Below are 144179 nucleotides of genomic sequence, written 5' to 3'. Positions count from 1 at the left end.
GCTACTCCATACTTGCCCTTGTAATCTTACTCAAACTGCATTTTATCAAGAGCGATGACAAGAATTTTTAGTCATCTAGTCAAGGTGCACATATGATGGGGAAAGCATCGTTTCAGTGGAAGTTGTTGGAACTTTATTTTCTATTCCAATCAAGTTCTTCAAAGATACAAGTGATTTAAGGGTTTTTTTTTTTTTAAATTTAGGAAGTGATTGCGGTTGTGGTTGTGGTTGTGGTGGTGATGGTGGCGATGATGGTCGCCGTTGCATGTGCCCTTGATGGCTGCCTTCAATGGGCTCAGAACAAGAGGGTAGAGAGAGAAATGGGAGGAAGGGGAATCTTCGGGTCTGGATGAGGAGGTCGAAGTCTGTAACAAGGAGGAGAGGGTTGAAGCCTTTGATCTGAACCTAAATTGGCTATTCCATGAAGAGGAGGTATCGTTTTCTTCTTGTATTAAGCACACTATGGGGACTGAGGGTGAGGAAGTCTTTGATTATGGGGAAAAGGTATGTGACTCTTTTGACAAAGATAGCATGAACCCTTCACTTCCTATTCATCTTCAGTGCAATCAATCAGAGTAAGTTTCTGGGGGGGAGTCACTCTTTGGTCCTTTTTTCTCACATCCTAGCAGAGTGGTTTCTACCAAGAATAACAATTTGCCTCAGTTATCTGCTTGTAGGTTCTGTACCAGTGATAGTTTGAACCCATATGCAATTAACAAGGAAAGTCATAGGGATGATCTTCCGATGGAAGTGTCTACTGATCATAGGCTTGAGAGGAACAATGTTCTTGGGAATGACGGTGATGAATCTAAATAGTGGTTGAGGAAAATGAGTATGTGTCTTCCCTTTGGAGGAGGGAGATGTGCCTCACTTTACACAATTACTTGACACTCTTGGTTTGTCACTAGTTAGGAAGAATGGGAAGAAGTCTAGGTCTAGGAGTGTAGGGTTTGCATCTAAGGGTGGTAGTAGTCATAGAAGCTCGAGGCAAAGAAAAGGGATGAAGGAATTAAGAAATCTTGGAAGTGGCATTAATTATGAGGGGCGGGGGAAAGAGACAAGGGGCGATGTTGGTTCTCAACGAAGATTTTGAGTTGTAATGTTAGAGGACTACGGTTTTGTAGGAAAAAGGTGGTAATTAAAGAGGTTTTGAAAATTCATCAACTAGATAGAGTGATGTTTCAAGAGACAAAGTGAGGAATGTGAGAGAGGTTTCATTAGGAGTGTTTGGGGGACTAGGTTTAGGAGATGGGCTGCTTTACCTTCTAGCGGGAGATCGGGGGGAATTTTGATTATATGGGATGAGAGAGTTGTATCGGAGTGTGAGATAGTTGTTGAGGTGTTTTCATTGTCCATTAGGTTTAGGAATCAAGATAACAAGGAATGGTGGTTGGCGGGGGTTTATGGTCCCAATAGGCCTAGTAGTTGTCAGGAATGGTGGGAGGAGTTGGCAGGATTATTTAGGCTTTGTTCCTCTAATTGGTGTGTGGGCGGAGATTTCAATGTGGTTCAGCTTATTTCGGAAAAACTCAATGGGGATTCCACAAATAGGAATATGCGGGATTTCAACTCTTTTATAAGGGTGTGTGAGTTGCTCAACCCTCCCTTGAGTAATGCTCAGTTTACTTGATCTAATCTTCAGGAAAATCTTGTATGTTATAGGTTGGATAGGTTTCTTCATACTCTAGGGTGGGAGGAGTTGTTTCCTGATATAAGGCAAGACGCAGGGCCAAGAATTGTGTCAGACCATTGCCTGGTGATTCTTGAGAGCTGTCCTTTTGAATGGGGTCCTACCCCTTTTAGATTTGAGAATATGTGGTTGGAAAATCGATCTTTTAAGGAGAATTTTAAGGATTGATGGGAAAGCAGTAGAGTCCATTTGGTGGGAGGGTTTTAAGTTTATGCGAAAGCTGAGAGGTGTCCAAGATAATTTAAAGGTTTGGAAGTGTGAAGTTTTTGGTAATCTAAATGAGGTGAAAGCGGAGTTATTTGGGATATTGAGAAATTGGATGCGAAGGAATTTGGGGAGGGTTTATCTAGGGCTTTAAGGGATAAGAGATCATTGCTTAGGGATGAAATTGGAAGAGCTTGTTTTTAGGGAGTAGATTTTTTGGGGACAAAGAACTAAGTTGAAATGAGCTAAAGAGGGTGATACCAATTCTAGATTTATTCATAGGGTTGCGTTGGGAAAGAGGAGGAAAAATTTTATTAAAAATTTTGGAGGCAGGGCAGGGTGTGGTGGTGAGTAAGGATGTGTTTATTGTTAGGGAGATTTTCAATTTTTATTCAAATCTCTATTCTGATGGGAGAGTGGATTGTCCAGGGATCGAAGGCATTAATTGGGTTCCTGTGGAGTCAACAACAGCCAATTGGCTTCAGAGACCCTTTGACAAATGTGAGGTGAGACAGGCGGTGTTTGAGTGTGAGAGAGATAAGGCTCCAGGTCCAAATGGTTTTTCAATGGCTGTATTTCAAGATTGTTGGGACATTGTGAAAAAGGATCTTATGAGAGTGTTTGGTGAGTTCTTTGAAAGTGGAGAGGTCAACTTATGCACCAATGCATCCTTCATTTGTCTAATTCCCAAGAAGGAGAAGTTGGTCAAGATTGGGAATTTTAGACCCATTAGCTTGGTTACATCACTCTACAAAATTCTAGCAAAGGTGCTTTCTAAGAGAATGAGGGTGGTCCTTGGAGAAACCATCTCTTCTGCATAAGGTGCGTTTGTGCAGGGACGACAGATATTAGATGTAGCCTTAGTGGCAAATGAGGTTATTGAGGAGTATAGAGGGTTACATGAGGGTGTTGTCTTTAAGGTTGACTTTGAGAACGCGTATGACCATGTTGATTGGGGCTTTGTGGATTTTGTTTTGGAAAGGAAGGGGTTTGGATCTAGGTAGAGAATGTGGATTTGGGGGTGCTTGTCGTCTTGCAATATGTCGGTCATTGTGAATGAATGGTAAGGCTGGGGACTCTTTTCGGGCATCTACGGATCTAAGGCAGGGTGATCCTTTATCACCATTTTTGTTTATTTTAGTTGCTGATGTGTTGAGTCGGATAATTGATATAGTTAAGGATAAGGGTGTTATTGAGGGATTTATGGTGGGGAGGGATAGAATTGGAGTCACTCATCTACAGTTTGCGGATGATACTATATTTTTTTCATCAAAAGAGGAAAGTAAAGTGGTAGTTTGCTAAAGATTTTTAGAATTTTTGAAATTGTGTCAGGCCTCAAGGTCAATCTTAGCAAGAGTAGTGTTGTAAGTATTAATCTGTGAGAGAGCTATGTGCAAAGGGTGGCAGATATGTTAGGATGTTCCATTGAATTATTTCCTCTCAAATACTTGGGGCTTCCATTGGGGGAGATCCTAGAGTGGCGTCCTTTTGGGAGCTTGTTCTTGTCAAAATTGGGAAAAGATTGGAGGGATGGAAGCTAGCTTTATTGTCTAAGAAAGGGAGATATACTTTGGTAGAGTTTGTATTTAGGCTCTGTTCCTATTTATTTCTTGTCCATATTCAAGATTCCGGTTAGCATTGCGAGGAAAATTAAGAAATTGATGAGAGATTTTCTTTTGGGAAGGGTGTGAAGGGGGTAAAAGGGTTCATTTGGTTAAGTGGGAGGTTGTTTCACTCCCTAGGGATAAAGGGGATCTTGCTATAGGAAATATCATTGCTAGGAACATTGCTCTCTTAGGCAAGTGGTTGTGGAGATTTCCTATTGAAAGTGATTCGCTATGGTGTTCAGTTGTTAAGAGCAAGTATTTTGTTCAACCCAATGGTAGAGATTCTAACGTGGTTAATAGAGGCAATTGTCGTTTTCCGTGGAAGTCCATTTCTCGCTTGTATCCACTTGTGTCTAATTTCTTTTCATTGAGAGTGGGGAATGGGGTAAGCATTTGTTTTTGGGAGGATGTGTGGGTAGCGGGTATCTCGTTTGATAGAGCTTTTCCTTTTCTTTATCAGTTGGTTCGTTCTAGAAATGTTTCGATAGCGTTGGTGGCATGCTCTTCTATGGTTCCCATCTCTTGGAATTTTGATTTCCTTAGGAACTTAAATGATAGGGAGGCGGCTAAGTTGGCATCTTTGTTGGTACTGCTTCATGGGGCATCTCTTTCTTCCTCTCGTGACAATAGGGTATGGAATCTTAGGTCTTCAGGGGTCTTTTCCTGTAAATCCTTTTTCAATAAGCTTATTGATAATCCCTCTATTCCTTTGTTTCCAATTCATAAGAAAATTTGGAAAACAGTTGTTCCTCGTAAAGTGAAGTTCTTCATGTGGTCTTTAGCTCAAAGGGGTGTCACAACTAATGATGTTCTCCAAAGAAGAAGGCCTAATCACTTTATTTGCCGTCAATGGTGTGTGATGTGCAAGAGGGGTTCGGAGGTAGCAGATCATGTTTTCCTTCATTGCCTAGTGGCTTTTGTATTATAGCAGTATCTTTTCGGCTGATGTGATAATCAGTGGGTTGCTTTGCGGGACTACACTCAGATGCTTCTTGTTAGGTTCAAAGGGTTTGGGGGCACCGAAAGAGCCAAAACATTGTGGTCAAGCATTGTTTTTACGATTTTCTGGACTATATGGCTGGAAAGAAATGTAAGACTCTTTGATGGCAAGGAATCAAACGTAGAGGCTTTGTGGGATAGGTGGTATACTTGGCTTCGTTTTGGGCATTTGTATCACCTCCTTTTAAAAGAGTTCCCTTGTTCTTGATTTCTAGGGATTAGGCTGTTGTTTGCCATCCCTAGAGCTAGGAGTTTTGTGCTTTTGTGGGTGTTTGGGAAGTTGTTATTTTAGTAGGCTATTTTAGTTTTTGGCTATTTTAGTGGGCTAAAATTTTTGTGTTTGAAAAGATGATTGGATTTTTTTGTAGTTGGATGTGATGTTTATGAGAGAAAAAGTGAAATGATTATGGGTTTGATGTAACATTTTGTCTTATTAGTTATTTTAGCCTATTTTGTCTTTTTGTGGATTTTAGCCTAAAAGAGGCTAAAATTTTTCTTGCCAAACACTTTCTCCTTCTTTTTATGAGGACTTCTTGTCCTCCTTCATTTTTCATTTTTAATAAAAATTTTGTTGATGCTCAAAAAAAAAAAAAGAAACGGGAGGAAAGGCATTGTTCATTTTTCTGTTTTACAACCACCCCTTTCTAAGTAGCATTTTAAATATTTCAAATCAAAAGGTGTAGTTTTATTTGTACTGATTGTATGTCAGAAAATTAAATAAAAAGGAATAGTTTTGATTGTTCTTATAGCACCTAAAGGATGAATATGTCTTCCAAAATGGAAAAACTAAAACAGGTGGAAAGTAGCAATCAATATTTAAAGACCACTCCTATTGGAAAAGTTTATGCCAAAAAAGTATAAGGTTCACGTAAATGTTTCAGAGAATGGAAGATCCCCATTACTGTAATCTATACCACAAATATAAATAAGATGAAATAAAATAAAACAAACATACACTCATACACAAATACACATGTATGCACACAGAAGATACTCTATAAATATGCCCAAGTAAACTTAAGGTTGGGTACTCTCACATCACAATTTACTTGGTTAAAATCTACCAAGTCAACCATGACACGAAGAAGTAAATTTGCATTTGACTTTCATATGCACCAAATATAAATTGAGCATTTCAAGTAAATTTCAAATTACCTGACACAAAAAAGCTGGAATTGCGCTCAATCAAGTAACTAGTTGCAACATTTTCTCTACAATTGTTCCTACATTTGTTTTGCCATTTTACCATTTGTCATATTTAAACTAGGAGGAGAAAGTGAGCGATGCAAACCACCCACAGGTGTATTCACAGAAGGGGTAGAGCTAGCGCTATTTCCAACTATTTTAGAGCCCAATTTTTGATTTGGAGACGAGAGAGACCCAATGCCATTCCCCACCACAATAGCTCCCCCACCTAATTTCGGAGGAGTAGACTCATTGTTGAAGCGCATTACTTTAGCCTTCCTGAAATTAGCCAATAGATGTTTTGAGATGAAGAAACATAATTGATATTAATTAAGATATTCATGTCATACCTAACCAATTTGTGCTTTGAAGTAGCTGATTTTGGCTTGGATATCCCTTTTCAAAAGAAAATGTAAAATGTTAATTTCAAGTTTCATGAACTATATACTTCACAATCTAGAACAAGAACCAAATCTTAAAATTTATTCGGTTAATCTCAAAGCACCTACCAGATTTAAGAGTCAAAGATGTCGAAGAAGACTTGTTATTGGCCCTCTCGGCCTTGATAGAAGCAATAAGTGAATCTGCAGTAGGCCCTAGACCTTTTCTCCCGATCAGCTTCACTCCAAGCTTTTCGGAAAGGTAGTTCAACCTCATCTCATCACCCCCTCTGACTCCCCTCAGCTCAAGCACCTGTTGTCTTGATAACAAAGTGTAAACATGAAACTCCTGCCGCTGATTAAAATGGGACTGAAGCTGCTGAAAAAGTAATTTATTAGAGTACGATTAATCTGTCTTTGGACCTTCATGATTTTTCTTTCGTGGGCAACTAAATGTCACCCTTAAAACTGCTGTAGACTGCAAATCTGCAGCGTTGCTACCAAAAATTACAGAAAAACTCCCAAATTCCAAATCAGGTTCTCTGAATAAATCTGCAAGAAGGGAAGCACAAGAGTGCATTTTTTGATGGACTCTTTTCTACTTTTTGCTTCAAGGCTCTGACAGTAGCATAGTGAGCCATATTGGCAGCTTCTCTTAGCCCACTCAGAAAGGCTCCATGCATAGTTGCAGGGTAGCACCTAGTAGTTGCCTCCCCTGCAAAGAAAGCTCCTCCATCTCCTACATTCTCTGCTAAGATATCATAGTCATCTCCTGATGCCCCGACTGCGACATCAGAGTAAGAACCTAAGCTGAAAGGATCAGTACCCCATCTGGTACAGACAGTTTGGATAGAAAACGAAATCTACCATACTCAATAAGGATTACATGACTCTCAACCTCTCAACACAGCTATGTATTCTGTAACACTCTATGAAATCCGACCTGATAACTACAACATATACCACCTAATCTTCAGGGCTTACAGTACTCTTGAGTGTACAGTAAATACAAGACACCAAACAACAATTCATTTATACAGTATATAAGACCAGAGCAGAAGTATCTCAACATGACAGGTGATGACAAGTTTTTCAAAATTTACCAAGTATTTGATATAAAAAAATGTTTCATATAACTTGCAATATTAATCAAGGCATTAGAGATGAGATTGAAGTACATTAGGTATCTAAACCCATCCAACAACATGATTTACGTCAACTGCAGAATCACCTTGAGCTTACCATTTCCACACAAATTTGCAATGGCTCCAGCTACCATTCTTAAAGTTTGGGGATCATCTGTTTTGGACGTAGTATTTGCCAAGAGTCGAGCACCTCCTTTATTCATTATTATTCACATTTCTCAAGGCGTTGAATATATCTTAGTTCTAGTTAAGAGCAGAAGAATCCAGATTGTGGTAAGTAAGCTCTGATTGGTTAGCTGCTCAAATCACAATAATATCACAAATAAAGCCCGTAAAGAAGTAAAACAGAATTTTACTGATTTTGAAGTTTTCAAAGAAGAATGAGCACTTGTTTAAGTTACTAAGAATCAAAATTCATTTCAGAAGAAATTTTAAATAACTTTTTAACACTTCAGAATTTTTATAATTTTCTGTACTTCATAGTTAAATATGTTGTGTACATGCTTATTTTGATATTTCATTTGAATCGTAACATAACAATTTGTAAATTGTGCAGAACTATACAGTGAGCATCAAGTCACTCATTCACTCACACATTCATGCATGCAACAAGCAAGTTTAGGACACACAGAAACAACTCAAAAACAGTAATCTGTTATGTACCTTCAGCAGCAAGATTAGCCACCACCTTTACAACATGGATTTGGACATCGATATCTCCAGATGTTAATAATTGTAATATTTTTTCAAGCCCAACTGGAAACACGAAGTAGAAAATCTTGTAAGTTATCTAAAAAGGAGGGAGGAATTGTTGAACTTTATATGGTCTAAAAAAATTTCCCTGAGGGGCTTGGAATGGGTGCAAATGTAACCTTTGGCATTATTTGAACAAAAAGTTATTTTACATGTACACAATCTCTTGAATGCCATACCAAAAACTTGGGTTCAAGTGTTCCTAGCAGCTTTGTCACCTAAAATTAATGCCTAACTATTGCATAGGGTGACTGGAGATAAATAAAAAATAAAATTTCTTGCCTTCTTCTCAAATCTTTGCAATTGTGGCCCTTTGACCGGAAATTGTTTCCCTTGATTGGTTTGATTTATGTAAACCCAGTGGTTTAACCATATTCTCTTTCATGTATGATTTCTTGTCCTGTGGAACATAAGGTGTAAATCCTTAGAACATTGTTGAGGATATAAATAATAAAGTTTCTCCTCTCTTTGATAGCTTAAGCTTTTATATGAGTTGGTGGTCAACAATTGAATATGGTATCAAAGCAAGCAATAGATCCCGTGTTCAAACCTTACCACCTACCCGATAATTAAAAAATATTTGCACATGTTTGGCCACTTATGAAGAAGAGCCTGGCCACATGAGGGGCGTCTTGAGGATATAAACAATAAAGTTGTCCCTCTCTCTAATAGCTTAAGCTTTTAGATGAGTTGGTGATCTACAATTCAACAAACATGGATGACATATCTCGTGAATATGGAACATAGAACCACTTACCTTAAAGTCATCATGATTTTCAGGCACAAGCATCTTTGATTTAAGAAGCTCAGTTTCAAAAGCTTTCCTTTGTTTTTCCTCAATTGGAAGGCTCTGCCTCACAGCATTAAGTTCTTCCTTCAATGTTGCCTTAATAATTCCAAATTTACAGGGAAGAAAAAGGAAGCCTTGTTAGTACAATATCAGCATTTCAGCTAGGCAAAAAACTCATACCATAGAAGAGTGTCTAAATGAGAATACTTAAAAGTACATTGATTTCAACTTTACACATGGAAATACTATTTGTCAACCATACCTTGTCTGTCAATTGAACTTTATATTCTGCTTTCAAAGAGTCTAGTTCATTCACAGTCTTCTGATGCAGCTGATGACTTTCTTGAGTTTCAGCCTAAGCTCATCAATCACCTTTTGCCCCTGAATCTGGAATTAAGAAAAAGAAGAAAAATATCAGTGAATAGTAACCAATGATAACAATAGCAACAATAGCAGTAATAATTATTAACAAAAAAGTTGTTAGGTATTTTATTTTTATTATTATTATTATTATTATTATTATTATTATTTAAAAGCAACAAGTTTTGGTTATCATATTTATTGAATAATTCATCTGTTGAAATATTTATCCTCCCTCTTCTCCCTAAATCACAGTCCAAAAATATGGTAATTAGTAGGGGAGCTTAATGACTAGGCACAAGTGGACTCATGTAGCATTACTTTTTGTTAGAATTTCCCATCTTTACTTTCACCTACTCCACTACACACTCCACTTCACCTACCTCCACTTCACCACACACTCCACTTCACCTAACCCACTATCACCTCCACTACACCTACTACCACATTTTCTTCTATATATAGATTGTATAGGAATTGTAATTCATCAAGCTTGTAATACATCAATCAATAATATCAATCATCAATACATATTTCATTCTCTCTATTTTTCCATACATCAATTTTAACATGGTATCAAAGCTATAAGATTTAGGCTTGTATTTTTTTCTCACCGGCGGGCAGCCGGCCGGCAACCTTGCCTTCGCTGCCCGCTGGAATTTTTTACACATACCTTCACTCCTCACGGATTGCAGCCACTCTCTCCTCCGTTCGATTCACTACCACCATCTTGGTGTATTCTTTTGCTACCAAGTACTTGATACCAATCACGTATTCACCTAGCTCAAAAGCACTTCCGATGAACGATAGCTGGACCAGATTCGTCATATTCACCCTTGGATATCCACATCAGCTGGAAGGTGCTGAGAGAAGCTAGGATTGAGCCTCCAATAGTGATCACTTGCCCAATAGTGATCACTTGCCCATCTGGCAATTCATAGCTTTTCTCCACTGAAGAGCTGCTCTTGGCAGTTTCCAACTCCTGCTCATAATCAAGGGCAACATACGCAAGTTTCTCTTTCATGTCACCGACAACTCCTGCTCCATCCACCAGCCCCACGACGGCACCACCTCCTGTGGTGTCCGCTCCACCAGCAACGAAACCACCAACAGCTCCTTTAATAAAGTCCCTCTTGGGGTACCATCAACAGCTCCAGTGGTTGCACCCTTGATCGTTTTCATCATTGGGGTATCATCATCTTCCAAATACCTAAGTTCTGAAGGATCCATAGATCTCCTTTGATCCAGAGACAGATGCAAAAATTGATCTGTGTAGGAGACGATTGGAGATCGGGGAGTGAGTGAAAAAAAAAAAAAAAAAGGAAAGAAAAAAAAAAAGAGGACTACAGAATTGATAACGGGAAGAAGCATGGTTACAAAGGAAGAAGCATTTCAACAGCAATTTCAGCAGGAGCAGCACTGGCAGTCACTTCTGCATTGATCGATGCTGGGGGTCAGACCACCAGAATTGATAACGGGAAGGAGTACTAACCTTACACCACTCACGTGATCCCACTCACCAATGCACTTTCATCTCTCGCCTCTTTCCCCTTTCACAGTCACATTCCTTTTTTATTCAACCCACTTCCTCCAATTTTTTTATCAACTTTTTTATTCTACACTGTTCTCTCTCTCCTTTCTTCACTTTTCCAACCCATGTGCACCTTTCTTTCTTTTATTATTATTATTATTATTATTATTATTACTTTTTTTTTACCACCTTTAGTTGCTGCTTTGTCGATTAATTAAATTATTGAATCCATGTCATTCTTACATCTAACAGTATTATCATACGCCACACTCACTCCATTTCTTTATTTTTTTTTTTTTTTTTTCTTTTATTTCCTTCTTTCCACCCACTCTTGTTCCCCACTCATAGTTTTTTATATTTATTTTATTCCCTCTTTTGACAAGGACACGAACCACACACTGTTCTCCACTCACAAAACATTATCATCACCTTTTGCACCTCACCCGTTGCTCCACTTTCTTTCTTTTCTTTTATTTTCTTTATTTATTTATTTATTTTCTTATAAAAAAAAAAAAAAAAACAAACAAACAAACAAACAAACAAACACGGAGGAAGAAGACGAACTGCAAACTCATTTTATTCATTTCGGGCCTCACCCCGATCACCATTTTACACCAAAAAAAAAAATACAAACAAACCAACCACACCCACAGTGGGATTTTTCTTTTCCCTTCTCTATTCTACTGCAGGTCTCTTCTTCTTACTTTTATCTTGGGTGTCCCGTGCCAGTCCGGTCTCCGTGTTTCCTTGTCCACCGAGCATGTTCACTCCCCCATACTCCTCCACTGCAGCATATGGAGGACCTCCAAATCGGAACATCACGGTGGCCTTCCGCTTCAGCTCCTTATTTTCCGCCTTCAGCACACTTATCTCTGCTCGCGCATCCTTATACATGCGTTGGAGCAGAGCCAGTTGGGAGTTTAAATGCTGCACCTCATTTGTCCTACTCTGCAGCCGGTTCGACAGGTTTGTGACCGCCGTCATGCTTTCCACACATGCCTTCAGAGTATACTGATTGGCCTCCACATCCGACTGCACCGCCATTTTTTGCTCCACCGACCGCATCGGAAAGTTCAATGGAGCAAAACCAGAGGTGTTTGGTTGAGATTCACTGGCCACCGCACCAGTTATTTCTCTTGTGGGCTCGTTCAGTTCTGGAAAAAGCGTGAGCAGGTTCTGGGTAGCTGGACGGGAAGAAGAGGCCATGTTTTTGGGTTGCTAAGTGTTTCAGCGAAATAGCAATTTCAGACTGGTAATGTTCGGAAGGGTTGGTGACAGAATGGCAACAAAGTGTTCCACAGTTTCTCTCTCCACAGAGGCAGAGTTTTTCAGCGAAGGGTTGGTTTCAGAGGTTTCAGAATGGTATGCCTCAGCCTCAGCCTTCGTCTTGGTTAAATAGCCGAGGCAGCCACGCGTATCGCGCGCCTCTTGCCGCCCGACAAACTGGCACGCCTTTTCATGGCACCTCTTTTGATAAAGTGGACACGCCTTTTGATGGCACGCCTTTTGATGAATTGGGCACGCCTTTTGATGGCACGCCTTTTGACAAAATTGGGCACACCTTTTGAGGGTGCGACTTTTCCAAGGGTCCGACAAGACTCTGTAAACTGTCCCGACATTGATTCCGGTTAGCTCCTTTATGGGTCCGACAAGACTCTGTAAACTGTCCCGACATTGATTCCGGTTAGCTCCTTTATGGGTCCGACAAGACTCTGTAAACTGTCCCGACATAGATTCCGGTTAGTTTCTACAAGGGTCCGACAAGACTCTGTAAACTGTCCCGACATTGATTCCGGTTAGTTTCTACAAGGGTCCAGCAAGACTCCGTAAACTGTCACAACATTGTCTTCTACAACGGTCCGACATGACCCCATAAACTGTCTTCTACAACGGTCCGACATGACCCCATAAACTGTCTTCTACAACGGTCCGACATGACCCCATAAACTGTCTTCTACAACGGTCCGACATGACCCCATAAACTGTCTTCTACATCGGTCTGACACCACCATACAGTGTCCTCTACAACGTTATGACACCCCATACAGTGTCTTCACCAACGGTCTGACACGACCATACAGTGTCTCCTAAACTGTCTTCTACATCGGTCTGACACCACCATACAGTGTCCTCTACAACGTTATGACACCCCATACAGTGTCTTCACCAACGGTCTGACACGACCATACAGTGTCTCCTATCCTTTTTTATTTTTATGTATTTTCTTGTTTTGTTACTCTCTCCAAACTCAAGTTGGTTAGTTTCTCTCCTCCTTGAGTTTGCGGGGGGCTGTTAGAATTTCCCATCTTTACTTTCACCTACTCCACTACACACTCCACTTCACCTACCTCCACTTCACCACACACTCCACTTCACCTAACCCACTATCACCTCCACTACACCTACTACCACATTTTCTTCTATATATAGATTGTATAGGAATTGTAATTCATCAAGCTTGTAATACATCAATCAATAATATCAATCATCAATACATATTTCATTCTCTCTATTTTTCCATACATCAATTTTAACACTTTTTTATGGCATTTAGGGAAGATATTGGTGAATAGCACTACATAGGTTGTTTTGTACAATATAGATCCATATATTGAACTTGTTATTTTTATTATTTTATTTTTTATTAAGAATAAAACAAATATAAAAATCATGACCAAAAACTGAATCATAAATTAGTTGATTTACTTTATGGGGTCCTACTAACAACTGCCCAATGGGCATTCATAAAGAATCACAAAATGCCAAAAAAAAAAGTTACATTTTTATTTTTTTTAATACATTTTTCACATATTTTAATACACTTGACCCGGTTTGAGTTTTGATGATCGCTTAATTGCATCTTCGTTATATCCAATTCTTCTTCTACACCTTTAAAACGGGCATGCCCCTCATCTAGTTCCTGTTTTAATTCTGCTATTTTCTTCTCATACATTTGAGTGGTGTCTAAAAGAGCCTTCTGATATGTTGAATTTTCCTTTTAATATTGCTGGTGGGAGAGAGAGAGGGGGGAGAGAAACAAAAACATCATAACTAAAGTCTCTTGTTAGCTGAAAGTAGGATTCTAGGAGCAACAAAATTTTGAACTACTTTTAAAATTTTACCACTGACATGGGTTAAAATCTATTGTGAAGAGATTTGATGTGTTAAAATTTGAACAAAAACAATTCCTGCTGTAAATTTTGATTTGGAGCTTTAAAGTACCAAAAAATCACTACTTTAATCTTTTTACAAGATTAAAAAGACCAATGAAGACTCATTATAAATTGATTATTGGAATTAGAGGTCTAGGAGGAACGTTGTCCTTTCCATATTTAATGAGATGGTTAACCTGCATTGACTTTTGATGATGACTCAGCAACTTCTTCATCACATCTAACTGTTCTTCAACACTTTCAGAGTGAGCCTGCTGCTCCTCTAATTGCTTCATCAACTCTGCTATCTTCTTCTCATACATCTGGGTGGTATCTGCAAGTACTTTCTGATACGTAGAACTGTCAAGCTGGTATTGCTACTAGCAGACAAACAAGCACAGTTAGTGTTTGTGCACATGTAGACCCAAATAATAGTAACCAAAAATAAATTGTTTTCTAAACTGTAAAGCCAAAACTTTAGATCCAAGGAACAAATACAATTTAAAACTAGGAAACAATGAGAAAGCCTGCACATAGCAAAGGTCTTGAGGATCATATAGATGAAATTGATCATAAGTTTACTTTTCTTCTAGTAATTTAACTGGGCAATGAGAGAGAACTGTATAAAAAGGATTTGAAACACCTAACCACCGAAGTGTACTCAAATTGGGAGTGTGGGGCTAGTTCATAGTTTACCAGAAGACTAGATACAGAGAATAAAAAGGGGAGGAAAAAAGAAGAAAAGAAAAACAAGAAACTGTGTGTTTCATATACCTTGTTGTGTTTTAGACTCATTTCTAAGCGTTCAACTTCATCATGCATAAAATCATTATAATCTTTTAGACACTTCAGTTCATCTAGTATACCCTTCATCTTTATTTCCAGACGACCATTCTCTTTTGCTAGAAACTGCAAACAAGTCCAACATATTTAGAGAAAGTAATTTGAAAAATAAACAAAGAATGCTGGTGAACAAAACATATTGCCATACGCACACGTGCGCGCACACACACACCTAAAAAGGACAAAACTAGAGCACCAATAGCTCCAAATAAAATGAATAAGCTGGAAGTTGGAAAGTGTGAACTGAAACACAGCCATAATATCATCAAATCCAAACTCTAAAACATATACCAGCAGGAGAGACAACTACCTCAGACCTTGTAACTAAACTCTTTTCAGCTTCAGCAAATGATTTTTTACACTCTCTGAGGTTTTTTTCCATTTCAACTCTGTCATTGTCCCTCAACTTTTGTTGTCTATCAATCTCCACAGTTAGATGCTCCACCTGATTCTCAAGCTTCCAACAAAAACTTTCATAATCAAATTCTTCCTTAAGCTTTAACACGTTTACAACTTTCATGGCCTGCAAAAGCAATAAACATTAAGCTGTCGTGATTAAGACAACTATTCTACGAAGTTGTTCAAAAGAAAAATATCCATAACAAACATTTAAAACTACATTCTAAGTTCTTTATGATTTGATTGTAGATGTCATACATTTGAAAGGCTATTTACCATTGCATCACCAAAGCCATAAAACATAGAGGGGAAGAAAAAAGGAAAGAGGCTGCTTGATGCAGCTCAATTGATATGGAACCCATGAAAAGATGATACATTGATGACTAAAGTAGTTAGTCTTGTTAGGAGTCTTTCAATTAATGTTGTTGTTTTCTTATTTCTTTAAGGACATTTTAATAGCTTTAGTGATAGGGTTTGAATCTTATTAGGTATCAGCATCAATGTTAGGTAGGATTGATTCGAAAATGTTTCCGTGAGTTTTTAGGCTTGTCTACAGCTGATAAATAGGCTCTATTGCTGTGGAATGAACTCTGGCCTCCAACATTGAACTTATTCTGGCCTCCACAATGAGAAAGCTTCAATCAAAGTTGCAGAGAAGACTTGGTTTCAAGGGAAAAAACCTGTTTCCTCCTATCTTGTTTTAGAAATTAAGAAGGAATTTTCTTAACTTTTATCAGAATGATTAAGGAAGGTTTTGGGAAAAATCTTGTAGGAAACTTTCAGAAGCTATTTGGAAACACAGAAGAAACTTATGAGGAATGCATTTCCTTATATTCTAGTTTTTATGCTTCCAACACCTTTTCTCAATAGTAAAAAATAATTCTTAGTTATTCCTTACAGTTAACAATTTACATTATTTACACTGTTTCATATCAATTTTGTCAGACTTTTCTTTGGAAGTTTTTCTATGCCATTTAGTATCAAATTTCAGTTAGCTTCTTATTTCCCATGATTTGTTACCAAATTTTGTTGCTTCCATTTCTCTTCGAGTTTTCCATTCCATTTCCCACTCTAGAAAGGTTTCCCCTTGTTTAAGTACCTTGTTAAGTATCTTAAGTTGCCTGGTTCTCTAATCTATTTCCCAAATAGCAACTCAAATGAAGTTTCTTGACTGCGAAACACAATAATCATTAACAACCTTGGCAATGCAATGCATATTTCCCTTCCAAAAACACTTTCCTCTCCAAAGAGAATTAGACCAATAATGACACAGCAGATGGCATCGTCCTCAGCCCACTCTCAAAATTAGCAACACCAGACAGTCAGTGGCAACATACACATGTAGCACTGGATTGAGAGGTCAAATAAATAGGAAACATGTGAATGTTAAACAGATGGAAACAACAAGAAACCTGGAGGATGTAAAGTTTTATGTTAAAAACAGATAATAGCAAACATTAAGTTGTAAGTATCACACTATTTGAAAGCTCAAAATCAAGAGAATGTCAACAAGATGCAAAGAGAGTGAGTAAACATAGACATGAAATGATGTGTAAAGGTTATATTTGAATGATGAAGTGCTTTATCTAACTCACCCGTTGTCCAAAATTACGGTGCTTGAGGTTTCAGTATGATGTCGAGAAGACGGCCCAATTGTTGCAATAAGTGATGTCCTCACAGCGCCTGTTTCATTAAATAAAGATAAATCTTCATAGAAACCAACAGAAAGAGAATGCAAACAATTGAGATATACTCTGCTTCAATAAAATTCCCTATCAATTAAATGAGTTTTTTTTTTTTTTTTTTTTTTTTTTAACCAAGTCTCACAATGAGAACTGAAACCTGGTTGTAGAATCACAAAAACATAAAATGTGCGAATGATTATTAGCGTAACACTATTGTTTGGAGTTGGAAAATAAATTCTAGTCAGCCTCTCCAGTCCTTGATAAGCCAATGCTTTCAGTGAGTCATTTTTGTTTTTTCTACTAATGTTATCATTGTTTTCATTTTGACCTTCATGGTGGTGATCACTAGTCTGAATGCTTCAGCAAAATCCAAAGGGCATATGGATAGATTTTTGTTAATTTCCTTGCATCCATGTTCCATCTGTACAAACCTTCATAAATGTAGCCAAGATACAATGAGCTTTTTTATAGCAATAATGATTAATTTTTAGTGTTTCAAGGTCAGTCTATGTACTCACCTTTTGTGATATCCTAGATATTAGTATTTCCATTGCATGTTAGGGCATGTTATATTTCATATGTGAAAATGCTCTATGATGTTGTTGGAAGATGATTAAGTACATGCTATTTATACACCATTCTTTGGTGTGTAGAAACCCTAACATGGGAAGATTAGCTTAATCAAGGAGTTAAAGTGAATTAAGTTTATATCATTCAAAAACCTATATATTGTTAAATCATGATTACTTAAGTCTATCGTGCTTAGAAAGGCGTATGAAAGTGAGAGTTGTCAGAATGACCTCCAAATGAATCATGAAGCAGTCTCGTTAGTTTAGAATCTCTAATAGGAATGTGAGGACTATAAAAATTTATGTATTATTGATATGTTGAATTGATTGATTACAAGATTGTTATATTACAATTCCTATACAATCTATATATAGAAGAAAATGTGGTAGTAGGTGTAGTGGAGGTGATAGTGGGTTAGGTGAAGTGGAGTGTGTGGTGAAGTGGAGGTAGGTGAAGTGGAGTGTGTAGTGGAGTAGGTGAAGGTAAAGATGGGAAATTCTAACAGCCCCCCGCAAACTCAAGGAGGAGAGAAACTAACCAACTTGAGTTTGGAGAGAGTAACAAAACAAGAAAATACATAAAAATAAAAAAGGATAGGAGACACTGTATGGTCGTGTCAGACCGTTGGTGAAGACACTGTATGGGGTGTCATAACGGTGTAGAGGACACTGTATGGTGGTGTCAGACCGATGTAGAAGACAGTTTATGGGGTCATGTCGGACCGTTGTAGAAGACAGTTTATGGGGTCATGTCGGACCGTTGTAGAAGACAATGTTGTGACAGTTTACGGAGTCTTGCTGGACCCTTGTAGAAACTAACCGGAATCAATGTCGGGACAGTTTACAGAGTCTTGTCGGACCCTTGTAGAAACTAACCGGAATCTATGTCGGGACAGTTTACAGAGTCTTGTCGGACCCTTGTAGAAACTAACCGGAATCTATGCCGGGACAGTTTACAGAGTCTTGTCGGACCCATAAAGGAGCTAACCGGAATCAATGTCGGGACAGTTTACAGAGTCTTGTCGGACCCTTAAAAAAACTAACCGGTATCAAATGTCGGGACAGTTTATAGAGTCTTGTCGGACCCTTAAAAGTTGCACCCTCAAAAGGTGTGCCCAATTTTTCAAAAAGCGTGCCATCAAAAGGCGTGCCCAATTTATCAAAAGGTGTGCCATAAAAAGGCGTGCCAGTTTGTCGGGCGGCAAGAGGCGCGCGATGCGCGTGGCTGGCCCTGGCTATTTAAAACAAGGTTGAGGCGAAGGCTGTGCATACGAGTCTGAAACCTCTGAACGCTCGGAGAGCTTGTCTCTGCAAATCTTGAAACACCCGGAAACCAACCCTTCTCTGAAACACTTAGCAACTCAAAAACATGGCCTCTTCTTCCCGTCCAGTTACCCAGAACCTGCTCACGCTCTTTCCAGAACTGAACGAGCCCACAAGAGAAATAACTGGTGCGGTGGCCAGTGAACCGCAACCAAACACCTCTGGTTTTGCTCCATTGAACTTTCCGATGCGGTCGGTGGAGCAAAAAATGGCGATGCAAACTGATATTGAGGCTAATCAGTATACTTTGAAGGCATGTGTGGAAAGCATGACGGCGGTCACAAATTTGTCGAACCGGCTGCAGAGTAGGACAAATGAAGTGCAGCATTTAAACTCCCAGCTGTCTCTGCTCCAACGCATGTATAAGGATGCGCGAGCAGAGATAAGCGTGCTAAGGGCAGAAAACAAGGAGCTGAAGCGGAAGGCCACCGTGATGTTCCGATTTGGAGGGCCACCATATGCTGTAGTGGAGGAGCAGGGAGGAGGCAACTTGCTTGGGGGTCTAGGAAGCACGGAGGCAACACCGTCAAGGGCCGCACAGGACGGAGGCAAGAAGAAGAGACCGGCGGCAGAGTAGGTCGGTGGGTGGCCGTCTGCAGAAAAGAAAACAAAGCTGTTGTTGTTGTGATGTGTTGTGTATTTTTTTTTTGTTTTTTTTGTTTTTTTTTTTTTTTTTGTTTTTTTTTTTTTTTTTTTTGTGTAAAATGTGAATCGGGGTTGATCCCGATATGAATAAAAGATGGTTTGGTGTGCAAAGCGATATGGTATGAATGAAATTTAAAAAAGAGTAAAAAATAATGTAAAAGAAAAATAAAGAAAGAAATAATAAGAATAACTTGGAAATCAAAATGAAAGATAGGGGAAATATTCACGTGGGTGCTTGGCCCATTTTTTTTTTGTTTTTTTTTTTTTTTTTTTTTTTGTTTTTTTTTTTTTGATTAAAATAATAATAATAATAAGAATAACAAGAATATATGAAGGAAAGCATGGGTGTGCAAATCGTGTGTTGCGTTGTCTTTTTAAAAAGAGGGATTAAAATAAAAAAAAAGAAAAGAAAAGGAAGGTTAGTGGGGAACATCAGTGTGTGAAAAGAAGTATTATCATCATTTTAGGCATATGCGGACCATTAGCCATCATCATGGGTTGTGTAAAACCCCATTAATTTTGAAGATCCAGACTTGTGTTCTGAAAGTGCACATTCCCTGTGACGGTTGTAAGCTCAGGCTCAAGGTCTGAACAGCCTTGCTGCCAATGTCCCAAAAGCAGTGGTTCTTTGCCAAGTGGAGAAAGCCAAGGAAGACATGCTTAATAAGTTGTACAGTTCAGTCAGCTCTCAAAGTATGGCAAGGATTGAAGAGTTGCTGATGGAGGACCAAAATGTAAAGCGCAAGAGGGAGCGTTGTCAGAAACAATCTTCTCTTCTTTCAAAGCTCACCAGGCAACTTAGTATTCATGACAATCGGGCAGCTGCAGCCTCCAGCATGCTGGATAGTGGTGGATCAGAAAGCAGTCCAAGAACCAGTGGACCCGGTGAGGATTGGAGATCTGCATTTGATGCGGCAGCAAATGGTCCCTCCGACTCATCTAGGTTTGGGTCGAATGGTCACAGTCGCCGGTACAGTGATCCCGACCAAAATGGTGACGTAAGCTCAACGTCAGGCAGCAACTTCAGTTCCTCCTCGGTCGGTGGCTCGGCGCCGACTAGGCCGACTCGGCTGAGCAAAGCCTCGAGCTCATTGCTCGTGATCTTTCCATCAGCGTCTTTATCGATCATCTTGAAGGTTTGAACGAACTCGAAGCAGATTTCGGACCAATCGCATGAGATCTCCGATGATTTCGAAGGCAAAACGCTAGTCGAAGTCTCCTTTTTGGGTTCGGATTTGCGGTGGTGGAGCGGCCCGGAGGTTGAGGACTCAGAGGAGGAGGAACCGGAGCTGAACGATAACGGGTCGGATCGTGAGACCGACCAGCTCTTCTTTGACCTGAAGAGTCTTTTTGGGTTGATGTTGGTAACTAGCTTCATAGTTCCAAATCAAATGGGAAATAAAAAAATGCGAGAGAGAGTGTTGCAAAGACAAACACAGGGGGTTATGTGTAGAGGTCCGGCGGGCGGCCAAGGCGAGGCTGCCGCCCGCCGGTGAAACAGAATGAATAGGTTCTTAACCTTGCTCTGATACCATATAAAAATTTATGTATTATTGATATGTTGAATTGATTGATTACAAGATTGTTATATTACAATTCCTATACAATCTATATATAGAAGAAAATGTGGTAGTAGGTGTAGTGGAGGTGATAGTGGGTTAGGTGAAGTGGAGTGTGTGGTGAAGTGGAGGTAGGTGAAGTGGAGTGTGTAGTGGAGTAGGTGAAGGTAAAGATGGGAAATTCTAACAAGGACTGTTTTCAGCCAATGCATTTATACATTTCCCCAGGGAAGTAAGAGAAAGATTAATAAACTTAGCCTCTTCAATCAAGCGGCCTTCACTGCCTGCACAAATAAAAATAAGCATTAAGTACTGAAAAATAATATATTAGATAAAAGCAAATCACCATTCTACCATACAAAGACTCAACTCAATGCTCAATAGAGCACATTGCTATTTTATCATTTCAGTGGGTAAAAATAAGGATTAGAATCTTATACTATTAACCCACATGAAGATAAATTTGAGCACTTCGAAGTAAACAAATGGGAGGGGAAAAAACAAGCAAGAGATAGAGAGAGAAGAACAACAGTGGCAGAAATGGCAGTTTGAAATTCAAGGAGTATTTCAGATATGTGGTATGACAACAAACCATATTTGTCTAATCTCTCAGATCCAGCAAGATCCACTATCAGCAGCTTGCTTTTTCGTACAGTAGGAATGCCATGACCATAAGATAAATCTCTTTTACTGTCTTTTTCATGAAAAGGAGCATCATTGTCCTCCTCATGGACAGCTCTCCGAACATGAACCTATTGGAACAGTGGAAGGGGAGAGAGAGAGAAAAAAAGCAGATATGGAAAGTAATAAGTTTCAAGAACAGTCATAAAGTATGTTGATTATACTCTATAAACTTAAGGATTAAATCAAGAAATTAGAATCTGACATGAGCCCATAAGAATTGCATGACTACGAGAAGACCCTGTGTTCATCTTTGTATTTGCTGCATGACGGTTTGCCTCACCAGTTTGAAGTAGTTGAAAAAAGTGATCAAGATCTCGAATTTTAACTACCACTGCACCAGGCAATGTCACTTCTCCAGTCTTGGGGTCCTCAACAATTGGGAAATTAATCTTCTCTGGTGCAAGTAAATATTGTATATATTCCAGATACAACTGGTACAGAAACAAAATGCATGCTTTATTATGGAAAATCAAATTGATACAGGTTATGAAAGAAAGAACATGAATAGGTTTCAAACTACATAAACAATCTGATGACAAGTTAAGCTCTAAAGAAAACATTTTTTGCTTATGGGCTCATTTCTAGATATTGAAGATGAAAGTAAGAGACAGTATTAAGCAATTTTTGCTTTATTTTCACGGTTACAAAAGTAATGAGGTTAGTTCCACATAATATTAGTGAGTTGAAAATTTAAATTGACTAATGAAATCCATTTTTAACACCTTTACGTTTGTTTATAAATAAAAGGTCAGCTTTTGTTTTTTATAATTTTTTATTTTTAACTAGCATGAAGTGTATCACCTCTTAGTGTTTTTTTCGCCTTTTGTCCTCGTTTGGCAGGTGAGTTGGATTTAAATTGTGTCTAAAAAAAGATAAAACAACACTGTTGCGTAGCTTGAATTCGAGTTTGGCCCGAATAGCTCAAAATTCATCTTGTTGGTCGTCCGACGAGAAGGCCGACAACCGCAATCAACAAGGTGACAACCGCGGTAGACAAGTGTTCCACCTAATCATTTGAGTGGTCATCCGGCTGGTTGTCCGGTAAACACCAATTCGGGCCATTCGAGCCCCTCCCTTTTCGAGCTACAAGGCATTTTTTAAGATAAAATAATCTAAATAACTTAATAAGATAAAATATTATATCCAAATCAAAATCATTTCATTTTTTTCTCACAAAAAAATTTAAAAAAAAAAAACAAAAAAGTCAAAAATTCTTCCTAAACGGAACTAGGTTAAATTAGCTAAAAAAACTAAAAAGTTGGGATCAAAAAGTTCTTCCCAAATGAACATTTTCTTTTTATATCAGAAAAAAGACATTCTATAGGGCATCGTAGCATCTGTAAGCCTTGACTCTGGGATAGCTAGTTGACAACCAAATTTAACCCAATCTATAGGAAAGAATTTACTACTGGGATAACAATGGATCTCGTTCAACTCCCACAATAAGAGGCAAAGTTACGATCAAAGTATAGTACATTTATCTTGCGAAGTTCTTGTCCCTCAGGATTTGAACCGTGCTCTTATGTGTAAAAGGCTAGTGCGTTGTCCATGCTATCACCACCCTGGTAGTCTATTTTAAGTCCACTTGATTCATGATTTTGTGGGCGCAATATTAGAATTTGTTTAAATTATAATTTTCTTTTTTAAAAATTAGGTAGTTTATTTCTAATATACATTTTTAAAAGTAAATATGATTTAAACATGTCATTATTCATCTATGATAAATTTAATTTTTAAATAAATAATCTATTAAAGTCATTAAAAATAAACTGTTCAAATTAATAGATTTATAATGGACTGAACAAGAAGTTACAATTCAAATAATTGAGGGGAGAGAAAAACATACCATGTAAAATTTATCATATTTTTTTAGAAAAATATTGAGATGTATCACATAGCATATAAGCAACATAATAAATAAATAATATCCTCAAAAAAAAAATAAATAAATAATAAATAATTGATGAAATAATTAAATAATATATAATCACCAAGGATCCTCTAGAGTATTTTTTTCTTAAAGTTTCCTAAAGTGGTATATTATGTGATTGAAATTTAATGTTGAAAAATTGATGTGACTTGTCATTAAATCTCAACCACACAATGCACCACTCTATGAAACTTTAGGGAAAAAAAACTCTAGAGGATTCTTGCTCATATATAATAGCTCTTTTGTAAATAAGTTGAGTGAGAAAAAAATAAAGAATTGAGATTTTCTCTAATACTGTGTTTGGTTGAGGAATTTGATGAGGGATATGGAAAAAGAAATAGAAAAGGTAAGTGAAATGTAAAGATTTGATGAAGGATTGGAAAGAAAAATAGAAAAGGTAAGTGAAATGTAAAGATTTGATGAAGGATTGGAAAGAAAAATAGAAAAGGTAGATGAAATGTAAATAAAATATATCTATATTTTACCTAATTTCACACACCTTTTCTCTTTCTCTTTCTAAAGTCCTCTCCAAATCTCCCAACCAAACACAATGCAAGTAAACAGTAAGAAAACACTAAAAATGAATAAATAAAATAAAATAAAAAGAATCATGCTGCCTGAGTTGAATTTGCCCAAGTTATTAGTGAGACGACAATATTAGTAAAAACATTTTAACCAATAAATTACATCCACATATTCATGTCTACACCAATAAATAGTTACAAACTAAAATTTTAAAGAAAAACTATAAATTATGTTTTACAAAACATGGATTCTAGCTAAATAGTTTTTGTAGCATAAATATATGTCATAAGAAAAGTAGTTCTGTATGTGAATTGACTTTTTCTTTTTGGAGCAAATCATAGGCACAGGCCTTCTTTATGTGCCATTCAAACCATGGGCACCGGGAGCTCGTCCACTTTCCACCTCCATGGTACAATCTCTTTTGGGTGCTCAGAATCATTCGCTCAAGTGAGACAGCATTCTTAAGCAAATAAATAGCAAGCTCCATCTCATTCGATCTCCCCAAGAAACCGTGTACTTCAACCTCTTTCAGGTCACAATGTACATGTTTTGAGTACTGCTGCTCTATTCTTCGACCTCTGGATCTCCCAGTGTGTAACTGCCACCAACCAAAAATATATTTATATTCTTTTATCATAAATAACCTAACCTATCACTTAACAAAACTTCATTATATCATACCAAGAGTCTAGAACAAAAACGCATACCACAACCAAAAATGCAAAGCCATAAGAACACGCAAAAACTTCAAAATATATATATATATATATATAAATATAGGCCTTACAATTCACAAAATAAATCTCAACACAACTTCCCAATACGAACCGAAAAACCATTCACCATGAAAAACATTAACGAGATGCAGGCCATGGAGCTGCAAAATCACTTAACTGTCTAGCCTTTTTGATATCTTTGTTACAGCTCCCAGAGATATCTTAACTGATGACATTTTCTCATAACAATTTGAAAAATCAGACACAAGCAAGGAACAAAACTTTGTTTTCTTTCCATCAAGTGGTTGAAACGGTTCCTTTTCCTAGCAACCAACACAAAAAAACTAGTGCAATACCGAAATTCCTGTGTTTCCATTAAAAAGGCAATGAAACAATGAGTCCTTTCACCACCTACTATGAATATCCAACAATAATTATTTCTATTTGCCGCTTTTTGTTAATAGAAAGGCATTTAAAAACAAAGAAAATTCTTAAATTTATTAGGAAGTAGGAAAGGAGAGAGAGGAGAAGATAAGCATGTTTAATCACTTAAAATTCTTTCTTTGTTACAACTATGCAATCCTGAATTATGCACCTTCTCACACATCCAGATTGTATAAGAATTCTTGGATAGCATTTACTTCAGGATTGCATAGTTGTGCCCTTTATGTAAAGATATGCACAGACCTCGACAGGTTTTAGTTTGTGTTTCTAAATATTTCCATATGTTTCCAAATTCGTTTCTCATTTCATCTGTTGTTTCCAACACATGTCCATGCTAACCAAAACAACACACCAAAAACGAAATTTGATCATTGGCCAAAACATGTCCATGCTAACCATCTTAGTGTGAGAAGGAACCAACTAATCGGATAAGGAAATGTTACCTTAAGAAGAAGAACCTAATCTACTTAGGAAGGTGTCCTTGCTAGGCAAGTGTATTCCTAGATGGAAAAGAAAAATTGTAAAAGTGGAATGACACTCCTATATAAAGGCTACACCCCCAAGTGTTGAGGTATGAGTTTCTAGTTAAGAGCATTAGAGCATTCTTGAGTATTCTGGTGTTCTTCGAGGAGTTGTTGACTTGAGCATCGAAGTGTCCTCTAGCTGACGAAAAGATTGAACAAGTGCTCACCTCAATTTTGCAGATGTAGAGCTCAAGAGTATTAATTCACATCATCAACCATGTGGTCCAATTTTTACCCACAATTTGGCACCATCTGTGAGAAACGAGGACAAGATGTACCAAAGCTCAACACGAAGGCCAATGGGGCTAAGAATGGAAAGTAGCTATCACAGATGCAAGAAGTGCCGCACCACGACCGTGCCCTCGAGGTCCTCACTGGATAGGTCGAGAAGATAAGTCTCCATGCTCAAGAAGAGCAAAGCTCATCCGAGCAATACTCACTAGAAGAATACCCAAGATTGCCGTATCTAAGGTCAAGTTCACTGAAATCCATTGTAAAAAGATAAAAGCCGCAGCATGAGAGCAATGAGAATATAGAGTAACGACGATTACAGAAGTTGGAGCATATAGGCTCAATAATTTGGAAGGCAATTGTTTGTGTAAATTGTTGTCTTGGGGCAAGGCCCTGAAGTAATGGTATTCTCAGTCGAGATAGGTGAGAAGAAAAAGCCCAGTTCGGGAAAGAACACATGTTTGGGTGCACTTCCAGGGCTCAATTGGTGTGAGGGCAGGTTGTGGTCAACTTGAATGTATCGAAGAAATGTCCCTTGCAAAGGCAAGAAGCTGATAAAAAGCCTCGTCGAGGTTAGTAGGACCACAAGCAAGGTTCACTCAAGGTATCCATAATAGCTTTTAGAGTGAAGTACTCACATAAGCTAAGTAACTTGAGGTCTGGGACACAGCCGACAAAAATGCTCACAGTGGTGGGCATAAAGTAATCCAGCCGAGGTGATATGCTCTCACATTAGTGGTGTCCTCATGGTTGATGGCAACCTCTGAGTCGCGACAATCTAATCAGGAAAGTATCTTGGATAGGGAATACTTGCTGGGCAAGTGTATTCCTAAATGGAAAAGGAAACATTTAGAAGCAGGATGGCATTCCTATATAAAGGCTACACCTCCAAGGATCAAGGCATGAGGTTTTTGGTTATGATCATTAGAGCATTGTTGACCATTTTGGTTGAGCAACAGAGTGCCCTCTGGTCAACGACACAATCAGGCAGGTACCTCGATTTACAGGTGCAGAAACATAGGAGTACTCATTCACGTTAGCAAGCTCATTTCTCAAACCTCAGGAAACAATTTTTCCTTCATCAACCATGTGGTCTATTCTTTTACCAACACATCAAGGATTCCCTCAACTTCATTCCAATTTCAATTTGGGACTTCAGGTCCCCTACTGTAGTCTTCTCCCTACAAGAACATGGTACATAGTATTTGCTCCAATTTACATGAATATAACACAAACACAATCTCAAATAAGAGGTGCATCACACCAACTAATTTATAATACTCCAATATTGTGCATCCAAGGGAATATTCATGGCGTGACATATACCTAAGGGCAAAGGCGACTCAAACTTATTTGAGACCCCCAAGGCGAAAAATCTAATTGGGGCCCTTCATAATTTTTTGTGCAGTTTTTTTTTATTTTTTAATACTAGTTTTTATTTTCTAATACAATAATTTTTTATTTAGAAGTCATAGCAATATCTCTAACCTTCATAATCAAAATAATTTTTATAAGCAAGTCTTTTGTCTTGAATGAGATAACGAAAGAAGTGTAAATGTAATGATGAGACTCTTTTTGAATCCAATGAGAGGTATTGGTCAATATGCAATATGCAACCCTCATATTGTCTCCATTAAATATACTAACAAAATACAATGATGAAACTAATTTTGTTGTTTAAATGCCAAAAGTGCCCTTGATATCATTGTAACCAAACATACCCATCTCATAACTTCACACTACAATCAAACACCCAATACCCCCTCTGGCCCCACTGCCTCTTCCCTCTCCATTACTCTTTCCCGCTAAACTGCGAATACCCAACCTCGTAAATCTCTTCTTTATTTTTTTCCCTCTAAAATGCATTTAATCTTTCTCCTCTCTCTCAAATGCATTTTCTCTCTCTCAAATCGTTCTCACAGATTCAACATCAAATTACTTATATATACATGTATATTGCTACTATATATATAAATATATTTACACTTACATTTATATATAGATAGATTAGCACAGATGCATAGCACTGTTGCTTTTGATTTAATTAACAGAAAAGTTTCTTTGCAAAATTCACAATAGCTTGGTGCAAAGTTTCAATCACCGCAACCATTGCAATTCCCAGTTCCCACAACCTTCTCTGTGAAATCCTAACACCACCACCACCACCCCAAGGCTTACCTATCACTATATCAGCATCACAGATGCCACTGTAAAAGCAAATAAACCACCCATTCACCAAACCCAATATCCATTCTTCTCCACCAATCACTCATGCCTCAATAATAAAAGGCCTATCATGGTTTTAATAAATAGACCAATAATCCACAAGGAGAAATATAGAGAGAGGGAAAAGAGGGTTCGTATACGTACATGTGTGGTGGTTGCAACAGTGGGAGGCTAGAGCTTGCGGTGTATAAAGTCCAATTCACACATCAACCGTGATGGTGGGGCTAGTTTTGGGCTTGCGGTGGTGGTGCACCACATCCAGTTTTCACCAACTATAGGAAGTGGTAGTGGTGGGTTGTTGATTGCAATGGGTTGTGATTTTGTGGCGAAATAACCTGATTATGGCAGTGTAGATAGGTATTAGGCCCCGTTTGTTTTGGGGTATGGAGGGAGAGATGGGATTAGGATAGAGGTGAGACTCATTTAATGTTGTGTTTGTTTGTAGATTTGAGAAAGGGATTGAGATGGAAGAGCGGATTAAGTTGGGTCTTGGAAGAGGGATTGGGATGGAGGAGGTGGAGGTGGAGGTGGAGATGGAGATGGTATTAGAAAAATAGTCCGCCGGACTAGAAATTTTTTATTTATTTATTTTTTTTTTGCATGTTGAGCATTTTTTTTTTTTTTTGAACATTAATGTTTAATTTTTTGTATTTTTTTGTTAAGTAAAAATCATTGTTTTATTTTTTTTATTTTTTATTTTTTAAAATTTTTTACATGTTGGGCATTTTTTTTTTGACATTAATGTTTAATGTTTTTGTATTTTTTTATTTTTTTTATTATTTTATATTTATTTTATACAAAAATAATTTAACAATCCCTACACTAACAACTATCATCAAAAACAAGAAGATGATGTTTGGATGTGTGGATGATGTTTGGATGTGTGGGTAGGATGTTTAAGTTAGAAGTGTTTGGTTACAAGGATTAAAAAATAGGTTAACAAACAGGGCTAAATGTGTAAAATCACAACCATTGTCAATAATTGTTTCTTGACAACTCTGACAAGGAAGGCAGTGTAATTTCAAAAACTCCAAGGGAGGTCCATCTAATTGTTAGAAACCTTAAGGGAGGTTTGTGTAATTAGCCCAAAAAAAAAATTAACATTGGCTTCAAAAACAAAATTTTCATGTAGCAAGCATTCTCTAGAATTTCTGTTAGATTCGAACCTATAGCTTATGGTAGAACTACAATCAATATTTTGTTTCTTACATTTATGCCCAGTAGACAAGGAGTTGGTGAGTCCATTGTACCTGGATACATAACGGATGGTATAATAGTGGCTGACTCCATCCACCCAAGCCGCACTCGAATGTATGCCAAGTGGACAAGGCCTTACATGACTGTTTGGTGCTTTAGATAGATTTATCCTACTATCAGTTCTCATTGCTACCCTTTTCCTAGACCTACTTTCTTTGACAAAAACCAACAGAAAGTAAAACTCTCAAACAAGTGCCTGCTGTCAGCTCTTTTTTTTTTTCACTAGTTTCAATTTATTATCAGCATATCTCATTTCTTAATGTATTTTCTCACCTTTAGGCACAAGTGAGTGGATCCCATGTACATTTATTAACGTGGGTCCCATTGCATTGTGTCTAAGAGTGTGAGAAAATAGGATAAGATATGGGATTATGTACCGGATTACTCTCAAAAAACACCTTAGCAATTGTGAAAGTGAATGCACACCTTAATTGTAGGAAACTCCTACTTGAGTGACGTTTCTTACCAAGACACACGATTCTGCGCTCCCGAGTAAGAAACTCACACCCATCGAGGAAAAAAATCGCTCCCATCTAAAATAGAACCTCTTAAGCATACAAATCTTGGGAAAATAAAAATAATAATAAATGAATAAATAAATAAATAAAAACTAAATTTATGTATACTTAACAAAGACAATTTATAGTAGACATCAATCTCTAATAATAATTCATATTTTAACAAGTATATTACAACTAAACAAAAAACATAATTATTATAATATATTTATATATTTAATATATACACGCTCCCATGGGCGCTTCCAACCTTAGAAACTTCTATATACCCTCGCTCTCGCTCCTGTCCCCATCCCCGCTTCTTGCAACTAAGATGCACACATATGCACAAATGCACACAAGGGAGGGAAGTGAGTTGTTTGAAGTGATACATTGATATGAAAAATTGAATGGCTAATAAAGACCTGCAAGGAACAAAATGGGTTTCCAGAGTGAAGGCTAACAAAAAAATCTAAAATAAGAACAAAAAATTTGATATATTGATGAAAATACCTACAAAATCAGTTTTTCCCTGTCCTATTTGAAGTACAATCTTTGAATTCACTATGCAAAAACACATATATAGTACCACTGTGTTAAATCATCACCAGAGACAGATACGCAAGTCCCCTAAGGTATTATTTGTCCTTGAACTCGGACTGCATTTAATTTGGAGGTCAAATTTGTATTTTTTTTTAAAAAATAATACATTGGTAATAAGGATATTTTCTATACTTGCATGATGGTACAAATCATTTTAAACATGAAAGTGTTCTCAAACTCTCTTAATAAGATGTTCTTCACTGCTACCTATTAAACATGCAAGTTATTTTTGTGGTTTTTATGACAATATATCAGTCTTGATAATGAAAGAGTTCCCAGATGACCCAACTAAAATTATGGCAAAGACTAGGTATGTTATCTGAGAAACATTAGCATGGACTCTCTATTCCCATTAAAAAAAAAATAATGATAGCAAATAGTGTATCACCAAAATACGGTAAAGACAAGATAATTTAACTGAGAAGCACTATCATGGACCTTCTACTCCCCTCAAAAATAATAATAATAACAAATAGTGCATTCCTGACTATAAATGGTCAGACATTTTGATCAAGTTAACCAGACCATATTATAATACATTCCCTATATGTCTCATTAAAAAGCACTATTTGGTCAAACACTGCTCAATTCTATTCAATTCCCTCTGCTATTGTTTGTCTCTAAATCAGTGAGAGAATTAGGGTTTAACTTTTGATTTTGCAGTTGTTTCTAGAAATTTGAATAAAGGAGAAACAGCAATTCAGGGTTTTGTCATTTTGTTACTGCTTTCTTTGGTAGCCATATCACTTGACCTCAATTCTTTGAAATTTCCTCAGATATTTTCTCTTTCCCTCAAGTAAATTGGCACGGTATCAAAGTTTAGAAGCCCTAGACACTGCTCTATCATAATATGGGGGGAAGAGAACAGCCAATTAGAATCATAGAAACGGGCTTTTGGTAGATTCAACCTATCCATCACTAGGGGCGAAGACACTCCTATAGTTATTAGGGGTAATTGCCGGTCTCCATGGAAATTGATAGGTGCCTAAATGCACACATTTAGTCCCCCTAAACTACGCTTGTTAAGTCCATAATTGTTATTTTTTCCTTATTCTAATGGATTTGTGTGTTGTGTAGATTAATTGGGCTCTTGTGATGAAAATGAGAAGAAATGGTAATATTAAAGGACCACAAGGTGAGGCCATGTTAGAATTTACCATCACCTACCACCACTACCACCTCACCTACTCCACTAAACCTAACCCACTACACCACTACCACCTCACCTACTCCACTAAACCTAACCCACTACACCACTATCACCATCCACTACACACCATCCACTACACCTACATCTATATAAGGAACCATTTGTAATAGACAAAAAATAACATCAATATATCAATCAATAATACAATTCTCTATTTCTCTTTATACATCATTTTTTTACATGGTATCAGAGCAAGGTTGAGAAGCTAGTAATTCTGTTTCACCGGCGGGCGGCAGCCTCGCCTTGGCCGCCCGCCGGACCTCTACACATACCGTTCAGTTCAGTTCAATTCAATTCCAGTCCGACAGAAGTAGCAAATAAAAATAAAAAAAAAAATCAACAATGGCAATGGCGTCCGAGAGCAACAGTCGGAGAAGACGGGTCGTACCTGACCGAATTCCTGCTGAAGAAAGGGTACGAGGTCCACGGCCTGATCCGAAGGTCGTCGAACTTCAACACCCAGCGAATCAACCACATCTACATCGACCCCCACAACTCCCACAAGGCCCTCTTGAAGCTCCACTACGCCGACCTCTCCGACGCCTCCTCTCTCCGCCGCTAGCTCGCCACTATCCTCCCCGACGAGGTCTACAAGCTCGCCGCCCAGTCCCACGTCGCCGTCTCCTTCGAGAACGTCTCACTTCTTCTGGCATCATTTTCGTCTCTCGATGATTTCGGCCGGAAAACGACAGTTGATTTGCTGTCCATCGCCGGATTTCGGCCTTGCTGACTCTGCGTCGTCGACGTTAGGGTTTTTTGAAGTTGCCAGTGTCTGATCGGAGTGGCAAGAGTTACAACCTTCAAATATTCACCAGCCGGACCACCGTTTTTTGAAGGCGAAAATTACCATTTTTGGAGCACTCAAATGAGAACCTTTTTCATCTCCACAGATCTGTGGGATTTGGTTGAAAATAGCTATGAAAATGAGAACCTTTTTCAGCCACTATCTCTCTCTCTCTCTCTAAACATGGAGCTAGTTCCATATTCAGACCCCAAATCAACCTCAGCTTCTTCAAATTCGGCAGCATAGAAAATATTATATAAATAAATATATATAATATATCTACTAAACACAACTCTGTGCCATACCGAGCATACTTCGCACTTCATCATTTCCACACGTCTATCTCATCTTTTGAGGCCAATAGGTAGACTTATACATAACCCACGTGCCTACCTTTAGGCAGTAGCAAGCTGTACCAACTATATATAAATATAGTAAAGCAAAACCAGCCCATAGAATTGAAAACCACTCTTATTTGAATTTTTCCTTTTTTTATTTTTTTTCTTTTCTTTTGCCTTTTCCCACATGCCATGTCTCTCAACCTTTTGCAAAGTTATTATTTTTTTTTTTTTCTTCTTCTTATCCTCATATTTATCCTTTTCGTTTTTCATATATATATATATATATATTTAACCAAAAAAAAAAAAAAAAAAACAACAAAAAACAACAAAAAACAAAACATATATATATATATATTTCACAAAACCTTTTATTCATGTCGAGGCTCCCCCGATCACCATTTTACACCAAAAAAAAAAAAAAAAAAAAAAAAAAAAAAAAAACAAACCAACAAACAAAAAAAAAAAAAAAAACAAAACACCCACACCCACAGTGGGATTTTTCTTCTCTACTCTGCTGCAGGTCTCTTCTTCTTGCCTCCGTCCTGGACGACCCTTGCCGTTGTTGCCTCCGTGTTTCCCACTCCACTGGGCATGATCACTACTCCCTGCTCCTCCCCTGCAGCATATGGCGGACCTCCAAATCGGAACATCACGGTGGCCTTCCGCTTCAGCTCCTTGTTTTCAGCCCTTAGCACGCTTATCTCTGCTCGCGCATCCTTATACATGCGTTGGAGCAGAGCCAGCTGGGAGTTTACCTGCTGCACCTCATTTGCCCTACTCTGCAGCCGGTTCGACAAGTTTGTCACCGCAGTCATGGTTTCCACACATGACTTCAGTGTATACTGATTGGCTTCCACATCCGACTGCACTGCCATTTTTTGCTCCACAGACCGCATCGGAAAGTTCAACGGAGCAAAACCAGAGGTGTTTGGTTGAGGTTCACAGGCCACCGCACCAGTTATCTCTCTTGTTGACTCATTGAGGTCGGGAAAGAGAGTGAGCAGACTACGGGAAGAAGAGGCTATGTTCTGGGTAGCTGAACGGGAAGAAGAAGCCATGTTTTTTGGGTTGCTGAGTGTTTCAGAGCAGGGTTGGTTACAGAATGTTACAGAGAACGAAGAGGTTTCAACTAGTTTGTTATGCTTCCAAGCCTCAGACTTCGCTTTGGTTTATAAAGACAGAGACAACAAGGCCGACACGCGCTCTGTCAATCACGTGCATCGCCGCGTGTCAGGCGCCCCTTTTGATGGCTCGACACTTTCTGTCGGGCACGTCTTTTGATGAAGTGGGCGCACCTTTTGATGGCGCGCCTTTTGATGGCACGCCTTTTTATGGATTGGGCACGCCTTTTGTTGGCACGCCTTTTGAAAAATTGGGCACACCTTTTGAAGGTGCGACTTTTTAGGAGTCCGACAAGACTCTGTAAACTGTCCCGACATTGATTCCGGTTAGCTCCTTTATGGGTCCGACAAGACTCTGTAAACTGTCCCGACATAGATTCCGGTTAGTTTCTACAAGGGTCCGACAAGACTCTGTAAACTGTCCCGACATTGATTCCGGTTAGTTGCTACAAGGGTCCAGCAAGACTCCGTAAACTGTCACAACAACTGTCACAACATTGTCTGCTACAACGGTCCGACATGACCCCATAAACTGTCTTCTACATCGGTCTGACACCACCATACAGTGTCCTCTACCACGTTATGACACCCCCATACAGTGTCATCTACAACGTTATGACACCACCATACAGTGTCCTCTACAACGTTATGACACCACCATACAGTGTCTTCACCAACGGTCTGACACGACCATACAGTGTCTCCTATCCTTTTTTTTTTTATGTATTTTCTTGTTTTGTTCCTCTCTTCAAACTCAAGTTGGTTAGTTTCTATCCTCCTTGAGTTTGCGGGGGGCTGTTAGAATTTACCATCACCTACCACCACTACCACCTCACCTACTCCACTAAACCTAACCCACTACACCACTACCACCTCACCTACTCCACTAAACCTAACCCACTACACCACTATCACCATCCACTACACACCATCCACTACACCTACATCTATATAAGGAACCATTTGTAATAGACAAAAAATAACATCAATATATCAATCAATAATACAATTCTCTATTTCTCTTTATACATCATTTTTTTACAGGCCAAGCAAAGCAAGATGGAAAGAGCTCAATGTTGAGGTGAGCCCGGGCTCAAGTTGTAGTGTGCTCGGGCGCACAAGAAGTTGAGTACTATCCGAGTGAGCCCGGCGCAAGCCATGGTGAGCTTGGGCGCACATGAGTGAAGCTACTATCCAAGTAAGCCCGAGAGCAAGTCGCGGTGAGCCCGGGCACACGACGCGTAGGAAGTCCGAAAAATATAATTCTCATGCTTGTTTTGAGCCCAATCAAACCCTAATTAAGAGGGAACTATAAAAGGATGACTTAGGCTTAAAAAAATGGAGTTCTTCACATATTGAAAGACGGCACAATAGGCAAGAGGGAGGCAACGCAAGGTTCCAAGGATGGAGTTCTCCACATCCATGGCGTTCTTCACCTTCTCCATGGGCAACTAATGTTCTTCCTTAGGGTGTAGATGAAACCCTAGCCAAGTAACCTTATTTTGTGTATTTGCTTTTGGGATGATTGATTATTAACACAATAATTGTATAATTTTGAGATAATTTTCTACTCAATTGAATTTATTCTTCCAATCTTGTTTGATGGATTTAATTTCTGTGATTTTAAATTATACAATAGTAATCTTTGTGCATGTATTTAAGAGTTAAGATAATTCATGCCTCGAGAAGACGAGACGTGCTACAACCCTAGTTTAGTGTAGACGTTTCTTGCCAATCTAAGATGAGTTATACCTAATTCTTAAATTCATGAATCCTCTTGAAGACACTGTTACGGCTGGCTGCCACAACGGGTCACTATTATATTAAGCAATCAATTCCCGAAATTGATAAAATGATTATCGTTATGAAGCTAGAGGTGGATTCGAATCCCCAAGTCTTTTTATATTGAATTACCCATTTAAATTTTATTTTTAATTAGTTTTCATCTTTCACTTCATCAAACCTCATTCTCTCGAATTAATTTAAAAAGAGATTTCCAAGATTTAAAACAACTTAGCCGTTTGTCCTCGAGCATCGACATCCAAACTCGAAACTATTCTATTTGAATTGGGGTTTAAGCTCAGTTCAATATTTTATTATTTATTTTTGGTGTGCAAAACGATCCATCAGAAATCTATCTCCCAGTTGCTTCCACTTGTATTCAGATTTTTTTTCTCTAAAAGTGGGTAATGGAGAGAGTGTTCGATTCAAGGAGGATGTTTGGGTGGGTAATTCCTCTTTTGATGGGACATTTCCACAATTATTTCGTGTGGCTTGTCCTCATAATGCTTCCACCGCTTCTTTAGTTTGCTCTAATTTGGCACCGATTTTGTCGAATTTCAATTTCATAAGAAATCTTAATGATCGGGAAATTGTTGAGTTGGCATCATTGTTGTCCTTACTTCATGAAGTCTCATTGTCTCCAAATGTGTCTGATAAGCGGGTTTGGTCAATTCACTCCCTTGGTGACTTTTTAAGCAAATCTTTATTTGACAAAATCAACGATAAACCCACGGTTCCTCCTTCTACTCACAAAAGAATCTAGAAAGCAACAGTGCCTCTTAAAGTGAAGATTTTTATGTGGTCTTTGGCACATGGTAGAATCATGACTAATGATGCCTTTCAAAAAAGGAGGCCTAATCGCTATCTTTGTCCTCAATGGTGTATCATGTGTAGGCAAAGTGGGGAATCCTTTGAGCATTTGTTCTTACACTGTCACATGGCCTTGAATCTTTGGCATCAACTCTTTTGTTTGGTTGATACTTTGGGTTATGCCAGGCACTTATGTTCAATTGATTTTAACTGATTTTTGTGGATTTCGAGGTAAAACAGAGCAAAAGTGTTGTGATTTTATGGCATTGTCAATCTTTTGGGTCATTAGGTTGGAAGGAACGCAAGGACCTTTGAGGACAAGTTTGAAGACACGGAGTCATTGTGGGATAGAGTGTGTTACTCAGCTTCATTCTAGGCCTCCATTTCGCCAGTGTTTAAAGGGATTCTACGTTTATTGATATCGAGGGATTGCACACCTATTTGTGATGTATAGTTTGTTTATCTTTGGTTACTATTGTGTATATTCATTTTGAGAGGACTCCTTGTCCTCATTATGTACTTCTTGTTAATCTATAAAATTTTCCTTTTGTTGTTGATCCAAAAAAAGAAAGAATGAGAGAACAAAGAGACGGAAAGACGAGGCTAGGATTTCAGTAATGAAACAATATAAAAAACTCCAACAATTTTAATGTAAAAATATTTTTTATAAACTCAACACAACTAACTCCAAAATATCACAGATAATATTTTTTTAATGTTTGACTAGCCAAAATCACCAAAACTAAAATAGCTAATTTGATTGTTAGTTTTAAATTTTGGGGATTTACTCACTATTTTATTTTGGCTAAAAAATAAAAATAGCCAGTTTGATGGAGATGCTCTCAATAATGTTCATCAGAAGCATGCCACTGCTTTTAAATCTATGTTTTGCCTAAGAGAAATAACAAACAAAAGAAATTATGGAACCCTCAACAAATTACCAAATTCAACTAAAGGCAGCATAATGAAAGATTACCACAACCAAAATAACTATGTCAACAAGAACAGTATGTAGATAAACCAACCAACCACCAACCTAATCAATAAAACTAATGCTCCATTTGCATGGTCAGAAAATTGTTTTCTGCGTTTTCTAGCGTTTAGTACAATGAAAAACAGAAGTCAACAAAACACTCTTTCCGTGATCAACAGAAAACAAGCCTATGGCGCTGTTTGGGATTCCGAGAATTAGGCTATTATAGCCTCATTTGATTTTTTAGCCCAAAAGCAACACTGTGCATGGATTTTCAAAAAAAAAAAAAAACGAAAATAGGCTGCTGCCGGACAGTGTAGGCACTGTCACAGCCGGACAGTGTGCCCCTTTATATCAATTTTAAAAAATAAAAAGCTTGGGATAAATCTGTTATTTTAAATTTAAACATCATTTCAACACACTTTTCAATACAATAACTCAACTAAAAAATCATCTCATCTTCCCAAACACAAAAACTAAAATAGCCACTAAAATAGCCAAATAGCCTACTAAAATAGCCACTTCCCAAATGAGGCCTATATGAGAGGAAGATGATTTCCACTTTTAAAATGAGGAAAACGTTTTCCGAACTTAAGTATTACCAATGCCACAAAACTACCACCACCACCACCACCTCCATTGCTCACCCTCCCCTCAACACCAACACCACCACTACCTCCACCCCACCACCACCACCACCACCACTCCACCTCTGCCTCCATTATCACCACCCCACAACCACTAATACAATCATTAGTACATTAGTGTCAAGAACCCAACCAAACATAGGGAGACATTTTTTCTGAAAATGTTTTTCGTAGAAAAATGTTTTCCATTGAAAAATGTTTTTTGTTTAAACAAATGGAGCGTAAGTCACAGTAAAAATACAAGTACAAAGGCCCATATTTGTTGCATTTTACTAGGATAAATGAACCAATAAGAAAATGAACAATATATCAAAGGTAACATGATTAATAGAAAATTGCTAAAAAAATGTGAAACTGTTACTGCAGTTGTAGGAATTTGTATTCAATTCACTACACCATAACAATATCAAATTTTATCCTCATAAGAATGATTCTAAAGACTCACCGACAAATGGAGCTTCTGCAGAAGAGGAGACGCATTTAAGAGCAAAGTAAGAGAGAGAAGGTTAAAGTCTGATGATACCATAACAAACAACTCCAATTGTTTGAGAGAGTTGAATCTAGTTATCCTTGCAGGTATTGGGAGGAGCTGAAGAGAAAAGAAGACAAATTTTATATAGAAAAATATCCCATTTTCATACACAAACTGAAAAAGTACGCAATAAAGAGTAATAATTCTTTCATTTTTTCCTCACCTCATCCGTTGTCAAAACTAGTGATAGTGTTTGAAGCCAAGGAAGATCATTTGCAATTCCATTGAACATATATTGTGTGCCCCTCTCATATGCAACCATGAACCTGATATGCACTTTTTCCACCCGAGGAACATCAAGAAAAGAGAAGTTTTTCACTTCACCAATATATTCAAATGTGGTAAGACCAATAGAAGAAATCTCAAACTTCTCTACTCCATAGCATTCATGCACAATCAAAATCTTCAAATGGAGGGATGGACCATGAATGCATAAAGTTTCAGGTAGAATACTATTCTTTAGCCTCAACCATTCAAGGTTTAAACAACTAGAAAGGATACTGTTGGCACAACTTTGATTTAGAGGCACATGTTCTAAATCAAGGGATTTTAGGGAGACAAGCCTGCTTACGAGATTAGGGGTTGGCCTTAGGTTGCATGATTTTAGGCACAAATACTTTAATTGAGATGAATCACCTTAAGGAAGAAGCTGACAGGGAAAATCATATAAGTTATTACTTTGACTTTCAGGACTAGCAGAAAACTCAAGATCAAGCTTTTCAGTTTTCATTATAATTGCAAATCTGATCCACCTATCAACATAACCAGCGTGCTCGTTACCAAGACAAAAACAGATCCTGAGAGAGAGTAGCTTTTGACCATTGTATAGCTCCAAAAATTGATCAACTCCAGTTACAAACTTACTCTTATCCTCCCATGAGATATCTGAATCTCCATTTGAGTACCTTGCTTTGTAGTTGATTCCGAGCACGGTATGAAGATCAAAATCAAGATTCAACATGAATGGACAGATATATCTCCATCTTCTAGACAGTATCCTTGCCTTGACAGAATCTCTAATACTCAAAAACGAGAGAATGAAAGAGAGAATCTCATCTGGCATTTCAGTAAGACGATCAATGGGTTTGGGGTCATTGCCCTAACATATTTCAACCAAAGAACATGGATATTAGCAAATAATAAATTACATTAATGGGCACAAGTATTTTCACAATTTCTAACCACCATACAGAAACCAAAGTGGCAGAGATTGGTCTTTTTCCCTGAAGAATTATTGAGGGATTATGTTCCTTGGAGAAAACCGAGACAAAAGTAGCATTAGCAGTGTTAGCATATCTACACTTCTATTCATGCATGGTCATCTTATAACGTATAGCATCTCTATTTAGTATAGTCATTAAGGCGTTTACTTTCTAACAATGGTGAAATATCCTGTTATATGTTGTTGTATTAGTTAAGTTTCATTGCCAAGGAATGAAGGATCATTAACCACCTCCCTTTGAATCCCTTTGCAATGTCAATATAAACATTTGAACACTTATCTACGTCGTTGTTGATGGTTTCAACTTTCAACCAAGATGTAGTGCAAGCTCTAACAAAAACTGCTTGATTTGCGAAACTAATTGGCATTGCAGTGTAAATCATGTGTTTTTCTCATGAAGCATTGACAATACTCACTGTTGGGGTTGTAGTTTGACCTAGTAATGCTCTTCCATGAGACAGATAGGGAATGTATTGTAAATTGGTCTCATTAACTTGTTCAAATTGTCTGACCATTTGCAGGCAGAAATAAATTATTTGTTATTTTAATGGAAATAGTATTTCTCATATAAAAATTCTAACTCTCAACGGTAATTTGGTTGGATCATTTTCAATATTAAGACGTCAATATATTGTCCAAAAATTAGCACAAAATAACTCGCATTTTCTCCTATAATAAGGCAGCAGTTAACACTTATCCCATATAATCTGCAAAGTAGGGTCATGCTTATAATACGGACCAGTCCTATGAACCAGACTTAGGCCAAGTTTGGGAACCCTTCATTTTAGTCAAAAAGTCAAAAAATTACTAAATTACTCAAAAAGCCAACAACCCATACCAAAAAGTCAAAAATTCTCTTTTCTCTCTACTTTTTGCAATCTTTTCGTAAAAAGCCAAAAAATCATCCCAAACATACTAATTTTTTTTAGTTCATATTTTAGCTAAATAGCCAAAAAAATTACTAAATTAGCCTGTTCCCAAACGAGAACTTATTTACCAATAAAGCCAGCTCAAACTTTCAACGATTAAAAATTTACTAAAAATCAAACAAGACTCACAAACAAAAACCTAAATGTCCAAATCATTTATGACTTTTATAAATTTTTCAACATCATCAGCAGTACCAAATGATTATTTCACAAACATAAAATATAAAATATACATCTAAAAAGTCTAAAAAAATTCTCATTATCAAAACGAAAGGCAAACACGTAAAATTGTTTACTCAAGACCTATGAGTCTGGTCCAGTCCATAAGATCCGATGGTAGGACCACGAACGGAGACAGGATTTTACACTGAGGGGGGGGGCAACCAGTGCCGTCTTCATAAATTTTTATACAAAAAAAATGAACTCGGTATACATCTCACAAAATCAACATTCTTACGCATCAATACAAGAAAAAATTGAAACAAAAAACAGAGTCTGTACAGACAAGAAAAGCAAAAGCAAAAGCAAATCTTTTTTATTTTTTAATTAGAAAAAAAAAAAAAAAAACCCCCAAAAGTGAGGGGTTTTCTGTAAATGAGGTCCAAAGGGTGAGTGAGGGCAGGGGTTGCAGACTTGCAGCAGTGTGGGCATGTGGGGAGGAGAGGGAGAGAGGGTACCTTGGAGGCGACACCGGAGTGACAGGTGGATGTAGCGGACGCCTGTGGTTGGATGAGTCTGAGGGGGCGATCAACATTAGAGAGAGCCATCGAGATCTGCAGGACAGAAGCGCCGTTGGTTGAACCCTGGTTTAATGGGTAAGAAGGTTTTTTTTTTTTTTTTTTTAAATTTGAAACAGCTTAAATTCTACAACTAAACACTCATTAAATTGGTGGTGAGGCATTGTTGGTTCAACATAATAGGAAAAACAAATATTTTGTTATATGATTTAAGTTGTTTAAATTTTGAAGAAATTATAAATAAATAAAACTCAAGTTTGCCCTTAGTAAAATATCGGGCAAATTACATATATCCCCTTGAGGTTTGGCTAAATTACAGATACCTCCTGAGGTTTGAGAAATTACGAATTCCCCCCTGAATGCTATTTTTGCATAAGAAATTATGGGGTAATTTGTTATGAAATATAAACCTCAGGGGGCAAATTGTTATGAAAATACAAACCTCAGGGGGCGGGATGTAATTTTCGAAACCTCAAGAGTATCTGTAATTTAACTAAACCTCGAAGGAGGTATATGTAATTTGCCCTAAAATATCAAACCTGAGATTTTTAATTCTTCAATTCTAACAGTAAGTTTTTCATATTTATTTAAAACCATTAACAAAACAAAAAATATTTTGTACCAAGTAGCATTATATTATTCACTATTCCAACTCTAAGTCAATTACAATTTCACCTAAACAATACATAATCACAGCCATCTTTACCGATCATCATAACTGATAGGTCGTTATACACACAAAAAATAAATATTAAACTATATCAAATTCTTTTAGAATAATAGAAAGTTCAGGTATCAATCCACAGGGACAATTGTGACATTAGACTAATTTAATCACTAAATTCCTAAATTAATTTTGATTAAAAAGATTGAAAGATTTTATGATTAAAAAGTAATTAAATGAAATTAAGAAATTAAATTGACAATTAAAAATTAGGGTTTGAGATATTAATTTTCGGAAAAAATTCTAGGGCAATGAGTTCACCACTAGTTGCGTAAATAGGGTTTCAAATTGAAATCAATTATGTTACGGTTCAAACGAAATAATGCTTCGCAACTACGAGTTCAAAGCATTTAATAAGAAAATCATCACGTTCAATGTACGGGTACGAACCATCTCAAATAGTACGAATCGTTCACTCTAAACTAGGTAGCAACACGACTCGTCCTTCATAGTATAGTTCGTCTCATACCTTGAATGTGAAAGAATAGAAAACTATTGAATGGAAAACATTCAACAATCACATAAAGTTGAATATTTTAAGAAATATGAAATATATATATATATATATATATGAAACTTTTAAAATACCATATAATTGTTCAAACCTTTACATAATTAAAAATCAAAAAGAATACCTAATTACATGACTAGGGTTTCATCAAAATCCTAGAAAAAAATAACCTAGCCACTCATGGAGGAGTGGGAAGAGTGGAAGAGATGGAAACCCCATGAAAGTTATCTTGAAAGCTTGAGAATCCTTCTTTTTTCTCCAAAACCTAGGCTCTCTATTTTTAGAATTAATTTCAGAACCCTAATCCAGCATCCTTCTTGCCTATTTATACTTCTGTTGTCTTTCAAACAGGTTTAAAACATCGGGCCCAATTTCCAAGAAAAGTCAACACACGTAAGGAAAAAGTCAACGCACGTGCGAAAAGCTGTTTTCTCTCCAAATTCTGTATTTTTGCCCATTTTATGCTCCGACTATGTACAACCTGATTGACATTAAACACACATAAAATATATAGTTTGACAAGCAAGTAAAGTTAAAAGATCCTAATTAATGGCCTCAATGTTGTACAATTCGGCCTTAATTACATCCCCCAACTTACAACTTGCTAGTCCTCAAGCAAGTAATAAAAAAAATAAAAAATAAAACAAAATCTAGCTATTTCCTATTTCATGGGAAAACGATTGCATTTAGCATATGCAACAAGCCTTTAAACCACAAAGTTACCCCAAGTGGACGAGTAAAGTCTCGTAAGGGTTTCTATAAATGAAACCCACAAACATTAACATATTTATATATACTCAACAACAATTAACCACACTACTCCACCTAACAATCAACTTATGTGCCACTGTGGTGTGATATTTGTTATCCCAAATAGGCAACCCAAGAGGGAGGGTGAATTGGGTTATTAAAAATTTCACAATATTAAAAATAACACAATATTCAGAATTTTAATAAATTAAAAAAAAACAGAATAATAATTATCAATATAAAAGTAGAAGAGATAGAGAGAGAAAATCAAACACTGCGATTTATAGTGGTTCGGCACGCCAGGCCTACGTCCACTCCCCAAGGAACCTCCTTGAGAATTTCTTTACTATCAATTGAATAAATACACCACCAAGCTTGTGGATTTGGCACAGGACTTACTTTGATCTATTGAGCCTCACTCAACAATAAATGCCTTATCCTTACAAAATCTCTCACAAAAATAAGGAATAAGAATAAGTGGTAATTGAACCCACTTTTACAATAATTCTCTCACAAAGAGTAGATATGAAAGTGTAAGAACAAAAGCTAGACTTAGATCTGAAAGTGAAAGAGCAGAATACTCAGAATTTTGGAGCTCACAGAAATATTTTCTCTTCAAGTTGTTGATCTTTCTCCACATCCAACACTTCTATTTATACACAAAAATATACCCGTTGGACACTCCTTGCTGACGTCATGGCTTACATAAGCACGCTCCTGACGTCATGGCTTACATAAGCACGCTCCTGATGTCATCGCTTACATAAGCACACTCTTGATGTCATCGCTTACATAAGCACAGTTCCTTGATTTTGAATAGTCAGCAAAAGATAAAAAATAAAACTGATTTTTTCTTTTTGTTATTTCAAACATGGAGCCACCATTTTTGTAGACAATTTAATACAAAGTTCACAGCTTTCAAACAAACAAATAATTTTCTCCATCTAGTTTATAATATATATATATATATACACATATATATATAACTCCATCTTTTTCTTCTTGATTAATTATAATATGATATAATCAATGTAGTGTAGTGTGATATGATATAATCAATGTAATGTAAAAAATTTAATAGCGCACGTGATGTATTCTGCATATAATGTTATATAAGTTCTTATCAAAATTTTGCATACAGAAAAATCTCTATAAATTATATTTATGATGGATCTGAAAATATATGTCCTCTTTAAAATATTGTATATATTGTAGAGATTTTAAACTAAATATATTTTACCACTCCATATTAATTTTGTCAAAAAAAAAAGACAACCCATAAATATCAAATTTGTCAAAATAATACAACCAATCAATCATTTTTGTCAAAATAATATAATTAATCGATTTGTAAAAAGATGAATAGTAATTAACCCTATTTTTTCAAAATAATATAATTAATCGATTTGTCAAAAGATGAATAGTAATTAACCATATTTTTCAAAAAGTGAATAGTAAAGTTTTTGAAAATATTTAAAATAATATTTAACATAGATATTTTAAAAAGATAATATTATTTTATTTAAATAATATTTAACAAATATATATATTTTAAAAAGATAATAATTTGTGTCAAATAATATGTATATTAACTAATATATTTTAGACATCATCAAAATTAAATAATATGATTAACAATATTGAGACATACTGAGTCATTAAAGGCACAGTGGATAAACATTAAGGAATCTATTGAGTCAAAACCACAATTCAGTTAATACAAAAGTAAAGTCTCCTGTACTTGTGCATACTAATAGACAAATCATCAGCACCCTCGGTGTAAAGTACAATTCCATATTAGTTAACTGTTCACTATAATAGTACAGTGTAACTCATAATAACACCCAACATATATAGAAAAACTAAACTGTTGCAGCCAAGATTCTCAAAACTTTTTTTTTTTTTTAGATGACTGTGCAATGTCCTGATCCATTAAGCTTTCTAATCAACCCATGTAACAAGCATTAGGCCAATGACTCTGAAACCAGACGGTTTTAGGGCACTAAGTGTGAAAAAACCCCTACGGGCTTAATAACTCGAGTTGAAAATGTTACGTATCCGAACAAGTCATTTTCCTTATTTTTTCTTAACTGTGCAATATCTAAGTCACTTAAGCTTTCTAATTAACCCATGTAGCAAGTATTGGGTCAATGACTCCCAAACCAGACGGTTTTAGAGCACTAGGTGTAGAGACACCCTTACGGGCTTAATAACTCGAGTTAAAAATGCTACGAACTCAAACAAGTCAAGTTTTTTATTTTTTTTTTATTTTTTTTTTAAATCTTGGCTCCTCATTTATTCTTTTATGCAACCCTAGCCATTATCAATGATGTACACTAGGGATTATAATAAAGAGGTCACTGCTATGATAATGTGTTTATGTGAATTAATGCATACTCATGACAAGTGTACTAATACCACAAATACAAACAACTCACCTAGTGTAAACATCACATGCAAATATCTACCCAATAAACCCTTTTCATACAAATCTAGTATACTCCCCAATTAACATATGCAAATATCATCACCCTATTACCAACAAGTCAACATCAAGTGAAGTAGGTATAAACATGAATTATGAGTCAAATAGAAATGCACAAAAGAAAATACAACCTTCATCCCCCAACTTGAATATGACATTGTCCTCAATGAAAAAGTAAAGAAAATCGAGAGAATATTACCAGAGATTGTAGGTGCACATCCAGGTAGGCATATAGTAACACACACACACACTTTACACCTTTTTTTGTTTTTTTTTTTTGTTTTTTTGAAAAGAAGAAATAACTAAAAAGAAAAATAAAAAATAAAAGAGACAAAGCAATATATAGGCTGGTACTACTGAGAATCTGGTGGCGGTGGTGGTGGGAAATGCTGGGCAAATAAGGCGTGCATCAAAGATCGCGTCTCAAAGGCTTCATCATGAACCCATTGGCCGAGCTGATTAAAACGCTGCTGGCTCGACTCTCGATATGTATAAAAGTCAATTTACAGTGATGCAACTGATTGCTGAATGTCGAGCTGGCGAACGTGTAGTTAGTCGAAGGCCGCCTGAAATAGTCTCGATACGCCTGAAAATCCGTACGCAACCCCATGAGACTTTGGTGGTGATCACGAAGAGTACTATAGACCTAATCCACAGAGTGCTGAAGCTTTAAGTACTCCTCGCAAGTCATGTAGAATGGGTCCCCTTGAGGAGGCAAGATGAGGTGGTTGGTCATGGACAGGGTCTTGGGCCTCGTCAATAGAGGCACCAACCTGCTACGGGATGCGAGATATGTTATGCTGCCATTCCCACTGCCCGAAAGTTGGATAAGCTCTATCAATCTCCTCAGTCGAATCAACGGGGAGGCCATTCAGCTTGAAGACAAGTGTGAGCAAGTTGGCAAACGGCAGTGGCCAAGTCAGGTTTTGCATAGGTTGAGACCGAACTGCCTCCCGTAGAAATTTCCGTATATGCATCCAGATGATGTGCTCAAACGAGACCTGATAGCCATGCTGATAACCGTGTAAGACTCGAACAAACTCCAAGCGACGCTCAGCTTTATGCCTAAGTGGAAGGGCATTCTTATGTATGACGGAGTCGATGAATAACAAGCGGCCAGGCAGCTTGCTCCGGCGCAAGCATGTGAAACTTGTGTCACCATGGGGCCCCGGGAAGTACTGTTGGATAAGGTTGTGTATGGATTGTTAGTCCTCAACTTTCGGGAATGGCTGGTATTCCGTCTTGGAAAAGAACTCTAACGCGTCAGCAATCATGGATTCGGTGATGTTGACGAGATAGCCATCAATAGTGGATAGCAGTCCTACCTCGATGAGTGACTCATACATGTTATGGTAGAAGAGTCGTACCAGACGAGGATAAGTGGGCGCCGTCACAATGCAAAGGCCCAACTGTTGCCGGAGACAGAGCTGCTTAACGACCCAAGAGGTGATTGGGTCATTCTGAAAATAGGTGAGTTGGAATTGTGTGAGCTAGTAAAGCGGGCGTGAAGCCCACTCCGGCCGTGGCAACTCAACCGGTGGTGGTAGCGAGGATGGTGGTGACGGTGGGGGCGGTGGTGCCGAGGAGGTGGAACCTCTGGCCTTTTTGGAGGCCTGAGCAGATATCTGTCGACTCATGTCCATCACACACCAAAAATAGACACATGTACTCATGAAACTAGCATGAGAATCAAATAAAATATTTGAATACAAGCCTGCCCATTGAAGTACCACATACAATTCTCATAATTTTTTTTAAAATTTATTATTATTATTATTTTAATGAAAAACAAAAGAAAATAGAATAATATAAACTTACATATTAACATTTTGACAAGTATTGAATTAAACTAACAAGTAATACTGAGATAATAGAATATATCTAAACAACTAAATAAATAGATGGACAATACAATAAATTAGGAAAGCTATGTATTAAATTTATTTTATTTTATTTTTTTAAGAGAGAAATAAATGAACTAAAATAAAACACAAAGAAAAATAAAATAAAAACAACTAAAGTAGTATACTACAACTATAAAGACAAATAAAATAAACAAACAAAAGAAAAAGCTAAATAAATAAAATAACAAAAACATAAACAACAAAATAAAGAAATAACCTATGAAACAAACAAAGAGCTAAGCATGAATTTTTTTTTTAAAATTATTTTGTTTTGTTTTTTATTATTATTTTTAAGGATCATCAATAGATGATGACTTCAATAAAAACAAAAATCAAACTCTACTTATCTACTCCTACACTCACAAAAACAAAAACTTTACGGTAAACCCTAAACCCTAAACCTTAAAAACCCTAAACCCAAAACCCAAAACCCCCAACCCCAACACCCTAAACCCTAAACAGCCTAAACCCTAAACCCTAAAACCCTAAAACCCTAAACCCCCTAAACCCTAAACCCTAAAACCTTAAAACCCTAAACCCTAAACCCTAATCAAAGGACGTAGCAGTAAGTCTGATATTTTTTAAGTAAGTTTAAAAATTACGTAAAATTCTAAACTCTAAACCCTAAAATTAAACCCTAACCCAACTTAAAAAATTACATTTTACCCATTTATACAAAATATAAACATGGAGGGTAATTACGTAATTTTTCAACTTACTTTTTGCGATTACCAGCTGGAGTTTTGCTCAAAAAAAGCAACTGGCCTTTTTGACCGTTTCCCAAAAGAGCCCTAGGTCAAATCCTTCAATTTCTGACCGTTCTCGAGAAGGAGAAGGCCATCTGCGAAATCGACCAAGAATAGGATCAAATGATTCCGATTCCATCGCCAAATATTTTCATAAGCAAGCTTCTAGCCATCTTTCCACATCATCAGAAAGAAGAGCCGAAGATCGATCCCTTTCGTGTACAATTTTCGAAGAGAGCGTTCAAATCCCTCAAGGCGGTCCATCAGACTGCGATAAAACCTGTTACCAACAGCTTCAAGAATGGTCCCTATTTCCCCTCTCTCTCTCTCTCTCTCTCTATATGGATTTGTGATGATTCGTTTTTTTCCCTTTTTGTACATCTATTTTCGGCTTTCATCTTTTTTCCCTTTTCTTTTCTTTTCAATCACTTTCATCCAAATATTCAAGGTTTCAATGGTTTTCCCATCCATGCGCTTTTTTAATTAAACTCACAGATCCAAATTACCCTGTCTATATTTTTTAACTTTTTTATGCAGGTTAGTTCACCTTCGAAAGATGATTTGCTTGAAGAGGCATGCAAAAAGTATGATGAGGCCACTCACCTTTGCCCTACACTTCATGATGTATGTATTCGGATATCTTATTTTCATTAACCTGTTGAATGCTAAAAAAAATCATATTGTTAGCTTGTTGGGGAAGTTTTGGAAACTACTCTTCCAAAAGGATATTTCACGAAAGCCAACAATTTGCATTTTATTTTTCAAAGTGGAGAAGTATTATGACTTATTCTGCGGATTTGAGGGCGGTTGGGAAAAGGAGTCTGGAGTGGGATCCTACTGATTGGAGATGGGATGCTGATCTTTTCATTGCTAGTCCATTAAATTCCAATCATTCTTCTAATTACCAGAGCAGGCAACTTTTCCCGCTTGTTTCTGGAATTCCCGTGGTTGGGGTTTCCTCCAACAGTAACAGTTCATCATCATGCTCTGATGAGGTGGTGAATCCTGTGACTGTTCAAGCAAAAGGGGATTTGGAGAAGCGGAGGAGGGTAATTGTAGTTGAAGATGAGAATTTGGATGATGAGGCCAGGAACCTTACTTTAAAGATTGGTGGTGGCCATGCCTATCCTATCACTGAAACTGAAAGGGAGGCTGGGAATTGGGATGGGACAAGTGGGAATGGGGACAAGTCCAAGTTACCTGGTGCCCCAATTACAAATCGTGCTGTTTGTCAGGTAGAGGACTGTGGGATTGACCTGAGCCATGCCAAGGATTATCATAGACGACATAAGGTTTGCGAAATGCATTCCAAGGCCAGCAGGGCACTTGTTGGGAGTGTTCTGCAGCGGTTCTGCCAACAGTGCAGTAGGTCAGTGTTAATTTCTCAGTTGCTTTTAGTTGTTGGTATGATGGTATGTGTTTCGAATTTTTCCATCATCATCATCATCATCATCATCATCATCATCATCATCTCATACAACTTCTTGTATTACAATTTACTGTATTCCTACCCACATCCACTGTATTCCTCTATTTTTCATTCATTGAGATATGAAAGTTTCAAATTTGCCGGCAGAATTCTTATGGCCTTCCCAAAATTTTCCAATTTTTATGGTTTCTTGCCTTTTAGATTATCAATGTCAGAGCATTGATGGTTGATTGTTTTGTTTGCAAAAATTATGTAGTTAGTTGCCGTTTTCTTGCATTATCTGCAGGTTTCATGTACTGAAAGAATTTGATGATGGGAAGCGAAGCTGTCGGAGACGTTTAGCAGGCCATAATAGGAGGAGGAGGAGGAAGACACAACCTGATGCTGTTGTTAATAGCAGTTCGTTCAACGATGACCAGGCTAGCAGTTATCTATTGATAAATCTACTAACGATACTTTCCAACATGCATTGTAAGAAACTCGCCTTTTTTTTCATCGTAATGACAATAGTGGATTCTGTATGAGAATTCTTCTGCCAGATTATTCTCTTTAATGTCTTTTTGTATCCCGGGTAACTCTTGGAATTAATGATCAAGGAACTTGTCTTCTTCATTCTTTAGGTAATGGAATTGATAGAGAAATTCATAGAACTAGGTGGGATAGAAGAATTGATAAAGGGAGTAGAGATGATGTTAGAGATCATACTGAGAAACAGAAGAATTCTGTACACAACTCTTATTTGAATGAAGTGAAAAAAATGCAATCTTTGTTGTCTAATAGAACAAACACTAACATCTTAATTGAGTCTGTCAGGATCAAATCTGTTTATCAAAGTGCTTCAGCAAGCCCCCCTTTCGGAAGCTCAAACGTGAGAGAACACTTGCAGACATGCAGGCGTTTTGAGAGAGCACAAAACTCTAACTTGAGTAAGTGCCAACCTGAAGTGGTGGTTTAGCCAAAGGGAAAACGTGCAACCAAAAATGCTTGGGAGCATTAAAAAGGGAGCACTAATGAGCTGGCTCCCCCATGATGTGATGGGTGTCTCTGTTGTTTTTTTTTCTACATTTCCAGCTCATTAGAGCTATTAGTGCTCTGTTTTTTAGAGCTCCCAATCAGCTCTGACGTGCAACGATTGGATTCAGCACGCTATTAGAATAGCTCTCATTTTATGGTGTAATGTCTTGTTAATTTGTCTTATGAATGGTGGATAATATGGTTCCTTAGTTCTCTTCTGTTCACAGTTGTAATGCTCTTTAGTCCTAGTGCTTACTGTGTTCGTGCTCCTGCATTATATGTTTCTCCATATAATGCTTTCCTGGTTCAGTTAGTTTATAAGATATATGAAAGAATCAGGGAACATTTTCCAACATTGTGATGGCAAATAGGTCCATTCATTAAAGAAATGCGTGGTCAGATAGAATATGCTGTGAGATTGTTGTGCGTGAAATGGGTGTCCATGCAGTTCGATTAAACTGAAAATCTATCCTTGCAACTGTTTAATTGTTGAAGTGCTATATATTGACATGTTTTCATGGCTAGATAAAAGCCTAACCAACTCATCCAAAAAAAAAAAAAAGAAAGTTGATAGCTGTCTTGGTTGCCAGAAAGGGTTATTTTATTTTCTTATAAAAAAATCTCTTACGCTGTGTTTGGTTGAGACATTTGGGAAGGGATTGAGAAAGGGGAAGGGAAAAGGTAGGTAAAATGTGAATAAAATGTACATTTTACATAGTTTCACACTTCTTTTCCCTTTCCCTTTCCATTTCCAAATCTCTTAACCAAACACAGCATTAATGCTTCCAATATGCTTATCATGAAAGGTTGAGATTCTTTCTTCTTGTTATTGATTCGCTATGAAGCACGGACACCTCTCCAGGGCTTGCGTATCAGTGTTGGACACATTGTGGACACGTGTCCGACAGTCTCCCTAAGGTGTCCTTTTTTTTTTTGATTTTTTTTGCAGCTGGACACGTTTTGGACACGCTCGGACACGTTTCGAACACTGCGGGGTACAAAATCTAATTTATGAAACTTCCAAATGGGGCCAAACTGTAAAAAACAAAAACAGAAAATGAAGAGAGAAGAGAATTGAAGAAGGAGAAGAGAAGAACATAGAAGAGAGGACAGAGAGAGAAGCGAAAGAGGGTGAAGAAGAACCTGAACTGGTGAAGAACCAGTTGAAGAACAGATCGAGCTATGTGTCTTTCGCAGTTCGCAGTTCATCTCTCTACCTATGTGTTTTTCGGCTCTCTCTCTCTCTCTCTCTCTCTCTCTCTCACTCTCTTGCTGTTTCGTAGCTCCTCACTCTATCTCTCTCTGTTTTCGTCTCTCTTTCCCTCTGTTTTCTATGTTTTTGATCTGTGTTCGTATATGTTAGAATAGGGAATAATAATTAATATTAGTTGTATTTTATTCTTATTTTACTTTCTTGATTGATGTAATGGGCCGACCCATAAGTTATGCCTTATGGTACTGCTGTAATTACTTATTATTATCAATATAAAAGGGGATGAGGTCTAACTCAATCCCTATCTCTTTCTCTTCTCTAAACCTACATGGTATCAGAGCCATGCCCTAGCTCCCTAGCCCAGCCGTCACTACTGTTCGTATTTGTCTCCCCAACATCCGAAACAACCTTGTAACTCACCTAGACCAGTCGACAACCTCTCTACATCACCCCACCAGAGCCGACAACCCTCCTACACCACTCCACCAGCGCCGACAGTCCCACTACACCACAGCCCCAGCACCGACAGCCTTTTTTCACCTCCTCACCAGCGTCGCTAGGTTTTTTTTTCTTCCCTTTCCCTCGACAGGCTTCTCCAGGCCCTGTCGAGGGTCTTCCTTTCGACACCCAGCCTCCTTGCTGGTTAGGTGCCATTCGACTGCCTCTTTAAGGGTTGTCGGTGTTGCTGGGCATGGCGTAAGGGTTGTTCAGCATTGTCTCTTGGCCCTATTCTCCTTACTTATGTATTAAGTGTTGTTAAAAAAAAAAAAAAAGAATAAAATTATGCTTTTTTAATTATTTCATATTCTTTGTGGTCATTGTGCTTGTATCCCTCTATCATCTTCCGGGTTTGTGATTAGTGCTAGTTTTTTGTTGTGGGTTGGGTAGTAGTGTCTCCATGGCAGATTCCACCAATGTGTCCACTACTTCTCAGACACCTAGGAGTGAGAGTTGCATTATACCTACTACTATGACTGATACTCCCAACCCTAGCCTTAAAATCACTACCTCTTTATTCAATGGTCAGAACTATCTAGCGTGGTTGCAGAGTTTTGACTATTTTTCTGAAGAGCAGAGGGAAGATGGGGTATATCGATGGCAGGATACAGGCACCCAGCACTGTGGACCCGAGTTATGATCAGTGGGAGGTCACCAACTCCCTCATCATGGGTTGGTTGATCCACTCTATGGTCCCTGAGATTGGAGAAGGCTACTTATCTATGGACACTGCCTAGGATATTTGGGAGGCTGTAACTACTACTAACTCCCAAAAGGGGAACTTCTCTCCAGGTTTTGAGTGTCGTCGCTCCATTGAAAGGTCGGTACAAGGTGAGATGACTATCCTTCAGTAGTTTACCTTCCTTAGCAATGGGTGGAAGCGACTTGATCACCTTCAGGATTATAAGCCTATCTGTTCCACTGATTTTGTTGGTTACCAGAAGTTTGTGGCACAAGAACCCGTCTTCAAGTTTTTAGAAGGCCTAAATGTGGAGTATGATCCGGTTCAGAGTAGGGTACTTGGCACGGATGTGCTTCATTCTCTCCAGGAAGCCTTTGCTTTTGTGCAGAATGAAGAGAGTCGCCGCTCTGTGATGCTTCGTTCTGCTACTATTGATCGCTCGGCCTTAGTTTCTGCACCTCCTCGCGATGGCGACCGTGTGACTCCTGGTTCTCGTCCTTCCTTTGAGAAGGATAATCTTTACTGTGATTATTGTCGTAGACCTCGCCACACACGAGAGACTTGTTGGAAGCTGCATGGCAACCCCTCTGGTGGTCGAGGAGACCGTCCTGGTATTCGAGGAGGTCGGTCTGGTCAGTCTAGAGGCCGAGGGGCCAATGCACGGGCACATCTTTCAAACACTGTTGAGCCATTATCTTCATCTCCGGTTGTCTCTCCTGCTGTTGATGTTTTAGGGTTATTTGTCTCGGATTTTGAGATTGCTCTTCGCCACTTGCTAGACCATTGAGCCTCCACTTTTGCTACAGGTGCATCCTCTTCTTCCTTTGCCAATTCAGGTAACTTGGCTTCCTCTCCATATGGATTGCTCTCTCATATGACTGTCCCATGGATTATTGATTCTGGTGCTTCCGACCATATGTCTAGCTCTTCTAATTTATTTTCAGAGTATAACCCCTCCTCAGGTCAGGAAAAAGTGCGTATTGCAGATGGTACCATTTCGTCTGTGTCAGGGAAAGGTTTAATTCATGCCGCCTCTTCCCTTTCTTTGTCTTCTGTTCTCCATGTTCTCAATTTCAGTGTTAATCTTTTATCTTTGAGTTGTATGACCTGTGATTTAAATTGTAGCGTGACATTTTTTCCCGATCATTGTCTTTTTCAGGACCTTATCACGAGGAAGAGGATTGGCAGTGGTAGAGAGGAACATGGGCTCTACATTCTGGATTAGTCCGACAAGTTGGCTCATTCATCTATTCAGTTACCGTCCACTAAGGAAGACATTTGGTTATAGCACCGTCGCTTAGGACATCTCTTTTTTTTATTATTTAAACATTTATTTCTCTCTGTTTTTAAGCAAAATAATGTGTCCGATTTTCAAGGTGAGTCTTGTCAACTTGGCAAACAACACAGAGCCTCTTTTGCTCCTTCTATTAATAAAAGTTTAGTTTCGTTTTTTTTGATTCATGCTGATGTATGGGGTCCTTCTTGTTTTGTGTCTTTAACCGGTCACAAATGGTTTGTTACCTTCATAGATGATTGTTTTAGGGCCACTTGGGTCTATTTGATGAAAGATAAAAGTGAGGTTTTTTCTGTGTTTCAAAACTTCCATAAAATGGTTTGTACTCAGTTTGGGGCGGTTGTCAAAATTCTACGTTCTGATAATGGGGGGGAATATATTGACTCTGGTCTTGCCACGTACTTTTCCACTCATGGCATTATTCACCAGACTTCATGCAGTAATACCCCTCAACAAAACGGTGTTGTAGAACGCAAAAATCGCCATCTCCTTGATGTCGCCCGTTGTCTATCCTTTGAGATGAGGGTTCCTCGATCTTATTGGGGGGAAGTGGTTCTCACTGCCGCTTAGTTGATTTATTGTCTTCCTACCCAGGTTCTTCACAAACAAACACCTCTCCAAGTTTTGTTCGGGTCTATCTCTTCTGGGTTCTCTTTTTCTCCTAAGACCTTTGGCTGTGTTTGCTTTGTCCATAATCATTCACCCACGCGTGGTAAATTAGATCCTCGGTCTCTTAAGTGTGTCTTCTTGGGTTGTTTTGCCATAAAAAAGGGTTATAAGTGTTATCATCCTCCCACTTGCAAATGGTTTGTCTCAATAGATGTCACTTTCTTTGAGTCTCAGCCTTATTTTCCGACCTCTTCGGTATCATAGTCCTCCCTTCAGGGAGAGCCTTGGTATAAAGAGATTCCTGTTCCACTTCCGCCAGGGGTTGCACTAATAGAGGGTGATGAGCCAGCAAGTGTTGGGGAAACGGATGCAAGCAAAGTTTATATCAGGGACAAGGACAGACAACAAGTCACCTGGATGCAAGAGCCTACTTTCCTGTCTCTACTGTCAACTTCTTCTTCGGATGAGTGTCCAGAGTCAACCCCCTCTCCTGAGAGTCCAGGTAATTCTGATTCTAGTGCTTCTATTCTTGATTTTTCAGATCTTGATGTTCCCATTGCTAATAGGAAAGGGGTTAGGTCATGTACTCAGCATCCTATTACTAATCATGTCTCTTATGCTAATCTGTCTTTGTCATATAAAGCCTTTCTGTCTAAAGTGTCTTCTGTGAGTCTACCTACCAGCTTTCAGAATGCTCTCTCTATTCCTGAATGGAAACATGCCATGATGGAAGAGATGAGAGCTCTCAGCAAAAGTGGCACTTGGGAGGTAGTAGAGTTACCTAGAGGCAAACATCCAGTTGGGTGTAAGTGGGTGTACACGGTAAAACACAAAGCAGATGGTTCTATAGAACGGTACAAAGAAAGATTGGTTGCTAAGGGCTTCACTCAGACTTATGAGGTAGATTACCAGGAGACGTTTGCATCGGTTGTTAAGATGAACTCTGTGAGAATCTTACTCTCTCTTGCTGCAAATTTGGATTAGCCACTTCATCAGTTTGATGTTAAGAATGCCTTCCTTCATGGAGACCTAGCAGAAGAGGTCTATATGGATATTTCCCCTGGTTTTACGGATGCTAAGTCCAAAGGAAAAGTATGCAGGCTCCAAAAGTCACTTTACGGACTAAAGCAGTCTCCTAGGGCTTGGTTTGAAAGGTTTGCTCAAGCTATGCTGAAATATGGGTTCAAGCAGGGTTAAGCTGATCGCACTTTGTTTGTGAAACACTCTTTACAGGGTAAGATTACAGCTCTTATTGTTTATGTTGATGATATTGTTTTGACAGGGGATGACGTTGAGGAGATCCCTCGGTTGAAGGAATACTTAGCCAAGGAATTCGAAATCAAAAATTTGGGTAGTTTAAAGTATTTCTTGGGTATTGAAGTAGCTAGGAGCAAGGATGGCATCTTCATATGTCAGAGAAAGTATGTACTTGACTTGCTAAAAGAAACTGGACTGCTTGGAGGTAGACCATGCGATACACCTCTAGAACCAGGCCAGAAACTAAGCGAGGATCAAGAGGGAGAACCAGTGGACAAGGGCAGATACCAGCGACTAGTGGGCAAACGCATATACTTATCCCATTCACGACCAGACATTGCCATTGCTGTGAGCATAGTTAACCAGTTTATGCATGCTCCTAGAACTTCCCACTCAGAGGCAGTTATGAGAATCCTGAGATACCTGAAGTCTTCTCCTGGGAAGGGTCTCTATTTCTCAAAACATGACCATCTTAGTGTGGAGGCATTTACTGATGCAGATTGGGCTGGTCACTGACTGACGATCAACTTCCGGATACTGTACATTTGTTGGTGGCAACCTAGTCACATGGCAGAGTAAGAAACAGAATGTGGTTGCTAGATCTAGTGCTGAGGCAAAATTCAGGTCTATGGCTCAGGGTGTGTGTGAGTTGCTATGGATTACATTATTGTTAGGTGATTTAGGGATCCATCGGACCAACTCCATGAGACTATACTGTGACAACAAGGCAGCAATCAACATACCTCATAATCCAGTTCAACATGATAGAACTAAGCATGTGGAGATTGATAGGCACTTCATCAAGGAAAAACTCACTAATGGTACCATATGTATTCCATTTGTAAAGACTATGAACCAACTAGCGGATGTTCTCACCAAGAGACTAGGGAGCAAACCATTTCATGGCATTCTCAACAAGCTGGGCATGAGAGATATTTTTGCACCAGCTTGAGGGAAAGTGTTAGAATACAGAATAATATTTAATATTAGTTGTATTTTATTCTTATTTTACTTTCTTGATTGATGTAATGGGCCGACCCATAAATTATGCCTTATGGCACTGTTGTAATTACTTATTATTATCAATATAAAAGGGGATGAGGTCTAACTCAATCCCTATCTCTTTCTCTTCTCTAAACCTACAATATATATACTAGCGTATGCCTGTGCCTGAAGGCACGGTACAATTAATGATGCGATTAAAATATAAATTAAAATTAAAGAGGAATGTATTCAAATTTTTGCTTTTTGTTTTTTGTTTTTTTTCTTTCTTTTCTTTTCAAAGAATAGGTAATGAATTCACAGGAAGGAAAAAAATTCCTAAATGAAGACATGAAACTTGAATGAAACACCAATTTATTAGTAACCCAAATAAATTTCAAGAACCCCCAAAATTAAGAACCTCTATGACTCCCAAAATGATGTAAACCAATCATATATTTTTATTTTTTTTCTTTCCTTTCTTGACCAATCACAGGTGAGTGAAAGTTAAGAAAAATCTTGCCAAGATAAATTGCACTTCCCCCAAATTGCAATCTCTCAATTTTCTCACCCACTCTATCTCCTCTTCTCTATTACCTTAGTCTCTCTCCCCCAAAGACTGTAAAACATTAATCTTCTCAACTGTCTCTCTCTCTCACCGACTGATATCCCCCCGTTCCTCTCTCTTCTCAAACGAAGACTCTCTGTTTCCTTAAGTCATAGATGATAATATTAAATTTAAATAAAAAAAATTGTAAACTAAAAATAGATTGAACAATTTAACTCCCAATAGAACCCAAGCATTTGGTTTGCTCAGATGAAAAATTTTAAAAAAAAAATCAAATAACTCTTAACTATCCATTTGGTTTGCTCAAATGAATACACCATGAAATTAGATCGAGGGACTGGAACAATAATGCAAGGATCACAAAAACATCCATCCAGCAATGTAACTGAAGAGAGTGAATATCCTCTGTCCAAAAAAAAAAAAAAAAACAAACAATACGGCTATGTAAAAATAAAAAATAAAATAAAAAAATTTAAAAAGTTGAGTACCTTCGCAGAATCCACCCCTCCTTTAGTCCCACGGGTTTGTGAGCTTTGGATCTAATGAATAAATGGAGAAGATGACCATGAAACTTTTAGGGTATTCTCTACGCTGTTTCAACCATTGTTGTGGGTCAAGAAATTTATCAAAAAAGGGAAAAATAAAACTTGAAAGATAAATACATATTCTCACGCACATAAATAAACACAAACCTAGAGATTACAAACTTTCTGCCAAGTTTTTGAATTAATTTTTATGAACACAAATACAAATGCAATAGAAATGACAAAATTGGAGCTGATATGCACAAACAAAACCGGTAATTTTATCACATTTTAAACAACTCAAACCCAGATTAATAAAGCTTAACATATAAATTGCAAAATAAATTCCACCAACATAAATGATGATCAAGATCTTAATTCCACCAACAAACTTGAAGATATATCACTCTTGGGCCAAACAAAAATTTGGCTATCGTTAGAATTAGAATACAACCCGTGTCTTAAGATATATCACCTGGGCCGAACAAAAAAAAATTGAATAGAAAAAAAAAAAAAGTGGAAAAATACCAAACAGATAAAACTACATAATCATTCTGTTCTGGAGAGGTTGTTTTCGAATTAGGTAAGAGAGAGAGTAGTAGAATCTCAAATAAGCTCATCATTTAATTTTTTATTTTTTAGAGAAACAAAAAAAGAGATTAGTTTTTGGATATAGAAATGGTAGAAACTAAGAAATTGACTACAGAAAATATAACACATACACATCTATTCTGGAGAGGTTGATAATGTGGGTAGTTGTTGTTGTTGCACCACAATTCATGAAAGAATGGATGGATACACATACGAATATAACACATTCTGGTTTTATCATCCATGGACATGTTGCACCACAATTCATGAAAGAATGGATGGATATTTTATGCGGCAGATTGGTAATGTCATAGCGATCTGATATGACCAGAGATGAAAGATTAGAAGAGGCTACTTCCATAAAAAGTAGAGCATGAATAGGGATTTTCATTACAACGAATACTAAGTCATGATTATAAAATTGATCTAATTTTTCTTATAAAAAATGGTCGCCAAATTTTTTTATATAATAAAATATTCAAATTATAAAACCAGACTCATAATAGATCGGCCATATAAAGGCCTTAATATTTTCTTAAATTCATATTTGAATAAGACTGAAATAACTGTATTTCCTCGTGTATGAGTATGACTACTACATCTCTTCTAGTTCAAAAGGGAAATAAATGAAAATAATGCTTCTAACAATGATTAAGCAGTTAAAAATGAGATATTAACTTCCCGGGAACAGCTATTATATGACTACTACATTTTTTTAGTCACGAAAAGCTCATATTTGGCAACGAAATTCTTTGGTCGGCAAAGAATAACCTAAAAAATATGCATGGTCTTTGACAACTAACTTTCTTTCGTCGGCAAATAATTGTATACGACAATCAAATTAAATTTTTCATAGCCTAAAATATAGACTATCACCGACTAATAGGTTTTTAGTCGCCTATTACTTAATATTTAGCGACTAAATTTTTTTTAGTCGCCAATAAATAGCATATCTTGACTAAATTAATATAGTAGCTAAACTTCGAACCAACGCCGACTAACATTTTTTAGTTACCAAAAATGACACTTTTGGCGACCAAATTTAGTCGCCAAAAGTGTAATTTCTTATAGTGAAGGAAACACAAACCCATATCAGTTTCTTGAACATATAGAAAAACACAAATGATACAAATGATAGAGAATCAAAATGATTGAGAATCACCTAGAATACCTACAAAACTCCATAGCAAATATTACCACCAAATGATACAAATGCAAATATTAGATGAATAAATGAAAGAGAGAACCAAAGTGTTAACCACAATCCACAGAACAACAGTTACTACTCATTTCATAGTAGACTTGTGGGTGTTTCCAAGTCATCCATTTTAAAACATTTGGCTCAATGTGTTATGTATAAACTGTACAACAACATGATTCCAATATCACACCCAAATGGGTTATGTATAAACTGTACAACAACATGATATTGGCTAAAATTGGACCAATAGATATTGGCTAAACCAGATGGGTTATGTATAAATTGTACAACAACATGATTCCAATATATTCTAGGTGTTTTGATTTAAGGTTTAGAAAAACAAAAATCAAAATGAGGGCCAAACTACAGGTGACTTTGGAAACTTGGCAACCTAAAAAAAGTCCCAAAAGAACAACCACTTAAAAAATGCCCCAATAAAAACATCACACCCAGATCCTCTCCCTAAAATCACACCAAACCCAGATCATAAAACTAAAATTATTGGGTTCAATACTTACTGCTAAATAATCACAAAAGATTAGACGAAAGAACATAGGCTTATTGAAAGAGATACAATTTCATTTAATCCAATAACAATAAAAAAAATGATACAATTTCTCCACAAAATAAAACTAAAAATCAAAATTACAGAAAGAGAATATCATAAACTAAAATGGCATCAAGTTGAACCAAACTTGTGTGTTTCAGAACAATCTAAATACCTAAACATAACCCAAGTCAATTAAGAACAAATTGAACAAATAACCCAAGTCAATTAAGAAAAATACCCAAAAATTGAACAAATCGACAAATAGTCCAACAACCCAATTCAATTAAGATCATTAACACTCTAATAGTTAGTTGCTTGATGAGTCCAAATCTTTTCAATTCAGTGAACACAATCTCAACTTTCAGAGCAACTAAACATAGTAACCAATTATTAGCCAAAGGAAACCCAAATTTCACTTTCTTTACTATTTCCCACACTTTCTCACCAACCAAATCATTAAAATAGTTTACACTAAAATCATTAACTTTAAAGCAAAACCTGGAGAGTGTCTGTGTATTTTTTCCTAATGTAAGAGTTTAGGTTATTCTTACACTCTTCTAACGACTTGAACGTTAAGAAGCACCACCAAAGTTCAGGTTTCAGGCATAAGCCCACATGCAAGGGGATTAGTGGGACTGGACTTCATCATGTTCCACCGACATGTAATGGGAGTAAGGTAAATCTTTATACGGAATTGCAATTACTAAAGTAGATTATTAGAGGGATCCTTAAATATGCCATATCAGAAGCAAATGATTACAGCAAGAGAGGAGAGATCAACTATACATACCAGTTTTTGTATGACAGATAACACCAATCACAATCAAAATCCTCACCTGTAAGTGAACTGAATTCATATTTCATGAAGCTCCTTTCCAAAATGCACTTGCAAGTAATGGAAAAATAAATAAATAAAATTAAAAATTAAATAAAATAAAAAAATGAAATAAAAGGACATGGATGATTACAGCAAGAGAGGAGCGATCAACTATACATACCAGTTTTTGTATGACAGATAACAACTTTCACAATCAAAGTCCTCACCTGTAAGAGAACTGAATTTTATATTTCATGAAGCTCCTTTCTAAAATGCACTTGCAAGTAATGGAAAAATAAATAAATAAAATTAAAAATTAAAAATTAAATGAACTAAAATAAAAGGGCATTGTTAAGGGATGGTCCCAAATTCTACTTAATTGAGTGTGCTACTGGATATAAATCTAATGTCAAGACCCATGCCTGACAACACAAAAAAGAAAAACAAATACATATCAGTTTAAGGTTTATGAGCACCAATCCAAATAAATTGAAAGCTACATAAATAAAAAATGAAAAAGAAACATAGCAAAGCGAAGATTGTGAAGATCATCAAACTTGCAAGAGTTTCGAACCAAAATTCAAAAACTCATAACTAAACCCATTGCTAACTGAAAGAAGTCAGTAATTCCCTCAATTACTCAATTACTCTCCAGAATGTTTAACCAAATATAAAAACCCATCTCACAATTTGAACACACACATACTCTATACTAACTATTAATAAAAAAAAAAAAAAAGCTTATACAAAATATGTTATTAACCAATCAATAAAAACAAATAATCAAAAAGAAAAACAACCTCGCGAGAAGCTCAAAATGGTGATTTCCAAGAAGTTAGGTAAAAATGGTGTTATTAAAATAAATCACTACTAAAGTTTGTTTGAGTTGAAATAAAGTATAGCTAAACTATGTATGATCTATGTCAAGATAGCTAAACTAAAATTCTAAACAGATAGCTAAACTTTAGTTTGTTTGAGTTGAACTAAAATGGTGTTCTCTTGACATAGATCATACATAGATCTTAGTTCAAAATGGTGTTCTCTTGACTGGTACTGTGGCAAATTATTTCTCAAACAATCAACTTGAGTACCACTCAAAGTATAGCTATCTGTTTGAGAAATAACTACAAATAACTATACTTTAATCTGAAATGTTTATAGATTGATTGATTGTGAATTTGGTTTGCAGATTGATTGTGAATTGGGATAAACAAACCAGTATAGCTATTTATCTGTTGGCTATCTATGATTGATAGCTATCTATCTGGATGATTCTGAAGTATAACAATCCATTAGATTGATTCAATCCTGTAAAACCCAAGTTGTGTGTAGGATTATTTTATTGGATAGATTAGTAATTAAATTAACTTATATGAGTCATTTATTAATATCAAAGAATTAGTTATGAGATGGCATTATATTTCCTATTACTTAGATGGGTAATTTTGTAACTTTGAGAAATTAGGTTAATAAGCCCACCTATTGTGGCTTTAAGTCTTGGAAAACAAACAAAACAGAGGCTATGAATTGCTCCATAGGCGGCTAGGGTTTGAGAAGGTAAAAGAAAAAAGAAAATAAAAAGAGAAGAGAGGCTTGTGCTGCAGAAAGGGTTTGGAAGAGTTAAAGGTGAAGGCAGCAAGCAAGGGTTTGGAAAAGTTTAAAATTAAAGAAAAGAAACCCAAACCAAGGAAGAGGGAGGATTCATAAGAGTGGTGGTTTTTCTTTATTCATCACTTAGGTAAGATTTATTTTATTGTATTCCTATCTATGATTTTAGTGTTAATATATCAATAGATGATTTTATGGGCATATATGATTAAATAGATATATTGATGTAGTCTATGTTGGGGGTCTCAATTTTGCTCAATTTTAGAGTGTATTTGGCATCCCATTTGGGTGGTTCATATTTTGAGATTGATATGCGATGGGTTAAGTTTGATGGTGGTGTATTTGTGGGATACACGATTGACTACAAGCAATTACAAATTTTTACATGTATATAAACAACAAGAGAATAATATGGGTTGAGAATTTCTGAAGCCGTGATGGCTTTGTTTTGATGCTAAATCGTGGGAGTTCCTAATAGACTATTGGGTTAATTTTATTCTATTGTTGTTACAAGAAGAGATGGATGGGTGCACATAATAATTGTTTATGCGGTGTAATATTTTATTAGGTTTGTGAGATTGAGGTGGATCTTGGTAATTTGAGATTAGCTTGGGAAATATTATTTTAGCTGTTTGAGGTAAGTAACCCTCTATCACTGTTGGTTCATTTTTATTCCTATCGAATCGTTTAAAATCATAAATATTTATTTATAGCCTTTATGTTCTCTTAAAATAAAATATGGGTCAAGTATAAAACAACATCGAATATTATTATGAAAATTATTTGAATATTTGGTTAAACTATTCTGAAAATTGTACTAAACGTTTATTCATGAAAACTTCGAATGTTTTATTTAAAATTTGTGTATTGTTTGAATTTTGAACATCACTCTAGTCTGACTATGATTTGGACCCTAGCCAATGGGGGTTATTTATTGGCACAGAAACTAGTTTCTTTTGGGGCTTTACCACCGGCCTATGTGTGGTTCTGGGCCTTGTCACGGGCTATGTGACCGTAGTCAGTAAGACTTGGGTTTTGTGAATCAAATCATTGAACCATCTGAATATTGAACCATTTGAATATCGAACCATCGATTTGAACAACGAATTACTTTGAATTATCTTGTTGGCTTTTCATTTAAAATGTATTGTACATTGTTTATTTTTAGCTATGAAACCACCTTACAAATAATTGTTCATTTATTGAACTGTAGAAAAAATTATATTTATTGGTTATCGATTTATTTATTTATTTTTGTATACTTGATCCAGCTAGCAGTGATGGTTGGTTATTTACTGGGCTATCTAGCTTACTCTTATTTTTTTCAGATTCTGAAGAGTAGAGCTGCGCGGGATCTTTTTTACATGTGAGAGTGCCGAGAGTAGGACCATGATTTAAGTACTTGGATTATTGTTTTGTTAGTGGATTAAATTAGTGGACTTGGTGGACATTTTCATATGAGAACTATTTATTTTTATGGATTTTGGCATTATGACAATTAAGGATTTAATTTGAGTATTTTATTTTGTGGGTTATGTGAGTGGATTCTTAGCCTTGCATGCTCACTTATATGAGTGTGCGGCGTTGTCACAGAGCTTGGGGCGTGACAAATCCAAAGCCAATAGATGAATGCTTATGCAACCACCAGAAACATTTTTTTATAAAAGTAATCTATTTATTCAATCATTGAGAGAGAAAGAGAGAACAGACACCAGACGGACAGAGACAGAGACATACTTGCATGAGGAACTGTATGTAGAATCCTTTATCAGTACTTCAATATCAAATATAACTTATAATTATTCACATTTAGCAAACATAGTCTACTATGCATCAATAACATTATTTCTTCAAGGAAACCAAAGGTTATGTGGATGGCAGAGAGAGAGAGAGAAATACACACCATCAAAAACCCCAAAGAGACCAACTATCTCTCCATCCACACCATCAATTCTTGTCTCATAAAAATCTTCCATTGTAGACCTTTTTCCAGGGGAGCTTGCATAACCATAGCTGAACTTTCCATTCTGACTGTTTTCAGGTGACAAATTAAGCACAATGTTAGACTCAGTCTTCTGCACTCTCATTTTTCGGAAAGAACTATAAACATTGCAAAGAAGTATAAATTCCTTCAATTACTAAAACCACAGTCGCCATACAACATCAACAAAAACAGGAAATAAACACAAATTGAGAGAGACAATGACGGCCCAAATAAAATTGAACTGAAAATACCAAAAGAACTGAAAATACCAAATAAAATTGAACTGAAGGTAAGAGAACAATCGACTCTTTCCCAACAGCAGTCAAAAAATTGAACACCTCATCAGAGGTAAACAAAAACAAAAACAAATTCCTTCAGAGGTAAACAAAAACAAAGAGAAAAGGGGAGAGGAAGAAAGAGAGAGAAGGGAACACCTCATTTTGCTAATGTAAACAAAGAACTAAAGAAGTTAGACTCAGTCTTCTGCACTCTCATTTTTCGGAAAGAACTATAAACATTGCAAATAAGTATAAATTCCTTCAATTACTAAAACCACAGTCGCCATACAACATCAACAAAAACAGGAAATAAACCCAAATTGAGAGAGAGAATGACAGCCCAAATAAGAAGAAACCAACCATGGTTTCACTAGAAACAGAGAGCAAAATATCCATTTGGAACAAAAGCCAAGTAGAACTTATGTATTATTTTTAGTTATGCTCAAAACTAATCGATGCAAGATTTTTCAAAAGCCAAGTTGAACTCAAATGCCAAAAGCTATTATTATCATCTTCAGAGACATTTCCTCATGAGACCTACAAAAGGTTCTATCAAATTAATAACCAAAATCAAGCATTGAAATCTTCCCCTAATAATCAATTTAACAATCTACTTCACAAAAAAGCATTGAAATCATCCCCTGATAAGGTAACCATTGCATGATGTATGAAAATATAACGGCTTTATCGAAGCTATTATACTATTTCAAAAGTGGCAAAGAAACTTTATGATATACAAATTCAGATAACCACTGCATTCAGGCAACCACTGCATGATATACAAATTCAGATAAAAATAAACTTTATTATAGAAAAAGAGGCAAAGAAATACAAAAAGTCACACCTGGGAGATGATGATAGGACCACCTTGAGACTTAAACAACTTCTCATCCTTCATCATTTGGACAATTTTTTAGATTAATCTTGAGAGAGAGAGAGAGAGAGAGAGAGAGAGAGACCTTGAAAGATTGCTGATGCCTGGAACATACTTCAACCAAACAGGAAAACCCCTAAAAACAAAAAAGCAAAATAAAATCAAACATTAAAAAAAAAAAACTTAGCAGCAGACCATGAAACAAACTCAAAAACATCACCATTTACCCCAATCAAAACATTACTAATTGGAAAATCCTTACCACCCATTCAAATGTGCAACACAAAAAAATTTCTAAATCACCACAAACCCAACATCAATGGAACTTAGCGAATGAAAAAAAAAAACAAAAACATACAGAGAAAGAAAGCAAGAGAGGCAGACACAGAGAAAGATAGATACTCACATCGACTGTGCCTTTCTTAGCAACGTTGGTCCAATCCTTAGCAGCCACACCAGTCTTCCAATCAAAATCAATGGCGATCGTAGATTGTGGCTTGTGATCTAGGGCCCAAAAGCAAGTCATGTAATCCCCAGCCTCAGCCGCCTGAAAAGAAAAATCCAAAAAAAATCTGGTGAGAAAAATTGAAAATAGGCAGTTTGGCAGGTGAGAAAATGGAAAAAAGTGAAAATGAAAAGATACCCTGACGGTGATTTTGTGAGATTTGGGGAAGGGATGGGGATCGTTGGGGTTGACTATGGAGATTTACAGTTTCATCAAATCCATCTCTCTGCGTTTGCTTTGTGAAGACATGGTGGCTAACTCATCAAACTCTCGACGGTGGAGGATGGAGACTCACAGAACCCATTCAAAGATTTAGAAATGATAAAAGCCTAAGAGAAATAAAGGTTGAGTTGGAAGCATGTGAAATTACCTTCAAACCAGCAGTAGCTTCCTTGCCATATTCAGACACAAAATGGAGATTCTGAAGATTTCACAAATAGAAAATATTAGAGTAAAAAACAAAAAAAATTAATAATAAATTAAATGGAAGAAAAAAAAATGGAGATTTACTATTTCACAACAATCAAAACCCAACAATTAAAAAAAAATAATAATAAATGAAATCTGAATGAAACCATTCTGTTTGTAATTGTAATACTCTGTTTGTAAATGTCCTACCACAATTGTAATACTCTGTTTGTAATTCTTTACTTTTTTATCTACTTCTTTACTACCCACAATTTTTCTCTTTGATTTGAGCTCTCTGTATGTATGTATGTATCTGATCATGGACACAATAAGTGAAATTCCTAGTAATCCAATAAAACCCATCAAAATGAACCTTTTTTTGTTTAAATATGAGTATGTATGTATGTATTTGATCACATGTATCTGATCACATAAAGATCAATAAAGATGGAGGAATTCCTAGTATGTATGTATCTGATCACATAAAGATCAATAAATTACAATAAAAAAAACAAACAAAAAAAAATCAATAAATGTAAACATGGAGGAATTAGATAAACCTCAGCTTTGTCCCTCATTCTGATGGAGTCTTCATCGAACTCTGCCTCTCGAAGGCGTTTCCAGATCGCATCGTCACTGAGAGGGGTTTTCAAAACCCTAGAACCAGGTGTAATGCCAAATCGCCCCGATGCCACCATCCTGCAACTGTTGCTGAAACAAAATGGCCTCCGCGAGAGGTCGCTCGCAAATGGAGCTTCCGATCTCTAATATCTCCTCTATGGGTCTGCATTTTGTTCATTTCTACGAAGATGAACAAAATGCAAGACAAAATGATATGGGTCTGTTGCCCTACAGTGATGAAGGGAGATGAGGGATTGGGTCTCCGGCGAGGGAGAAGAGATGTGGTCGGTAGGCGTCAGTGTCGCGATGGCGGTGGTCATCGCAAGAGAAAAGGAAGAGAGAACTTTTGAGAAGGGAGAGAGAGATGTATCTGTGAAAGAGAGATGAGAAGAGAGAGAAACTGATGATGCCATTTAAGTTTGGGCGGGAAATGGACACATCTCAACCATTGAAATTTAGATGAGGCAATGTAAACCATTAGATCAGAATGTATCTCACATACATTTTGATACAGTTTTTAAAAACTTTTGTGCCTTATTATATAGATTTGTTTTTGTTTTTGTTTTTGTTTTTTTTGTTGTTGTAAGGATAAACAATAGATCACTATAAAACTATCCCTAAATCTTCACTACAATGGAAGATTGAAAGAATAAATATGAAGTTTTAAACAAAAAGGAAGGATTTACCTTTAAATAGTGAAGAAAAAGAGAAAAAGAAGAATGATTCGCCGGAAAAATTGGTGGTTGCTGGAGATTTAACGGACCGAGAAGAAATAAGACGCCGGCGGTGAGATGGTGGTGAGAAAGAAGGAAGAAGGGGTGAGAGTTGAAGGAAGAAGAAGGAAAAAGAAGTTGGTGATGGTGGAGGTATGATGAGTTGGTGGGTTTGTGGGGTTGTGAGAGAGAGAGAGAGAGATGATGAGGATGAGAGGTAGAGAGAGACCATGGTTGGGAAAGTGATAGTCAAAGAGGGTCCAGGGTTAGGTTTTGTTGAAATCAATTATTTATTTATTTATTTATTTTACTGAATGTATTTTTTTTAATTTTTTTATTAGTTTTATTATTATTAGTTTTTTTTAAAAATAAGTTATACTAAAATAGATAAAATAAAAAAAATATATATATATAAGAAAGAAATCTTTATTTTTTATTTTTTATTTATATATATATATATATATATTTATAGAGAAACACAATAAATGGAATTAAATAAATAAATAAAGGAAACAAACTGCAGGTTTTTTTTTTCTTCTTCTCTGGGAACGCCCTTCCACACGTACGGGATTGTTCCACACACATGCGGACTCACCCCGCATCAAGCACGCACCTGTATATAAAGCAGGGGTTGCATTAGACTCAGAAAGTTTTGCCGCACGTGCGGAGTATTTTTTTTTTTTTTTTTGAAGAAGAACGACGTTCTGCACGTGCGGGGTCCAGGCCGTACGTGCGACATGCAAGCCGCACTACACCACGCACCTGCAATTAATGCAGGCTCAAAAAAAAAATCATATTATTTTTATTTATTTTTCAAAGAATCTTTGCACGTGCCGGAGTGAACGCCGCGCGTGCAGGCGCACACCCTGCACATCCCTTGCGTACCTGCATTTAAAGCAGTGTGCCACTTTGTGGAACGAAATTTTGCCGCACATGCAGGATTTTTATTTTTATTTTTAAATGCAACCCAAATAAAATTTACAACGAACTACAACCCAAGTAAAAATTTCAAATCATTTCTACCTTAGTTTCGCATCCGAAGTAAATAAAGCATAACAAGAAGAACTACATGCTCACCAAAGGTATGATCTTCATGCGAAACCACGGGTACTATTTTTCTCCCTAACCGTGTTTGTAACTTTTCCTATTCTCTAACAGGGTGATAGACTAGGTTGATTCGGTATCCAGAATCAAGGCGCCTAAGGCTAACTTGACCTATGGGGCTGCCATATAGAGTTCAAGCCGGGGTGGTTTTGAAGCAATCTCCACACCCCTGGGTATTCAAACCAGACTTTAGTCTCAGAAATTAGCTTTATCTTGATCTCATGAAATTGAAGGGAAGAGTGAAGGTTTTGGGTCATATAAGTCGTATTCCAAACCCTAAATGGAAGAATTTAGCAAATCTTGGCTTGATTAAGGCTAACCTACTTGATTTTGCTTGAGCCCAAGTTAAGGTTTTATTGAACATAGAATTTCCTTAAGCAAGGCATTCACCTTCTCAACCGACTCGTTAATATCAAAATTTTCAAACCCAAAATGAGCTAGACAAGCCTCTAGAGGGTCCTCTACAAGAATGGAGGGCAAAGCTTTCTCCACAATCCCATCCACAACATCCACAAATAAGCACTCCTCTCACTTATGCGGTTGTTAGGATGCTTGGAAAACATTAAGTTTCACTTGCATGTTACCAAATGAAACTTTCATAACCCCGGTATGACAATTTATGCATGCATTGGCCATAGTTAAGAAAGGTCGACCTAAGATCACCGGGATTTGTTTCCTAGAATTGGCTACCGGTTCCATATCTAACACCAAAAAGTCAACAGGAAAGTAAAACCTATCAACCTTTACTAGCACATCCTCAATCATGCCACGTGGCACTTTGAGAGACCGGTCAGCCAACTAGAGAGTAACAGTAGTGAGCTTCAACTCGCCAAGCCCAAATTCCTCGTACACAGAGTACGGCAACAAATTGATACTAGCCCCTAAATCTAATAAGGCCCTATCAATGAAATGGTCCCCTATTATGCATGCAATGGTTGGGGCACCAGGGTCTTTAAGCTCAGGGGGTGTGCCATTCAACAAGATGAAGCTTGCTTGCTCCGTGAGTATAACCTTTTGGGACACGTGTGTCCTAGATTTACGCTTTTGCGTACAAAAGTCCTTCAGAAATTTAGTATAGGAGGGTACTTGCTTAATTGCCTCCAACAGGGGGAGGTTGATTTTCACTTGTTTAAAGACCTCCATTATCGCTTCCATGGATGCCGCTCTCTTATTAAAAGGGGACGGTGTATCAAGGCATTAGGGAAAGGGTGCCCTAAGCACATATGGTGCCTTGGGCTCATTTGAAGTGCTAAGGACTAAGTCATCCCTCTTAGGTGTTTTCCCCTCACCCTTTCTCTCATTGGGTGGACCACCGTGGTCACCCTTTTTAACCTTAGTTGCATCAGACGCAACTGGCCGAGGCTTTAACTCCCTCTCACTTCTCAAGGTAATCACAGCTTGCACCTGCTCATGGTGTTTTCCATTCCCACCTGAACCCTCTGCCCCATATTGACCCTTAGGGTTGGCCACTATCTGACTCGATAATTTTCCCTCCTCTCTTCTATTCATGTTGTTAGTCATTTGACCAAATTGGGCCTCTAGCTTAGCTATGGAGTGAGTGTGGGAGTGAACTACTGGTGCTAACCCCTTAAGTTCTAAGAGAACTTCTAACACCTGAATCTCAAAGGCAGAGTTGCCTTGAGGAACATGTGAGGGTTGTGGTTGCCGGTAAGGTTGTGGTGGTTGGTAAGGTTATGGTGGCCGATAGGAAGATTGGTTGGTAAAATTACTAAAATTCTGCCTTGGTGGTGGAGGGTTGTAAGAAGTGCCTTGTGAAGGAGGTCTCCATAAAAAATTAGGGTGATTTCTCCAACCCGGATTGTATGTGTTAGAGTATGGGTCATTATCCGGGTTAGAGAATCCTTGAGCCGCATTCATATGCTCTTGGACTAACTTCGGAAATTGTGATGTCGAAGGGCACTTACTTAAGTCATGAGCAGGGCTCGCACAAATAACACACACCTCGTGAAATTGAGGATGATCTTGCTGTGGAGGGGCATGTCCCGCAACTAATAATTTGTCTATTTTGTAGGACAATGCCTCTACTTGTTGAGCTAACTCTAGGTTTTGCCTGACCTCATAAATGCCCCCTCTCTTCAGGACTCCAACTACTAGTTGCTGAACTTGTCGGGCTGCAGAGGCATGGTGAAGGGAATTATTACTTAGGTTCTCAAACAATTGCCATGCCTCGGCATTATTTTTGGACATGAATGTCCCACCACATGATGAATCCACCATTTGGAGATGAGGCTCAGTTAAGCCATAATAAAATGTTTGAACAAGTTGCCAATCAGGCACTTAGTGGTGAGGACATTGTTGGAGAAGGTCACGAAGTCTCTCCCATGTTTCATGAAATTGCTCGCCATCAATTTGAGCGAAATTGGTGACGACTCGCCTAAGTTGGTTGGTTTTACCGATAGAAAAGTACTTCTCCAAGAACCGTTGCTGTAATTGGTCTCAAGTTGTGATTGAATTAGCAGGTAAGGCATTTAGCCAGTGTTTGGCTTTGTCCTTTAATGAGAATGGAAACAATCGCAACATTAAGGCCTCATTTGTGAAATTCTAGATCCTCACTGTAAAACAAATTTTCAGAAATTCATTCAAATGTTTATAAGGATCATCACGAGCTAGTCCATGGAATGATGGAAGCATTTGTATGGTGCCAGACTTAATCTCATAATGAGCAGCAGTGGTGTCGGGTAATTGGATGCATAATGGTGATGTATATGCGGTGGGTGTGAAATAATCCTTAAGGGGTCCGGTTAGGCCCGTTCAGGACATTTGGATTTTCCATCTCTAATGGATCAAAGTATGGATATGAATATTCAAGCCTAGGAACACGAGTAGAGACTCTAAGTTTCCTAAGAGTCCTTTCTAGTTCAAGGTCCAAACTCCACAATTCAGGGCGACAAGAATGGTGCCCGTGCATACACTACTCACTCATGCACACTAAGTTCCGACTCTGTGTACTAAGTTATGTAAGCAAAAATACCAAAAAAGAGTATTCTCACAGCGATTTAACGAAAACGCTTTACTCGTCTTGCGGGTGCTTGACATGTAGACGTTATCTCCAACCTCTAGTTGGGCTTTGTCTTTCTTTGTAGCACTTTGGTGCCTTACTTGCGAGTGTTTGCTTCTTTTTTTAAGCACTTTAGTGCTGCGATTTTTTTTTTTTTAAAGCTCAGCTGGCTCTGCATGCACTTCTGTGATAGCTTCCGCTTTCAAACGCTCTGCACACTTAGCAATACGAAAAGCATAAAATCCTAAACTAAAAATTAAAATAAGAATACAACTTTAAATTAATTAATTTTGCCAGAAGTCCCAGGCAACGGTGCCAAAATTTGATGGGTCGTTACACATACAAAAAATAAACACTAAATTATACCAAATTCTTTTAGAATAATAGCAAGTCTAAGTATCGATTCATAGGGACAATTGTGAAACTAGACTAATTTAATCACTAAATTTTTAAATTAATTTTGATTAAAAAGATTGAGAGATTTTATGACTAAAAAGAAATTAAATGAAATTAAGAAATTAAATTGACAATTAAAAATTAGGGTTTGAGATATTAATTTTTTGGAAAAATCCTAGGGCAACGAGTTCATTACTAGTTGCATAAATAGGGTTTCACATTGAAATCAATTATGTCACGGTTCGAATGGAATAATGCTTCGCAACTATAAGTTCAAAGCGTTTAACAAGAAAATCATCACGTTCAATGTACGGGCACGAACCATCTCAAGTAGTACGAATCGTTCACTCTAAACTAGGGTAACGACACGACTCGTCTCTCGTAGTATGGTTCGTCTCATACCTTGAATGTGAAAGAATAGAAAACTATTATATGGAAAACATTCAACAATCACAGAAAGCCGAATACTTGAAAAAATAATGGAAAATATATATATGAAACTTCTAAAACACCATACAATTGTTCAAATATTTACATAATTAAAAATAAAAAAGAAAACCTAATTACATGGCTAGGGTTTCATCAAAAACCTAGAAAAAAATAACCTAGCCACTCATGGAGGAGTGGAAAAAGGTAGAAGAGATGGGAGAGATGGAAACCCCATGGAAGTTATCTTGAAAGCTTGAGAATCCTTAGTTTTTCTCCAAACCCTGGCCTCTTTCTTCTTGGAATTAATTTCAGAACCCTACTCCAGCCTCTTTCTTGCTTATTTATACTTCTGTTGTCTTTCAAACAGGTTTAAAACATCGGGCCCGTTTTCCAAGAAAAGTCAACGCATGTGCAAAAAAAGTCAACGCACGTGCGAAAATAGTCAACGCACGTGCAGGAAGCTGTTTTCGCTCCAAATTTTGTATTTTTGCCCATTTTATGCTTCGACTATGTACAACCTAATTGACATTAAACACACATAAAATATATAGTTTGACAAGCAAGTAAAATTAAAAGATCGTAATTAACAGCCTCAATATTGTACAATTCAGCCTTAATCAATAACCTTCCATCACAACCTTATTATACAAACCACTATACTTGATTATCCTTTTCCACTCCTCCTTGCCCATACCCTATCGTGATCCAACCCTTCCTGTTCAACTTCACATTCCGCCATAGCCATCGCCAGTCTCTCTTTCTCTTTGCCCACAACCATCTATCACTATCCCCTAATTCACTGCCTCCTTCCACTCCTCCCACTCCTCCCATTGCTAGTGCCCTTACCTCAATTGCCATTGTCTTTGCTATATCTTCCTCTCATTCATCTTTGATCACCATCACTTCCCTCCCTTTCCATCAGCGACAACCACATCCTTCATTCCTTTCCACTAGCGACTACCACTTTTCCCCCCCAAATGGTGACACCACCTCCTCTTACTTTCCACCTACGACCGCTACGCACTTCATTTTTTCCACCATCGATTACTACTTCTTCTTCCTTTTCCACAGCAACCGCCACTTGCTTTCTCTTTTCCACCGATAACTACCACTGTCGTCTCCCCTTCTCCGTTGGTTCCCATTACTCATTCTCATCAATCACCATTATTATACTTCTTGATCCCCATTCCCCCTTGCCTTTTTCATATACAGCCAGTGCCGCCCTCGCCAAATTCATACCCATATTAAAGATGCGAGTCAAATGCAGATTTTTAGACTACAAATTTTAAAGATTTTTAGATCTCTATCCCCATAAATGCCTGCGATTTTGCTTGTTGATTTTGTTTAGATCTCGATCAAGAACGGGAGATGATGAATGTAGTGTTGGGGGAGCAAAAAGAATAAATAGGGCTGCTGTCAAAGAACAATAGAAAGAAGAGTGAGAGTGGTGGATCAAGGCAATGGTGGTTGCATCTGAGGGAAGAAAAACATCGTTGAATGTTAAGGGTGGGTGAGAGAGAGGAAAGAGTGGATGCGGAAAGAAGTGAAAGTAAATGACTAAAAGACCATTTTCTGTTTATTTTACTTAACGGAGATGGACAGATGTATGAAATTGAAATCAAATAAAAAACTCAGGGTTGAAATTAACAAAATAAAAACCACAGTATTTGATCAGTTTACTAGAGCTAAACCTTGGGGGGGGGTTTTTTTGGAATTTTCCTAGTATTTATTTTTTTTCAATTAAATTAGACTCCAATAGTTAATGATTTGTAGAATCATCTCCAATTGGACTACATGAACATAAATTAAAAACTTTTGGACTAAATAGACAAAATTAATAGTTTAGGAATGAAATAGAATAAATGGTGATAGCTTGGGGAATAAAAGTAAAATTAGCCCACTCTATTACTATATAACGTTATCCCACATCGAGAAGGCAATGAAGCATTAGTTATCCCACCTTCTATAAATAACGGTGATTTATCATTTTGGCACAATTAGGTTCACATCACCATTATCCTATCAATTATCCTTTTATCTCGTTGATCTAGATGAATATCATTTTTTTGATTTTGTGATTTCTTATTGTTTGAAGATAAATAAGTTGTGATTTGGTGTTATTAAACTTTTATAATTATAAATTTTAATATTTTTGAGTTTTTTCAATTTGTAGAATTTTCTAATTTTAGAATTTTTAGATTTGAGTTCCGATGTTGCATAAAATGACTTTGCCAAACTTTCAGTTTAAAACGATTTTTTTGGCAATAATTTTGGCATTGGAAGGATTTGTGTGAGGTCTATTTATTTTTTAGCTTTGCCAAGCCTTTTGGCTTGACCATTGAAATTGTTTGCTTGACATCAGCTATAGAAGACAGAAGAAAATTATGTTTAAATGAATCACCTAAATAATAAGTCTTTATGTGTATTTATAATAAAAAGGAGTCTTAAAATCTAACATAATTAGAAAAATAATTATATTATTATTAAATTAAAAATAATAATAAATACTCTCTCCGTTGCATTTTGTTTGTCATTTTTTGAAAATTGTGCCTTTATTTGGATCAAGAAAAAGGCATTTTTGTGAATATATATATATATATATATATTTTGCACAATCAAAAGAACAATTTTTTCTTGATTAGAAAAAAGGCACAATTCTAAAAAAAAGAACAAACAAAATAAGAGAGAGGGAACACTAATTAAGAAGTTTAGTTTTGTGCGGCTAAAGAGCCTGCGGGGGCAGGAACAAGGTTTCTAAGTGCGGTAGAAAAAGGTTTGTAATCTTAATGGGTGGGCGTATTGGTTGGACAAGGAAGTGAGAAAATTATTATAAACATGGGTCATCAACGTATTGTAATCTTAAAAGTATTTACTACTATAGTAATAACAGATATGTTGTAATTATTTTCTCAATTTCTTGTCCAACTAATATGTTGATGACCTATCCATTGAGATTACAAACCGTTTTCTAGGCTTTGTTTTCAGTTTCATTGCATGTGCAGGTGAGAGACAAAGAAGTGTGCGCGGTTTTCACAATTACGTTCAACGTGATCATCTAGTGAATTTCACCGTTGTTAGAAAGTAAATGCCTTAATGACTATATTAAATAGAGATGCTATACATTATAAGATGACCATAAATGAATATAAGTGTAGATATGCTAACACTGCTAATGCTACTTTTGTCTCGATTATCTCCTAGGAATGTGGGGTTGTTTGGGATGATCTAAATAAGTGTACTTTTTGACTTTTTATGAAATATGAGTTGGGTTTGGGTTGGGTTTGAAGTTATGTATTAGACAGGTGATGTGACTTAAATAAGATGATGTGACTTTAATAGAATAGTGACTTTTTGATTTTTTGACTTTTTTTAAACATGCCAGACCAACCCATAATCCCTCAATAATTCTCCTGGGAAAAAGACCAATCTATGCCACTTTGGCTTCTGTATGGTGGTTAGAAATTGTGAAAATAATAGGGCTGAGCATTGTTCGGATTGGTCTCGATTGGGGTAAAATTAGGACCAATCCGTTATCTACGGTTCTTGAAAAATTAGAATCAATCAAATTCGTTTAAATCGTGGATCCAATCCATTTAAACACGGATTGGATCAATTTAGAATTACAGATTAACATAATTAAATAACAAAAAAAATATAAAACATTTAAAGCAAATAAAAGCAAACAACATCATGTGTGAACTGATCAACAAAAATAGCAACATATAAAATAACAAGAACCCATTAAAACAGTAGTAGACATTTCCCTTTTCACAAATTCGAATCAAACAAACAGAGATAAACTGGTTTTAGAAGGAGGGCATACATTTGAACCAGAAGGAGTTTCAGGCTGAAGATCATGCTCTGGTTTAAACCGAGACTAAGAGAGGTTGATGACATCATTTGTCTCTCCAGTACTTAACATTTATCAAACAAGGAAAATAAATACATCAAAAGAATAGAATTAATATTATTAGAGAACAGAAAGCATACCAGAAATCAAAGAAAAAATATACACTGTTTCTCTCCATACTACATAAATCATACCAGAAATCAAGAATTTTTTTTTTATCCACATCACAAAAACCACAGAAAAAAATAAAAACAAAAATCATATAATATACACAAACCCATTTAAGATATACTGCTTCTCTCCATGTATACAGAAATCACTGTTTTAGAAAAAAAATAAAAACAGGAAAAAATATACACACCCAAAAAACAGAAAAAAATAAAAATAAAAACTCCGGAGCTGCTACGGAGCCCGAATGGCAGTGGATTGCATGGCTCAAAAACGTGTTTTCCCTCTGAAATAAAACATGCACTTGGAACCCACATGTGCTTTGGAGGTCAAACAAGTGAAAGAAAATACAACAATGATTCATCCTACTAAAAACATCACCACTAATAGTACTAATGCATTAAAAAAGTAAAAAAAAAAAAAAAAACACAACTCCAAGACTAAAACATCACATCATTAATGGTGAGACCCACTGTCACCTAATTAGTGGGAGCAATAATTAGTGGGAGCACTAATTAGTGCTCCCAAGCATTTTTCAAGAAAATAATAAAACAGAACAGAAAAGAGAGAAGAGAGAGAGAGAGAGAGGGAAACCAGAAGGAGGAGACCGTCGACCAGTGACGACCACTACAACCACCGACCTGGTGTCCACCGATGACTGTCGCTGACCACCACCCACCTCTCTTTTCCATTGGCACACTTGCAGCTTCTGATTTTTTTTTTTTTTTTTTTGATCTGAGATGCATCTGTGAGAGGAACAATGGATATGCCAAATTGTGTGACATGATGTCTGTAATTTTTTTTTTTTTGGTTGTTCTGGAATCAGACCCTCTTTTAAACATCTTCCATTGTATTGATGCATTCCAAGTGTTTGATGAAAGTCCCCATTGGAGTCAGACCCTCTTTATTGGTCCTCTTTATTAGTGGTACCTGTTATTGTTGTCTAAAAGTTAAGGTGTTTTAGACCTCCAATCTTTACATGCATGGGATGTAAAACCAGTATTATGTTTAACAGAGATTAAACATTCACAAATTATATTCTATTTAACAGAGAATAAACATTCATAAATGATTCGGAGGTGACAGAATAACAACTTTCCGCCATTGATTTCGGAGGAGATATCGAATGATTCGGAGATGCTTCGGAAGAACGATGACTTAGCGGAAGACAGAGCAATAGAGAGAGAGAGAGTTTGGATATGAGAAGAAAAATGAGGAGATAGAGCGAGATAGAGGTGCTAGCGCGTGAGCCCACGTTTCCGGGCCATTCGAGCCGAAGTGTTCGAGCCCTGAAGCATTTTCCTAAAAACTCTTACACACCCACACCTATTTCACAAGGAAAATGTTTGGTAGTCCAAAATTTTGTTATTCAAATGGTTTAAATTTGTCAAAACGACGTCGTTTTACACTCAAAATCTGTTAAAACGACGTCGTTTTGAGTGATTTGAGCTATTTGAGTTACAAAATTTTGAGTTACCTAGCATTGTTGATTTCAGAAACAGAAAAACAGTGTCACCGAGAGAGAGAGAGAGCTCACCGAGAGAGATAAGCACCTCACCGGTCTGATCTGAGATGGATGAGAGTGTGAGAGACAAGAAGCCCTGTAGAAGATACTTGTGCCCATTAAAGTAATTTATTATTTGCTGATATACATGTTCGATGGTTGAAATATGTTAGGGCAATGACCTCAAACCCATTGATCGTCTTTCTGAAATGCCAGATGACATTCTCTCTTTCATTCTCTCATTTTTGAGTATTAGAGATTCTGTCAAAGCAAGGTACTCAATGAGTAAGTTTGTAACTGAAGTTGATCAATTTTTGGAACTATACAATGGTCAAAAGCTAGACTCTCTCAGGATCTGTTTTTGTCTTGGTAACGAGTACGCTGGTAATGTTGATAGGTGGATTAGATTTGCAATTATAATGAAAACTGAATAGCTTGATCTTGACTTTTCTGATAGTCCTGAAAGTCAGCTTCTTCCTCAACCTCAAGGTGATTCATCTCAATTAAAGTATTTGTGCGTAAAATCATGCAACCTAAGGCCAACCCCTAATCTCCCTAAAATCCCTTGATTTAGAACGTGTGTCTCTAAATCAAAGTTGTGCTAACAGTTTCCTTTTTAGTTGTTTAAACCTTGAATGGTTGAGGCTAAAGAATAGTATTCTACCTGAAACTTTATGCATTCATGGTCCATCCCTCCATTTGAAGATTTTGATTGTGCATGAATGCTATGGAGTAGAGAAGTTTGAGATTTATTCTATTGGTCTTACCATATTTGAATATATTGGTAAGGTGAAAAACTTCTCTTTTCTTGACGTTCCTTGGTTGGAAAAAGTGCATATCAGGTTCATGGTTGCATATGAGAGGGGCACACAATATATGTTCAATGGAATTGCAAATGATCTTCTTCGGCTTCAACCCTATCACTAGTTTTGACAATAGAAGAGGTGAGGAAAAAATGAAAGAATTATTACTTTTTATTGTGTACTTTTTCATCTTGTGTATGAAAATGGGATATTTTTCTATATAAAACTTTTTTCTTCTTTTCTCTTCAGGTCCTCCCAATACCTGCAAGGATAACTAGATTCAACTCTCTTGAACAATTGGAGTTGTTTGTTTTGGTATCATCAGACTTTAACCTTCTCTCTCTTACTTCGCTCTTAAATGCTTCTTCTCTTCTGCAGAAGCTCCATTTGTCGGTGAGTCATCAGAATCATTTTGATATTGTTATGGTGTAGTGAATTGAATACAAATTCCTACAATGGCAATGATAGTTTCACATTTTTTTAGCAATTTCCTATAAATCATGTTACATTTTATATGTTGTTCATTTCCTTATTGGTTCATTTGTCCTAGTAAAATGCAACAAATATGGGCCTCTTTACTTGTATTTTTATTGTAACTCGCGCTCCGTTTGTTTAAACAAAAAAACATTTTTCAATAAAAAATATTTTCTACAAAAAAAACATTTTTAGAAAAAATGTCTCCCTATGTTTGGTTGAGTTCTTGAAACTAATGTTACAAAATAGTGCCAACTTTTTAAAAATAGCGACTATGAAAGACTCAAAAAAACCTAAAAAAATCGCGACATATTTTTATAGAATTAACAAAAGTAGCCTTTTTTTTTTTCAATCTCTTTTGCAAACAACCTGCGTCCGCACATTCCTTCACCCTCCCTCGCCACCTCTACAACTTCCCCATCTGCCTCACTCCAGCACTCCTCCACTCCTCTCCACCTATCTCGATCATCTCTACTTACCTCCGTCACTCCCCTACCAATATCCGCAATTTCCCTACCTACCTTTGCTACCCTCAAATCATTCCTACTCAACCCAACGCCCTAGTTGACCTAAAACCTAACCACTAGAACTACCCAAAATTTACAAAGTTCACAATTTGGAATGGGTTTTGACAGAGGACTTCATCACCAATTGCCTGATATCTCTACATCCTTGACTCTAGTGCCTAAATTCATGCTTTATGCGACCTCCATTGATGAGCTTCTTTGACACTTGCTTGATTAGGGTTTGCTTCTTTCTCAATTTTGTTATGGAACATTGTCCAATCTAGTGTTTAAAGGTTTAATGAGATATATTCATTTATCTCATATTTAAGCCACTAAATTAGTATTTTTCTCAAATTTTTTTTTACCCATTTTCTTGTATTCCTGATTGTAGGAAATAATTAGTAGTAATTATTCATTTATAATTTTTAAGCTTTTCAAGTTTTGATTGCAAACAATCTTTATTGATAAATAATATTTTGTTATTTGGTCACTATAAATAGCTTTCATGGTTGGGTTGTTTGCAGGTACATTGCTAAGACATTGTATGGTGATGATGATGAAGAGGTTACTCCTCAAAATAGCGGCACAGTGGAGGAGCCAAAATGTTTAGGTCTTTCCCTTGGATCAAATGAGAAGGTTTTCCTTGTTTTGATTTAACATCAATTATGTGAAAAATGAATCTTTGTCATCTTCAGAAGCTTATTACTGCTTTTAATGTATGTATTGGAATTATTTTTATTTTTTAGATTCTCATGAAGAATGGTCCTTATGGATTCTATGTTCAGCTTGGTGAGGACAGGAAGGGATACCTGCCTAAAAGAGCCTCAGTTTCCCAAGTATGTACAGCCTCATTTGTATTTGTAATGGGACTACTAAATTTTTGGAGCTTTAATTCCTGGCCTACTGCCATTATCTGCATATATGTAAATGCTTAAGTTAAGCATCTATGCTTTTTCTTTTCAAGTAAATTAGGGATTAATACTTAGCCACTACTGGTCATAAGGAAGTCTTGTGACGTTAATTTTCTTCCTTTTTTTCCCCTTCAAAGCAATTAACATCAAGGGATAATCTGTGGATCAGATACAAAGGGTTGGGTCGTGCCTGTTTGGTTTAATTTGGTTATTCGAATCAGGCCTTCAAATTTCAAAAAATCCATACATATACAGACCGAAATCAATAAATCTAAACATAAATTTATGCATAATGTTATCATAAAATCTATAAACACAAGACTGAACATAAACATTATCTAGAGATTCTAGACTGCTCTTGTATGCTTTTCTCTCTTTATGCAAGCATTCATGTGCTGACACTTGTTCTCTTGGAAGAAGAATACACCTTGTGGAATATGTCTTTTATTTTGCATATTTGTGTTGTGAACTGCAAGATAGAAAAAAAGATGGATTATAAAAGATTAAGAGGCATGTATAAAATTTCAAAGGGGCCAATTTGAAGAACTTTATAAGTACAGGTTAACTTGTAATTTTAAAAGAGTTGAGGGGAGGCACTGCCCCTTCTGGGCCAATGATGGCTCCGCCACTGGCCACATGAATATCTTGCTTCTTCTGTTGATACCCATTTCTAGAGTGTTTTTCTTTTCTTTTCTTTTTGTTGTTAGTATTGTAGATGCAGATGCAGTAGTCGTTGTTGTTCTTATTATTTTCTGAATCCAATAGTGTGTCATATTTATTGTCGTTAATGAATAATTTTTTTTTTGTTGCTATATAGCCTCTGCTCCTTGTGTTTCATCAGTATTGAATAATTAAAAGTGGGATACAAAAAGTGCAGTTTATCAGCTCCCTGTAGAATTGACAGTGGTCACATCATCCTCCCAGAATATCGCTACTACTTTTGTAGTTAATTTCATAAATTCCATTAATCTTTGAAGCAATATTTTCCCTTATTTTTGACCTTGCAGGTCGTTTTTCTCACTACTTCCATTCATGTCCCTTTAGACTTCTTGATTTTTTTTGAAAGGTTCACCTGTTCCAGCATAATCCTCACTGACTGAATAATGACTCATTTGTTATTCCTGAAAATCTTCTCTGCTTCAGGCAGCTGCCCCTCTATTCTTGCCAATGTTTGTCACATTATTCTAGAGCCAACTGTGCTTCAACCGCTGAGCTGAAACTCCATTCCTGTGTCTGTCGTTATCTCTCAATCATATTGTCAGATCATTTGGTCATCAATCTTCCTTTCATACTTCATCCCTTTCTTCTTTTCCTTGTCTTGGTCCTACTTCTGAAACATTTTGGTATTAGAATATCTAGTTTTGCGCCAATCTGATTTTGTCAAAGTTAAAAGTCGCATTTCATCTAGTTTTTATTTATATCACAATTTGATTTCGGTATTAGAATATCTAGCTTCCTCTAATTTTTAAAAAGTTTTATCATGTGCCTAGGGCAAAAAAGATGCTATCCGCAAGTTTGAAAAGTCCTGCATGATATCTTTTATAGGTAAAAGAATATAACTAATGTATGACATATTTACAATCATATAACTATAGAATGTCAAAAAAATTTACTAGTTTGTTTAATGCCCCCTTTTAAAAACCTTTACTAAAGCACGTGAAGCTTCCAGTAAGGTTTTTAAGCACCAAAGTTGATATGTACTAATATATTTTTCATCAGTATGTTTCTGTTTTTATTATTATGGAGAAAATTATTCTTTCCTCCAAGGGGAGTACCTGGAGGATAATTGCATTTGGCCATGATGCAATAACTTGGTGCTCAAAAATGCTGGCTGTTGTGGATTAATTGTAAAAATATGGATTTATAAATAATAAAAAAAAAAGAAAAGAAAAAGAATCTTAAAAATATGGATTATGTAGATGCTCTCTGAGGTCTCTTGGTGCATCTAGGCATCTACAGATGGGAGATCGACTTTGATCCATGCCTTCGTTTTATTTTTTTAGGATATCATACACAAGCTTCAGTTCAGAACTTTTTTATGAACTGTTTCGATATGGCAGTTCATGCATCTGTAAACACTGCTTGCTTCTTTCGGCCCCCTCAAAAAAAATAAAAAATTACCAAACCAAACAAAGCCTTAAGTCCCATCAAATAAGGTCGGCTACATGAATCATTCTTTTCCACGCGGCCCTATCAAAGACCATTTCATTAGTCAAATTAAGTAGATTCATATCTCTATTTATAACGCTAGCCAATGTTAATCTAGGCTTACCCCGTCCCCGTCCCTGTCCCCTAACACTTCCATCCACCGTTACAGCATCGCATCTCTTCACTACTGCCTCTGTTGGTCTCCGTTGAATATAACCAAACCATCTCAATCGATTTTCTCTCAACTTATCTTCTATCGGTGCTACTCCTACCCATTCTCGAATACGCTCATTCCTAATTCTGTCTTGTCTAGTCTTACCACACATCCACTTTAGCGTCTTCATCTCAGCCACACTCATCTTATCTACATGTTGTTTCTTGGTTGCCCAACACTCCGTCCCATACAACATAGCTGGTCTAATAGCCATTCTATAGAACTTACTTTTTAGTCTAGTGGGTATTCGTTTATCGCACAATACCCCAGGCGCACTTCTCCACTTACACCATCCTACCTTAATCCTATGGGCCACATCTGTATCAATCTCTCCCGTTGTTGTGATAATCGACCCTAAATAACGAAAATGTTCACTTTTAGGCAGTTCTTGGTTCTCAATCTTCACTTCTCCTCTGCTTTCATTGTTACTGTTACTAAATTTACACTCCATGTACTCTGTCTTAGTTTTGCTTATCCGGAGTCCTTTAGATTCAAGAGTTGTTCTCCAAATCTCTAACTTTGTGTTAACTCCTTCTCTAATCTTATCCACTAGCACAATAACGTCTGCAAAAAGCATTCACCATGGCACGCCATCCTGAATATTTCTCGTCAACTCGTCCATAACTAAAGTAAAAAGATAAGGACTTAAAGTAGATCCTTGGTATAACCCTACAGTGATAGGAAATTCATTTGCCTCTCCAGCTGGCGATCTAATAGTGGTCACCACCCCTCCATACATGTCCCTAATGACGTCAATATAACCTTTTGTCACCCTTTCTTCTCTAACACCCACCATATTATATCTCGGGACACTCTATTATATGCTTTCTCAAGGTCGATAAACACCATATGAATGTCTCTTTTCTTTTCTTTATACTTTTCTATTACTCTCCTCAAAAGATAGATCGCTTCCATTGTTAACCTACCAGGCATAAACCCAAATTGATTCTCTGACACCTCTGTTATTTCTCGCAATCGGCGTTCCATCACCCTCTCCCACACTTTCATTATATGACATATTAGCTTGATTCCTCTATAGTTGTTGCACTTCTGGACATCACCTTTATTCTTATAGATTGACACTAAAATACTCTTCCTCCACGCATCTGGCATGTTCTTAGTCAACAAAATTTTGCTAAACAACCTAGTCAACCATGCAACTCCCATTTTACCCAAACACTTCCAAGCTTCAATAGGGATATTATCGGGTCCTAAAGTCTTATTGGATTTCATCTTTTTAAGTACAATCTCCACTTCAAAATTCATAATCCTGCGATAGAACCTATAGTCTTGGTTTATCGTATTACTGGTTATTTCTTTCTCTATTGCCGTACCTCCATGTTCCTCATTTAATAGTTTTTCAAAATAATTTTTCCATCTTTCCTTAATCTCTTCATCCTTCACCAATACTTTAGAATCCTCACTCTTGATGCACTTTGCTTGATTAAAATCTCTTATTTTCCTCTCCCGTATCTTAGCAAGTTTGTATACCCTCTTTTTCCCCCCCTTACTATCTAATCTAGTGTATAGGTCATCATAAGCTTTCAACTTAGTCTCTCTCACTACTTTCTTGATCTCCTTATTAGCCAATCTATAGCTCTTAAGCATAAACCTCTTCCCTCCACCACCAAGTTTCCCTAGAGTTAGGTCTCGTTCCTTTCGACTCTCCAAGCACTTCCCTTGAGATTCTCTTCATACATTTGGTCATCGAGTTCCACATAGTGTTAGCATCACCTTCTAAGTCCCACGTACCATCCTTTTTTTTGGGTGAATAAACGTACCATCCTTATCCATTCGATTCTTAAATATTTCTAGTTTATTCCCTTTTAGGTCCCACCATCTCGTCCTACGACGCCCACCATCCTTTCTAGCTTGGTATTGCCCTCTAAAACATAAACCTAGTACCAAAATCCTATGTTGAGAGACCAGGCTCTCTCTAGGAATCACCTTACAATCATTGCATTTTAGGCGGTCCATTTTTCTCACTAAGAAGTAATCTATTTGGCTCCTAACTAATTCACTCTTAAAGGTTATCAAATGCTCCTCCCTCTTCTTATACATAGTATTGGCCACCACCAGGTCAGAAGCCAATGCAAAATCTAAAATACTCTCTCCAGCCTCATTTCTGTCACTAAAACCGTATCCACGATGCACCCTTTATTATTATTTCATAATTTTTTTTGACAAGTAACAGTTGTTATTTCAGGTAAAAAAATGTAGACTCTATTACTCTGCAAGATGCATTGAGTTGCTGCACTGTCCTGCGACATTGGTATTTCTTCATCTAAATAGAGGGGTTTTTAATTTTTTTTTATTTATCATTGTCAAACTCAGTTTTCCTGTATCTATGTTACGGAAACCATCCCAATGATGGCCAGCCAGTTGTATTGAAGCTTGCAAAGTTTGGATTTTCCATTAGACATCGACGCACAATCACGCGTGTACCTGAGGTATATCTTTCTTTGTTAAGCATGCCTTTATTAAATAGTTATGGTATTTTCTAACTCTTTTTCTTCACTAAATTCAGCTTGAATCTCCTATTGTAGTACTCATTTTAGTTTGAGAAGTATCCACAGCAAGTTTAACTAATAAGCTATTGGTCACCATATTAGCCTCCTATAGCAAAACCTTACAAATGGGTTCTAAAACTAGAAAGCCGGTGTATATAGGTCAATTCTCAGCCATACACAGTTCGGAGTATTTTTATCAGTTTGTGAAGTAGGTATAGGAGTTGGATGGGCAAGAGGCCGAAATCTGCCCTTAAATGTGGCACTTGGGGGTAGGTGTATTATTTTAGATGAACATGAACACCTAATACTTATAAAAAATTGAACATGAACACCTATACTTATTAAAAAATTAAATATGAAACACCTAATGGAGAACTATGTTAATACATATATAGACAGTGTTATTTATGGAGTGAAATATCTGCAGTCACTGTCATTTTGAGGTCCCAAAATAAGGAGAAGACACTGACAAAGACATTGAATTCTGAACAAGTTGTGCAGACAGCGATGAAAAGAATTACTAAAGCGTTATATGAAAGTCTGTAAAACATAAGTTTAAGCAATAATTTGGCAAAACAAAAGAATGAATTTCCAGCATGAAATGCTTGTCACGTAACAACAGGCCTGAGTTGTCTATATGTCTTAAATATTGAACCATGCATATATGCTATACTTTTAACTACCAAGTACTAACCAATTGCACGTGTATTTATTTGTGAGATTGCCTTTTTCCTTTTCCTGTCTTCCCCTTGTGAGGTGGGAAGATTGAATCTCGAGGGTCCTACCATAGACATATTCTGTTCTTGATTTCAGAGACCAAACTTGAGGCAAAACGGGCAAATATTAAGCCTCTCCAAAACAAGGAGGGAAATGAAAGAAATAAGAATAGAAAGGAAGAAAGAAACATACGACTATTGGCAGTATTTTTGGCTTTTGCAAAAGCAATGTACAACTTTTCCAAAGTATTGGACCCTCGGAAATGCTTTCGCGGCAGAACTACAGCTCTGCTAGAGGGCTGCCCTCTTAAACTAACAAGAAGAGAAAGATTATAACCTACTGGGATAATCCAGTTGGCTGGAACACCTACATCTCATTAGGAGGTCAAGATTTTAAGTCTTGTCACAGGCAAGACTCCCCTTAGCCTACAGCCTCCAATGTACCCAAAAAAAGGAAAAATATAGACTAGTAATTTAAATAATAAATATATGAATAAACCTTTAGGAGTGCAGTCATAAGGATTGAGTAGATTGGCCGATCTGCATACTGTATTATACATTGAATTTAGTGGGTTTATAATTAAATGAACCGTTAGGAGCGCAGTAATAGGATTGAGTAGGCGGGCTGATATATGGACAAACAGCTGCACACTGTATGATACATTGAATTTGGTGGGCGTTTAATTAAATAAACCTTTAGGAGTGATGCATTGAATTTGGTGGGCTTATAATTAAATAAACCTTTAGGAGCGTAGTCATAGAGATTGAGTGTTGTTTGGAATGGTATGTGATTTGGTGATGTCCGAGGAACGCAAATCATTACTGGCAAACAATTATTTTCCCTTGAACTCAACTGGTGAATTCCTCTTGTAAATCTTCCCATCATAAATGTTTTAAAATTTGGATTAAGTGGATGGAAAATTGGATCAAGAATTGGGAAAAAAAAAGAAAAATCTTTTCACAAACTCAAGTGCAGATTTGTGATATTAAGATCTTTAAAATGCATATCAAGCAAATTTGATGTGGAGTCGTTGTGTTGGTGATATTATTATTTCTTGAATAGCTTTTGTATTTGTTTTCCTATGCTGGTTCAATACATACATGTTTTTCTTGCTTCTGAAGGACTGCTGTTTGAACCTTAAGTCTATTTTTTAATTGAATTTGTTTCACATCAAAAAAGAAGAGAAAAAAAATAATACACGCATAACATTCACCCTAATTGGTAAACCATGTTAAATTTACTGCCCGTCCATGATGCAAAGATTTAGTGCGACATGGAAAGTTTGCATGAGATTGTGAGTCGAAGTTTTCAGATCCCAACTCCATTGTCTACTAGTAGAAGGGGAAATAGAAACGAAACACACTGTAACTTGAAAGATCCAAAGAGGCAAGTGCAACTCGGAAGAAGTCTAATGAGTAGTCCAATGAACAGTGTACATCTTAGTTACTTGTTGAGATGGGGTGGAGCAGAGGAAAATTCTTTTTAAAAAATATTCCCTTTGGTCCGTGTTCAGATTATTTCATTTAGAGCGCATATCACTTGTTTTTATCGTCGCTTTTTTCCTTTTATATATTTGTCATCTTTGAGAATTCTTATTTTGTTAACTTGGTTTTCATCTATTTAAACCTTTTGCATAGAACTTGAAGCCGAATGATATAACCTTTGAGAAAGCATTAGAGCTTTTGTTGGGTAAGGATGTAAAACGATGTGGCCGACCGAAGAGCAAACCAAAGCTTGAAGGGGCCATTGAGGCGATATAGGCATGACATATTCTATAGCCGAGGCCGGGTACAAGAAATTTAAAGTCAGTGCAATTGGTATGCATATATAAGAACATCCATTTGCAGCATCTCCTCCAGTGCTTCCATTGGTGAGGTTTGAGCAGAGCCCATACAGGTTGTATCTAACTCACACAGACATATCTGATGGCAGGAAATGTAGTGTAATGAACGTTAATGGTAGCCAATTTTGTTGTAATTCATGAATAAGCTTTTAAGTAATATATATGTGGCCAACTTTAATTTGTAGTGTTACTTGGATTCCCTTTGATTTGGCAAAAAAACATTCTTTACAAAAATATTTCTTGAAAAAATGAACACATTTTTTTATGTTTGGTTGCAACCTTAAAACTAATGTGCTAGTGGTGAAGGTGGAGAGGCAAGTGGGTGGGATTGACTGTGGTGTAGTGGTGACATTAGTAAAATTTAGTTGGGAAATGTTTTCACTTTTAAAAATAAAAAAATGTTTTTTTCCAAATCAGTTTGTTTTGAATTTCTGTTAAATTTTTCAGAATGCCAAAAAATAAAAAATATTTTTCAGAATATGTTTTTGGTCAAATGAACGGAACGTTAGGATAGGGACAATTTTTGAACAAATTGTACTCTTATATATCTACCTATTCTATTATTTGGATCAGATATTGTAAATAGTTCATTAATTCATTGCAACTACTTGGACCCAGAGCAGAAAAACTTAAAAAGAGTCATTCCTATTGCACACTTATTGTAGTTAGAACAACAGGGGCTTGTGCAGTTTTGCACTGATGCAACAACTGTAGGGATGTTGCAATTACATAGAGTCAAACAAGAGTCCGAATCCGAAGGGCCTTTGGTTGTTGCAATCAAGGTTGTCGCCAGTGCTAACCCCGAATATTTCATCACTACAATACCTTTGATAGAACCCAATGCGACTCTCAACCCTTGAATCCGTGCCATTACTGCATTCGAGATTGCCATATATGATGTTTGTGATGACGCCGTACTCGGGAACCCGACTTTTTGATTGGTCAGCTGCTGACGACGTCCAAGTTTCGGTGATGACCGCGTGGCACGAAGGCTTTGGTCATTGTGAAGTCATCCAGAACCATAAGGCTATCTTGAATGAGATGACCGGGTCAGTTTGTACTAGATCAGGGTTGTTCAGGAGGTCCAACCCTAAGGCCTCTCCAGCTTGTCCATAGTTGTAATTGTTGAAATTTAATATCAAAACATAAAGTCAAAATATGCAATGAATTTAATTAGCATAAAATGTTTTGAATGGTTATTAAAATTGCAAAAGCAAAAAATATTAGGTGGGTCAAAAATTTCAGTTCGTTTGTGTGCTGGTTTAATGGCATGTGGTCATGTGGTAATTTTGTTTATATATTTCTAGAACGTGGTCACATACCCCCTTATTATTAAGTAGATATATAATCACATGATGTTCCCAAAATATTAGATAACTTTATCAAAAAAGTAGAATCTTAGTTGACAATATTGCTAAGCAAGGGTGCGGCGACCATAAGCATATCAATACTAACTTTTTGTTTTCAAAGGGAATGCATTCATCCCCAAATTCCACAGCTAGCGATAATTGGATTCTCAGAGAGTATAGCAAACCTATACACTTCGGAGATACGGTGCCAATGGCTAGCGGAGCTTTTTGATGGCACATTCAAGCTACCCAGCATTAAAGAGACAGAAAAAGATGTATTGGAGTGGGATAAATACATGAACCTGTACTCTGACAATACTACAGGACATCTTGCATTGGTGCCCTTCATATATGGTGCAATGATCAACTCTGCAAGGACATGGGATGGAACCCTAAGAGGAAGGAGGGATTCATTGCCGAATTGATAGACCTTACGGCCCAACGGATTATGCTCAACCTTAAAGCTAAAGCTCCAGGTGTGCTAAAAAAAGTGTTGGTGTGCTATGGGTGGCTTAATTATTTCATTTGGTTGGTTCAAGTCATTTGACTTTCTTTTCTTTCTTCCTTGTAAGAGGACTTCTTGTCCTCCCTTTGTATCTCCTTTTTCATTATTAATAAACACTTTTTGTTGCTGATCCATAAAAAAAAAAAAAAAACCAACCATGAATGAAGTTGGAGAACTGGAAATTATGTTCCTAGCAAACAAACTAGGATTCAAACAACCATGACCACAGCTGGATTTCGAAAATGTATACATCCAAACTGAACCAACACTTTCTTTCGGTTAAACCGGTGAGGCTTAATGTGTGTGTGTGTGTGTGAGAGAGAGAGAGAGAGAGAGAGAGATTTCCAAGACTATTAGAAGTATTCTCATTGTAACATTTGAAAACCAAAAAGTGGGCATCAATACATAAACAAGAAGTTTTCAATTTACATGTAGTTTCACTTTCTGGTGTTGAGAGAGAGAGAGAGAGAGAGAGAGAGAGAGAGATTTCCAAGGCTCTGGTAAAAGTATTCCCATTGTAACATTTGAAAACCAAAAAGTGGGCATCAGCCCACAGGAATAAATCATCAAATAGCATTACTCACCATTTTAGATAGGAACCAGGGATTACAAGTCATACTTAAAGGATGGATAATGACAAGCAATAGATTCCTGAATCCTGATTACACCCATCTCAAGCATTGATGCAGGATAGGTAAAAATTAGTAAATCAGTGACAATGGCAAAAACAAGACAAACAGGTAAAAATAGTAGGAAAAGCAACAACAAAAAGGTAGATTGTTTCAACTAATATAATATAGAGAAAGCCATGAACAAAAAACTACCAACCTCAGATCCCTTCAAGTCCTGATGCAGAAACCACCATGGACCATTTTTGGATGATATTCTGAACATGCAAGTGGAATAACAATTAATATCTATCAAAAAAAAGTAAAAAAAGAAAGCGCAAGAAAAGAGAGGACCAATAAATATACCATCCTAGTGAAAAATGCAAGAAAAAGGCAGCACAGTTCTTCAATAACATTGTCATCAAAATTGCACTAGAAAGCAGTAACAAAAATTTGAGCATGCCTTTAAACCACAAATATGTTCATGAAATTATTTATCGGAAAACCAACTCTAAACAACGTAACCAATGCCCTATCTCTCATATTACACCAGTTTTCAATTAAACTGAAATGGAGGTTCATGGTAAAAATAGAATAATCACGTCATAGACAAGAAAACACGAATTGCTAATAGAAATTTTTAAGAGACAACAGACATGTCATAATATCCTACAGTTTACCTGATATATCCTGCCAACGTACGCAGCCCCATAAAAAGAGCCAAGCCTGCCCACACACCATGAAGACCAAAAATTGAAGGAACATATAGCAGAAATGAAGAACATATTGCCCCTACCACCATCTGTAATTTATTTAAAAGTTGTTAATAGAGGCCATTGTACAATCTTCACAGCCAGCTAATAACATCTCACAGAAATTTAACTATATAACCTTACCATGGAACAAGCTGCATATGGGAAGTCTGAAACACCATAATGGAGACCATAAAAAATAAAAGCTAGAGCATTTACAGGTTGGCTGGCACTGACAAACTGTAACAATTTCAGGAAACGCCACACAAGAAAGATCTTAGCACTTAACCATTCAGATAAACTAACAAAAATTGATAGATAGGATGACATGGCGAGCAAACATACCAAAACCCCAGTTCTGACAACTCCTAAGACTTCAGCATCCTTAGTGAATAAGGTGGCTAAAGAACCAAAAGATAAACCCAAAATTGCAGCCAAGGAAACCTTGTGAGCAATCCTATCTGCAAAAACATGTGAATAAGATTTGAACCACTATCAAGAAATATTGCAACTCCAACACAAAGAGCCTAAACACCTAGTAAACCTAAAATCCATTTGGTCCTAAGTAGAAGAATGCCGAAGCATAATGGGGAGGCATACAGGAATGACTAACCTTTAACGCAAAGTTTGCAACCTCCCTCGAAGTTCTGTAATCACCTTTTGAATAAGAACTTGCAATCAATGCCTACATGAAACACAATTTTGATTTCAGAGAGGAAAAACACACACTAAACTCTGTAGATGCACAGTTTTTTTTCCTAGTGACAATTCTGGCAGTTTTGAGTGGAGTCAGCATCAACAAGCAACGTCCCATCCTAACTCAGATAATATGACCATAGAGATTGTAATGAGACCACAAGTCCAAACAAGTAGATATGTATTGGGAGAGCATATATCAAACATTCTTTACAAACAAAATTTTGTACCTGACCAGATGCCACCAATGCATCTGTGAGGAGAGATACAGCTAACCATACTTGTAAGCATGTTTAATGAGCAGCCATAGCTACCGTTCCTTGACGAGCAGCCATTGATGTCCCCCGTGTCATGGTCACAAGAACAGCAAGAGTTCTGCCGATAAGAAAACCACCTAGAGGATTGAAGAATGTGTAAAAAGCATCACAATCTAGGATTCTAGAAAGAACAGGACCACGAAGGGTGAAAAACAAACTATTTTATGTATGAAATCTAATGATTTCGTGTTTGTGTTGGGTCATTTTAAATATTGAAAAAACAGAGCCAATGAGGCACAAATTGACCATTGTGTTCTGCTTTTCAATGCAAAAATAAGTCAACCAGAACTCAACCATTTGTATGTTGCATATGGAGCCAATAAAGGGCACTCTTATTAAACTTGATCCTACAAGTGACTCTCTCTCCAAGGTGTCCTATAACACTGCCACTGAGTAAGGTATAAAAGTACATGCCATGCACTTGGAGTGATTAGTATTGACCGCACAGCACAATTGTTCTCCATACATAGCACCATGGTGGTGAAACCATCTTTCCCTCAAGATTTAAGAATCCCTTAGAAGTTGAGAAAAACTACCATCCATATAAAATAAATCATGAAAGTCATGATGTCCCAACATCATCAATCCAACACTCCAGAAATTTTTGCATATTTGGATAATTGTCTTATCACCAAGGATCATTCTTCAAGTACCAGAATGGTGCATGACTATCACTCAAGTCATATTGCCAACCAGTACCTGTCTTGTATACTAAAGAACAGCAGGAAAAAAGAATAGCGACTGCTAGAATAGTCGAGGGTGTTATTGATATTTTTGTTATTACGTTGAGGGTATTTTGGTCATCATGTAATATTGGACACCATAACTATATATATACTATTGGTATAGGGTTAATTAAAACTCTAAGCCAATTAGTTCAACTTCTCCTTCTCTCCTCTCTTCTCTCTCTTTCTCAAACCCTAACCCTAGTTTCACTCTCTTTACTTCAACTGTGACTAATGGACAACATATACCTAAAATTCTTTCTCCTCCTTCCAAGCTAATATACAGACATATTTAACACAAAAGTGGTCAACCAGTGCACAAGGCTCCCACGAAAGCACAATCTAGGGAGGGCAAAATGTACGCAACCTCGCTGTTATTTTTGGGAGATTGTTTCTGCGACTCAAACCTGTGCCACTGGGAAGTTAATGTACAATGCTCATGAGAACCTCAAGGTTTTTGGGTACAATACTAGCTCCTTAGGAAGCAACAGGCAAGGATATATGACCTTACAGACTCCATTTGAGTGTGCCTTCCAGCACTAGTCACATTAGAAAGGTTAGCTCCCACATGCAACAAAACAGTCTGTCCCAGTGTTCTGCCGCTAGATGAACTGCTAGAACTAATCCACCTTAGACAGGACTTATGGTCCTAATCCAGTGTAATATTAATATTCAAATTCCATACTCTCACAGAATTACAATAAAATGTCAGCGTAAATCACATCTGTCAGACGCATGACAATAGATTTTAACCACACCAGCAGCATCTTAAAATAAAGAAACACTTACCAGATTTTATATAACCTCCAAATTGCAGATCTCTCAACATTGGAGGCAATTACGCAGCTCTCTTATAAAGATGGCAGATCATTAAGAAGGTAACGATATATCTGAAACATAGAAAATCTAGCAGAGTCATTCTTCAGTGAAGCAGAAGAAAATTTTAAAATAGAATAAATACAGAAAATACATACTGAGAGATAACAATGGAAATGGCTGCTCCAGTCACTCCAAACTGAAAATAATACGTAAGTATGGGAAACAAAATATAGCAAAGAAATTACCAACACCTGCAAACAGAACAACTGCAAAAATTTACAAGAATTTACCCCATTTGATGGGACTTAAGGCTTCATTTGGTTTGGTTTAGCATAGATTACTAGCAGGGGGAAAAAAACATACAGGATTGACAAACTTAAACGACAAAGTTATGGTTTAATTTAATACTTCAAATTGCAAACATTATTCCACTGCTCACTGCTACCTAAATGTCAAAACATGGTGGTCGTACACAGTGCATAAGGCTCCCCCGCTGTCACTTACAATAGGGTCTGGGAGAATTAGTAGGTGGGCAACCTTCTAGACCTTTCGGCAACTTTTTTGTGAAGAGGTTGATTCTAATGACTCAAATCCACGCCATAGTGTAGGGAGCGAATAGCACTAGCCATCACTCCACGTCATAACCTCTAAAATGAATTTAATTTCATGATTTGAAACAATCATAAACTACTTCTACTACTGGAAACCAAATAGAGAAACTTAATTCAGTGCCCTAAAGCCATTCAAGTACACCACCAAAGCAACGAAGAATAGGACCGAAAAGGTCAAGTTTTCTTTCAAACATCAATTTCAGAAAATATACATATATATATATATATATATATTGGACATGCAATATAACATCATCACCTGTCTGAAATGACATTGACATTAACATTAACATTAACATTAACATAGTTATAAGATATGCTTCCAATACTATAATTTCGTCCCCATGCTTTTCTCTAGATGGATTTCTAGTTACATTTGGTTTGTACACAAATTTCCCATCCAATACCCAACTTTGAGGGAATATTAAAAATTGTCACAGAAAAATACTTCAAGGATCTAGATACTATGGTGTTCCAAGTCTAGATTCTCTATTTTATAGTTGAATGATTTCTTTCCATGTCATACCTTTTTGGAAACTGTTAATGTATCCATGCATGTACATTCCCTGAAGCCTAGCTAGGATGAGGTTACGGAACAAGTCCAACATTTACAAACATCGCATGCAACACCTTAGCTGACCCTACTTGAGTGGGATACAAGGTTTAGCTTGGTTTGGTTTGGTTTGGTACATGCAACACTTATAAACAAGTCCACATAACAAAAAATAAATCACCATTTAGCTCCACAACTAACAAGTGGTGGTCCACAGAAGTGCTGATCAGGTGGCCAATGACGATAGTAAGAATGCATTTTTGAAGTTTTATGATGATACCCATATTAAAAATAAAATATTAGCAACAAGAAAATAACCAAACTTTTGAAGCAGATAAAAGGTAAAGGAAGGCTTTAAAGACCTTGGAAAACAGCAAGCTATTGTCAATAAGAACTATGTCTCAAGAAATTCTTATTTAATGCCATGCACATGGAAGCATGCCAAATGAATTGGAGGATTTACATAATTTTACCTTTACAGGTTAAACCAAACACTTGCCTAGATACAGGAGTTTTTGTATCCTTAAAACCATGAAAAATGCCTTGAAGAGCCAAGGAAACTACAACTGCAGGAGCACCAAGGGCTCTAAGACAAAGAAATCACTGTTCTGGAACATGCATGGAGGAATCCTGTTAAAAAAATAATAATAAGACTTCACTAAAATAACAAAAAAAAAATCTTCATAAAAGTTCAGTCGTGTGCATGAAAACCACAGGGAGAATAGAGAATAGATATGAGAAGTCATGACGTGTCACTTGAAAAGAAAACATGAGAACTCTGAAAAACAATGTTCTTGAAAAAGAACAATTTGCCAAATATAAACCAGCACTGACCTCTGCATTGACCTAATGAACCACAATTCTACACCAATAGAGAGGACAACAAGTACATTTTACCTTGTCATAGTTCTGGGGATTGGTGCAAACCCCCAAATATTTGGAGACCATTTGCATAGAATGATTCAATCAGTACTACTACAGCCTGGCCCCTATTCTTCTTTACTTTCCTTTCTTACTTCAATAGTATTACTGAGTTGATCTAAGCATAGGAAAATAATGCATTTTGAAACTATTTAGCGTATGCTGTAGATAACACAACCCACAGCCAAGTCCAATACTGGAGGAGGGTTGCAGTAGCTAGACATTGCATAATAAAAAGCTGAATAGTAAAATGATCCCTTCCTCCCAAAAAGCTGGAAATTGAGGCTTTGTTGGCCATGCACACCCACTCGAATTACAATCTCAAGGTAGAGCATTCAACTAGATAGAGCTGAACGGAGAACCATTATTCATGAAGCCAACTCAAGCAGCACAGATCAAGGCTTTGTTGGGACGCGCGCACACACACAACTGTGAGAGAGGCCGGTCAACTGACACTGATATCTTAATAAAACTTGACAAATCTAGAACTTGCTGGCAATATTCCCAACAAGTTCAGAAACAGTCCAGATCCCAAAGACAAGGCTAAAGCCTCAAAGATGCCAATGGCGGCTGCTAAAACTAAAGCCATAGACACAGAGGATAGTTGCTGGTGTGTATTTATCATGGCAAAAGGTTTACCATTGCCGCTTTCCCTTTGACAATGCTCTCCTGTAAGAAATCTGACCCAAATTAGACATGAAAGTGACAAAGGAAACATAGTGTGGAACTAAAAGAGCAGCAACACTCCAAACATCACCTTAACTTTACCTGCGGCGGAAGTTCTGCTTGCAATATTTGAAATGTCTTCAGCCACAAAAGAAGTAGCAACACTGAGGAGAGGAATATTAAATAGCTTTGATATAACGTTAAAGATTGACATGGAAACACCAGCTGATGCCAACTGCACAGATCCTACAGATATAACACAAAGTCTACAGATATGAAAATTGTGATAACCACTCAATAAACACAAATAGATACACACATCCACACCCGCCCGCACACACACACACACAGAGCTAACACTCATGCTTGGTTACATATATTGAAGTCTGTAGACAGATAAACACATTTACTATATAGTATAACTGCCAATAATCAGGATCAACTTTCAAAATCTTGATCTATAGAAACATCTAATGAAGTCAGTCTAATAAACATCCAAGAGAACTTAAATTCATAAGTGTTGTTTCAATGCCAAAACTACTAAACTAATACATTTGAATTTACACGAATTTGTTGTCGAACAACAAAAACAGCTGATTTTTTGGCTGAACCAGAACCAGAACCAGAACCAGAACCAGAACCAGAACGGCCAAATAGTCATAATTTTAATTTGAATGATATATCACTTAGTGGTGTAGTATATCTATCAGCTTCTACATATGTGAAACATTCAATCTACCATGTTAACCTGAATGTAGAATGTGCATTATCGTCATGTATTGGCATGTAGTGACTGATTCAGTATCCTGACAAGTTGTATGTATTGATTCAAAATCTAGGCATAAAGTCAGCCCCAAAATAACTACAATCCATAGCCTCAAAATAACTTCAATCCATGGTGGTAACTTAGGTAGTGCCGTATATCTGTACCATAGTAACCCTACCTTAAATTGAAGGCTTTTCCACATCAATCCTCGCTGATAAGAACAATAGCTTGAAGTGGAATCGTACCCGTGTCTGTCCAACAATATGATGCAATCATGAATCAATTACTATTGCAAATAATTACTCTATAAGTTTATATGACCATCTACTTGGGAAAGCAATCATGCAAGTGCCCTTGTAAGACAAACCAACTCAACAGCTCTGAAATTCAAACAGCCATGCACACAATTAAATGAGTTTAGCGATTCATTATCTAATGGCAAAATGCATAAATGAAGGAATCACAAAAATCAAGAGCAAAATTAAGGGGTATTTAAGATGACTGAAATTGAATAAGTGAAGGAGCAATAATGTTCAAAGGCCAAGAGATAGAGAGGAAGAGACTGGTGATGATGATGCTCATATAATTGAAGCATGGTTGGTTTAAGTAAAGGAATGGCTACAAGACCACGTTCCACAACGCAGATACTAGGCAACCAAGAAAAATGCTCACAAAATGAGCATGTCCAAAATAAAGACACTGAGAATGATATGTTAAAACAAGGAAGTGGGTAAAAATGAATTAGACTTCATGTAGCCAATCCTAAATAGACAGGCCAGAGCAAGGCCTTGTTAAGTTGAGTAGAGAACAAAATCCCAAGTAGATTAAAAATCGACAGCAAGATCTGAAACCAAGCAGAATAAAGAAAATGATGTTAGTAGCACAAAACGCTTGCAAAACATGCAGTTAGTTCAACGGCTCCCCAAGTGTTTCTCAATGTTCTGTGACCTTTACCCACATCATAAGGGACAACTTTTACAATATGCTTTGGAATTTGGTTACAATGGGTATTTTGCAGCCGTGTTGGTTTTGTCTATTCCATACTTGTATTTGAGGTTTTGCCTCCTACCGCTTGTGCTCATTGATTCTCCTAATATAATGCAATACAAATAATAACAAAAAGAAAACTAACAGGAAAATTTAAATTATCTCCACAACCATCAAAAACAGGAGTAGCGAATTAAACATCAAATACACTCCTTACCCAATCTACCAATATAGGCTGTCTCCATCAGTTGTGCCAATGGCTCAATAGCCTGTCCAGCAATTGCAGGCAAAGAAAGCATTATAAGCTCTTGTTTGACATTCTGAACATGCGGTTGACAACTAGGATTCTCAGTGAACACACTGTAAACAAAGTTAGAATATGGATTACTAGTATCTAAGAATCAAAATTTGATAGAACCACTCCCTATCCAAAGTAAAACACAAAATGACGGAAACATTCTAATACAATTAATCAAACATGTTGCGCAATGCATAGTCCCATAAATGAAAACTAACATGACGGGTCAAAGGTCTTACTCGATTGAACTCGTTAGACAATGTTCTTCCACAGTAGAACTCTCATCCACATAAGAAGAAGAATGCACACCACAATCTGAACTCAATTGATTACTGACCACAGAAAAATTGTGCTTTCTTTGACGAGCCAATCTTGAGGGAAACGACATTGTCTCATGGTTTGTGGCTAGACTGCAGTGCCGAAAAACACCACCATGGCTCAATCTCTTCCTATCAACTAATGCAACAAAATTAGGAGGTCCTCTTGGCTGTCCCAAACAGAATGACCCCGTCATCCTGTTTATAGTGTTTCATCCACTACTTGTACTTGTCAATCCATTAGAGACTGTACCACCGATGAGTTGCGCGACCGAAATCCTTACAAATTGGTGTTAATTTTCTTGTCAGTCAAATGACAAGTCCCTGACAGAATCAAAGTTTGCCACTGAGGCGATCAAAATGGCATGTTCATATACAAAAAAGATTCAAATAAGACATACGATTTTTAATTTTCAACATTCATAATTGAAATCTGTGTATTGCTTTAGAAGATGCTCTGTAATACATGTGCCTGTTTGTGCATTATATATATATATATATATAAATATTTGTGCATGTGGAGCAAAAGCAAAAGATTATCAGTGAAACCTGAATTGCGGAAAAAGTGGAGAAATAGGGAACTCCAAATTCATTAGGGAGATACAATTCTTTGAATTTCAGGCGTTTAGACATTTGAAAAAGAAAAAGAAGAAGAGATGAGAGAAAAAGAAAGAACCTTGCTTTGTTGAGTTCGATAGGAACTTTTTCGTTGGTTCGTTCTTTAGGGGTTGTTTGAGAGACAAAGAGGTCGCTCAGAGAGAGTATTTAACAACGGAGGCGGTGACGCCATCGCAAGTTGGTTGTGGAGCTCTCGGTTCTCGAGTTGCGGCTTCACTACTATGCTGCTTTTGTTGTTTGGGCTGGCTGGTTTGATAGAATTGATATTTAAAAATAGAATTTAATAATATCTTTTGAATGAATGAAAAAGAATTAATAATATGTTTGGAATGAATGAAATTTAAAATACAAGTGGAATTTAAAAAGGAAAAAAAATTGAAATTCTATTAAAAAAATGGTTGAATTTCAAGAGAATTGGAATTAATTAAATTTTTTCTCTAGCCTCATCATTTTAAAAGAAAATCTTTCCAAATTCTTCATCAAACCAAACGGATTAATAGCAGAATATTTCTTTTTAATTCGAATTAGTTCAAAATACGCAAAAAGGAAAATTCTTTATAAATCAGTTAATTCCTTTCTCATTATAAAATTCTATCTTTGAAAAGATTATGTTTCTCTGGACTTTGCCAATATAGAGATTTTTGCAAATTTTCTTAGTTTTTTTTTATCCAAAAAGAAAAAATAATATGCAGGAAATAAATAAAAAAATACTAATATTATGATGCATAAATCACCACTTAGTTAATAAATTCACTTTAAATTTTACCCTTAAAATTTACTTTGAAAATGATATGTATACAGGTGTGAATCCTTTGGTTTGGTATAATTGGGTGGCATTTGCCTTGGCAATTACTGAATCTGAATTCAATAATAAACAACCAAAAAAAAGTTGTCATATGTTACTGTGACACTGATGTTACCTAGCTTGCACTTTGTCTCACCTCCTGCGCAAATGAATTTTGGTTGTATAATAACAAAGAATTGAAAATATTCGGAATTCAGAAGAATAAAAGCTTTTTAAACGAGTTGAAGAATGATATAGAGACTGTCACAAAAGCTTTTTCTAACCATTAGACACCTAAGGAATAGGTCTTGGTAACACCACATTGTAAAATTCGGCTCAACTGACTCTACAAAGTGGGGTGATATTTCGTCTAAATGCACTAAAAATTTTCATAGAATCGGACACATAAGAGACAGAGATGGCCCGGCCCCACATGTGGACCCCATTTTGGTCTCTCTTCTATGTCCGGTGCTTGCCTCTCTTTACATTCAGCTTGGGTAATGGTTACTATGAGCTTCTTTCCCGAACAGTGAACATTTGCCTGGGCAGAACATCTTTTTCAAGTATTGAGAATCTGAGCTACAAGAAGCCTAAATTTTAAGCACAAAAAACTACACAAAAACAACACTTACCCTTTTTTTCATTGCATACCCTTCTTTTCATTACATACCTACTAACAATAAATTTGCAACAGCATTTGACAAGCATGTAAAATATTTAAAAAAAAGAATTTTTGCAATGGCATCATCCTTCCTATTGGAGATGGCATAATACCCGTCTCAAAAATACTTTTTACCGAGAGCCTTATGCCGTTGCAAAATAATAATCTAATAATAATGGTGTGACGGCATGAAGTTGTCGCCAAAAATATGTTGCCACAAAAAAAAAAAAAAAGTATTAAAAATATTAAAATTACCTACATTAAATCGACAAAATTTTTTAAAAAGAAACAAAACGAATGCATAAAAATAAAAAAATTCATGTATAAAAATAACAATTTTCTCCATAATAATAATATCTTTTGTATTCATAACTGAAAGTCACCAAATTTCCCTAATATTTATGGTGCATATTACATAATGCTTAAAGCTATGTTTGGTGTTGGCTTTTTGGCTAAAAAAGCACAAAAGACAAAATTGGCTACATAAGCCAATAAGACAAAATGTCACATCCAAACCATAATCATTACATTTTTGCTCTCACAAAAGTCAAAAAAGCCAAAAACAAAAACCAAACGAGATTAAAAAAGCCAGGTTAAAATAGCCAAAAAGCCAAAAAGTCAGGCTATTTTAGCTCTTCCCAAACGAAGACTAAATACGTAATGTTGTCTGCAATTCAAAGTAACAAAAAAAAAAAATTCTCCTCATCATTCTCCACGAATATTAGGATGAACAAGCAAACTCATAGTCCTCGGTCAACATCTGAAAACAAAAAACAACAAAAACTAATGATAATATAATTATATGTTAATATGTTAATTACATGAAACATAAAAATTAAGCTGTACGTTTGGAAAATGATAATTAAGCAGGAAAATTTGATTATAAGTTTCTTAAGAAATAAGTATGCCTAGACCAAAATCTGGATCCAACTCCCAAACCGGGAACCCGATTCAAGTCCCATCTGCTCCCACAAATCTCTCATGCCAAGTTGGTCGTGTGTGCCAAATTTCATACTAATTCGATGTCGTTTGTTGATTTTGGCGCGTCAACAGCTCAAATTAAGTTTCTCATGGAATTAGTGTGCCTAGATCAAAATCCGACTCAAACTCTCAAACTGGGAACCCAATTCCAATCCCGTCTTCTCCCACAAGTATCTCGTACCTTAGGTGGTCGTGTGTGCCAAGTTTTGTGTTAATTCGACGTCGTTTGGTGATTTTGGCGCGTCAACGGCTCGAATATAATTTATGTTTCTTAAGGAACTAGTATACCTAGACCAAAATTTGGCTCTAACTCCCTAACCGGAAACCCAATTCGAGTCACGTCTTCTCCCGCTAGTCTCTCATGCCTAGGTGGTCGTGTATGCCAACTGTCGTGCCAATCCAATGTTGTTTGGTGATATTGGCATATCAACGGCTCGAATTCTAAGTTTATTAACGAATTAGTGTGCTTAGACCAAAATCTATCTCTAACTCCCAAACTGAGAACCTGATTCGAGTCCCGTCTTCTCCCACAAGTCTCTCGTGCCTAGGTGGTCACGTGTGTCAAGTTTTGTGCTAGTTCAATGTTGTTTGGTGATTTTGGCTTGTCAACAGCATAAATATATTTTAGGGCAAATTACATATACACCCCTCCAGGTTTGGTTAAATTACAGATACCCCCCTGAGGTTTCAGAAATTACATCCCGCCCCCTGAGGTTTGTATTTTCATAACAATTTACCCCCTGAGGTTTATATTTCATAACAAATTACCCCCTAATTTCTTATGCAAATATAGCATTCAGGGGGGAATTCGTAATTTCTCAAACCTCAGGGGGGTATCTGTAATTTTGCCAAACCTGGAGGGGTGTATATGTAATTTGCCCTATATTTTATGTTTCTTAAAAAACTAGTATGCCTAAACCAAAATCTAACTCTAACTCCTAAACCAGGAACTTGATTTGAGTCTCATCTTCTCCTACAAGTCTCTCATGCCTAGGTGGTTGTGTGTGCCAAGTTTCGTGCTAATCCAACGCCATTCGGCGATTTTGGCTCGTCATCAGCTTGAATATATATCAAGTTTCATAAGAAAAGTAGTATGCTTGGACCAAAACCAGCTCCTACTCCCAAATTGGAAACCGGATTCGAGTTCCGTCTTCTCCCACAAGTCTCTCATGCCTAGTTAGTCATGTGCGCCAAGTTTCGTGCTAATCCAACGTTGTTTTACGATTTTGGCTTGTCCACAGCTCGTATATATATTATGTTTCTTAAGAAAACTAGTATGCCTAGACCAAAATCTGGCTCTAACTCCCTAACCGAGAACCCGATTTGAGTCCTGTCTTCTCCCACAAGTCTCTGGTGCCAAGTTCATCGTGTGTGCCAAGTTTCGTGCTAATCCGATGTCGTTTCATGATTTTGGCTCATCAACTCCTCAAATATATTTTAAGTTTTTTCAGAAACTAGTATGCCTAAACCAAAATTCAACTCTTAACTCCCAAACTGGGAACCTGATTTGAGTTCCGTCTTCTCCCATAAGTCTCTCGTGCCAAGTTGGTCGTGTGTGGCAAATTTCGTGCTAATCCGATGTCGTTTGGCAATTTTGGCTCACCAACAACTTGAATATATATTAAGTTTTTTAAGAAAATTAGTATGCCTAAACCAGGAACCCGATTCGAGTCCCATATTCTCCCACAAGTCTCTCATGTGTAGTTGGCCTTGTGTGCCAAGTTTAGTGCTAATCTGACACCGTTTGGCCATTTTGGCTCGTCAACAGCTTGGATATATATTAAGTTTCTTGAAAAAAGTAGTATGCCTAGGCCAAAATTTGGCTCTAAATTCCTAACCGGCAACCCGTTTCGAGTCTTGTCTTCTCCCACAAGTCTCTCGTGTGTAGTTGGTTGTGTGTACCAAGTTTTGTGCTAATCTAACGCCATTTGATTATTTTGACGCGTCAACGGCTAGAATTCTAAGTTTCTTCTGAAACTAGTGTACCTAGACCAAAATCTGAACTCCCAATTTCGGAATCCGATTCGAGTCCCGTCTTCTCCCACAAGTCTCTCATGCCAAGTTGGTCGTGTGTGCCAAGATTTGTGCTAATCCAAGGTCGTTTCATGATTTTCGCCCATCAACACCTCAAATATATTTTAAGTTTCTTTAGAAACTAGTATGCCTAGACCAAAATCTGGCTCTAACTCCCAAACCGGGAACCTGAGTCCAGTCCCGTCTTCTCCCACAAGTCTCTTGTGCCTAGGTGGTTGCGTGTGTCAAGTTTCGTGCTAATCTGACGCCGTTGGCGATTTTGGCTCGTCAATTGCTCAAATATATATTAAGTTTCTTCAAAAAAGTAGTATGCCTAGACCAAAATCCAACTCTAACTCCCAAACTGAGAACCCGATTCAACTCCCGTCTTCTCCCACAAGTCTCACATGCCTAGTTGGTCACGTGTGCCAAGTTTCGTGCTAATCCAACGTCGTTTGGCAATTTTGGCTCTCCAACAGCTCGAATATTAAGTTTCTTAAGAAAAGTAGTATGCCTAGACCAAAATCCAACTCTAACTCCCAAACCAAGAATCCAATTCTACTCCCGTCTTCTCCCATAAGTCTCACGTGCTTAGTTGGTCATGTGTGCCAAGTTTCATGCTAATTTGACGCCGTTTGGCGATTTTGGCTTGTCAACAGCTTGAGTATATATTAAGTTTTTTAAGAAACTAGTGTGCCTAAACCAAAATCCGGCTCTAACTCCCTAATCGAGAACCCGATTCAAGTCCCGTCTTCTTCCACAAGTCTCTCATGCCTAGTTTGTCATGTTTGCCAAGTGTCGTGCCAATCTGATGCCGTTTGGTGATTTTGGCACGCCAACAAGTCGAATTCTATGTTTTTTAAGGAACTAGTGCGCCTAGACCAAAATCTGACTCTAACTCCCAAACCGGGAACCCGATTCGAGTCCCATCTTCTTCTACAACTCTCTCCTGCCTAGGTGGTCGTGTGTGCCAAGTTTTGTGCTAATCCGATGCCATTTGGTGATTTTAGCACGTCAACAGTTCGAATTCTAAGTTTCTTAATGAACTAGTGTGCCTAGACCGAAATTTGGCTCTATCTCCCAAATCGAGAACCCAATTTGAGTCTCGTCTTCTCCCACAAGTCTCTCGTGCCTAGCTTGTTGTGTGTGCCAAATTTCGTGCTAATCCGATGCCGTTTGGTGATTTTGACATGTCAACGGCTCGAAATCTAAGGCCTTGTTTGGCAAGGGCAATTTTAGCCTATTTTACGCTAAAATTCACAAAAAGACAAAATAAGTTAAAATAGATAATAAGACAAAATGTCACATCAAACTCATAATTATTTCACTTTTTTTCTCACAAACATCACATTTAACTAAAAAAAATCCAACAATCTTCCCAAACACAAAAAGTTTAGCCTACTAAAATAGCCAAAAACTAAAATAGCCTACTAAAATAACCAACTTCCCAAACAAGGCCTAAGTTTCTTAAGAAACTAATGTGCCTAGACCAAGTGGGGCCATTGCTGTCCCAACACAGCTTTTGAGCAGCAATCCCCTGCAGTCCCAGAAAAATCAGAATAAAGCAAAGGACTCCCCTGCTCCTGATTCAGCAAAAACAGGAAGAAACATGCTCTATACAAACAATGGTTGGAAGTAATGACTAATGAGTTTCACTAAAAGATGTCACTGAAATTAAAAGCCAACACAATGGTGTTGCTGGATGCACAGATACCCTAAATAGATTAAACAACTTCCAATCTTAACGTGACGTCTTTTACCCCTCTAGCATGACTCCACCATTGTCACTAAATTAGAAACTAGACCAGTGGCTGGGCACCTAGTCACGAACGCTTTCTTGACAATTAGGAGGCCAGGAACCTAGAAATATTAAGCTAGGAACTCCCATCAATCCTTTGGCACACAGAAAGCTTGTGATTCTATAAATTAGTAACGAGAATTGTGTCAGCTAGTTAGTACAAACATAAGCTACTCACAAGTGATTTACCCAAAAGATTCACGCTGTATGCTACATTTTATTTGTTATTTGTCAAAATTATCTAGACAAAAAAATGCTTAATCTGAATCATTTTGCCGCTGTTGAATTACATTTAGATAATAATGTGTTTTAAGTTTTGGGTAGGATTAGTTACAGACAGGTATACAACAAAGGAAAAAAGATAAACAAGAAATTGAAACACTTTACTAAGTTGAAGAATATCAACTCCATATCCCACTTACATCCCCCTTGTACTCTCTCAATATGATGTTAACTTCATCAGCTTTGTATTTACCACTTCAAACCTACCTTTCTTCTTTTGAACTAGAATTTTATCACCTCAAATTTTTATCATGAAAATGAAAAACAAAAACTTATCAAAGCCCAAACATGGTATTTAGTATAAGGTTTTTCAGAAGGCAACATGCACTCTTTCCCTTAATGTATAAAAGTCTTGACTTGAGACACATTCTCACTATGTTTTCATTATTTTACCCAAGAAATTTGATCTCAATTAAACACAGATCTATATCATAGCATACAACATTACTTAATTGCACATGAAAACCAACAAAAGTAAGACCTATGCATAAGCATAACAGATAGTCCACAGCCAACTCATGCCACTTCATAAAAGTAAGGTCAGAGAATAAACTCTGTTTAATATTAGAATAAGCAGCTTCCAAGAAAATAAACATACAAAGTGGAAAAATCTTAGGGGTTTTGGCTGAACCATTCAAAACAACATGTGAAAAAATAAATAAAAAGAGGAAAGGAATAGAATCCAAAAAGCAAAAACACATGCCATCCTTTAATTAACACACATACATAATTAAACTCAACAACTACAAGAAGAAGAAGAAGAATAAGAAGAAGAAGAAAAAAAAGCAAAGCAGTTCTTACTTCTCACACTCCACACACCACCACCCTGACCCTGAAACTACACTTTTGGCCTTAATTTGGTTTAGAAACCCATTATTTGAAAACTCAAACAGAGTTTCTGCATCTACAATCCTTCAATTTTGAGTTCTAATACATATATATACATATATATATGCAATGGCTTCCTCCATTCTTCTTCAGCAACCCAGAAGTTGTGAGAAATTAGGGCATCAACAGAGTCAGAAATTAAAGAGAGTACATTTGTTTGTTGAGTTTTTTGGTATTTATTTGTTTATTGTTCAGATTCAAACCGTAGGATCATGTGCTTCAAAGATATCATAGGAAGAATTCATGCATTTGTTGATGTTCTTTTGATCGTTTTTATTACCAGGATGAGTTCATTTCGTTATCAAATTTTATGGTTTCAAAGAATCATGTGCTTCAATGAGAGGGTGGTTTGCAGTCAGATTGTGTTGGTAGTGCCTTTAGGCACAGGTAATTCACTAGTATATTAACACAAAATGACATTTTATTGAGTCTTGTGGGAGCTCCAAAGAATTCATCTAAAATTTTCATTTTTAAAAATTAAGAACTACACTATTTTGCTTGCCTATGCAAATAACAAGAGTTTAAATGACTAACTATTTAATAGTTTATACATCTACACAGATATATACACAATCTATGTTACATGAACTCTTCAAAATAAATCAAATACTGACACCCAACACTTGGACAAGGGTGTGGGATATGTGTCCAATAATTTTCATCGGACACTTCTTATATATTTATATGTAATACTATCATTACATGTATATATTGTTGTATAATTAAGTAAAATGGATTTTTAACACTATATGTTACACTTGACACCATTTTATCTCATATAATAAATTAAAAATATATAATTACAACAGTTTTTTTGCAGAGTCCAAGTACCTTTAAATTTACGGTTTGATGAGTCCGACCTCTGCATACATACTTGCACCTGACAACCATACCCGAGTCCATGCAACATAGCACACGACGAACTTTTAAAAACAAGGAAACTGCTTATCTCAGCTTGATATTTGCTTGTTTTTACAATAGGAGGAATCAAAAGCACACATGGAAAACAATTTTGGAAGCTTCTCATTCTAAATTTTCTCCCCCTAGAATATTTGAGTGAATCATCTTGATTTTGATTTCTTGCTATTCTCAATCATTATTATGGAAAAAATTGATTTGGAGCTATTGTGATGAAAATCGCAAAAATGTAATCCAAAATGTAATGAAATTCTTCAGTTAAGGAGAGACCTTGATGAAAGAGAAAATTGAAAGGAATGACAAAACAGGGATTGCAAGTTTAAAGTACTAGTAATCCAAAATCATATGGCAAGGTTGTATAGAATGGGATAAATAATGAGATCTCTTCTTCAAACATGGGAAACAAAAAAGGTAGGAGATTAAGAAATCTATACAAACCAAAAACCTAATAATTAGAAAGATTTGTTCCTTCAAAGTAATGCTCAGCAAAACCATAGGAGTTTCTCTTATTATCCTCCATCCATTATTGAAAGCAAAGGGATAGCTACTACTCACGAAGTAGAAGAACAAGGGTTCATTAAGATGGAAAAATTGTCTTATCCAATATTTCTTAGCAACAAGAATATGAGAAAAATATGTTCTATCAAATGAAAAGGGTTTCTTTGTTTTTGAGTTCAACAAGGGAACTCACAAAAGGATATTAGAGAGTGGACCTTGGCATTTTTGCTACTACTTTTTTTTTTTTTTTTAACTCGGCATTTTGCAGAGAGATCAATGATTCTGTAAAGTAATAGTATGGGCTCAATTTTATAACATCCCCTTGAAACTATAAACAGAAAAAGGTCTTAGCTATATTGCCAGTGTTGTTGGAAGACCTATATCTACTAATGTGATGACAATAAATAGAACAAGAACTTTGGCTAAAATATTCATTAAAGTGGAAGTGGATAGAAAGAGCACTGTCATAATGTTCATTATCCTTGGACGCCTTCAGGGTGTTCTTTATGCAGAGTTTTTGGACAGAATGCCAATTAGTATGGCAAACAAATGTAGACACAATCTAAGGAAAAGGCAGAGCACATCAGAATAAGAAAAATGAAACAAAAAAAGTGAGAACTGAGAAAAAGAAGATGGGAAGTAGAGACTAGTCCAAAAAATACTACTGCATATAGATTCCATTTGTGGCTATGAAGGGGTTGAAGCAACTAAAGCAACTTAAATAAAGACTAGACCAAAAGAATATGAAGGGGTAGAAGCAACTTACATGGGGAAGCAAGCGACTAAGACCGTCATGAAGCTTTTGGCCCCAATAGAAAACAGAGAGTTGTGCAGGTCTGTAGAACCAAATACTTCAATCTGCCCTATACTCTTTTCAACGTCACAAGAATCTTTGGTCAACGGCTTACAGTGACATGGCCAAGGATATACATCATTAAAAAACACATCATCCATGCGTTTTTTGACCAGGCGTAATACAGAAGCAAAAATGTATTGATTTCCTCTACGAAAGTGTTCATCATCGGTGCCGAATTGGAGAAGACAATACCATCCGTTTGATAAGTCAAGCAGTAGATAGTCCATCACATAATAAGCCAGATGTGGGTTAGGAGATGTAATGGCCTCAAGATCTTCAACATTCTTCCTAACAAACCCAAATTCTGCTGTGAGATCATAAGTGCATACAGGAGATTCAGAGTAAGCACCTGTGGCAGCCCACGACTTATCAGATATCAACATTGCTCCATCTCTGAAAGGAAAATGGACCTCACCAATCGGATTATATATATCAAAACGCTCCCATGTGTTGCAATTAACATCAAATGCATACATGTGATCTTTTCTAGTGGTACAGAAAAAGATCTTACACTCGACGACAGCATGAGAAACAATCTTGCTTACATGAGACCGAGACCAAGCCCCACAACCATAATCATCACAGGAACTAGGATAGAACGGAGGGTTTGACAAAGAAGACCATTTTCCTTTTCCTTCATTGGCATTGGGGTCGAAAACTTCGAACAGTGTAGTATCTTCGTCAAGATAAGTGTACAAGGTAGGTAATTCTGAAATTGCATATATCATCTCATTAACAGGGATGATAATGGGAAATGTCTTCCCACCATTCATGGGAGTTCCCTGTAAAACTGACAAGGGCAAGGCTGAGGCCGTATTACAAACATAAACCATTTCAGAGAGACGCACAGTTGGCTTGTCGCGGTCGCAGTAGTCATCGTCGTCTATTCCTATTTCACCCCCAATGTCTATTCCTATTTCACCCCCAATCAGAAAAATTCTAGAGCCCACTGCAAAAGCAGCCATAAACCTAGGATAATGGGCTCTCGGTAATTCAAGTACAGGACTGATCGCTACAGCATTGTTACTGGCATTTTCATCGATAGAAAAAGTACCAACATTAATCCTGTACATGGCATATCCAACAGGACCCTCCTCATGAAAGTAAAGCAAGTATATAGAATCCTCTTCGATCCTTGATTTCTTTGATGTCAAGTCCGGCGGGACACCCGAAACAGTCCTCTTCGTCGACATCAAGAAATAGGCACCGGAGAAAAGGGAGATTCAATTTTTAGATATATACCTGTACAAATGTTTATATGCGAGTGTGTATTTGTGGGTGGTAACCGACAAAATGAATCAAAAATAATAAATAAATAAATAAATAAATAAGTAGGAGCATGCCTTTTTCCGTTGCAGAGAGCGTCCGTATCGATCGAAACTAGGGTTTCCCTAACCAAAGCAATCTTAGCATTTTATTAACTCTTGTTAGGTTAGAATATTTGAAGAGTGATTTGAAAAGGAAAGTTAAATGAAATGTGAATAAAATATTATATATTTTATCTAGTTTCATGTATTTTTTTTTTTTTTTTAATTCCTCCTCAAATCCCAGCTTTGATGAGTTAGGGCTTCAACTTATCGGCGACGACTCTGATCGTCCTCCTATCGAATTCTCGTGGCTAGAGTTTTTGTATAATTGCTGAGACGGTAAAAAAATACTTTGCTTGAGTTTTCTGAAGAAAAATAAAAAAATTCTATTTTCTAATTTTTTTAATATTTAAAGTAATTTTTAAAATTTTTAACTTAAAATAATTTTTAAAATTTTTAAACATACTTAATATAAATATACTTAAAAAAAAAGAAAAAATTAGTCTAGGGTATCTCTCTCATTTTTAGTAATGGAAGAGATCCACAATATTATTTTTTGATGTCTAAAGTTCCTAAACCCACACCATATATCATATCAGAGAAATTTGACTCTATGTCTCTCCTCTTCTACTGCAGAGTGGTACTTCCAATCTCTATCTCTCTCTCTGAAACCCTAGACAGAAGAGATGGGCAAAGTCAAGGGCAAGCATCGTTTGGACAAGACTACCACCTAGCAAAAGAACACGGCTATAGATCTTGCGCAGCATGGAAGCTCATCCAGCTCGAGTCCAAGTTTAGCTTCTTCCGCTCCTCTCGCGCCATTCTCGACCTCTACGCTGCCCCCGGTGGCTGGATACAAGTCTCCGTCGAGCGCGTCCCCGTCGGCAGCCTCGTCATCGACGTCAACCTTATTCACATTCACTCCGTTCGCGGCGCCATCGGCGTCGAAGAAGACATCACTAAGCCACAGTGTCGAGCCGCCATCGAGCGACTTATAGCTAAGAATGGCTGTCAAGCCTTTGATTTGGTGTTGCATGACGGCTTGCCGAATGTCGGTGGTGCTTGGGCTCAAGAGGGGACTAGTCAGAATTCTTTCTCTAGGAGGTAATGCTTTGGGCTTTCTACCTCCTTTTGGGTTTGCAGGGTAGGTAACGAGTTCTTGTTAGCATAAAAAATATGAAGTCAGATTAGAAATTTGGAAGTTTTTTCAAATTTATCTGGTTGTTTAAATTTTTCTGGTAGGTCTCTAGGTTGTTCAAATTTCTAGTTTGTTGAAATTTCTCTGGTAGATCTTTGGTTTGTTCAAATTTCTCTGGTAGGTCTCTAAGTTGTTCAAATTTCTCTGGTTGTTGAAATTTCTCTGGTAGATCCTTGGTTTGTTCAAATTTCTCTGGTAGGTCTCTAGGTTGTTCAAATTTCTCTGGTTGTTCAAATTTCTCTAGAAGCTTCGTTATTGCCTCATGCTACCTCTAGTTAATCATTTATCTTGTTGTGCATTTGTGTTGATGCTATCAAAGTGCTCTTGCTTATATGGCTTTCATGGTACTGCTACAACTACTTATTTGATGTAGAAAGAAGATGATGATGATAATGATGACGACTATCAAAGAATTTATCTGGAGAAAGAATTTGAATTTGAACTCAAAGAAATTGGTCTAAGGTCCCTCTCCTATTTTTGATTATGAAATAGATCCACAATATTTGAATTTGAATACAGAGAAATTTGAATTTGAATTTGAACCCAAAGAAAATTGGTCCAAATGATTTCATAAAATAATATTGTGTCTTTACGATTCAGAGAAAATTGGTTAAAATAAACCCAGAGAAATTTGAATTTTCTCTGGGTCATAAATGAACCCATTGAAATTTGAATTTGAATTTGAATTTGAACCTAGAGAAAATTGGTCAAAATGAATCCAGAGAAATTTAAATTTTCTCTAGGTTGAACCCAGAGAAATTCTTTGGAAGTCCAAAATTTCTCCGGATGAAATTTCTCTGGATCAAATTGAGGGACCTTAGACTATGAAAATATTAGATGTCTTTTATACTATAAAATCTTAATACCAGGGACCTTAAAAAAAAACCCCTAAAAAAAGTATAATTTTTATGAATTTTTTTTTAAAAAAATTACTAAATATCAAAAATATAAAAAAATTAAAAAATTTTAATATATTTTTCATATTTTTGTATATTTATTGAATTTTTAAAATATTTTTTTACAAATATTTTACTTTTTAGACACATCTAAGTAAGGTGCATCTAAAAAAGTAAAAAAAATACTTAAAATTTTAAAAACATTTACTAAAAACAAAAAAACACAAAAAACAAAAAATTCAATTTTTCAAAAATTTAATTCAGAAAACTCAAACCAAACATACTAAGTAAAATGATTGTAAGAGGATACGAGAGAGTGAGATTTATTTTATTTTATTTTATATTTTAATGGGCAATATTATTCTGTTAGTCTTGAGTCTTCAAAAATAAATTTTGAGTTTTGAATTCGTATACGTTAGGTTTTTGTAGATTTTTTAAAAAATATATTTTAGTCAATTTTTTTTTTAGATACATATAATCTAGGTGTACTTAAAACGTATAAACTTTGTGAAGAAATTTAAAAAAAATATAACAAATATAAGAAAAATATGAAAATGTATTGAATTTTCGTATTTTTTTTAATATTTTTTGTATTTAATTTTTTTTAAAAAAAAATTTCACAAATTTTGTACTTTTTAAGTGTAACTAAATTAGGAGTTGTTTGGAAAGTACTAAATTAATATACTTTTTTATTGTTTACAAAAAACGTGAAATATGAGTTGAGTTTGAAGTGATGTGGTAAAGATATTATATGATTTAAATAAGATGATTGTGACCTAAATAGAATAATGTGCTAAAATAACACACATGCCAAACAATCGCTAGATATACCTAAAAAATAAAATAAAAAATTCTTAAAATATTAAAAAAATAAAAATACAAAAAATAAAAAACTCAAAATTCTGAATTCTCCCCACAACTAAACAAGCTCGTTGATACTATTAAAAAAAGAAAAGAAAGGGGTCTACCATAAATCCCAAAATTATAACTTATAATTTATTTGGTCTTACTCATAATTTGATGTTCCATTTAGTCTCATAACTTTCAAAATGACCAAAGCCCTCCCCTTTTAATATATTTTCAAATTTGATAATGCAATCTTAAATCCAAACTTGATTGTAAGAGAAAATTTCTCTAATCTAATTTATTTTATTTTATATATATAATCAAAATCTATATATTTTTAGAAGAAAAAAAAATTAAATATAAAAATTGTCAATATGAATATTCACACACTTAATAAATAAAATATCATAAATTTTTAGCAATGTAAAGGTTGGCGTGAATATTCAACTTTCAAAAAAATTCACAATGTGAATATTCATACACTTAATAAACAAAATATCATAAATTTTCTGTAGTATAAAAGTTGGTGTGAATATTCACGTTTTTCAAAAAATATTCACTCTTTTAAAAATTCACATTATTTTTATTTATTGAAAATTTGAATATTCACACTTTCTAAAATCCAATATTTTTATTCATAAAAAGTGTAATCATTCACATTAAAATAGTGTGAATTATTAAAAGAAAAAAATTTCACATTTTCAAATCCAAAAGATAAAACTTTTACTTTTTCATTTTATATAATTTTGTATTCAATTAAGATGTTTTTTGATGTATCACAAACGGATATGTATTTTGAAAGTTATGAAATTTTAAAACTTCAAAACATAAATAAGAAAGTTGTGATATAAATATGTTGGCCAAAACAAGGGTAAAATTGTACTAAAAAATATCTAATTCTAAAAAAGGGATATTGTGGAATACAATTCCAAACATATAGGATTTATTGGATCATAAGTGTATTCATAGGATCTATTAGTAAACAAGTTCTTCAAATAGGACTTTTCAATAATTTTTTCCAAAAAAAAAAAAAAAAAACAATCAATTTAGGAATTTTCTATTTTCCACATACCAATTTCCCTCTTGGCCTTCGAGCTCTTTATTTTTTTCATTTTCATTTTGATTGCTTTAATTTTTGTCGAAGTCGCTCTTTTGGGTTTTCTACCTAGCGAGTCTCTCAAGGGTAATACTTATTCAATTTGTTCATGTTGACTAGTTATGGAAACTCGATCCCATCCAAGTCCATAAAATTTGTTGTTCCTGATCAAGAGAGTCTTAATGATGTACAACCTAGTTCAATTTGGTCTAAACTTGCCCTTAGGATTATGAATGAGAGCTCCAAATCTCATTCTTTCAAATTTATTGGCCTAACTTTCCTGTTGAATGCTTTCACAACTCTTTATGATATCCCTGAATGTGGTACAAAGCTTTGAGTTCTCTTTTATAAAAAAAAATCAACTTCTCAAACCAATTCATCTGTTAATCAGCTTTCTTTACCTGATATTTTGCCATTACTTCAATGGGTAAGACTGCCTTCATCCTATAACTTAAAGAGTAAGGGGTTGCCCTATTGTTGAACTTAACTACATGTGATGTCTTAAGCATAAAATAAGATGCAGCTTCCATCTACTTGGTGAAATAATTTATTGCAACCAATACGTACTCATGTTCATTTGAATATTTAGAAATGGCTTTATTACCTTGATTGTGACAACACGACCCTCTCATATGCTTTAAGTCTTTAATTATATGTGTGATTATATGCTTGATGTAAAATTACATGTTTAAACGTGTGAATTGCATGATTATGGAATTGTATCTGTCGGTTATAAGAAAATTTGTTAAAATTACGCCCTTTAGACTGAAAATTGAAAGCTTTAGAGGCGCGATAAATCAAAACCAACCACATAGATATGATCAGCATGATTTTTAGAGTCTAATATGAATTTTGGTAAAATTTTGATCCATAATGAATTATTTTGTGTAATTTCGGCTTGGACTCTGAAATTGATGGCCTAAATAGGCTCAGAAACAGAAATGGTGTACTTGGATAGGTTAATTGGAAATTATGGAATCATTTGGGAAGTTTAATTAAAAACTTATTTCATCTGATTTGTTAAGGTATGTTTGGGCCACCTTTAAGTGTATATATATGTGTATATATATATAAGTGATATAAGCCATTTGAGCTCATCTTTATTTTGATTTGAAGACACAAAAATCTGAGGAAGAGAAAGAGAGAGTTCTAGAACAAGAAAAAGAGAGAGGGAGAGCTCAAGGAGAAGAAGGAAGAGAGAAGAAAAGAGGAAAAGGAAGAGGGAAACTTGAAGAGAACATTGAAGAGAAGCTAATCTACAATAAATTAGCCAACTAAGGTAAATATCTTCATCTAATTTTATGAATACAAGTTGTATTCCTCTTGAGATCATATAAGCTAAGTTGAATTAAGAAGCTGAAGGGTGTAAATTGAAGTAAGAACCCTAAAGGAGAAGATTACTTGGTTTTATCATTTTGAGTTCTACGCTTACTTGATATATATATATATATATATATATGAAATTAGACTTGGATTTCTTGGATTTGTTTGATTTAAGAGTTGATTGCTTTGAACTTACTTGACTTGGGTTAGTGTAATAACCCGACCCTCGTGTGTGTTTCTGGTATATTTCTAGTCCCTCATTCTGTGCATTTAAATGCTTATTGTGGAATTTGATGTCAAATTAAGTTTAATTAAGTGAATTCTGTGTTTATGAATACATATCTATCTAATAAGAGAAAGATCTGTTACAATTAGAATGTTTGGATCAGAAATTGAGAGCCTTAGAGGCTTGATAATCCGAAATTGATTTTACATTTGAGATCAGCATAATTTTTAAGTAATAATAAGCATTTTTGTAGAAATTTGATTTGGAATGATTAAAATGATTAATTTTTGTCCCTATTCACATTTTAGATATATATATATATATATATTTATGTTCCTTACTTATTTGGTGGAGAGCCATATATATAAAATATCTCCTGGGGAAAGAGTGAGAGGAGAAGAGAATTTGAGAGGGGGAAGAGAGTTCCACAAGGAAGAAAGTTGGGAATTTGAGAGAGATTAGAAAGATTTGAACCTAAGGTATGTGTAATCTACTTTGAACAACCCCTCTCTTGATCTTAGTAAGAACTTCTTGTGCTATCATGTAAGTTAGGGTTTATCATATAGGTCAAGCATGTATTATTGGGTTGATGACTCTTGTGCTTGATTTGGGAATTATATTGAATACTTAATGGAAACTATATATCTTGTTTCTTCAATTGCTAAGTTGAGCTCATCTATGTGAACAATGGCTTTATGTATGTGTAGACACCCCATTTTTGACCGTCCTTAAGATTTGGACGTCATCGTTTGAACACTCGATGATCATCCATGCTTGTGTTCGTTTTGAGTTCTCGGAGGTCTCGGTCGTGCGCCTTACCTCAAGATCTCTCAACTTGTCTGTTTTGTGCTTGGTTGTGGACCAAACACTTGTGTTTTGCTTCTGATGGAAGAGGGTGGCTTGTTTGCCATCCCCTCAACCCATCGGCCAAGGTATGAAGCCATCGGCCTTGTTTTCTTTCCATCGGCCAAAACTTTTGGCCGATCGGCACATTATTTGGTTGATCGGCACTTATGTTGGTCAATCGGCCATATTTTCTGGCCGAACCCTGTTCATCTGCTTTATGCAGATATTTTAAGCTAGCTGTCACAGCTGGCATGCACAATTCCCCCCCTTTATACACGTGTATGGAGGGATTTGTCCCTTGACTTAGCTTCTTCTAGAAGCTTTGAATTTGGATTTCTATAAGAGGGGAGGCCCTCCTCCCTTCTCAAGGGTTTTGAAAATCTGAGATATAAGATGTATATTTGTCTCTCTATATATTTGATCTCTCTCTCTTGTTTAGTGCTTGTTCTTGCTCTAAAGTGTAGTATTGTCTTACTATTGCACACAAACACCTACTAGAACACCATCCTTGGTTGCTGAGGTGCTAGGGAGTTGGTGTTAGAGTTCTTAAGGTGGTTTTGATCAGAGAAAGGTGCTGGAGCCTTGTTCTTGAAGGTGTTCTTTAAGGGTGAGCATTCTTGCTTTAGATACCCCATTTTGGCTTAAGTTTTTAGACCCTTTTGCTTATTGTTTTAAGCTTAACTATAAAATACAATAAGTTTTTTTTTTTGCATGATTTAGATCTTTGGTTAAGTTCATTTTTGTGTTTGGGGTTATTTATCCCCTCTTAGGCCTTGTTTGGCCTTATTCTTGTGCTTTACTTTTAAGCTTTGAGATCACCTTGTTTTGGCCTCCTCACCACTGAAATCCCTCAGTGGTGGAGATGGTGTTTTAAGGTCTCAAAAAGGAGAGGGTCATCCCCTCTCCTTGTTGTCTTGAATGCTAGTATAAATGGCTTATATTGTTAGCATGTTTGCTTAGCTTGTTTTAGCTCCATTTCAGCAAGTATTTGGTGTTGTTTTGCCATTATATACCTCTGTTTCAAGTTGGTTTAATGGCTTCTTGTGTCATGACCCGAACCCGCCCCCATGGGTTAAGGACGTAACCAGCCAGTAATCCTGAGATTACCTACGGCCTCAAACCAGAATAGACATAAGTCAACAGAGTAGAGGGGCCAAACGGAAGCAATAATCAACAACTTTGTCCATAGAGCCATGCTTATATGCACTTCAAAACAAACCAAACTCATATACGTTAATAACCCATGTCCAAAGTACAGTACCATAAAATTCCTTACAAACAGGATCATCTAATTAAGTCGACCCATGACAGACTATTTATAGATATATGTAGACACCCCATTTTTGACCGACCTTGAGACTCAGACGTCACCAGTTGAGCGCTTGGTGATATTGCATAATGTGCTCGTTCAGAAGTTTCAGAGTCGCGGCCGTGAGCCCTGCCTCCGGACTTCCGAACCCTCTTCTGTGCCTTGCCTCGGTTTGCGAACCAGACTCAGTTTTCTCTGTTTCTTTTCCTGAGGGGAGGGAGAGGTCTAGTAGACCATCTCTCAGTGGCCGTGGGCTACATTTTGTGGCCGCAGGCCATTTTGCCCATTTCGGAGTCCGGTTTCTGGTTTTTCGGGACCGTTGGCCGTGTGCCTCGGTTCGGGACCGCCTAACCATCTCCGTTTGCTCTGATTTTTGGCGTACATCTTATTTTCTCCCTTTCAAGGGACACTGGGGTCGGAGAAACCCACTTCGTGGCCGAATGCCACTTTCGGTGCTTAGCAGCCCATTTTCGGGACCCAAACTGCGTGTTTTGGCCCCCGAGCATTTGTTTTGCATCGGTCTTTGTTCATTTTTGGCAGGAACCTCTATTTTATCACCAGGAAGACCGTAGAAGGGTGGGAGGCCAGCAATTGTCTCAACAACCAGTTTTTACTTCTCCGACGCCCTCCGATGCCCGTTTTTCACACTTCCGGGCTAATGTTGAACACCTTGGAGCCATTTTCTTCAAACCCAAACCACATATTTGTGATATACACACATGGGAGGATCCTAAAAGTTCATGGCCGGCCACTAATGATTCTTGACCCTTTTGAACCCCTCCTTCCGAGCCAATATTGAACACCCTTGGGCCACTTTCTTGAACTTTGAACCACATATTTGTGTTGTACACACATGGGAGGACCCTAAAAGTTTATGGCCGGCCATTAATTCCATTTGAACCTTTTGAACCCCTCCTCAAAATGGCTTGTTCTCTCTCCTGTTTTAGAGTTTCCAAATTCGAATCACAGGGTTGTGAAGAAGAGACCTGGGAGGCCACATTTTTGTGGTGGCCGGCCACTATATGAACTTGACCCTTTTGACCCCTAGCCGGCCGGCTAGGGGGGGTGGCCGGCCGGCCACATCCAAGTCCAATAATGGGCCGGCCATGTTCCTCTCTCCACACACTTTACAGCTGTACAGCTGTTTCCCCCAGAAAATATCTATATCCGGGGGATATTTTGTGGGGGAACAAGAGCCTCAATTCCCTCCACTTTGGCCTAAGGTTTTCTCTCCCTCTCTTGCATAGATTGCTGGCCTCCCAACTCAAGAAAGAGGGTTAGAAGGATTGGTTGGAGCATATACATACATATCACCCCATTTCCTTCAAGTTTTGGGCTCCATTTCTTCATCATCTTCAAGCTCTACCATCACCACTCCATTTCAGCAGCAAGGGGAGGAACTCCAAAAGCTTAGAGTCATCAAAGTTGGTCCAAGAAGCAACAAAAGCATTGGTCTTCAAGGGTGAGTAGCATTTCCCCCTTTTTGGTCCATTTCTTGCACCTTTTGTAAGCCATACATGCTTATTGATTTGAGCTCCGACCAAAACTGAAAAGGTCATTTTTTTGAGCTCATTTTCTTGTTTCATTCAGGGCTCAACCCGGTTTGAGCCCTCCATATTTCACTTTCTTCAATATCCTCCTTGAATGCCATTTTCTTGCATGCTTTGGCAGCCTATCATGCTTCTGTTTTTGGTCTTTTTACAGGCCTAGAAATAGTCTTATTTTGACCTTCTTAACATGTTTCATTAAGGGTCTTTGGCTGTTTGGTGAACGCTTTGCATACTTTGTGTTATAGCCACCTTTTGAGCCTCATTTTGCATTGCATTTTTAGCATGTTTGTATACTGTTTTGGAGTTTTTACAGTTCTATAAATATGTTTATTTTTGGTCCCTCTTCAATGTTGTAGAAGGGAATTTTTCAGTTTGAGCTTTGCATATACCACTTGCCTCTTTGGCCACCTTTTGGCCCTTTTTCTTGCATGGGAGTGCAGCCATACCTGTGTTTGTTTTTGGGGTTTTTACAGTTCTGGAAAACATCATATTTTGGGCCCCTCTTCAACTTTGTTGAAGGGCCCTAACCTGTTTGGAGTTAGCAGCTATGAGTTGCTTCATAATCTCATGTTTAGGGCCATTTTTGCATGCCATTGTTGCCCTATCTTTGCTTGTTGTTTGGCCATGATTTGTACTGTAAAAATGCTTATTTTGGGGCTTCCTTGCTTCTGTCTTTTTATCTTGTGTACCAATTATGCATGCTTTGTATAGCTGTAGTTCATTCTATGCGCCTAATTTGCATTTCGGGAGAGATTCCATGCATCGGGTGTGTTTTCGCCTCATTTCGGGGCTGTTTTCCCCCACTTTTCATTGCTGGAAATCCATTAGCATGTTTGCATTCTATATGCCATTTTTGCCATATTGCATTGCATATGCCATTGCCTCGGTTTGCGTGCCCGTGTGCACGCATTTCGAGGCACTTCATTTTCATCCACCGGCCTCTTATGTGAGTGTGGCTGAGGCTCTCTCATGTTAGTGTAAGTCCATGTTGCATTCTATATGCCATTTTAGCCATATTGCATTGCGTATGCCATTGCCTCGGTTTGCGTGCCCGTGTGCACGCATTTCGAGGCACTTTATTTTCATCCATCGGCCTCTTATGTGAGTGTGGCTGAGGCTCTCTCATGTTAGTGTAAGTCCATGTTGCATTCTATATGCCATTTTAGCCATATTGCATTGCATATGCCATTGCCTCGGTTTGCGTGCCCGTGTGCACGCATTTCGAGGCACTTCATTTTCATCCATCGGCCTCTTATGTGAGTGTGGCTGAGGCTCTCTCATGTTAGTGTAAGTCCATGTTGCATTCTATATGCCATTTTAGCCACATTGCATTGCGTATGCCATTGCCTCGGTTTGCGTGCCCGTGTGCACGCATTTCGAGGCACTTCATTTTCATCCATCGGCCTCTTATGTGAGTGTGGCTGAGGCTCTCTCATGTTAGTGTAAGCCCATATCATATTTCCATGTCATTTGCATTGCGTATGTCATTTTTTCGGTTTGCGTGCCCGTGTGCACGCATTTTGAGGCATCTCATTTTCACAGCATAGTGCATACTAGGTTGTATCTTAGATCGCATTCATGCATTTTCTCAGTTTGCGTGCCCGTGTGCACGCATTTCGAGGCATCTCATTTTCATAGCATTGTGCATGCTAGGCTGTATCTTAGTTGCATTCATGCATGTCATGCATATTGCATTGTGTTCGGAATAGGAGTTAGCCCGGGCGCGGGAAACGGGGTGCGTTTCGTACTCCGAGTGACGGAACGTGTCTCAATTCCCCAGTCACCGACACTCCGGATCATCCATGATGGAGTTAGGTTTTGTTGTGTTTTTATGTACATTCATTCTATATTGAATTGTGCAATTCGACTCCTCGGCCATCATGCCTCGGTATGCGTGATTGGTGGCACGAGGATCGAGGCATGCATATATCTGTGAAAATACATTGCTATGCCCCTTTCCTGCTCTCTGTTGCAGCAAAATGAATAATCGGTAACTTTTTTGGAGCTTGGCGCGCATTTCAAGAAAAGGTGTAAACAGAGGCTAATTGGGGCATCTCGGTGGATTTCCGCGCAAGACAACCCGGACATGCATCATCCATCAGAAGCAAGGCAGTCCCTGGCTTGCATGCCAGTTTCTATTTACTTTCTTAGTTAATTTGTTAATTAATTAGGAATTTGTATATTATTTGGACTGTAATATTTGGACTGTAATATTCTTTCATTTGGGACTGTATTATTTATTCGGACCCTCTGTACGAGGGCACAACTGTAATAAGTGTGCGTGTGTGTGTTGCATGTCTTCCAACCCCACGTCTTTCTCCCTTTTATTTATCCGCTTATGATGGTTAGATTAGGGCATGTTTAAATTAGCATACAGTATGACGGCATGTTTGCATCATTCATCTGTATTGCATGCACCGGGCTCGGCGCATCATACTAACTGCATTGTATTTCAATTCCAAATTGAATACATGTTAGTTGTAGCATTTCATATGCCATGTTTAGAATAGCCGAGCCTGCTATAGTTGCACTTTGCATGTGTTGCATTAGGCATTTTTGTATACTTAGGATCATGCATGATTTCTAATGTAGTTTCTATTTTGGCTTGGAGTACTCGGTAAGTTTTATGCTTTAGCATCCTTGCATGCGTGTGAGTGACTGCCATGAATAGCATGCTTACCATGAGGCTAAATGCTTATGTGATATAACTGCCTGAATGCCGGTGGGTGAAGGTTGGGTTATTTGAATTGGAATAATTCATCAAATGTTTGTTTTAAGCCCACTAGATAGTGGCAAAACCATCTCTTCTAAGCCCACCTGAGGGTGGCAAAATCTGCATTTTAAGCCTACTTGCGAGTAGCAAACCATCTTTCAAAAAAACGAACATGAAATGTTTTGCTCCAATTCAATCGACTCAGTCTATACTTGTATGCCGTGCGCATCACGTAGTAACCTAGGCTAATAACCGGAATAAGAACTCACAAAGTTTTCAAAAACATATATCATGGTTAGTAGAGGCCGATCTTTGATCGGGCGAGCGGGGGTGCTCACGAAGTGACTTTCCCCAATCGTACCCAAGTTCCCGAGCCGAGGCAACTTTGGTGATGACGGACACGTGGCCTTTGGCACCGAGTCAGGGTTTCCTAAATTTCCCATTAAAAAACATTTAGGTGGCGACTCTGTATCTGGCAAAGCAGTCCATGTTTGGCACTTCTTTCAAAATCTGTTTTCTCAAAACGATTTGCCGGATTTGGACTCTTTGGTTCAGACTTAGAATCGTGACAATTTGAGAGTCCTGAGCTGTAATGACCCCAATATGAACAGAACGGGAGCTCGTTCCTCCCGGGGCGTTCCGGGGACGTCTACAATATACATAAAGTCCTTGCTGGTAAGACAAAATATAATTACATAGCAAAAAGGCAAGGATAGGTCTCAAGAGTGAGACGCAAGGCTGACTTCCTCAAAACTTGTATTTTTCCCTAGCAGACTTCACTGGGGCTGGGTTTGGACTTCCCTTGACTCACCTACAAACACATGAATGAGCGTGAGCGATAGCCCAGTGAATAATATCAAATATAGAAGTCATATAAACAATATGCAGAACAATATACTCCAAATGGCCTTGGGCCCAATTCATATTCCTACTTAACATATGTACATTTATACAAAGGTTAGATCAAGTGACTGTAGTTCTAAGCATATTGGCCTTTGGCCCATTCTGATTTCCATCTACGTCAAAACGGCCTTCGGCCCATTTATTTATGTCAAAACGGCCTTCGGCCCATTTATCCTTGTCAAAACGGCCTTCGGCCCATTCCTTTATATCAAAACGGCCTTTGGCCCATTCATCTGTGTCAAAACGGCCTTCGGCCCACTCATTCATGTCAAAACGGCCTTCGGCCCATTCATTCTTGTCAAAACGGCCTTCGGCCCACTCATTCATGTCAAAACGGCCTTCGGCCCATTCATTTATATCAAAACGGCCTTTGGCCCATTATCTCTATCAAAACGACCTCTGGTCCAATCATTCATTCGTATCAGGCTTTTGTCCACAATCCTAATTAGCAAATTCATAAGGCTTATAAGGGAATTCACAAGCTTTTAAATATTGATATTACTCACAGTGATCGGCTTGTGGATTTGCCCTGGAACTTGACCCTACACATTTCATGAGCACAAAAGGGTCACTAACAGTTCAATCCGTTCTTTAAGTCACATATCTCTCTTTAGGCTTAATTCACATTTCATTAGCTCATTTACAATGCTTACCATATGCCTAAGAGTGCTTACAAGTGAAAGACAACGGAAAACAAAACACAGAACGAGCATACAAAATTTCAGAGAACAGGGTCCTCGCTCGAGCGTCAACTTATCCGCTCGAGCGGACCCTTAAGGCCTGCAAAAGTACTGGTTGCATGAAAAATACGCTCGAGCGTGGGACAGAGAGCTCGAGCGGAAGGCCTGTCTATAAAAGCTCCCCGCTCGAGCGTGTGATGTCCCGCTCGAGCGGAAATCCAACTCTGCAAAAAGTGCTGGGAGCACGATTTTCCTGCTCGAGTGGCCTTTCCCTCGCTCGAGCGGACATCAAAAATCTGGGTTTTCCAGATTAAGTTCTTGAGCTCCAATTCAATTTCCCAGCTACCATTCTTGCATGCAAAGGCTCAAATCTCAAATATAATCATACTAACATGGTTCCTTTGCAAGATTATAGCATTATGAAGTTCAATTTCTTGATTTACCTACATGCATGTCCCAAAACATGACAAACTCATCACCCATATAACAAATTCTTGCATTCAAGCTCATATCTTTAATTATTCGAACATGCGAGGCCATCTTGACTTCATTTCCATTTCAAAGATGCAAATGGTGCCAAAACTCAACAAAACCAAGCTTGCATGCATGATCAACTTCAATTTTTGCTTAATTGACATGGTACATGCCAGATTATGCAACTTATGGCAATTCAACAGAATTTTTATGCATGCATGGTCATATCTCATCAAGACTAATTTAAATCATACTCTTAATCACAAAAAGATACTTGAACTCACAAGATTTCACGTTCAATTCATGAATTCAAGAGTCAATGGCTTACCTAGAAGCTTAATTCTCACAATTTAAGGTAAATTCTCGAGCTAGCCTCCAAGATCACCAAGCTTTAGGACCAAAATCTCAATTTCCTTCACCCTCTCTCTCTTAGCCGATCCTCTCTCAAGTCTAAGAGTTTTTCATCAGCCAAATGAAGCTTAAGGAGAGAAATGAGGGTGTAGTTGACCCTTAATAAGCACCCACTCAACATTATTTTATTATAAAACAATTGGGCACTTAATTTATCAATTTAATCAGTCCAAATTGACCAGGATAAATTTTCAATTAAATTTCACCGTAGGCTCTAAAAATTATGCCAATCACAGTGGTGTAATCAATTTCGGGTTCTGTGGCCGATAAGGCCCTCAATTTAATTTCCAAAGCAGATTATTCAAACAGATGTTCCTACGGTGAACAGATATGAATTCAAAATCACATATTATCACATAATGGCACACAAAATCATGCTAAACACATAACCATAAACAAATTAAGGACCAATTTAGCGTAATACAGAACAGGGGTATCACAGTCTCCCCCCCTTTAGGAAGTTTGGTCCGCCAAACTTAAGTTACCTTTGTCGGAAAACAAATGTGGGTAGCGTAGTCGCATTTCCTCCTCTTTTTCCCACGTGGCATCCGTCCCATAGTGCTCTTTCCATTCTACTTTCACCATTGGGATGGACTTGTTTCTCAATTCTTTCACTTGTCGGTCAACAATTCTTTCTGGCCATTCCGCATATTCCATATTTTCATCAATAGCAACCCGGTGATAATCAATCACATGGAACGGGTCTCGGAGGTGACCTCTCAACATCGACACATGAAATACATTGTGGATTTGTTCAAATCCCGGTGGCAAAGCAACTCTATAAGCAACTGGACCAAGTCTCTCCAAAATCTGGAACGGCCCAATGTAGCGGGGCGACAACTTGCCCTTTTTCCCAAATCTGACTTGGCCTTTCATCGGAGAAACACGGATGAACACATGGTCACCAACCTCATACTCAAGAGGTCTTCTCCGGACGTCTGCATAATTCTTTTGTCGGTCCTGAGCTGTTTTGAGCCTTTGACGAATAGTCTTGACGAATAGTCCCCGACCTCTGCCCAACAAATGGGTGATCTACACCTCCTACCATACAAAGCCTCGTATGGTGCCATACCGATGCTGGAGTGGAAGCTGTTATTATAAGCAAATTCTGCAAGTGGCAAATAATCTTCCCAACTCCCCTGAAAATCCAAAGCACACATGCGAAGCATATCTTCCAAAGTTTGAATCGTTCGTTCTGATTGCTCGTCTGTCTGTGGATGAAATGTAGTACTGAACCTTAGTTCTGTTCCCATAGCTTCCTGCAAACTCTTCCACAATCTAGACACAAATTTCGGATCTCTATCCGATACAATAGATACTGGTACACCATATAAACGGGCAATCTCATCAACATAAATGGTAGTCAATCTACAAGCAGTAAATGTAGTTTTGATAGGCAGAAAATGTGCAGATTTAGTCAGTCTATCAACTACAACCCAAACAGAATCCATACCTCGAGAAGTCCGAGGTAGGCCAACAACGAAATCCATAGTCACGTGTTCCCACTTCCATTCAGGAATAGGGAGAGGTTGAAGTAGACCGCCTGGTTTCTGATGTTCGGCCTTGACTTGCTGACACTGAAGGCACTTGGACACATATTCTGCAATCTCTTTCTTCATTTTAGGCCACCAATAGGTCTGTTTCAAATCCCGGTACATTTTATTGTTGCCTGGATGCATAGCGAACACGGATCTGTGGGTTTCATCTAAAATCCTCTTCTTTAGTTCTGGGATATCTGGGACACATATCCGGTTTTGGAATTTCAACATTTCACTCTCAATACTGAATTCTTCTCTCGGGCTTACCTCGAATTCGTCAATCACTTTCTTGAGGTATTCATCCTCTTTCTGTTTCTGTTTGATTTCATCAATGATCGCCGGCTCGGCTGTAATAGCGGCTATCAACCCGCCCTGTTCACACATTACCACTTCGATTTCAAACTTCTCAAAATCTTGCAAGATCTCTCTCTGTTCAGTAAGCAAACAAGCCATACTCCCCGTTGATTTTCTGCTCAAGGCATCAGCAACTGTATTAGCTTTCCCGGGGTGGTACTGAATTTCTAAGTCATAATCTTTTATTAGTTCCAACCACCTTCTCTGACGCATATTCAACTCTTTCTGCGTGAAGAAGTATTTCAGGCTCTTATGATCCGTGTAGACTTCACACTTTGCCCCATACAAATAATGCCGCCAGATTTTCAAAGCAAAAACGACTGCGGCCAATTCAAGGTCATGTGTTGGGTAGTTCTTCTCGTGTGGCCTCAACTGTCGGGAGGCGTAAGCAATAACCTTTCCGTTCTGTATTAACACACAACCCAAACCCTTATAAGATGCTTCACTGAAAATCACAAAATTTTCCGTACCTGACGGTAATGTCAAAATTGGTGCAGTGGTCAATCTTGTCTTCAATTCATGAATGGCTGATTCCCTTTCTTCATTTCACTCAAAAGGTTGCCCCTTACGGGTCAGTTGGGTAAGAGGCATTGCTAATTTCGAAAAGTCCTTCACAAACCTCCTGTAGTACCCAGCCAAGCCCATGAAGCTGCGAACTTCTGTGACATTGGTCGGTGTAGGCCAATTCACAATTGCCTCTATCTTTTGTGGGTCCACTGAAATTCCTTCCTTGTTGATCACGTGCCCTAAGAAAATAACCTCATCCAACCAAAACTCACATTTCTTTAATTTAGCAAATAGTTTTCTTTCCTGAAGTATTTGTAAAACAGTCCTCAAATGATGTTCATGTTCAAGTCTATCTTTAGAGTATATCAAAATGTCATCGATGAAGACTACAACAAACTCATCAAGGCAGGTTTTAAAAACTCTATTCATTAAGTCCATAAATGCTGCTGGAGCATTAGTCACTCTAAACGGCATAACAAGAAACTCAAAATGCCCATACCTCGTTCTGAATGCGGTCTTCTCAACATCCTCTGCCTTAACTTTCAGCTGATGATATCCGGATCTCAAGTCAATCTTAGAAAACACTTGGGATCCCTGCAACTGGTCAAATAAGTCGTCAATACGGGGTAATGGATATTTGTTCTTTATTGTTACCTTGTTCAACTCCTGGTAATCAATGCACAGGCGCAAGGTACCATCTTTCTTCTTCACAAATAACACTGGTGCACCCCAAGGCGAAGTGCTAGGCCAGATAAATCCTTTATCAAGAAGGTCTTGCAACTGTTCCTTTAATTCTTTCATTTCGGCAGTAGCCATTCTGTAGGGAGCCTTAGAAATAGGCTGGGTGCCTGGCATAGTTTCAATGGTAAACTCGATCTCCCTGTCTACCAATTCCCCTGGTAATTCATTCGGAAACACATCTGGAAATTCTCTAACAATAGGAATATTATTCAATTCAACATTCTCAGATTGTTCAGACAACACATAGCACAAATAACCCTGGCACCCTTTCCTAATCAGTTTACATGCTTTCATTGCGGATATCAAATACGGTGGAGGCACTACCTCATTACCCACAAACACAATCTCTTTCGTTCTGGTAGGTTAAATACAACCCTTTTTGTCATACAGTCTATGGTGGCACAATACTTGGTCAACCAATCCATGCCCAAAATTACATCGAAATGTCTAAAGTTCAAGGGCAACAAATCTACATATAGGGTAGTATCCTCGATATGCATGTCACAAACCGATATATATAATCACATAACACAGATTCCCCTGATGGAGCAGACACACATAACAAATATGGCAATAACTCTAGGGGTCTATTCAGTCTAGATGCAAACGTATATGTCACAAATGAGTGTGTTGATCTAGAATCAATTAATACAAAGGCATCCTGATTACATATTGAAATAGTACCTGAAACAACGGCATTGGCATTCCGTGTATCACCCGGAACAAGTGCAAAGACTCTCCCCTGTCTCACGGTGTCCCCAGTAGTAGCAGATCTCAAAGTATTTCCCGGCTTTGGAACCGATGCAGTTGAACTAGCTGCGAGTCTCCCATTGTTCTGAGTACATTCTCGGGCTATGTGCCCTTGCTTTCCACATTTAAAACAGGCTCCTGATGCACGGTAACAGACTCCACGGTGCCTTTTGTTACAAATATTGCACATGGGAGCTGTGTCTCGGGAAGAACTCAAAGTATTTGAGGAGCCCGTGTTTTTCTTTTTCAGAAATTTCTTCTTCGAAAAGAAGCCTTGTCTTTTGTTGCATTTCCATTCTGTTGCTGGCTTAGCTTGTCTGGCTATGTTAGCCTCTGATATGATGGCTCTGTCAAGCACCCCAATGTAGGTTTCCAATTTCAGGACATTCACCCTCTCTAGGATGTCATTGCGGAGCCCACCTTCAAAATGTCTTGCCTTCTTATAGTCCGTGTCAATTACATGTGGTGCAACCCTGGCCAGTTCAGTGAATTTGGCCTCATACTCAGCTACAGTCATGCTGTCTTGCTTGAGTTCCATGAATTCTGCCACTTTCCTGTCCTGGACACACTGCGGGAAGTACTTGTCATAGAATATTTCTAGAAACTTTACCCAGTCAACATCCCTATGATTTTCTCGCATCAACATCCACCATCTTCTTGCCTCGTCTTTTAGCATAAAAGTGGCTAGAAGCACTTTCTGAGTCTCTGAACAGGGGAACACTTCGAATAATTTCTCAATGCCGAGGACCCACGCTTCGGCTTTCAACGAATCTAATCCTCCGTGAAACTGTGGTGGTTTCATTTTCTTGAATTCCTTAGTGAGAGCTATAATCCGGTCATCATTCTGATGATCTGGCACAGGTGGTGCCGGAGGTGGAGGTGGCGGGTGTGGTTGCTGCCATTGTTGTTGCCACTCCTGTTGCTGTCTCAAGGCTTCTGTCATTTCTTGGATCAGTCTTTCCATTCTGTCCAGTCTGGCAATAGAAGATTCCTCTAACTCATCACCTCTGGTTCTCACCACCTGATTAAACTTGCATTATATTTTACACAAAGGATTCACCAGTGTGCATATACTAAGAAGCACATATTCTCAGATAACTTATAGTGCAAGTAATTCACAACTTACACATATAATTGTTCATATCAAAACATTTAAGCATGTAATCAATGCTTCTAAATTCGTGTTTATGAATGCATCCTAGATCTTCTCTAGACGCTTATTGCTCTTTTGGACAAGTGTGTGAGTTACTAACTCGTGCTCTGATACCACTCTGTCACGACCCGAACCCGCCCCCATGGGTTAAGGACATAACCAGCCAGTAATCCTGAGATTACCTACGGCCTCAAACCAGAATAGACATAAGTCAACAGAGTAGAGGGGCCAAACGGAAGCAATAATCAACAACTTTGTCCATAGAGCCGTGCTTATATGCACTTCAAAACAAACCAAACTCATATACGTTAATAACCCATGTCCAAAGTACAGTACCATAAAATTCCTTACAAACAGGATCATCTAATTAAGTCGACCCATGACAGACTATTTATAGATATACATAAAGTCCTTGCCGGTAAGACAAAATATAATTACATAGCAAAAAGGCAAGGATAGGTCTCAAGAGTGAGACGCAAGGCTGACTTCCTCAAAACTTGTATTTTTCCCTAGCAGACTTCACTGGGGCTGGGTTTGGACTTCCCTTGGCTCACCTACAAACACATGAATGAGCGTGAGCGATAGCCCAGTGAATAATATCAAATACATAAGTCATATAAACAATATGCAAAACAATATACTCCAAACGGCCTTGGGCCCAATTCATATTCCTACTTAACATATGTACATTTGTACAAAGGTTAGATCAAGTGACTGTAGTTCTAAGCATATTGGCCTTTGGCCCATTTTGATTTCCATCTACGTCAAAACGGCCTTTGGCCCATTTATTTATGTCAAAACGGCCTTCGGCCCATTCATCCTTGTCAAAACGGCCTTCGACCCATTTATTCTTGTCAAAACGGCCTTCGGCCCATTCCTTTATACAAAACGGCCTTTGGCCCATTCATCTGTGTCAAAACGGCCTTCGGCCCACTCATTCATGTCAAAACGGCCTTCGACCCATTCATTTATATCAAAACGGCCTTTGGCCCATTATCTCTATCAAAACGACCTCTGGTCCAATCATTCATTCGTATCAGGCTTTCGTCCACGATCCCAATTAGCAAATTCATAAGGCTTATAAGGGAATTCACAAGCTTTTAAATATTGATATTACTCACAGTGATCGGCTTGTGGATTTGCCCTGGAACTTGACCCTACACATTTCATGAGCACAAAAGGGTCACTAACAATTCAATCCGTTCTTTAATTCACATATCTCTCTTTAGGCTTAATTCACATTTCATTAGCTCATTTACAATGCTTACCATATGCCTAAGAGTGCTTACAAGTGAAAGACAACGGAAAACAAAACACAGAACGAGCATACGAAATTTCAGAGAACAGGGTCCCCGCTCGAGCGTCAACTTATCCGCTCGAGCGGACCCTTAAGGCTTGCAAAAGTACTGGTTGCATGAAAAATACGCTCGAGTGTGGGACAGAGAGCTCGAGCGGAAGGCCTGTCTATAAAAGCTCCCCGCTCGAGCGTGAGATGTCCCGCTCGAGCGGAAATCCAACTCTGCAAAAAGTGCTGGGAGCACGATTTTCCCGCTCGAGCGGCCCTTCCCCCGCTCGAGCGGACATCAAAAATCTGGGTTTTCCAGATTAAGTTCTTGAGCTCCAATTCAATTTCCCAGCTACCATTCTTGCATGCAAAGGCTCAAATCTCAAATATAATCATACTAACATGGTTCCTTTGCAAGATTATAGCATTATGAAGTTCAATTTCTTGATTTACCTACATGCATGTCCCAAAACATGACAAACTCATCACCCATATAACAAATTCTTGCATTCAAGCTCATATCTTTAATTATTCGAACATGCAAGGCCATCTTGACTTCATTTCCATTTCAAAGATGCAAATGGTGCCAAAACTCAACAAAACCAAGCTTGCATGCATGATCAACTTCAATTTTTGCTTAATTGACATGGTACATACCAGATTATGCAACTTATGGCAATTCAATAGAATTTTTATGCATGCATGGTCATATCTCATCAAGACTAATTTAAATCATACTCTTAATCACAAAAAGATACTTGAACTCACAAGATTTCACGTTCAATTCATGAATTCAAGAGTCAATGGCTTACCTAGAAGCTTAATTCTCACAATTTAAGGTAAATTCTCGAGCTAGCCTCCAAGATCACCAAGCTTTAGGACCAAAATCTCAATTTCCTTCACCCTCTCTCTCTTAGCCGATCCTCTCTCAAGTCTAAGAGTTTTTCATCAGCCAAATGAAGCTTAAGGAGAGAAATGAGGGTGTAGTTGACCTTTAATAAGCACCCACTCAACATTATTTTATTATAAAACAATTGGGCACTTAATTTATCAATTTAATCAGTCTAAATTGACCAGGATAAATTTTCAATTAAATTTCACCGTAGGCTCTAAAAATTATGCCAATCACAGTGGCGTAATCAATTTCGGGTTCTGTGGCCGATAAGGCCCTCAATTTAATTTCCAAAGCAGATTATTCAAACAGATGTTCCTACGGTGAACAGATACGAATTCAAAATCATATATTATCACATAATGGCACACAAAATCATGCTAAACACATAACCATAAACAAATTAAGGACCAATTTAGCATAATACAGAACAGGGGTATCACATCTTGCATGCACTATGTACTTGTCTTGTAATCCTCTCTATTGCCTTAACATGCATCTTGTGTTTAGACCATCATGCTTGCATATTTTGGCTTGACCCAACAAAGCTTTTAGCCTTGTTTTAACATGCTAAAGCTCTGTTTTGTGTTGTTTTGACCATATATGCCATGCTTTGCATAGCTATAAGGCATTCTAGCTTGTTAGCTTTCAGTGTCTAAGTCACTAGCATGTTTTACTTGGGCCATTTCAGTGATTTGGCATCATTTGTTATGTTATTTCAGTCCATATCGTATGCTCCTATGCTTGCACTTTTCACTCCTTTAATGCTTTAAAGAGTTGATGTTCTATGCCTCATGAATGGGTTATTGTGTGTGCCATCATGCTTAGGCCTTTGGGATGCCATCTAAGTGGTTTTTTAGGCTCACTTTGACATGCCATAACTCTGTTTTTCATTGCTTAAGTCATGCCATGTTTGGTTTTGATAGGTGTAGTGTAACACCCCTTTTATAGCCTTGCATGCCTCATGCTTTTGGACTTGTATTCTAGCTTGTGTTGGCTAGGTTCGAGCATGTTTTTGGTCTTGTATTGACCTACCTTGGGACTGTTTTGAGTGCCCTTGGCCCTTTGGGGCTTGCTTCATGTGGCCATGGTTTGAGTCCTTTGGCTAGCCTTAAGCTTTGGACTTCCTTGTACGCTTTGGTTACTTCGTTTGGTTGATTTGGCATCATTCCTCACATATTTTCAGAGCTTATTGCATTTCCACATTCTCATGTTGACACACCTTGCTCATGCTTGAGAGTTGTGTCTTATTGCCTAGCTTATGGGCCAATTAGCATACTTGTTTGTTTTGCATTTTGGTACCATCATTTTAGCACTATTGGCCACTGATTTTGGGCATGGCTGAGGTCTATCCATCTTTAGTTTAAGTCCATTTTACCATGTTGTCGCATGCTTGTCTCATTTTGTATGTTGTTGCATACTTGTCCACCTTTACATGCCTTGCATGTTTGCATGTTCATGTTGGATATTACCATGTTGCTCAAAGTTATTACTTTACATCATGATTATATGTTTGTCGCGTACTTGGTCCATTACATGTTATTACATGCTTACTAATTGACATGTTGTTGCATGCTCAACCACCTTGCATACTTGTTAGATTACATGTCATTGTATGCTTGTTGTTGGTATTGTTGTTGCATACCTATTACATTATATGCATGCATGTTTGTATGCTTGGATTTCATGTTGTTGCATATTTTCTAGTTTGCATGTTGTCACACGCTTGCTAGGGTTGCATTGCATTATGTGTGCATTCCCTTGCCTCTTGATCAATCATGATAGAGGTTGGGGCCCCCTTATGTGTTTTGTGCATTTTATTTGATATTGAATTGCACACTTGGCTCCTTTGGCCATCATGCATTGAAATGCATGATTGATGGTCCGAGGGTCGAGAACTACACACCTTTGAGTCTTAAACATGATAAGGGGTGTAGTTGTGCAGACATTGTCTTGTAAATGTATTGCCATGCTCTGTTTGTCCTCTGTTGCAGCAACATGAGCTTTTCACAGGAATAAATGGTCGATCGACCATATTCAGTGCCGATCGGCAGAAAACATTTGGCTGAGAGCCTTATTTTTGGTCGATGACCAATTTCCTATGGCCGATAGCCCTATCTTTTGGCCGATGGTCTCTCAACATGTCCACAAGGTGGTTCAGAAGTGTCACAGAAGTTGGCACAGTTTCCAGAGGTACAGAGCAGTGCAAACAGAGGCAATATGAAACATGGCAACAGATTTCCGAGCGAAGCCGACCGAGCATGCATTTGTCCCTCTTCCTGAGGCTGCTTTACTATTTTTCATAGCTTAATTAATTTGTTTAATTAGTTAAGTGTTGTGTAATAATTAATTAGCTTGTTAGTTAGTTAATTAGATGATTTGTATTATTCTTTTGGTCCCTCCGTCGAGAGGGCACAATCATGTAATAAGCGTGCGCGTGTGTGATGCATGTCTTCTAACCCCTATTTCTTTCTCCCTTTTACTTACCTACTTTTAGTGGTTAGTTCTAGGGCATATTTCAATTAGCATCCTTATGCTATGCATGTTTACACTATTCATCTGTATTGCATGCACCGGGCTCGACGCGTCATACTAACTGCATTATATTTCAATTCCAAGTTGAATACATGTATCGAATTGTCGCATCTCACATGCCATTTTAGATTAGCCGAGCCTATTCTAGTTGCACTTTGCATGCGATGTATTAGCCATTTTAACATGAACTAGGATCATGTATGATTTCTAACTAGTTTCTTGTTTTGGCTCGAAGTACACTGTAAGTGTTTATGCTTTAGCATCTTGCATGAGTGTGAGTGTTAACATGACAGCATGCTTGCTATGAGGCTAATTGCTTGTATGATATAACTGCTTGAATGCCTGTGGGTGAAGGTTGGATTACTTGAATTGGAACGATTCATTGAAATCCGTGTCTTAGCCTACTTACGAGTAGCAAACTTCAAACTATTTCCAAACGAACGGATATGCGATGCTTTGTTCCAAATTAGGCGATCTAGTCTATACTTGTGTGTTGTGCGCATCACATAGTAATTCTAGCTAATTAACCGGAATAAGAATGCATGTGTTTTTAAAAACAAGATATCATGCTTAGTATAGGCCTATCTTTGATTTGGTGAGCGAGGGTGCTCATAGATGACCTTCCCCTCTCGTACCCAAGTTCCCGAGCCGAAGCAACTTTGGTGATGACGGACACGTGGCCTTAGGCAAGGAGTCAGGGTTTTCTAAATTCTCCCAAAATAAATATTTAGGTGGCGACTCTGTATCTGGCAAAACAGTCCATGTTTGGCACTACTTTCTTAAAAATCAGTTTTCCAAAACGATTTTCCAGATTTGAACTCTTTGGTGATTAATCGGTCTCACATTGCACTTTGCGGGATTAGATTCAGAACCGTGACATTTGAGTCCGAACTGTAGTAGCAAAGCCCAAGGGCGCGTCTATAGTATGTGTATGTGTGTGTGTGTGAAGATGGAAATATTTGGGATTTGAGTTATGTTTGGGAGTCTTAAGGATTAAAGAATCAATTCATGTTGAGATTGGTATATGTTTGAAATGCCTATGTACATGATTTTTGGAACCATAATCTATCAATTAAAGGACCCATTTTTAGCCTTGTAAAAGCTTACCAAAAATTGGATTTTTTATGAATTTCGGACTGCTCACACAGGAGGATCGCTGCACGTACGGGGGTCATAGCCGTACGTGCGGGAGCACTGCCGCACGTGCGGGAGTCATGGCTGCACGTGCGGAAAATAGAGAATTTCTGGGTTTTGGCTATTGCTAAAAAGGCACTTGCGGGACCAACCGCCGCACGTGTGGGGCTCACAGCCGCACGTGCGGCCCATGTTGCAAAAGTCTGTCTGCTCCGTTTTCCTTGCTCGACCCTCTGATATTATTAAAATAATTATTTGATGTGCTTTAAATGTTCGTAAATTCGTTGAAGTGGAACGAATCAAAAGAATGATTTAAAAAGGGAAAAGAGAACTAAATTGTGAATTATGTTTGTGTGTAGGACATACTCCGAGGGGAATTATCGCTCCACCGCAGCACTGTGAGTAGTAGTACTGTAATCGTACCTTTATTTACCGTTAATAATTCTTATTATTAACGCTCTGCTCTTCACAAGTAGTTACGTTAACATTATGTTGATTGGAAATCGGTGTGAACTTATGTGAACGTTGAAAGATTTTGCGTACATTGGTATGACTCTGAAACTACTCTGTATTCCGATTACGGTTAATGGTTATCATTGATGTGCTATAACTTGTAAATTACCTATGATTCCACATAAGAATTGCATACAAACCATTAACATTGTGGAGTTGGTTACCAAAAAGAAATTGTGAATGTAAACCCCGTTTACTGAGAACTTGATATTTTGAATAGGAACATGATATCTTGAATGTCCTATCAGGGACTCCTACAGTCTGTTTGGTTCAACACGTGTTTTATGACATAGATATCTGCCTAGAATGGATCATCGGAAGGAATAATCAGATAAAACTACGGATTGCTTTATACGTTAGTGACCATTGAGAAACTATGATAAACATCAGATTGACCTATGAATGACTCAACCTTAGGAAAGAATTGAATATCAATAACATTGTTATGTGACTCACGCTATGATGTGAATTGTTCTGTCCCTATTAATGCAGTGATATATTTGCCTTCTGTTAATAGTTATTATTAATGTTCCGTTATCCGCAAGACAACCATGTCAACTTGTAATAAACCATGGAGTAATTAGGTACGCTATTGTGTAACGGTATTCTCATGAGTCTGGGATTAATCTGTTCTGTTTAACCGCTCCGTTTATGCTATGACATGATATGAATTGTTCGGTCTTTAAGACCTATTGATTTCTGGTATGGAGCAAAGTACTGTACGGAACTAAGTGCTGCTGTGTGAGTCACCTCTAGAATCCGTACGAGACACCTCTTGGGTCCATACATATATGAACTAGGCCCAAGGCCGTTCTGATATTTAATATCTAGGCTTAAAGCCGATCTGTTAATATCTGGGCTTAAGGCCAATCTGTTAATATCTGCTAGGCCTATGGCCGTTCTGTATAATTTGCTAGGCCTATGGCCGATCTGTATAATCTGTTAGGCTGGAAGCCACTCTGTACAATCTTTTAATATATGGGCTTGAGGCCAATCTGTCAAATCTGTTGGGCCTGAGGCCGTTTTGCATAATACAGGGCTTAAAGCCTCTCTGTAGGAAAATTGGGCCCAAGGCCATTATGGAAATGTTCATAAGATAAGAGTAATTATATGACCTCTGCACTTATATACGTTATAAATATTACAATTCAAGTTTACTCATTAAATTGTTGAGTGCTATTATTCACTGAGCCTTGCTCACCTTGTGTTATGTCTGTTTCTGTAGGCAATCAACCTGAAGGTCGGTTTTAGTTCAACTGTGGTCACCCCTTCTTGGTCAAGCCAGGTGGAGAAGCTTATCCATTTTATGGGGTTCCCTCGATGACCCCTAGTTTGGTCCTTAATCTTTTTTCTAATGTAGTTAGTCGTGTATAATTTCCTTTAATCAGATTTTTGCTGTATGCCACGTGTGGGGATGGTTCTGTATATATGTCCATATATGATATTGTGTGAATACATATATCTACTTTTTGTATACATGCCTACCATATAAGGAATTGTTGATTGGCACATTGTCGTGTATAATTTCCTTTAATAAGATTTTTGCTGTATGCCACGTGTGGGGATGGTTCTGTATATATGTCCATATATGATATTGTGTGAATGCATATATCTACTTTTTGTGTACATGTCTACCATATGAGGAACTGTTGATTGGCACATTGAGATCCTGGCATATAGAAGTGATCTCGGTGGATGTTAATTTATATTATTTTATGCTATTATATGCTTCCGTTCAGGCCCCATATATTGTATATATAGTATTATTTGTCCGTTTCTGAAGTGGTCATGCCCAAACTTTTAGGGGCGGGTTTGGGGTGTGACAGTTAGATTGTGAGAAAGTGAGCCTTAATCTTTGCGTTTTGTGTGATTAAAACTCATGTATAATGGTTAGCTTCTTGAGTTTGAAGGGAAATGAAGAAAATCATGAATTCATGGACACTAGGGCTTTGATTTTGGAAGTTTAGCAAGTTTTACTCTAACTGAGCTTGAATTATACTTTTATTATGTTTGTGTGTCATGTTTTTGAAATGAAAATACTTGAATTGGACCTTAGAAATGTATTCGAAATCTTGAATTTATCAGATTTTTGGACTACACAAATAGAGCCTGGAACCATACGTGCGGAGCTCATAGCCGCACGTGCGGAAAACATGGGAAGCAAGTCAAACATTCTAAAATAAAAGCATGTGCAGGCCACGCGTGTAGGGAACAGGGATAAAAACTGCATCTTTTTGTACATCTTTTTGAGCCTCTGAATCTGTTAATGTGTATGTTTAAGCCCTCCGCAATGCTTAAAGCTAAATAGAAATTGAACGAAACGAAGAAATAATTAAACAGAAAAAGGAAAGAAAAGATGAATTGTTGATCAAGTTGTGTGTGTGCCATGTGTAGGTCACTCGCTGGAAGGGACCATTGCACAACCAAAATCATAGTGAGTAATAGTATTGTAAAGATATGTTCATTGATATTTATTTTGATATAAATGATGTGATTTTCTGAAATTATGTTTTAATCGAATGAATGAGTTTCAAGAATTGTGATCGGGAATCTGGATACGAAATGTGATTTGCTTATGCTATGATAAGTGGGCCCAAGGTCATTCCGGTTATACTATGATATGTGAGCCCAAGGCCGTTTCATTTTATGTGGGAGATGGAGACATGTCAATGTTCCATCTACTCTATGATAAGATACGTTTGGACCTGAGTTCAGGTGAGAGATGGAGACATGTCGATGTTCCATCTACTCTATGATAAGATCCATTTGGACCTGAGGTTGTTCCGAACAGCTGTTACCATGTGACTGGACCTGAGGCCGTTCTGTACTGAGTGTGGACCTGAGGCCGTTCTGTACTGAGTGTGGACCCGAGGCCGTTCTGTATCATATGTGGGCCTGAGGCCGTTCTGTGGACTTGAGATCGTTCTGTAAATGTGATTTAAGAAATGTATGAAGTTATATTATTATGCTTACTATCATGTGGGGCTCATTCATTTAAACTTTGAGCTTCGCTCACTTCGTATTTTATTGGCTGGGGAAGTTTTCAACTCCATGCTTGCGCTTCAATTAATGTGGTTCAAGCTCACCAAAAATGGTGGAAGTGGAAGTAGAACAAAAAATAGAGAGTTTCTCCATACTCACCAAAGTCTCTCAATCAAATCAATTTGGGTTTAGGCAATGAGCATTTGAAGTATAACTCGATCAAGTGTTTGGATTATGTGGTCTTTTGTAATCTCTTACTAGTTCAATAGGTGGTTCTACTTTGATTTCTATCTATATGATCCTTGTTCCAATTGCAAGAGAAATACTCAACAACAACAACCTTCAAATACAAACAGTTTGTATGATCACAACCGTCTCTATGTTTTTGAATTATGGTTTCATCTCCACAAATGAAAACATGATGGTTTTCGTTAAGAATTCAGGTCTGGTTCTACTTGTCATTCGTCAGGTCCTTCTTAGAAACACCTTGTATCCACCATGCCTCTAATTTCTGATATGGATTCAAGAGAAAGTCACAAAGAGAGAAGAATTCAATTACATGTCAAAGAACTACAGGAATCTTGGATACGATCATTTGTTATCTAGTTTGCATTCTTTGTGGGTTTTGGGTTCATATTGGTTCAGTTCATACTGTCTTGTACCTTGGAGTGAAACTCAGAAGCCATGGATGGCCTAAATTCTTATCCAAAGCTTGTGGGGTCACTGTTTGAAATAGTGAGTTTAAAACATACTGGAGAATCGGTTACACCCCAAATCCTGGCATGACCGGCCGTGGCCCACAAGGACTCAGCCCAAGGCACACGTAAGCCTAAACATGAACCCAACATCACGAAGAATAAATGTGATGATAGCCCATATATAAATAAATCAAAACCCAATCCAGTGACAAGTCACAAGTATAAATGGTAAAACCAACCATAACCAACTTCCAAAAATATATACTAAATAGAACACAAACTGCCCACAACATAAAATAATTCTAAAAAAAAAAATCCAACCACAATGTATGCACAAAACCCGACATAACAAGCTAAAACAAAATAAATGAATGTCCTAGAGGTCCATACAATTGAGTCCCCGCTACGCCATAAGTCCACTCTAAGTCTTTCTAACATCTGGAAGTGATAAACAACTAAGTCAGCTGATAGCTCAGTGAGTAGCAACATGGATAGTAAATATAGTTTTGAAAACATGGTTCAATTCCAAAATAAGATATATATCACAGAAACTAGATTGGCATACAGTTTGGTAAAGGCAATCTATTTCAAAAAGAAGATTCTACAGTTCAATAGTTAAAATACTCATGTCTCTCAAGAACATGATAAATGATATTTTTCACTTAAAACAGATTACAACATGAACACCAATAATTTTCTAGGTACCAAGAAATAACAAGTAACATGCCATACAGTTCTCAAGGCTATAAGCTCCGTTGGATCCAATACCGAACTAAGAGTCATTTTCAAGGTGGCAACCCGGGCCTTTTCTCTAAGATGATTCGATTGAAGGTCACCTAGCCTAACCTAGGTTTTTTTCTTACAATCGTTGAGCACTAGAGTTATCACGGCCCAACTCGGATCTGTTTCTTAGTGGCCAGAGTCACCACACACAGTGAAATAATTTTCCTAGACTAAAATACACAAATGGTCCCAATAATCAATACACACCAGTTTCGCAAAACATGGTAGTTCACCATTATAAACATGAGACCAAAACAAATAGTTTACAGTATGTCAAGTTCACACATATTTCAGAAATAATTTGATTCCATTGATAATATAATAATTTATCAAAATAGTTTAGTCTTGAAACAATAATTCAATTTTCCAACAGTTCAAGGTAGGGGAACATTTATAAAAATATGTAACATACAACTACTCACCTGAAAATGAAATAATATAATCCTCGAATAGAGTATGAAAGTCCAACTAGTGCCCTGAACCAAGTATGAAGACTACACGTCGCTACTAATTTAAAAATACTAAAGAGAATAATAAACTAAGTACCCCACACTAAAGTGCACTAACACAGCTCTACCCCACTCACCGTTACTCTTAAATAATACCTAAGTTCATGTTCTTCAAGGGCTAAAATTACCCAAGACATGGGTTCTGATCGAAACTTAACTAAAAGTAACTTTAAGATAAAACAGAGTTTTAAACAAGCTTTCCCAATCTATGCGCTAATTTTGAAACTTAAAAACTCACTCCACGCTGTTCCAAAAATTCCAAAACCCTCCAGATATCAACTAATATATCCTAAGTTTCAAACCCAAATGTTCTCACTTGATTTGCTTATCAAAATAATTATTTACAATTAATTATATTCAAACAGGTTGTTTTCTACAACACTTTAAAGAAATTAATTGTTCTCTTAGTATACATGAGCAATCAACACAAGGCAAAAAATATACGAAACTAGACTCGTAATCAGTTCTAATGACGCTGATTTGATAATTTTCAGATTCATATCCAAAGAGAACAACACTCCGAAGTTACTGTTTTAAACCAGTTTTCTGGACAGATTTGAACACATCAGTTTATATGGATTTTGACTCCCAAAAATTATGAGAAATTCAGATATGAAATTCAATATGTAATTAATCTACTGTAAAAATTTCAGTTCAAAATTCATTCGTTTGTTATGGTTTCTTGATTTTTAAAGTTTGTGGTTTTATATAGAATTTTTTGAATTAAAAATTACACCCATTATTTCTCATCACCAATCACTGACTTGGCACCCAAACAACACACTCGTTTCTCCTATTCCTTCCCAACAACAAGCATATTACACATATGAACCATCACAATATATAGATATAATAAAATAGGACAATACCTTAGAGTTGTAGAACCACAAGATGCTGGAAATTTCTCTCTCTTTCGTGTCTCTTGCTCTCTCTTTCTCCCTGACTCTCATGTTTGCAAGGCCGCTGCTGCTATATTGTATTAGGCAACCTAGGGTTACATTATGTATCTAAACAAAAGGTCCTAAAATATTATCTTTTGTTTTAATTTATTTTCTCTCTCCATTAATTTAAATAAAATACAAATATTATTATATCAAAATATGCTTACTAATTTGCCACTTTTTTTTTATTTATTTTTTAAAATAATAAATCTTGCCTCTAAATTAAAGACTTTCACCATAAATTTATTTTAGGTTTTAAAATTAATTAAAAGACCCTCAAATAATATTTGATTTGCACTTTAGGTTTCACTATCAAAATATTTGACATTATAAAATTATTATTATTTAATTATTTACTTAATTTTTATATTTGAGTTCTCACATTCTGCCCCCCTAAAAGAAAAGTTTCGTCCTTGAAAC

At 37.2% G+C, this 144179-nt stretch overlaps 6 protein-coding genes, 1 long non-coding RNA gene, 1 other non-coding gene and 1 pseudogene across 11 annotated transcripts; 2 read left to right on the top strand and 7 right to left on the bottom strand.

Annotated features, from left to right (window-relative positions):
- Positions 1 to 5492: 5492 nt before the first annotated feature.
- On the bottom strand, positions 5493 to 17274 carry LOC114310552 (kinesin-like protein KIN-UC; annotated as a pseudogene). The gene is made up of 15 exons (XR_014347948.1): positions 17242 to 17274; positions 17052 to 17144; positions 16856 to 16880; positions 16634 to 16721; positions 14950 to 15162; positions 14571 to 14705; positions 13994 to 14173; positions 13472 to 13651; positions 10931 to 10961; positions 9016 to 9098; positions 8721 to 8849; positions 8246 to 8363; positions 6195 to 7966; positions 6036 to 6081; positions 5493 to 5964 (listed from the first exon to the last, which is right to left on the bottom strand). The product of XR_014347948.1 is annotated as a kinesin-like protein KIN-UC (transcript).
- Positions 17275 to 18239: 965 nt separating this feature from the next.
- Positions 18240 to 23162, bottom strand: LOC114269821 (kinesin-like protein KIN-UA). Its single transcript, XM_082903767.1, has 3 exons — positions 21706 to 23162; positions 21412 to 21571; positions 18240 to 21103 (listed from the first exon to the last, which is right to left on the bottom strand). The coding sequence occupies exons 1-3, from the start codon at positions 21724 to 21726 to the stop codon at positions 21003 to 21005; spliced, it is 282 nt and encodes a 93-aa protein (XP_082759893.1). The 5' UTR covers positions 21727 to 23162; the 3' UTR covers positions 18240 to 21002.
- A 928-nt stretch (positions 23163 to 24090) lies between these two features.
- On the bottom strand, positions 24091 to 41734 carry LOC114310553 (uncharacterized). The gene is made up of 4 exons (XM_028256607.2): positions 41485 to 41734; positions 38820 to 39755; positions 38570 to 38713; positions 24091 to 24556 (listed from the first exon to the last, which is right to left on the bottom strand). Exons 2-4 carry the CDS (start codon positions 38916 to 38918, stop codon positions 24242 to 24244), a joined length of 558 nt encoding a protein of 185 aa, XP_028112408.2. The 5' UTR covers positions 38919 to 39755; positions 41485 to 41734; the 3' UTR covers positions 24091 to 24241.
- Positions 41735 to 49299: 7565 nt separating this feature from the next.
- On the top strand, positions 49300 to 50705 carry LOC145806503 (squamosa promoter-binding-like protein 12). The gene is made up of 2 exons (XM_082903765.1): positions 49300 to 50033; positions 50380 to 50705. The coding sequence occupies exons 1-2, from the start codon at positions 49327 to 49329 to the stop codon at positions 50615 to 50617; spliced, it is 945 nt and encodes a 314-aa protein (XP_082759891.1). The 5' UTR covers positions 49300 to 49326; the 3' UTR covers positions 50618 to 50705.
- Positions 50706 to 58099: 7394 nt separating this feature from the next.
- Positions 58100 to 68528, bottom strand: LOC145806502 (putative protein phosphatase 2C 11). 2 transcript variants are annotated; one of them, XM_082903764.1, is made up of 5 exons: positions 68110 to 68528; positions 66607 to 67562; positions 65404 to 65531; positions 62074 to 62119; positions 58100 to 58800 (listed from the first exon to the last, which is right to left on the bottom strand). In XM_082903764.1, the coding sequence occupies exons 2-5, from the start codon at positions 66651 to 66653 to the stop codon at positions 58749 to 58751; spliced, it is 273 nt and encodes a 90-aa protein (XP_082759890.1). In that variant the 5' UTR covers positions 66654 to 67562; positions 68110 to 68528; the 3' UTR covers positions 58100 to 58748. The 2 variants fall into 2 exon arrangements, with proteins under 2 accessions (XP_082759890.1, XP_082759889.1); XM_082903763.1 differs by lacking the exons at positions 66607 to 67562; positions 68110 to 68528 and having other exon boundaries at positions 58629 to 58800; positions 65404 to 65705.
- A 9864-nt stretch (positions 68529 to 78392) lies between these two features.
- Positions 78393 to 89744, top strand: LOC114300977 (uncharacterized). The gene is made up of 7 exons (XM_082903766.1): positions 78393 to 80297; positions 80406 to 80549; positions 81661 to 81772; positions 81883 to 81972; positions 86616 to 86681; positions 86788 to 86859; positions 89274 to 89744. The coding sequence occupies exons 2-7, from the start codon at positions 80515 to 80517 to the stop codon at positions 89394 to 89396; spliced, it is 498 nt and encodes a 165-aa protein (XP_082759892.1). The 5' UTR covers positions 78393 to 80297; positions 80406 to 80514; the 3' UTR covers positions 89397 to 89744.
- Positions 89745 to 90101: 357 nt separating this feature from the next.
- On the bottom strand, positions 90102 to 97362 carry LOC114300975 (protein DETOXIFICATION 45, chloroplastic). Its single transcript, XR_014347947.1, has 11 exons — positions 97312 to 97362; positions 96888 to 97044; positions 95406 to 95501; positions 95221 to 95321; positions 93620 to 93783; positions 93303 to 93378; positions 93039 to 93154; positions 92838 to 92933; positions 92622 to 92743; positions 92162 to 92219; positions 90102 to 90511 (listed from the first exon to the last, which is right to left on the bottom strand). It is a non-coding gene; the product is annotated as a protein DETOXIFICATION 45, chloroplastic (transcript).
- A 751-nt stretch (positions 97363 to 98113) lies between these two features.
- On the bottom strand, positions 98114 to 100427 carry LOC145806504 (uncharacterized). The gene is made up of 4 exons (XR_014349794.1): positions 100292 to 100427; positions 99972 to 100023; positions 98946 to 99018; positions 98114 to 98247 (listed from the first exon to the last, which is right to left on the bottom strand). It is a non-coding gene; the product is annotated as an uncharacterized LOC145806504 (long non-coding RNA).
- Positions 100428 to 100559: 132 nt separating this feature from the next.
- On the bottom strand, positions 100560 to 112074 carry LOC145788614 (uncharacterized). 2 transcript variants are annotated; one of them, XR_014349793.1, is made up of 3 exons: positions 110577 to 111977; positions 101046 to 101233; positions 100560 to 100693 (listed from the first exon to the last, which is right to left on the bottom strand). XR_014349793.1 is itself a non-coding variant. In XM_028245858.2 (2 exons), exons 1-2 carry the CDS (start codon positions 111857 to 111859, stop codon positions 103186 to 103188), a joined length of 1290 nt encoding a protein of 429 aa, XP_028101659.2. In that variant the 5' UTR covers positions 111860 to 112074; the 3' UTR covers positions 102769 to 103185. The 2 variants fall into 2 exon arrangements, 1 of the variants encoding a protein (XP_028101659.2); XM_028245858.2 differs by lacking the exons at positions 100560 to 100693; positions 101046 to 101233 and adding an exon at positions 102769 to 103192 and having other exon boundaries at positions 110577 to 112074.
- Positions 112075 to 144179: the final 32105 nt, after the last annotated feature.

Source organism: Camellia sinensis, chromosome 13, assembly GCF_055761805.1.
Source record: "Camellia sinensis isolate YWXY chromosome 13, ASM5576180v1, whole genome shotgun sequence".
NCBI lineage: Eukaryota > Viridiplantae > Streptophyta > Magnoliopsida > Ericales > Theaceae > Camellia > Camellia sinensis.
Note: the sequence above shows the minus strand (reverse complement) of the source record. Positions and strands in the feature narration are given on the sequence as shown.

Coding starts and splice junctions, on each gene's coding strand:
- LOC114269821 (XM_082903767.1), bottom strand. CDS start 21,726: ATGCAATTCTTATGGGCTCAT. Junction 21,572..21,705: donor TGCAATTCTTATGGGCTCAT/GTCAGATTCTAA, acceptor CTGTTCCAATAG/GTTCATGTTCGGAGAGCTGT. Junction 21,104..21,411: donor TGAGAGATTAGACAAATATG/GTTTGTTGTCAT, acceptor TTATTTGTGCAG/GCAGTGAAGGCCGCTTGATT.
- LOC114310553 (XM_028256607.2), bottom strand. CDS start 38,918: ATGGTTGCATATGAGAGGGGCACACAATATATGTTCAATGGAATTGCA. Junction 38,714..38,819: donor TAGTTTTGACAACGGATGAG/GTGAGGAAAAAA, acceptor TTTTCTCTTCAG/CTCCTCCCAATACCTGCAAG. Junction 24,557..38,569: donor TGCAGAAGCTCCATTTGTCG/GTGAGTCTTTAG, acceptor GGTTGGTGGCAG/TTACACACTGGGAGATCCAG.
- LOC145806503 (XM_082903765.1), top strand. CDS start 49,327: ATGCTAAAAAAAATCATATTGTTAGCTTGTTGGGGAAGTTTTGGAAAC. Junction 50,034..50,379: donor TTCTGCCAACAGTGCAGTAG/GTCAGTGTTAAT, acceptor CATTATCTGCAG/GTTTCATGTACTGAAAGAAT.
- LOC145806502 (XM_082903763.1), bottom strand. CDS start 65,587: ATGAGAGTGCAGAAGACTGAGTCTAACATTGTGCTTAATTTGTCACCT. Junction 62,120..65,403: donor TCTCTTTGGGGTTTTTGATG/GTGTGTATTTCT, acceptor GTTCTCTTACAG/GTGAGGACTTTGATTGTGAA. Junction 58,801..62,073: donor TATCTGTCATACAAAAACTG/GTATGTATAGTT, acceptor TGGTTGAAACAG/CGTAGAGAATACCCTAAAAG.
- LOC114300977 (XM_082903766.1), top strand. CDS start 80,515: ATGCTTCTTCTCTTCTGCAGAAGCTCCATTTGTCG. Junction 81,773..81,882: donor CCCTTGGATCAAATGAGAAG/GTTTTCCTTGTT, acceptor TTTATTTTTTAG/ATTCTCATGAAGAATGGTCC. Junction 81,973..86,615: donor AAAGAGCCTCAGTTTCCCAA/GTATGTACAGCC, acceptor TTGTTATTTCAG/GTAAAAAAATGTAGACTCTA.
- LOC145788614 (XM_028245858.2), bottom strand. CDS start 111,859: ATGTCGACGAAGAGGACTGTTTCGGGTGTCCCGCCGGACTTGACATCA.